Raw genomic sequence first — 121,896 nt, 5'->3', positions numbered from 1 at the left:
TGTTACTGTGCTAAACAAAGTAGTGGAATCTTAAATCTCATGGAGCTTACATTCTAGTGAAGGACACATCATGAACCAGTAGACAAATATTAAAGTTATTTTGGATAGTGATATTGTTATGAAGAAAATGTGATAGTGAAATGAGAGAAATTAACTTTGATTAAGGTGATCAGGGGAGGTTTCCTTAAGGAGGCAAAGTTTAAGCTTGTTCTTTTATTTTTTTTTTTTTTAAAGCTTGGTCTTAATAATGTGAAGAAGTCAGTTGTCTGAAGATCTGGAAGAAAAACATTTCGGATAAACAAGGTAAATATTTGGGAAATGATCTGATTGTTAAATATGGATATCCTAGACTAAGTTTGGCAATATTTTGGTGAATGAAAAGAGCTTCAGTTTGGCTTGGTGACGCATTTTCCCTAACTCTTTTAGTATTTAAGTATTCAGTGGTCCAGACTGCTTCTAAGATCCCACCATAAATGTACCTAGAGCCTCTCCTGTGTGGCCTCTTGTGGCCTTCTCAGCTTCTTCCCAAGATCCTAAAGGAAAAGGCATTTTCCTAACTGTGATAACTGTTCATGAAGATATCTGCAATGATTCTCCTTATCTATGTACTAGTATTTCTTTGCAATTGTGACTTTGTTACTTCTCTCATTAAGACAGTGGTCGGCAAACTCATTAGTCAACAGAGCCAAATATCAACAGTACAACGATTGAAATTTCTTTTCTTTTCTTTTTTTAAATATAGTTTTTAGTGATTTTTCACAGAGAGGAAGGGAGAGGGATAGAGAGTTAGAAACATCGATGAGAGAGAAACATCGATCAGCTGCCTCCTGCACAACCCCCTCCTGGAAATGTGCCCACAACCAAGGTACATGCCCTTGACTGGAATCGAACCTGGGACTTTTCAGTCTGCAGGCCGACGCTCTATCCACTGAGCCAAACCAGTCAGGGCATGAAATTTCTTTTGAGAGCCAAATTTTTAAACTTAAACTATATAGGTAGGTACATTGTTATTAACTTAATTAGGGTACTCCTAAGGCCACATGTGGGTCAAAGAGCCAAAGAGCCGCATGTGGCTTGTGAGCCGCAGTTTGCCGACCATGGCATTAAGACGTCAAAATCTTTCTCCAAACCCTTGAATCTGGGCTGGCCTTGTGACTTGCTCTCCCAATAAAATGGAGCAGGAGTAACATTGTGTAGACTCTAAGAGACTTTTGAGGCTTCTGCTCTTTTCCTTTTGGAACACTGCCATCACCATGTGGAAAAGCCCCAGCAATCTTCCTGAGGTTGAGAGACCACGTGGAGACAGAGGCCCAGCCAAAGCTATGACCAACTGCCAGACTTGAGTAAGGCCAACTTGGACCATGCATCCCTAATGGTTTCCAGATGATAGTGTCTACAAAGAGTGACCATCAGCAGAATGGGTGAGATCAGCAGAAAAGCCACCCTTTGAAACCAGCTCAAATTTCTAACCCACAGAACTATCAGCAAATAAAATGGTTATCATTTTAAGCCATAAGTTTGTTATGTAGCAAAGAGGTCATGAAGAAACTAGCTAGACTCCAAAGATCTTTCTTTCGGGCATTATGTCATCTTGCTTTGACCTTGAAGGTGCTGACTGAATACTTTTTCAAGAGGTCTTTTGAATGGTGCCAGAATGCAATATACTAAACTTTCATCCACTTTCAAATTACTTCATTTGAAGTATATGTTTATCAGCAGAATTGCAAGATTATTTCTACTTTCTAATAGAAAGTAGTGAAAGGATTCCATCAGGCAGATGACACCACTAAACTTGGACAGATGGATTCAGAGTCCATTCTCACTGTCCCAAACTTCTGTTTTCTTTTAGCACATGCTCTAAATCCCCAGCTTAGGAACCTTTATATATCACCAATTATGAGTACACTAGAGGCCTGGTACACGAAATTCGTGCACAGGTAGGGTCCCTAGGCCTGGCTAGCGATCAGGGCCAATCTGTGGATTGACTGATGGGGCGATCAGGGGGCCCCTGCTGGCACCCACCTTGGCTGGCCTGGCGCCGCCTGCTCACTGGCCCCATCCTCCCTCCCCCACCATTGCTGCTGGTCACCTCCCTCTGCAGGGCGACTGGCAGGGCGATCCAGGGCCCCACACTGGTACCCACTTTGGCTGGCCTGGGGGTCTGCAGGCTGAGGGAAGCTCCTGCATTGAGCATCTGCCCCCTGGTGGTCAGTGCATGTCATAGCAACCGGTCATTCCGCCGTTTGGTTGATTTGCATATTAGGCTTTTATTATATAGGATAGTGCCCTGAGCACTAGAATCTTGACTACTATTCGTTGATTCCTGGTATTTCAAGTACCTACCATTAATAATTAAAAGGACATTTTTGATTTGATATGTTTTCCTATATAATAAAAGCCTAATATCCTAAGTATCAGTCATCCAGTCATCCGTTCAACCAATCAAAGTGTAATCCTATATAATAAAAGGGTAATATTCAAATTGACCCTAACAGCACAACGACTTGGAATGACTGGTCACTATGACACACACTAACCAGCAGGGGGCAGATGCTCAATGCAGGAGCTGCCCTCTGGGTGTCAGTGCGCTCCCACAGGGTGAGCTCTGCTCAGCCACAAGCCAGACTGACGGCTGCCAGCATAGTGGTGATGGCAGGAGCCTCTCTTGCCTCCTCAGCAGCGCTAAGGAAGTCCGACTGCAGCTTAGGCCTGCTCCCCGCTGGCAAATGGACATCCCTTGAGGGTTCCCGGGCTGCCAGAGGGATGTCTGACTGCCAGGGAGTGGGCCTAAGCCAGCAGGTGGACATCCCCTGATGGGTCCCAGACTGCGAGAGGGCACAGGCCGGGCTGAGGGACCCTCCCCAAGTGCACAAATTTTTGTGCACTGGGCCTCTAGTATGCTAATGATAGGCTGAGGCCAGTCAATTGCTTGCTATGACGTGCACTGACCACCAGGGGGCAGATGCTCCAACCAGTAGGTTAGCTTGTTGCTGGGGTCTGGCTGATCGGGACTGAGCAAGACAGGCTGGACATACCCTGGAGCCCTCCCGCAGGCCCTCCTGTGGGCCCTCCCTGGCTGGCCAACCTCCTCCATCCCTCCCCAGCCCCGATCATGCACCGGTGGGGTCCCTCGGCCTGGCCTGTGTCCTCTCTCAATTCAGGCTGAGGGACCCCCCCCCCAAACCCCGTGCATGAATTTCGTGCACCAGGCCTCTAGTAAATATATAATTAAGAAAAATGGAGCCCACATTAATAGTTTAATGTACCATGTAGCTCTGGCTTTAACAACTGCTTCCTCTCTACTGAGATTTGGAAGGATATGATGACATTGGTTACCATGTCTCTTTGGTTTTTCTATTGTACTGGCTACGTTTATTCCTTTTTGATACTGAACAGATCCAGGCTGAATAATTCTTCCATTGTAGAAGGATGCCTGCTAAAACTCCTTTTAGGCATCTTCTTTTTTGCCAGTTTGATAGTTTTATAAGGACCAATGGAGTTTGATGAGTAGTCAGTGTCTGACATGAGTGTTTACTAAAAACTCTTTCTCTGTTACTCACAAACCTACCATTCTGTGGTTATTTTGTGTATTGTTTAATCAATATCCCTTTTTTACTTTCCCATCAGCATCAGCTGTGATGAGAGCTGTCCATTTGCTGATTCACTGGGGTTTGTGTGGTTTACCCCAGCAATGGCACTGCATGTGGATTATACTGGTCTTTTGATTTTCTCTATTGCCCATACAATACCTTGGCCAGTTTCATTTTTAACTCCAGCTTTTCTGATTGGTATCATATCCCCCTTAGATTACACTCTTTCTGTTTCTAAGCTTATGTCCTTTAATCCTCGGCTTCAATTTCCTGCTTCCTGTGGAGAACAGTTCTCAGTTTAGACTTGAAATAAGTGGTATTTCCTGAGCTCCATCAATTGTTGAGACTGTGCTTCTGTCATTCCCTGGATTACATATCCAGCTCTGCACACTTCCCTGTATTCTTTTTGGTGATTAACACTCACATGTTTTTAAGAGATAATGTTTCTAAATGTCCTTTAGTTGAAGTTTTATAGTGCATGAAACTTCAAACATTTTATAATGAGAGAGATAAATCCCATTAATGTTCTTTGTTTAGGGAATAGCAGATTTATAAATGGCAGGTCTTTGTAGATTTATAACTCTATAAAAAATACACTTCAGGAATCTTTGTCTATAATTCTATGTTATCAGTCTCTAAATGTGAAAGACCAAGAGCAGAATGAGCTGGAAATATAGAACTCTGAATCTAAATTTTGAGAGATTTATAAGAGTATGAAGACACTGGTAAACATTTACAAGGTCTACCCTTAGTAAAACAAAACATAAAACCCTAAAACAGTATTCTAAATTCACAGGTCTGATTTAGCCAGGCTAACATATATGTTTTTTAATTCTCGCCCAAAGACATCTGGTTGTTGTTAATTTATTGATTTTAGAGAGAGAGGCAGGAAGAGAAAGAGAAAAAACATCGATGTGAAAGAGAAACATCGGTTAGCTGCCTCCGGTAGTAGGGATCAAACCTGTAACAGGTAAGTGCCCTGACCAGGAATTGAACCTGAAACCATTTGATGTATGGGACAATGCTACAACCAATTAAGCCACCCAGCCATGGCAAGGCTAATAATTTTTAATTATATTCTTTGAATGATACCAGTCCAACATGAATATGCTGTGATTATGAAAAATTAATACTATACAGACGCATGCAGAGTAAAAACTTAAGTATCTCTTATCTTAGTTGGGGTTCCCTCATAAGCAGATTCTGAGAAAGAGACTTGAATATCACTATATATAATGAGAGAAACTCTTTGTTTTTCTTCTCTACTCACCACTCACTAAATGTTCTGTACTCCAGGGTGTGTGGTATTTTCCCATACTTAGCAATTCTCCAGAGTTCTGCATATACCAGCTGGGTGTCCAATAATTCAGTTAAATCCTGACGCTATCTACCTGGAGATAGCATCAGATCCCACAAGTTAAGACTGCTGCCCCACTTCAGGTGCCAATTGCAAATCCAGATTGTCTCCCGAGCTTCTGACTGACTGGCTGTAAATGGGAGGTTCCCACCACCCCCTCCTGAGGTTTGATAATTTGCTGGAATGACTCACAGAACTAGGGAAACAGTTTACTTATTAGATTACCAATTTATTACAAAAGCGACACCTCAGGAACAGCCAGGTGGAAGAGATGCATAGGGAAAGGTATGAGGGAAGGAGCACCAAGCTTCCATGCCCTTCCCAGGCTCACAGCCCTCTAACCACCATGTGTGTGCCAACCCAGTAGCTCCCCGCACGTGTCCTTTTGGGTTTTCTCGAAGGCTTCACTAGGTATGCACGATTGATTAAACCACTGGTCATTGGTGATTACTTCAGATTTCAGCCCCTCTCCCTTCTTCAGAGGTTGAGTGGTGAGGCTAAAAATTCTAACCCTCTTAATCATTTGTTGGTTCCTCTGACAACCAGCCCTTAACTTGGGTTATCTTGGAGCTTTCCAAAAATCTCATTAACATAAGCTCAAGTGTAATTGAAAAGAGCTTGTTATGAGTAACAAACACATCTTTATCTCTCTTCTCACTTAGGCAATTCCAAGGATTTGGGACTTTGTTCCAGGAATAAGAATGAAGACCAAATATATGTATTTCTTATAATAAATCACTATCACAATAGGTATTTTAATTGGGAGGTAAAGGAGTGAAGAAAGTGAGATGGAAAGGAGAAGAAAGCCAATAAGGAGTGTGTTAATAAATGGGTTATTACTGTAGACAACTGAAGCTTAATTATTTCATTGGAGAACCTCTGGGGGATCCTGTAGAATTGTAGACATTTTCTTCAGAATTGTCCCCCTAAACACTATTCTTTTCCTTGATTTATTTAGTCCTAGGCTAATCAATATCCCATTGTTTTATTCTAGTGGTGTAGTATTTTGATTTCTAGTAGAGTAAATTCTCATCCCTATTGTTATTCATTTTTTTTAAAGAGTAGTTTATTGATTTTTAGAGAGAGAGGACGGGAGAGAAAAAGAAAGAAACATTGATGTGAGAGTGTAACATCAATTGATCGGCTGCCTCCTGCATCCCCCATACTAGGATCAAGCCTAAAACCCAGGCATGTGCCCTGACCAGAAATAGAACCTGCAACCTTTTGGTGCATGGATGACGCCCAACCAACTGAGCTACATCGGCTAGCCATTTTTTATGAAACCAAATGATATTTATAATTTTTTTTCCATGTAATTTTTAGAATAAGCTAATTAAGATTCATATATTTTTTAAAATCCTACTGAGTGCTTACTACTCTCAACATCTTACATATATTACATTATTTAATTCTCACAATAGGCTCGTGACATAGATAGTTTGATTCAAAGAGGTTAAGTAATTTACTCAAGGCCATGTGGGTAGTAAAGTGACAATTCAGATTTATATCCAGAGAATTCAGATTCAAGGCCAGGAGCTCTTATCTACTAATACGGATACCTTTGAGCCAGCGTTTCTCCTCCATGAAGCTTTCTCTGAGTCTTGCAGGTGAACTTAGTTCCTATCTCACATTGTTGATAAAGCTCTCTGCAATAAAACATTTATTATAGTTTAAGAGTGTTAGGACTTTGGTAGCTTCACTCTCTAGCATTCTTATTTCTTTCATTTATTCATTTCCTATGTTTAGCATAGTGGCTATCCTATATAATAAAAGCCTAATATGCAAATCAACTGAACGGGGGAATGACCAGTCGCTATGATGTGCACTGACCATCAGGGAGCAGACACTCAAAGCAGGAGCTGCCCCAAGCCCACAGACCCCAAGCCAGCCAAGGTGGGGTCAGTGGGTGCCCCAATCGCCCCACTGGTCACCTTGCAGATTGGTCCTGACTGCTGGCCAGGCCTAGAGACCATACCCATGCACAAATTTTGTGCATCAGGCCTCTAGTAACATATATTAGGGACATGATAAAGATTCACCAATTGAAAATGTTAATAACAAAATAGATGGAAAAAGAAAGCATTCTGTCTATTTTCCCAACCACCTTACAAGGTATGTAGGTGGTGTGTGTGTGTGTGTGTGTGTGTGTGTGTGTGTGTGTGTGTGTGTTTATCTAGCCCCAGTTTATGGGTGAAAACCAAATAACTTATATGCATTTACGTATAACCCATGGACACAGACAATAGTGCAGTGAAGGCCTGGGGAGGGGACAGGAGTGGGGAGAAGGGGGTCAATGGGGGGAAAAGGGGGGAATCTGTAATACTTTTCAACAACAAAGATAATAAAGAAAAAACACCAGAAACAAACAAAAAATCATTTATTTAATTATTTGTAAGTGTGTGTTTTAAGGTGGGGAATGTAAAGGTGAGGTTGACAACTCAGAATTTGGCTTGATTAGAATCAGGTTATGTAATGTTTGACCTTAGGCAAATCACTCAGCTTTCTAAGCCTTATGTTTTTATTCATTAAATGTGAGCTAATACTAGTACCAAGCCCATACACATGGTTGTTATGTTAAATGAGAATATATGAATTAGTCTTGGCAAATGCCAGGTAAAGTTTCCATTTTGCAATCATATACATAATATGCAGTAGGAACTGTGCTACTAGTAAAGCTTGGGAAAACAGAGGTTAATAAACATCACTCGTGTTGTCTAGAAATCTACAGATTACTATGGGTTATAACTGCCACGTGGGGCAAGTATAATACTGAATTATGTACATGCTATTATGAGCACACAGTGAAGGGAGGGTCTACGTGTTTCTGCCTTTAAGGATCAAGGGGCAGAGGAGAGATGAGGATACGGGAACTCTCTGTTCCTTCTGTTCATTTTCTCTGTAAACCTAAAACTGCTCTGAGAAATAAAATCTATTAATTTAAATAAACAAACACATAAGGCCAGGGGAGGCTTCTCAGAGGGGTTTTTGGTCACAGCTGAGTCCTGAAGGATGTTGCAGGAGAGGACACCTGAGGAAATGACAGGAATGAAGTCTCGAAAGGTAGGTTGGGTCCAGGTGTATGTTTGGTGTTCTCCCATATGTCATTTCTCCACTGTAGTGTCATTTTCTAATCCTTGTGGAAATATTACTAATTAAAATAATTTATTTTATATTTTATGTTCTCTAACATGTTTACATTTAAAAACTAAGTTGTGCCCTGGCCAGTGTGGCTCAGTTGGTTGAGCATTGTCCTGTGCACCAAAAGGTCACTCACTGGTTCTATTCCCTGTCAGAGCATATGCCCAGGTTGCAGGCTAGATCTTGACTGGGGGCGAGCAAGAGGCAGCCAATGGATGTTTCTCTCCATCGATGTTTCTCTCTCTCTCTCTCTCTCTCTCAAATCAATAAAAACATATAAAAATTAAATAAAAATAAAAACTAAGTTGTGCTGTAATTTGTTAAGAATTAAAAATAATTTGTAAAATATTTTTATTGCATGTGACAAAGGGTTCATATTAATTTTCAAAGACCTAACAGATCAATAATTAAAAGATGGGAACTCCATGGGTAAAATACTTGAGCGGGAAATTCACAAAAGAAATAAACATGGCTGACCAATACATGGACTGTTCAACCTCATTAGAGAGCAATGAAATTCAGCTTAAAGGAGATACCATTTTCACTTACCAAACTGGCACATTTGTCTATTGGTTTTTTATTCCAGTTATTATTAGTTGGAGTTTGGAGAAATGGGCATGATCACAAAGACAATTTGGTATTAGGTATCAAAAGCCTCTTAAAAAAAACCTTAAAAGTGTGTTCACTGAGTTGACCCAGCAATTCCACTTCATGAATTTACTTCAGGTAAATGATCATATATGTGCACATGGATATGTAGCACAAGTTCATTGTAGTGATAATAAGAAAGAAAAAATGAAAAAAGTCAGCATTTAACAATAAAATATTGATTAAATAAATAATGCAATGCATCCATATAATGGGATACAATGCATCCTTGAAAATGGTTCTAATATGATGAAGAGACATTGATAACATACTGTAATTTAAAAATCAAATTTATAAAATGGTATACATAAACAATCCTATTTTAGTTATGTATAAATGCATAGCAAATGGACTGAACAGATATAAGCTTGTAAAGAATATTAAACTAATTTAATAATGACCTATAGAGGGTAGAATTCCTGATGTTTTCTTGGGTAAAAACTAGATAAAAATGTGAAGTGACAATATTTTTCTTTGGTGTTCCTGACCTCTCCTTTTACTCCACTTTCCCAACATCTTGGGTACACAAGGTACTCAAAAGCTTTTCCCTTCTAATTTACAAATGTATTACCTCCCTCAAGGACATTTTCTTGCCAACAAAGGACATAGGACAAAGTCAGAGGAATATACCAATAATCATTTTAGAAATATATGAATCTGTAAGCAGTATGAGGAAGGAATTTAATGAGCACATGGCTTTCTCCACTTAAATAAGACAGTTTGATGTGGTATAATGAGCACTGAATAAGTGTAGTGAACATAGGAAGTTTCTTCATTCAGTCTCCTTTTTTGAGACATAGGATAATAGTATTGAAATTTCCTTTTGTGGAATTTCCTCTCCCCAATTAAATGAAAAGTTGATGAGCCTATAAATCAAGGTACCTGCTGAGGAATGGGCAGATGACTCAAGGGTTAATCTGACTCTTCCTGGTTCTTTGACTCTTTAGTGTGAATGAAGTGATAAGGGAAAACATCAGCTGGCTCCCCTGGTTTTAAGACGGTCTCTCTGTCAAAACAGTTGAACAAGCCTGGCCTGTGTGGTTCACTGGTTGAGCATCGACCCATGAACCAAGCGGTCACCAGTTCTATTCCCGGTGAGGGCACATGCCCAGGTTGTGAACTTGATCCCTTGTAAGGTGTTTTTCATTGATGTTTCTATCTTTCTATTCCTTTCCCTTCCTCTTGTTCTAAAATAAATAAAAATATATTAAAAAACAAACAACAACAAACAGTTGAACAGCTCCTATCCCTGAGACTACTGACGCTGCCTGGGTTTTGTCCTTTCTGATCTTGGCACTTTGCTTTATTTCTGTGTGCACTGCATTATCTTCCAGCACATTCCTTCTTGCTTAGGTTAACCAGGAGGCTTCTGTTGCTTGCAGCTGAAGATCTATGTCTCCAGGTATCAGGACACATGATGACTCTCTGTGAAACACTTCGCATCCCTGCTCTTATTTTTTATGTGTGAAAGGAAGTGATTGGACTACATGGTTTCCAATTTCTCCTCTAACTCTAAAACGGAATGAATATATAAGGCTAACTTTCCTTAGAAGTCTTCAATCATTCTGAACATATGTCTGTTTCTAGATGCAGAGGTTGGAGCGAATGCACTTTCCCATTAACTGTGACTTCTAATTTGGTCTCTTAGGGTGCCTTCAGCTTTTAGGCCCTGGAGTCCATTTAGGGTCGTTTAAGCAGAGGCCACATCTGTGATATCTGAATTGTCTGGCTAAGCATCCTGAACTCATTGGATATTTGCCAACCATATGCTAGATCAGGGCCTGTCAGGAGCCTCATTTTGAAAGACTATTTAGATGACAAGAGAAATTACATCTGAAAGAAAGGAAAACATGGGTAAAGAACCCAAGGAATTGGCACAGCTGGGTGTCATTAGCAATGATCAAATCTTATCCAGTATAAAAAGCAACAGGAAGTGAGATGGGAGGGGGTATGTGTATATATGTGCATGCCTGTATATGTATACATTTTTGTGTATGTTTGTATATATGTCTGTGTCTATGTCAGAAAGTAAATGTGTAAACATTTAAAAAGAGACCTTGTTTCCTCTGCCTGCTTCCCACCCCCCCACAACCCCCACCTGCATCTAACTTGAATCTTTCTACTGTGTCCCAGTGGGAGTGTTTGATGAGTTAAAATCATCTTAGAATTTCAGTCTTGGAGGCAGCAACTTTGATGCTACAGGCTCAGAAGAGGGTTAGATAATTACATTATTATGAGGGGGGAGGGGAAGAGAGGGGAGGAGTGCAAATACTAAACAGCTGCTGGAGAATCTAAAAGCTTTTGAAATACAAATTCATGAAAGATCCAGATCCTTTTTTTTCTACAGTTATTACATATTTTATAATGATTAATTTTCTGAATGTAAAATAATACCTTTATTTTAGAAAACAATAACTTGGGAAATAAATCAGGTATATATAAAGTAGCAAATAAATAGTACCTATATTCTTACCACCCAGAGATAGCCACTATAAATATTTTGGCATATTTCCTTTCATTTGCAGAAGATGTTTTTAATGGAATAATCCAAATTTGGGGTTTACTGAGCCTAGTCTGAGAATTCTTTTCATTCTGAATATGCATTTGGTCGCCAGGTTGCTAAATAAAAACGAAACAAGAGTTCCCTTAGCAGCTGTTAATTTAGTTTTACAAATAGACCTTTAAAATAATATTCTGTCTGCAGGTTTTCTTTTAGAAGCTTAAATATGCTGCTTTACATTTGCCACCCTCCTCCAACCAACTCAAGTATGTCAAACTCAAAGGCTAACACGGGCCAAATAAACGAGGCATGCGGCCTACGGGCTGCGAGTTTGACATGCTTGCTTTAACTTACTTCACTGCACCAATCCCTGCTCACCTTGAAGTGTATGCCAAAATCCCCATATCCACACAAATTCATACCACACATCGAAATAGGAACTAATAATTGAACACATGTGGCAAGTACCACACCAAAGGCTTTTTATGTGTCATCTCATTTACTCCTCACAAAACCTTATAATAACGATACTATTAATATGCTGATTTTACTGATGAGGAAACAAAGTCTTAGAGAAATTAAGTGACTTGTTTAAGATGGCCACAAAGTAGTTACTGGCAAAGCTGACATTTCAGCTCAGGTCTACCTGATCCCAAAGCCACTATGCTACTGTACCACATAAGGGCAGGGGAAATGCATGCCTAGACAAAATTGTAAAGACAAAAGCCAGTGCTTAATGCTCCCAATTCCCAGCCAGTAGGAGCCCTTTGCAAAACGAGTTTTTGATGAGAAGAAGGGTATCCATTAAGAGCAGAGATGGGGAAGATTTTTTTCTGTCAAGGGCCATTTGGATATTTATAACATCATTCATGGGCCATACAAAATGATCACTTTAAAATTAGCCTGCTATATTTGGTCAAACATTTAATTTACACACCCCTAATGCGTTGGGAGGGCCAGACCAATCATGGCCCAGGGGCCAGACATTCCCCACCCCTGATTAAGAGCTTTCCGTGTTAAGATGGGTGACATAGTTTGAACATTATGATATTCTGAGGGAACGTTGACCTCTGGAACATTAGAGTTGCCCCCTACAGCTATACTAAGTAAAGTATGATCTAAGTTAAGTCCTTCAATTTTCAGATGAAAAAAACTGAGGCTTGGAGAAGTGAAGTTTTAATTTCTTGGCAGTAATAGAGTGTGGCTTAGAATCTGAATCTCTTGATTCTCTCAGTCTAGAGCAGTGATGGCGAACCTATGACACGCGTGTCAGAGGTGACATGCGAACTCATTTTTTTGGTTGATTTTTCTTTGTTAAATGGCATTTAAATATATAAAATAAATATCAAAAATATAAATCTTTGTTTTACTATGGTTGCAAATATCAAAAGATTTCTATATGTGACACGGCACCAGAGTTAAGTTAGGGTTTTTCAAAATGCTGACACGCCGAGCTCAAAAGGTTCACCATCACTAGTCTAGAGCTTTCTAATCACAATGAGGCCTCTTTGTTTCATGATGTATATCAATCTGGTGAAACAAAATAATTTTGAATGGACTTTGAGGGTATTGTTTTTCCACCTGCGAGGTCATTTTTCTCTAGGCTCAATTTTTTTAGGCCAAGGCCACGTGGCGACAAATGTTTACTCTCAAGGATTTGTATCTTTCTGATATTTTATTAACAGAATTACATGAGGGTCAACTATTTCATATTCCTAAGTTTAAAAATCCACATGTGAAACTTTTCTGTACCATTTGTCCTGTGTATTGTTTTAATTTATATGGAACCACTTAAGGCAGATGTTATGCCCGAAATAGTTCCATATTGCAAGTACAAAGAATAACCAAATAAACAACAGTATAAAACACAGTCCTTTCATGTGGTTTTAATGGAACAAGTAGTGTAGAAAATAAAAGGGCAAATTGATGCATATAGATTTATATCAGTTTGAATTCCTATGACCTGCTCTCAAATATGCTACCTTAGAAGGTTCATTTGAATTTTTCTATCACGAATTGAGTGCTTCTATTCAATCTAGAACTCAAGGCCATTATTTAGGCCACTTTACCTTAGTTTTGAAGGTACTGTCTTCCCCATTGGTTTTGACTTTAAGATTGACCTGAGCCTCAGAGTTTGGTTACTTAAAATGATTAGGTTGCAGAAATAACAAGAACATTTCTCATTAGGAAGAAGGGATGAGAACAGAATGTCTATTTAGTTTTATTCTGATAAAGTGAGCTGTAATTCCCAGAAGACTTATGAATAGATAGTGAGGGCAGATGTTATCAGATTTATAGACTTATGAAGTAATACTGTGTATGTCATTGGACTAAGTATATGTTTTGCAAAACTAAGCTCTGCCAGCACCACACCCAACACATTTACTATAGCATGCATTTCAAACAGGCACATACAGATTTCCTACATTGATGTGTTTTCTTAGAGGTTGCTAAAGGTTAGGGCTGTGTTAAAAGAAATGCAGAGAAGAATATCTAAATGCTGAGTGACAAAGAGGGTGATGTACTCCTATAATTTATATATATAGAAATCTAATCTGTCATTACATTGGGAAGAAAGACATACTATACGATTAAGCAATGCCTATCTTTATAAACCTCTTGCATTAAAGAATGTTCATAAGCTAAACTACTTCATTTACATTTAGGTATGTAATACAAAGTGAATATTTGTACATATTAAAAACTGAAATATATTTGACATGTAACATAAATTTAAGGTCTTCAACTTGTTAATTTGATACATTAACATATTGTAATGTGTTATTCATTGTAGCAATAATTAGCATCCAAATATGAGGGGTTTGGGGGATGGATAAAAAAGATAAAGAAATTAAGAAGTACAAATTGACATCTACAAAATAGTAACAGGGATATAAAGTACAGCTTAGGGAATATAGTCAATAATACTGTAATGACTATAGATGGTCAGGTGGGTACAACATTTATCAAGGGATCACTACATAACTTATATAAATGTCCAACCAAACCACTATGCTTTACACCTGAAACTAATATAATATTGAATGTCAACTGTGATTGAAAAAGAAAAACAAAATGTGTGCATGCTCATGTTTATTGCAGCATTATTCACAGCAGCCAAGGTGAGAATGATTCTTTCACTGCTTTTCACATTTCGACTAGTCTTTCATTTGGGGCTGAGAGGGATTCCAGATTGAGTTATAGTTTTATTTAATAGCACTCTGTGTCTTCCTTTTTAAAATGATTTATATGTAAGAGGCTATAAAGTAGGTGACCATCAAAATTCTAGAAAACTGGCCAGATCTTCTTGGGTTGTACTTGGAAAAAAGCAAATAAATAAAGTAGGAAGGGAACATATAAAGTGAAAAGACAAGAAGTAACCACAGAGGAGATGGATTTTGAATAATGTGAGAAAGTTTTTCAGTTAGAGGTTAGCCTGAAAGATATTTTCTCCACACTTCCTCCAGCTAGTGAGAAGTTTAGGGTTACCCCAAATACAATTGCAGAAGGCACTCAGATATTTTCCAGGAAAAATATTCACAAATAATGGGCACATTCCCAACATTTCCTTAATTCTATGGATTTGTGTAAAATGAAATAGCAGAAAACCTAGGGCATTAGAAAATATATTTGACAAAAATCTATGTATCTGGGTTTAAAAGTTATTGTATTTTTAATGACTATTAAATAAAGCAGGCAGAGAGAATAAAAACTCTTGATCAATTAGAATATTCATCCTGACCTATGGACTGGTTAGGACTGTCAAAGAAACTCAAAAAGAATTGGGAGGCTTTGGCTAAAACTGATAAAGATTTATTCAAGGGTTTTAGTGTTTGTAAACAGGAAACACAGCTAGGCAAATACTCATAAATGTACTAAAGAAGAAAAAAAGTTAAAAGTTCCTATAATAAAGAATATCTTCTTGAGAAGTATTAGTCCTGTATTCTTAGGCATAGGATTGGTCCAGGATGCTTATCAGTCAGATGCCAGGCAGTCTGGATGATGGATGTCAGGTGGTCCAGAAGATGGGCGCCAGGAGTCTGGTCACATCTGGTGGTGATGTCTTGTGGTTTGTATATGGAAGTCCTTCAGGAGGCAATTAGAGGGTTATCTGGAGGTTTACATGTATATTCAGGCATTCACACAGGACTGGACAGTTCAAAAAACAGTTTAAGTTCCCAGGCTAGTTAGAACAAGAATGGAGTCTTTCCTCATGCCTTCATTATGTGAATAATCTTAGCAGCTTGGTTAAAATTTTATATATTCCTGTCCTGCAACTAGAGGAGTAAAGAAGAAAGTATATTGAGATTAGTAGGAGGTGCGGAGGTGCGGAACAGATTGGTTGGACACCATGTGTGGCATGTTTTTAATCAGGAGGGATATCTCTGGCGCACAGGCCTCCTGTGAGGAGCAAGAGGTCCCAGCCCCTCACCGACCCCCCAGCCCAGGGTTCCAGAGCTATAAGAGAAGTCCCCATAACTTCAGGCTGTGCAAACTAGCAGGATTGTGACTGAATGATGTGGAGGCTGCTGGAGGCTCAGGCAGTCCCTCTTAAAGGGCCAGTGCACAAACTTACACAGTCCCGCTCCCTCTGAACTCCAGTGCTGGGTGGTGGCATTGGGGGAACCAGGAACATACAGAGAGAAACTGGATTGTTTGGCATCAGGGCAGGAACTTCCAGATGGAGGTGCTTACAAGGGTCATTTTTTCCTGGGCTGAGACTTTCCCCTTCCCAGGGCTGACTGGTAGCCATATCTGAGTTTCCATCAGCAGGGCTCACCCTGTTCACTCTGCCCTGGTAATTCCCTTAGACCCTATCCCATCCAACTTGCAGCCCCACCCAAGCAGTTTGCAGTGGTTTCTCCATATGAATGGCTATTCTGGCTCAGGCTTCAGACTTTCCTAAAATCTCTTAAACAAGCAGCACCTAGTGCAGTGATGGTGAACCTATGACACGTGTGTTAGAGGTGACATGCAAACTCATTTTTTTGGTTGATTTTTCTTTGTTAAATGGCATTTAAATATATAAAATAAATATCAGAAATATAAGTATTTGTTTTACTATGGTTGCAAATATCAAAAAATTTCTATATGTGACACGGAACCAGAGTTAAGTTAGGGTTTTTCAAAATGCTGAAACACCAAGCTCAAAAGGTTCGCTATCACTGACCTAGTGTCAGCATGGCCCATACCTATCAATATGAGACCCAAGACCCAGAACTATCACCAGCCTGCCTTGCTTTACAGCTTGGCCTCACCTGGGCACTTATAAGCCCAATACAAAAAGCAGCCATCTGCAGATGGCTCAGTAGCTCCTGCCAGGTGGCCCCAGGAAGTGCTGACTTTACACCTCCCGGGAGGTCCCAGAGCCAGTACACCCAGAGGACAACTTCAGGCCATACCAGATTACAACTCTACACATCCACAAGCTACACACTCAAAGGGCAGACTCAGTGAGCACCAAAGCCCCACTGAAGCAAGTCCTGCTCCATTGGGGTGTCTCCTGAACAGCAGCTTTCCACTGTAGTCACAGCTGGTCTTCACAGACAATTGGCTTAGAAGTCAACTCCTCCCAGTGATGCCAACAGCAATCAGGGCTTAACTACAATAAGACAATGCACACAGCCCACACGGGTGTACCTAGAGTGCCAGCTCAAGTGATTGGGGAGGTTGACCACTACACAAGGCAACTTAAGAAATTAAACATACACTAAGGAATAATTTTCCAGGATTCAACAGTAGAGTAGAGGATTCCGAGAATCAAATTAACAATTTGGAATATGAGGAAGCAAAAAGAACACCCAATCAGAAGAGAAAAAAAAATAAAAAATATGAAGATAGTGTAAGCAGCCTCTGGGACAACTTCAAGCATACCAACATTCATATTATGGGGGTGCCAGAAGAAGAGAGAGAGCAAGATATTGAAAACCTATTTGAAGAAATAATGACAGAAAACTTCCCCTACCTGGTGAAAGAAATAGACTTACAAGTCCAGGAAGTGCAGAGTCCCAAACAAGAGGAACTCCAAGAGGCCCACACCAAGACACATCATAATTAAAATGCCAAGGGCAAAAGACAAAGAGAGACTCTTAAAAGCAGCAAGAGAAAAACAGTTACATACAAGGGAGTACCCATATGACTGTCAGCTGATTACTCAACAGAAACTATGCAGGTCAGAAGAGAGCGGCAAGAAATATTCAAAGGGATGAATAGCAAGGACCTACAACCAAAATTGATCTACCCAGCAAAGATATAATTTAGAATTGAAGGTCAGATAAAAAGCTTCACAGACAAGAAAAAACTAAAGGAGTTTATCATCTCCAAACCAGTATTACATGAAATGTTGAAGGGCATTCTTTATGAAGAGGAAGAGGAAGAGGGAGAAGGAGAAGGAGAAGAAGAAAGAAGAAGAAGAAGAAGAAGAAGAAGAAGAAGAAGAAGAAGAAGAAGAAGAAGAAGAAGAAGGAGAAGGAGAAGGAGAAGGAGAAGGAGAAGGAGAAGGAGAAGGAGAAGGAGAAGGAGAAGGAGAAGGAGAAGGAGAAGGAGAAGAAGAAGGGAAGGAGGAGGAGGAGAAGAAATAAAAATATAAATAATAAAATGGCAGTAAATACATATCTATCAACAATTGAATCTAAAAATCAAAATTAATGAACAAGGAATCTAATGAACAAAATAAACTGATGAATGAAATAGAACCATAGGCATGGAAACATGTAACAGACTGAGGAATCTCAGAGGGAAGGGGAGAGTATGGTGCAGGGAGAGATTAACCAAAGATCTTATATGGATATATGCATTACCTATGGACACAGATAATAGGGTAGTGAAGGCCTGGGGTGGGGTGGGAACTGGGGAGGGAGGCAATGGGGGAGATAAAGGGAGACATCTGTAATACTCTCAACAATGAAGATTAAAAAATAATTTATATATTGCATATCTTCACTCTTTCCTCAGGCCCCACATAGATTATGATCTTGTAGAGGCTAAGTAATGAAAAAACATGTCAGAAAAATTACCCCAAAAAACTTTGAAATAACGCGCATGCGCACACACACACACACACACACACAGAGGCAGTATGTCTTCCAATATAAAACAGGGGTAAAGGCCACTCAAGAATTGTATAGGGGCATGGCAAAAGAAACCATCAACAAAATGAAAAGGCAACCTATTTATGGGAAAACATATTCACTGATGAGACATCTGATAAGGGTTCAATTTCTAAAATATACAAAGAACTCATTCAGCTCAACACCAGGAAGACAAACAATCCAATTTAAAAATGGGCAAAGGACCTGAGTAGATACTTCTTCAAAGAGGACATACAGATGGCTACAGACATTTGAAAAAATGTCCAATGCCACTAATCATCAGAGAAATGAAAAATAAAACAACAATGAGGTATCACCTCATACCTGCCAGAATGGTTACCATCAATAAATCAACAAACACCAAGTGCTGGTGAAGATGTAGAGAAAAGGGAACCCTAGTATATTGGTGGGAATATAGATTGGACTGGTGCAGCCACTGTGGAAAACAGTATGGAGGTTCTTAAAAAAGTAAAAAATGGAACTGCCATTTGACCCAGCAATCCCACTTATGGGAATATATCCTGTGAATTCTGAAACACCAATCAGAAAGAATATATGCACCCCTATGTTCCTAGCAGTGCTATTTATAATAGCTAAGATCTGGAAACAGCCCAAGTGCCCATCAGTAGATGAGTGGAAAAAAAAAGCTGTGGTACATTTACACAATGGAATACTATGCAGCTGTAAAAAAGAAGGATCTCTTACCTTTTTGTGACAGCATGGGTGGACCTGGAGAGTGTTATGCTAAGTGAAATAAGCCAGCCAAAGCAAGACAAATATCACATGATCTCACTCATATGTGGAATCTAATGAACAAAATAAACTGAGAAACAAAATAGGTCCAGAGGCATGGATGCGTGGATGCATGGAACAGAATAACAGATCTCAGTGGGGGTGGGGTGGGAGGGAACAGGAAAAGATTAACCAAGGAACGTATATGCATATATACATAACCTATGGACACAGACAATCATGTGGGGAAGGCCTCAGGTAGGGCGGGGTTAGGTGGAGGGGGGCGAAACTGGAGAAAATTACATTTGCAATACTGTCAACAACAACAACAACATTGTGTAGGGAATGTACTTAGTTCCTAGTAATGCTTACTATTGATTAAAGGCCCAAACTTAGGTAATTCAAAGACTTTGTCAGGTCGAAATGGTGGTGGAGCCTGGTAATTCCATATTTATGACCTATCAGTCATTACGAATTTATATCTAATTCATTAATCTTATCTTAACATCTCTTTGTTACATTTCTTATAAATATTCCAGCTTCCTAAATGCTTTTTGACCTAGTCATAACATCTTACTGGTTCTCTCATTTGTTAATGAGTTAAATAAAAATCTTTTACATGTGTTAAATTTATATTTTCTTGAGAGTCACAGTTTTATTTTTTTTGAAAATTGTACTTTACCATGGAGGATATAGAATCTATCCTCATTATTCAGTTTTATTGATACCCAGTGAAGTGGGGTTGTTATTTGTAATTTGCTGTGAATATTTATTCTTATTACTTGATGTATTTTTATGCCTGTTAGTCAAACTTACACATAGGAGGTTTTATTCTTTTAAATAGTGCTTTTGCAAACAAATCCTCAAAAAAATTTTTTAAAAAATATTTTTATTGATTTCAGAGAGGAAGGGAGAGGGAGAGATAGAAGCATTAATGATGAGAGAGAATCACTGATTGGCTGCCTCCTGCATGCCCCCAACTGGGGATTGAGCACACAACCTGGATTTGTGCCCTGACTGGGAATCAACCCATGAACCTTTGGTGTATGGGACGATGCTCCAATCAACTGAGCTATACCAGCCAGAGCAGGCAGGTTCTTTAACAGTAAAAATGATTTTCTCAACACAGTTCAAATTGATAATAAATCAAAATGGTTGTATTCTAAGATTACATCTATATTATAAAAACCCAGTGGCTATAACGCCTTAACGACAAAAGCCCGGTCACCAGGAGGCTGCATGTGCAGCGAGGTGCACGCGGGTGGGCGGGGACTTGACTCTGGTTCTCGCGGTTCAGTGAGACTTGGGGGAGTCCTGTGGCGCGGTGGGGTCTGGGTTCTCAGGTCGCGTGCGATTTCCCTCGGGTCTGGGTCTCATGCAATTTTTCGTGCTGGGTCACTAATATCTAAATAATAAAATGGGACTTCTGATTTAATTAAATCAGACCAAACAAGATTTTTTTTTCAATAGCACATCATCACTCAAACTTAAAAATATTTTGAAGGCGATTAAAGCAATATTCTGAGCTCATTTTTACAGAAAAATTTGCTTAGGAGAACTAAACAGGTGCATTACATTCTGACATTAAGACTAGTAAAGATGGTTAACTGTCTTCCAAAAATCTAGGGAAAGTGATCTCCCTTGGGACATATAAATATTAATCAACCTGGTGAGGCAATTCATGAATCAGCCTTAAAAAACCAAAGTGAATCAGAACCCCCTTATGACATCACATACCTTGCCACCAGGTTTTCGCTTATCTGTCAACTTTCTTTGTAATGGCCAAATAAAGGCAAGATGTAAAAAACTCAGAGAAATACTTTAGGACTGTAAAATATGTTTGAGCTGTGCGATTGCACAGGGTCCTGGCTCAGAAGAGATTTGCACACTTGCTTTAATGTTCCACTGTCACGGTCATGAAATTCTTAATTTTTAAAGGAAGGCCCTGAAATTATGCAGCCAATTCTGTTGCTGAGTTTTTACTAGTACGTGGGAAGAGGTTTGGTGGCGTGGGTAAATTCTCTTACAAGGAGATGCTGGCAGATAGAGAATATTTACTGTCTTAGGGTCTTGATTTTCAAAACTAGGCTTCTTTCTTTTTTTGTATTCACATTTCTGCTTAGTTCATGTCATCGGAAAATATAGACTCCTAATAGGTTAAGTTCTCTACCAAACACTTGGTGAACAAGACAGAATTAGCTCTTTCTGTCAAGCCAAGTTTACCTGAGTTCTAGAGTTACTGCCTTGTTTTCCTACCAAAGACTACAAAGATTAATTTTTTGTTAATCCTCACCTGAGGATATTTAATAGCTTTTTTTTGGTAAATTATTCTGGATTTTCTTTATAATCATGTATGTGAGGGAAAAATGTTTTTATTTCCAACCTGTATGGTGTTATTTTTTTTCTTGCTCTATTTTGCCTTGTTATAAAGAATACAGGTGGTGAGAATAAACATCTTTGCTTTTTTTCAATTACAGGGGAAAAGTGTGTAGTCTTTCACTATGAAATATGATGTTAGCTTTAGGTTTTCCATAGATTATCATCACAGCACTGGAATCTTGTCAAATGCTTATTCAGCATCTAGTGTGATGATCACACACTTTTCTACTTTAATTTGGTGAATTACATCCATATACGTTTGAATATTAAGTTAACCTTCCACTCCTAGAACAAACCCCAGGATGTATTGAGGTTTTTATACATTACTAGATTAAATTTCATAATATTTTGTTCCAAATGTTTACTCCTTTCTTCTTGTAATGTCCTTCTGATTTTGGTATCAGAATAATGTGGCCTCGTAAGAAGAGTTGTGTTTACTTTTCTATGTTTTCTGGGACTTCCACTTTTTCCTCCCTGAAATGCAGGTAAAATCCACCAGCAAAACTTCTCCCCTTCTGATCTCACCTTTTGTCCTTTATCACAACTCAACTGTTTTAACCAGCTCTGACTTGAGTTCTTTTGCAAATTAGCTGCTTAACCAAACAGTGTTTGTTGATAAATAGATAAGTTAAAAATGAGTTATAATTTGATGAGAAAAATGAGAATTGAGCTCATTTACATTATTCCTATCTTTTCTTCTCCCCTCCATGTTTGATATTGATATTATTTTTAGTTATTCTACTGTACATTTTTATAACTTTAATGCATATATACAACCCACCATTTCTTGTTCCATCAATTCTCAATAATATCTTTTAACTCTCCCCCCTTTTTAAGACGATGGTATGAATGCAGCGATTTTTTATTTTATTTTTACTTTTCATCCTGTTTCCATATCCTACCTCTTGTCAACTAAACTTTAAATTTTCGCAAAGAATGTTGAATTTTGCCTTAAAAACATAACATTACTCCAACCTCTGTCTCTGTTGTCACATCTTCTCTCACTTTGACCCTCCTATCTCCTTCTCCTAAGGACCCTGGATAATCCAAGATAATCTCATGTCAAGGCCCTTACTTTAATCACACTTGCAAAGTCCCCAAAGCCATTTAAGGTAACTTATTCTTATTCACAGGTTCTGGGGACTAAGATGGGGACATCTTTGGGAAGCCATAGTCATCTATACAATATTTTCCAACTTCTCAATCATATATTTACTCCATCAAAAAAACAAAAACAAAAAACAAACATTAGATGTTTAGGAGGGTCCAGGGAAATCAGATTTTCTCCAAAATTGTTTCCAAGTTGTTTTTCCTCCGTGCTTTTCCTGGCATTAGCCTTGGTGTAGAAGAGGAAATGAATATTTTCCAATCCTATACATTTCCAGATTGCTAGGCTGTTATTCATATTGGATATTAGGAAGAAAAAGCCTTTTGAGCAAAAGTGTATGTCCTTCTCTCCATTTCTAGTTCAGTTGGAAATTTCACCTTCTTGGAGGAATCTCCTTGAGGCTCAAATTGAGTCAACACATTCTGACACCCAGATTTGTCCTAAGTGTCTGACTGTGCAGCCTTATTACGTGTGCTATCTGAATCCCAGGAGTCAACAGACAATTGACTAGCTGTGTGCTGCCACATAATAAGGACTAGCATTTAACTTTCTAGTTTCATGAAAAAGCCTTTCAGTGTGTATCATACCTTGGTGGTTGCAGTAACTCCCCGATGAATATAGTGATGAATTTAATGGCTCCATGATGATTTAATGAGACTCAATCCTGGAGTTTTATAGGGACAATTGAAAAATAGAATTGCTCTTTCCTTTAAGGTCATTGTGCTGGTAGAGATGTCAGTTTGAAGCTGCTGGTGGCCACCTGAGTGTCATAAAGGGAAAGTCTGCCTGAGAGCAAAACCAGCCCAGAGGAAAGGCAGAGCCATCAGTGGGAAAGACTGAGTCCCAATGACAGTTTTTAAGCCCCTAGATCTGGTTATGGCTAAAACTGTACATCTCAATTATGTGAGACCTTTTTGCTAGTTCATATTCATTTTCTTCACCAGCTAAAAATAACTATTAAAACAAGAAATTTGTGGGGGCAAAAATATGGATCCATAGTTAGTTTATTCATTTAAAAAATTTCCCTGAAATAACTTGGAGCTCTTATCTAAATCTCTTATATTTGTAGTCTCTATCCTCTTTTCTGAAAAGGAACAGTAGAAAACATAGTAAATTGTTCCCTAAAGGTAATTTGTTATATGTTTATTTACTCACATCTCAGAATGAAAGTTTGCAGTGGGAACTGGGTGACTATGACTTTTTAATGGAGGACAATAAAGTCACTTAAACATTTTAAAATTCCCACTCGCCTCACAGTGCATTAAACACACACACACGCACACATACACACACACACACACACACACACACACACACACACACACACTACAGAAGGAAGCTAAAATATTCCACAGATAGTTTTAATAGTAGTAAGATCAAATTCATGTTCTTTTAGTGGTCAAACCTCTTTATGTACATAATTACTTCTAAGGACCAAGAAAAGAAAACAAAACCAATAACAACACACACACACACACACACACACACACACAGCCTCATTGCCAGCATCTGTGTATTTACCATATAATCCTTCTGCTGGATTTACTTTGGATTTAGTTCTCAAAGATGGACTGTAAAGTCTTTAAAGCTTAAAACAACAACAACAATGAATAGATTTTAGACATCCAGGCTTTATTCTGAATTCTAGGGAGATGCCTCCTCCATATGCTTTAAATTCTTTTAAATATATTATTTATTTATTTTTAAATATATTTTTATCGATTTCAGACAGCAAAGGAGAGTGAGAGAGACATAGAAACATCAATGATGAGCAAGAATTACTGACTAGCTGCCTTCTGCACACCCCCTACTGGGGATCGAGCCTGCAACCCAGGCATGTGCTCTGACCAGGAATTGAACCGTGACCTCCTGGTTCATAGGTCAATGCTCAACCATTGAGCCACACTGGCCAAGCCCTATGCTTTAAATTTTAACAGGAGCCATCTCATCTCATCTCCAATATCTACTTTAAAAATATTTTCCATAATCTTTCTGATTGTTATCTGTTTTAAAAATATTGGAGGTTTTTCCAAAATGGCAGCTGAGTGAGTGGATGCTGCCCTAACATGCTCCCAGGACAAACTGGAATTCCAACTAAATTACAGAAAAACCATCCTGAATAATCAATTGAAGACCAGCAGGAGAGAACCCTGATAACCAAGGACGGACAGTAGAGACTGCATAGAGACTGAATATTAAGTTTCCCTAAAACCTAACTTTTTTAGCAATAAAATAAAAATTGTGAACAGAAAAAGAAATATTGGAAAGATTTGTCTAAAGTTATTTGCAAAGGAATGACTTCTTGGGGCTGTCAGTAACTATACTGCGTCTCTCTCCCCAAATTCCAGGATTATCTCCTCAAAAGGTCTGAATTGCTATGACAGTCAGAGTGTTCTCAGGGCCCTGAGACACAGAAAGTATTTTTCCAATATTGTGAGTTATCTGTAATATTTTTACTGCTATGTCCTCTAAGATAATCAGGAAGACAAAGTCAACATGGCTTGTTATTGGGTACTTTTTGTTTTGTTCTTGGATCTGAAAGCTGGATAATGCTACACTTACACTTTCCAATTTGAGAGATACCAAGGGGTTTGGTGAAATTAAACATACATAACTTAGCTGGTCTTTGGCACTCTCACAGAAACATGTACCCCTTCTCCAGTACTTGGGGCTCCCACACTTAGTCAGGGTAGCCAGCACACTAGGTTTGATAGGATTGGCTCTTGGCTGAGTTTGGTCTTGACTTTGCTTTGTAACTCTGCCGACTCTCAGGCCCCTGGAATGACCCGATTACCAGGAAAGGTGTGCTGTTAGAGCTGGGCCCGAGGAGCAGGAGCAGCTCTGCAGAGCCCGCATAGAGTTGCCCTCCGCAGGTAGGCCCATGTAGCCATCCCCAATCCTTCGTAATTTAGTGAGGAACTGCTTTATTCCAGAGCTAACACCTCAGGGCTCAGCACTACAGAAGTAAGATTTTGATGTGGTGGGAGGTAGGAAGTGTCATTGTGAAACCCTGGGCATTGCCCAACTCTATGTGGGACACGATGAAGGGCAGTGCTGCCTGCCATGGGAATCTGGGTTACAAATAAGAGGAAAAAGGATAGGGGCCCAGAAAAGAGGGAGAAGGGCACTGAATTCAGATCCGCTTGTCTCTCTCATAGTTTTGCTAAACAGTGGCTGTGTTTCAGGGCTAAACCCGTCAGTAAAGAGTTAGGAAATGACACTCTGAGTGTAATCCTCTCCCTGTGCCTGTTTTGAAAGCAGGTCAATGCATAAGAAATAAACCAAATTGTTTTCATTTTAGGTCAAAATATTTATAATATCTGATGAAGAAACTCTGTAATTTTCTCATTGTTTAAATGGAACATTTGTCTAAAGGCATTCCAACGGACAGTCTTCCTTGGAGCCACAGGTAAGGATTCCTGTGACTGCTAGCTTTCTATGAGACCTCGATTAGAGAGCATGAAGTAATTACGGTTGGCTGATTGGTTGATATTATTTGGAAAAAGTAATTGTCAAAAAATAAACAAACCCAGAATATGCAGACAGACTGAATCGATAATTTATATATCAATTTTGCCCTTTGGGTGGTTGTTATTAACATATAAATTAATGTGTGAAGCATATTTTAAACAGTGCATGAACTCTGGAACAATTAGATAAAATAAAACTAGGTTCAAAAAACCCTCTCTCCACATACTAAAATTTTCCATAATTCAAAATGAAGAAAGAACTCAAGATTCTGAAAGCATGCAAGACTGCCTCACTGTGCCATAGAATTTTGAATCATTTCCAATAAAAGGCTCTCTTTAATATTTGGGCATAGATTGCTTGCCAAACAGCTCGACAAAAGGCAAAAAAATGCAAGCTTTGGAAGTTCTTCCTCCATATCCAGGCATGCCAAGTCCTGCTAGGCTATTTAATACTCATAATCCACGTGTAGCTTCAAAGGCCTGGGTGTCAATTCTGCAGAAAGCCCACTTGAGAATAGACTTTTCAGATACACTAGAATAAAGCCCAGGAACCATTGCAGCAGTTTATGTCATCTTATCTCTAATGCTTTTAAAATATATATATATTTTATTGACTTCATAGAGAGAGGGAGAGAGAGAGAGAAACATCAATGATGAGAATCATTGATTGGCTGCCTCCTGCACGCCTGCCACTGGGATTGAGCCCACAACCTGGGCATGTGCCCTGACTGGGAAGCAAACCGTGACCTCCTGGTTCAACCACTGAGCCTTGCCAACCAGGCCCCAGTGCTTAGGAAGCCCAGGGAGCGAATCATGTCTAGAAAGTCCAGGATAAGAGTATTTAAGGATATTGTTTTATTTCTAAAAAATTTATAAATGGCCATGAGAACTAGAATGTAATTGATTCAGTAATCAATGAAGAATCTTTCTTAATATTTTTTCCTAAGATCCTTTTACAAATTAATGAGATCCTCTATATTTATTTATATTGGGTGGAGGGAGTCCAGAATATAGAAAATGTAATAAACATCTATGATAAATATGTACCACCACCAAAATGAACAAATTGTAACTATTATTACCTTCAGTTTTTGTTTTTAAGAAAAGCATTAAAATCTACATTTTTTTTGCCAGACCCATTTCTTCTTTTTCCAAAGGTAAGCATCACCTGGTGTATGTATCCCAATTATATCTTTGTTCTTGTAGTATATTTATTTTATACTAGAGGCCCGGCGCATGAAACTCGAGCATGGGTAAGGAGCCCGGCTTGCACCTTCTTCAATCTGGGACCCTTTGGGTGATGTCTGACTGCTGGTTTAGGCCTGATCCCACAGGACATCCCTCTCACAATCCGGGACTGCTGGCTCCTAACTGCTAGCCTACCTGCCAGCCTACCTGCCAGCCTGATCACCCCAAACTGCCCTCCCCTGCCAGCCTGATCACCCCCAACTGCCCTCCCCTGCCAGCCTGATCACCCCAACTGCCCTCCCCTACCAGCCTGATCACCCCCAACTGCCCTCCCCTGCCAGCCTGATCACCCCAACTGCCCTCCCCTGCCAGCCTGATCACCCCCAACTGCCCTCCCCTGCCATGACCTGCCTCCTCCACTGGGCCCTGGCTCTGCTGTGCACACGACCATCTTGTGACAGCCACCTTGTGACGGCCATTTTGTGACGATGTTAGGGCGTGATGCGTGAAGGCGTGACGACCACCTAGGCTATTATTAGTATAGATTCTTTAACTAGGTTTTGTAATATTTTCAATAAATGTGTTGGCCAATTAAACATTTTGTTACTATGTTTTCTCACTGTATTGCTAGTGTTTAAGTATGGTATTGTTTTTTTGTCTATCAAACTTAAATTGAATAATATTCTGGATTTTTTAATTTTACAAGTTATATGAAGGTTCTTTTGAATTTTCTAGGAAGGTAATTATGTAGTCTACAAATAAAAATTTTGCCTCTTTCTTTCCAATCCTTGTACCTTTTTTTTTTCTTATGTTATTTCTTTGGGTAAGAAGTTCAGTTTAATGTTAAACAGTAGAATTATTGCAGACATTCTTGTCATATTTCTTATTTTACTGAAAATGCTTCTAAAGTTTCACCATTTAGATTAATGTTTATTTTTAGTTTTTCACTTAATCAGGCAGGAGAAGTTGCCTTCTATGCACACGTTTTGAGTATTTTTTTCCCCTACTTTATTGAGACGTATATATGGCATTCTCGTCAATCTCTTAATGCAGTAAATGTAGTGACTTAATTTTATAGGTTTGCTGGTGTATTTTTTGTTTGTTTTGTATCTCTGTGAATGGTTTATTTCATTTAGTGTAGTGTCCTTCAGGTCCATCCATGTTTTTTGCAAATTACAGGATTTTCTTCCATTTAAAGGCTGATTAACGTTTCATTGTATGTATAAGCCACATTTTATTTATCCATCCATCCATCAATGGATATTCAGGTTGTTCCATATTGATAGGTTTTTCTCATGTGAAATCATTATTGCCTTCCTACATTAGTTGGTCATTATACACACACACACACACACACACACACACACACACACACACACAATATGGCAATTTTGGGAGTTTTTTTTTTTAATTAAATCTTTATTGTTCAGATTATTACATTTGTTCCTCTTTTTTTTTTCCCCCCATAACTCCCCTCCTCCCAGTTCCCGCCCCACCCTCCGCCCTCACTCCCCACCCACTGTCCTCATCCATAGGTGCACGATTTTTGTCCAGTCTCTTCCCACATCTCCCATACCCCTTTCCCCCCCAAGAATAGTCAGTCCATTCCCTTTCTATGTCCCTGATTCTATTATAATCAACAGTTCATTCTGTTCATCAGATTATTTATTCACTTGATTCTTAGATTCACTTGTTGATAGATGCATATTTGTTGTTCATAATTTGTATCTTTACCTTTTTCTTCCTCTTCCTCTTCTTAAAGGATACCTTTCAGCATTTCATATAATCCTGGTTTGGTGGTGATGAACTCCTTTAGCTTTTCCTTATCTGTGAAGCTCTTTATCTGACCTTCAATTCTGAATGATAGCTTTGCTGGATAAAGTAATCTTGGTTGTAGGTTCTTGGTATTCATCACTTTGAATATTTCTTGCCACTCCCTTCTGGCCTGCAAAGTTTCTGTTGAGAAATCAGCTGACAGTCGTATGGGTATTCCCTTGTAGGTAACTGAGTTTCTTTCTCTTGCTGTTTTTAAGATTCTTTCTTTATCTTTTGCTCTTGGCATTTTAATTATGATGTGTCTTGGTGTGGTCCTCTTTGGATTCCTTTTGTTTGGGGTTCTCCGCGCTTCTTGGACCTGTAAGTCCATTTCTTTCACCAGGTGGGGGAAGTTTTCTGTCATTATTTCTTCAAATAGGTTTTCAATATCTTGCTCTCTCTCATCTTCTGGCACCCCTATAATTCTGATGTTGGTACGCTTGAAGCTGTCCCAGAGGCTCCTTACACTATCCTCGCATTTTTGGATTCTTTTTTCATTTTGCTTTTCCGGTTGGATGTTTTTTGCTTCCTCGCATTTCAAATCATTGACTTGATTCTTGCGCTCCTCTGGTCTGCTGTCGGGCGTCTGTATAATATTCGTTATTTCAGTCTGTGTATGCTTAATTTCTAGTTGGTTCCCCAATATAAGATCGAGGGTCTTATTAGTTTTCGTGTAGATCTCATTAAGTTTATCGGCAGCTTCTAAACAGTTCTTGAGAGACCTTAAAAGTGTGGTTCTGAACTCTATATCTTCCTTTGACAATTTTGTCCTGTTTCTTTGTCTCCGCATTTTGTTATGCTTCCTTGGTGCACCCCCTAGTGGTCTTTGTGCACAGTCTTATAGTTAAATCTTGATTGTTGTAGCTAATTCCAGGGAGGGTTTGACCTCCAGGCCAAGTGGCTATGAGAATCAGCTGTGTCAGCAGTGAGAGAACTTCTGTCCTCTAGGGAGGTGCTAATCTAGCCTTTGCCTGAGGCTATCCGGCAAATGCCTCTGTGCAGGGCTTGGGCGGGGCGGGTCGCACAGGATCAACAGGGTGGGCCAGAGAGAGCAGTTATGGCGGCTCTCAGTCCTGTCCCCAGGGGCTCTGCCTCTCTGAGTCCCAGCACCCACTGCAAAGCTGGGAGAGAAAGCTGCACTCACTCTGACCGAAGCCAGACAGTCCCACTTCTCCCGTTTGAGTCTGGGTCCCTAAAGACTCGCCCAGATCTGGAGTTCAGAGTCTGCGACTCCCTCCCGATTGAAAACAACAACCGTGCCCTCCGCCGCCAGCCTGCTCCGCGCACTCCGCACCTCAGAATTTGACTTCAGCACTGCGCCTCCTCTGAGTGTCCGTGTGCGTTTCTCTTTCCTCCTAGTTGTAGGACTTCCACTCAGCCAGCGTTCCTGTGGTTCTGGGTGATGTCCCTTCCGTTTTTTGGTTTCACTTTTGAAGCAGTTGTTCAAAGCAGCAAACTCCGGCGTTAACCTATGCCACCATCTTGGTTCTCCCAATTTTGGGAGTTTTAAATTAATTATTATCATTCACTTAACAAATATTCACTGAGTACTTCCTGTGTACCGGACATTTAGGCAAGAGAAGTATAACGGTGAGCAAAATAAATTTAAAAAAATCTTTGCCCTCAGATTATATTTAAGGAAGCTGTCAACAGACAGAATTAAAAAGTAAAATATATAGTATATAGTATTGAAGAACAAAGAGAGAAAAGGGCTGTGAAATCTGTGAGAAGAGTCGGACTTTAAAATAAGTGTCCAGGGAAGTTTTCATAAAAGTGTACTTTTGAGGAAAGGCCTGTGGAAAGTGAGAGGACCCAGCTATGCAGCTAACTGGGTGAAGTCTGCTCCAAGCAGAGGAAGCAGAAGTTGAACAATCCTAAAGCAGGAACATTTCTGATATGTTTGAAGAATAATTTGGTAACTTTTTCTTGAAAATTGCTTATTCTTTTGAAATTTTCAAATTTATTGGCATAAAATTACTTAAAACATTTAATTATTTTTAAAATGATTGCATATGTAATCTCTGGTTTTGCCTTCTTGTCACTTTTTATTTTGATCAGTCTACCTAGAAGTTTGTCTATTTTGTTATTGTACTCAATGTCATTATTACCAAATATTCTCTGTATATTAGAGTTGACAATGTATACACTACATCTCAGATGTACAAAAAAAAAGTCACATCATATTTCTTTAACCCAAGTGGCATCCTTCCTCTTATCCTCATCGGGCACTGGTAACTTCTGGATCTCTTGCATGTCAAACAGGAGCTGATGGAAACGTGGGAGTCCTAGCCCAGCTTTCTCCTTGGCTGAGCACACCGCACTGCCATTTTGACTCTACTGTAACTGAGTGCTGTTGGCATGAAGGCATTCTGCACGCTTGCCTCCTCAGCAATTCCACAAGGGCACAGCTGCCCTCTTTTTGCCATTGCTATCAATGAGTAGTAAATGAGCCAAACCATAGAAGTTATTACTGTAATATCTGGCACTTACTGAATACTTAGTAAATGTCAATTATGATTATAATTAGAATGATTATTAGTATGTCGTTGTGCAGGTGCTGGGCTAAGTCATCTCTGTTTCCTCTACCTGCCCAGCACCCTGTGATAGTATTATGACCTGGGAATGATGGAGCTGTGCTTGTGTCCTTCTGATTAAATCCCATACTCTTAACCACCGTCCTACTGCGTCTGGAGGGTTAAGGAAGGATGAGTCAAGGAAACAGTTCAGGAATTCTGGCATCAGGTATCAAGTGTGAAAAATGAGAATTTTCTGATGTTGTTACCAATGTTACTGGGATTTGGACCACTCAATCCAAGTTGCAGTCTACAGTAAACTTCCTTGAAAACACTTCAAGAATGTTATGCGCTTAAGAAATACAAATTGAACACTTCCAAGCTCATTCTATGAAGCCAGCATCACCCTCATACCCAAACCAGGTAAAGACAACACAATGAAAGAGAATTACAAGCCAATATCCCTCATGAACATAGATGCCAAAATCCTCAACAAAATCTTAGCAAATAGGATCCAGCAGTACATCAGAAAGATCATACACCATGACCAAGTAGGATTTATCCCAGGGATGCAAGGATGGTACAATATCCACAAATCAATAAACGTGATACATCACATAAACAAATTGAAAGAAAAAAACCACATTGTCATATCAATTGATGCAGAAAAAGCATTTGACAAAATCCAACACCCATTTTTGATAAAAACTCTCAGCAAGGTAGGAGTAGAAGGATCATACCTCAACATAATAAAAGCCATATATGACAGGCCCACAGCCAACATCATACTCAGTGGACAAAAACTAACACCATTTCCCCTAAGAACAGGAACAAGACAGGGATGCCCACTCTCACCACTCCTGTTCAACATAGTACTGGAAGTGTTAGCCATTGCAATTAGGCAAGAAGAAGAAATAAAAGGCATCCAAATTGGAAAAGAGGAAGTAAAACTGTCCTTATTTGCAGACGACATGATATTATACATACAAAACCCTAGAGACTCCATCAAAAAACTACTAGACTTAATACATGAATTTGGCAATGTAGCAGGATACAAAATTAACCCCAAGAAATCTGAGGCATTTCTATACACCAATAGTGAACTTTCAGAAAGAGAGATTATAAAAAAATCCCATTTACCATCGCACCAAAAAAATTAAGCTACCTAGGAATAAACTTAACTAAAGGGGTAAAAGACCTCTACACAGAAAACTACAGGACATTGAAAAAAGAGATAGAGGAAGACATAAACAGATGGAAGAACATGCCATGTTCATGGATTGGTAGAATCAACATCATTAAAATGTCCATACTACCCAAAGCAATCTATAAATTCAACGCACTTCCCATTAAAATACCAACGGCATACTTCACAGATCTAGTACAAACTCTCCAAAAATTCATCTGGAATAGAAAAAGACCCCGAATAGCTGCAGCAATCCTGAGAAAGAACAAAGTAGGTGGGATCTCAATACCAGATATCAAGCTGTATTACAAAGCCACTGTTCTCAAAACTGCCCGGTACTGGAACAAGAACAGACATATAGATCAATGGAATAGAATAGAGAGCCCAGAAATCGGCCCGAACCAATATGCTCAATTAATATTTGACACAAGAGACAAGAACACACAATGGGGCCAAGATAGTCTCTTCAATAAATGGTGTTGGGAAAATTGGACAGATATATGCAAGAAAATGAATCTAGACCACCAACTTACACCATACACAAAAATAAACTCAAAATGGATAAAGGATTTAAATGTACGATGGGAAACCATAAAAATTCTAGAAGAATCCAAAGGCAACAAAATCTCAGACATATGCCGAAGCAATTTCTTCACTGATACAGCTCCTAGGGCACTTGAAATTAAAGAGAAAATGAACAAATGGGAATACATCAAAATAAAAAGTTTCTGCACAGCAAAAGAAACCATCAACAAAACCCACTGTGTGGGAAAACATATTTGCCAATATCATATCTGATAAGGGCCTAATCTCCAAAATTTATAGGGAACTCATACAACTTAACAAAAGGAAGATAAACAATCCAATAAAAAAATGGGCAAAGGACCTAAATAGACACCTTTCAAAAGAGGACATTCAGAAAGCCAAGAGACATATGAAAACATGCTCAAAGTCACTAATCATCTGAGAGATGCAAATCAAAACAACAATGAGGTACCATCTCACACCTGTCAGTCTGGCTATCATCAACAAATCAACAAACGACAAGTGCTGGAGAGGATGTGGAGAAAAAGGAACACTCGTGCACTGCTGGTGGGACTGCAGACTGGTGCAGCCACTATGGAAGACAGTATGGAGTTTCCTCAAAAAACTAAAAATGGAACTCCCATTTGACCCTGTGATCCCACTTCTAGGAATATATCCCAAGAAACCAGAAACACCAATCAGAAAGGATATATGCACCTATATGTTCATAGCAGCACAATTCACCATAGCTAAGATCTGGAAACAGCCTAAGTGCCCATCAGTACATGAATGGATTAGAAAACTGTGGTACATCTACACAAAGGAATACTATGCTGCTGTAAAAAGGAAGGAACTCTTACCATTTGCAACAGCATGGATGGAACTGGAGAGCATTATGCTAAGTGAAATAAGCCAGTCAATGAAGGAAAAATACCAAATGATCTCACTCATTCATGGGTAATAGAGACCATTATAAACTTTTGAACAATAATAGATACAGAGGCAGAGCTGCCTCAAACAGATTGTCAAACTGCAGCGGGAAGGCCGGGGAGGGTTGGGGGGCAGGAGGTAGGGGGGTAAGAGATCAACCTAAGGACTTGTATGCATGCATATAAGCATAACCAATGGACATAAGACACTGGGGGGTAGGGGAGGCCAGGGGATTGTCAAGGGAGGGGGAAAAAAAAAGGAGACATATGTAATACCCTTTGTAATACTTTAAGCAATAAAAAAAAAAGAAATACAAATTGGAGCCCTACCCTCTTTGGCTCAGTGGATAGAGTGTCGGCCTGCGAACTGAAAGGTCCCAGGTTTGATTCCAGTCAAGGGCATGTACCTTGGTTGCGGGCACATCCCAAGTAGGGGGTGTGCAGGAAGCAGCTGGTCATTGTTTCTCTCTCATCGATGTTCCTAACTCTCTATCCCTCTCCCTCTCTGTAAAAAAAATCAATAAAATATATTTTAAAAAAAGAAATACAAATTGGAGATGTAAATATACACCATAGGGAATATAGTAAATAATATCTTAACCATGTATGAGGCCAGGTGGACACTTGAAATATTGTGGTTTGAGGCATCACTCTGTAAAGTACACGATTGTCTAACCACTGTGCTGTACACCTGAAACTAATACAGAATAATATTGAATGTAAAAACAACACACCTATAAATCTGATTTAAAAAAATAATGCGATGCTTTTTTTCTTTTCCATAAAAAAGACAAACATTAGTGAAACCTTTCTCTGTCTCTCTCTCTTTGAAAAAAGATGTTCTTTGGCATTGAACTACATAGCATGAGGATATTTTTCTGGACCATCAAACAGTCATTGACAGCTAACGACGTTGGTTTTGCTTAAATGACTGCCAGCATGACATCTAGCCAAGAACCATGAGACTCAGTAAGTTATGGGGACATCGGTATCAAACAGAAATACTTTCTCAGCAAATAGTTAACCTAAACATTAATCTCTTTTGAGAAAAAAAAAGAGAAAGTTTGAGGGACAGTGAGAGAGAGAGAGAGAGAGAGAGAGAGAGAGTGAAAAGGAAATTCTGGTTATTTGGTATTTAAAGAACATGCACCAGTGAAACAAACTACTTCAAGGGCCTTCATTTCATGAACAGGAAGTTAGAAGCAACAGTGGCCAGAGGCAAAAAAGGGTATTGACAAAGACTTTATAATTAAAGTTTGCACTTCGAGCAGTTGCATTAATGTAAGTGGTAGTGTGTGAGGACCACTCAGGTAGGGAGCAGGAGCTCTGAAGGGAGTCACCAAGCAAAGGAAGAATAAGGCAGATAGAGAAGAGGCTCTAGGCAGGAGAGGGCAGGGACTCCCCCTTTGGTCCTGCCAGCTCATCTGTCCCTTAACAAGAGAGGATTAGAGCAAATTCCAGAAGCATTCCAAATATTGTTTGTAGTCTATTGCTTCATCAATGGTTGCTTAGATGAATAGTGGAGGAGCAATATGCAACAGAGCATTTACCCTTTTATTGTCAATGTAAAGCCCTGAGTAAAGTCCTCCTTCAGGCACTGTTAATGGAACTGGGGAGAATTTAGCTGATAATTGTAGTGTAGCCTTGTTACCCGTGTAACCTGAGGGAGAGAGAAGGGAGAGAGAGAGAGAGAGAGAGAGAGAGAGAGAGAGAGAGAGAGAGAGAGACTCCATGACCTAAGACATCCATTGAATGTAATTAATTAACTTCCCTCCTTTGCATCTAGAATGTAACTGTTATATACTATTACCCTTAAAGAAGTGACAATATAATATTCAAGTCATTTTTGGGTAGTGTTTAATTTGCTTATGGAACCTGAATTGAGAAGGGCTACTAGAAAATTTCTTCAAAGGAGGCCTTGTCCTATCTGGATGTGTAGGTTTCGATGATAGATTGAGATGTGTTAAGCTATTTCTTCAAACTGGCACTTCATCCAGTGGCATCAGAATAGCTTCTAAATTACTGACTTTGAAGCCAAACAGTCATGGGTTCGGGTTCTCATTCTGCTGCCTCCAGGTTGTCTGATTTAGGGAAAGTTATTTATCAACACCTGTCATCTGTGTAATATATATGATGTAATAATAGTGCCTCCCTTGTAGGTTGCTGTGGTGATTTCATGAGATAATGCATGCACAGCAGACCTCAGCACACTGCGAGCACTCAACACGCTCTCATTAACCACTGGAAGTGACAATCCTGGGTACCTCCACTGCATAGCTTTCCTCTTGGGGAGATGGAGAATAACACAGAACCATTAGACCGTCTCCTACTGAGTCATCTGGCATTGATTTTTCAGCTGCACATTCTGGGGACAAGCTGCATATCACTAAGGCCATAAAATAAAGGAAGCAATAATTCTCCTCTGACCACTCAACTGCTAAAATGCAGGACCTAGAATTTTACAGCCTCCAGGATAACACAGAGAAAGCCTGTAATAGGTCACCCTGTTGCTGGTTTGCAGACCGTTAGCTAAGGGGGAAGCTAGAGGCTTTACATGATCCATTAGCACTGTGTTCTCTGACTTCTTGTCATAACCTGCACTGGTGTTTTATGAAAGAATTAACCCCAAGTAGCTTTTGCAGCAATAAAATAATATGCTGTGGAAGGCTTGCTCATTTTCTGCATGTATTTTACTTCCATGTAAGTCATGGGGAGTGAGAAAATGGTAGAGAACAAAAACATGTGGAGAGGCAGAGATACAAAGAGGGAGAAGTATACGTTGATTCTATTCTTTACCTCAACCAGCTATGTGTTATTTTAAATCTTATTTTTTTCAGACTACAAAAAAAAAAAAAGGGCAGGGCCAGTTTTTTACTATTTAAAAGACAATGTGCTGCTTTTCTTTCCAGTTATAGAGTAATACATATTTGTTATAAAAACATGAAGAGCATATGGAAAATATTTTTTAAATTCCATGTAATGTTATTAACCAGATGTAAATGTGTAACGTTTTATGCATTTTCTTCTAATGTGTCTTCTATGTATATATGTAGGGGTAAACATACATTTTTGTATCGTTCTTTTGAGTTGTCATTACTATTATTATTACCAATTCATCATACCACACACAAGAATAAACTCTAAATAAATCAGATAGCTAAATGTTTAAAAAGTGATCTACACAATACTGGGAGAAAATATGGTTGTCTCTATAGCCTAGGTGTGGAGGCAGGGGAGCGCTATCTAAATATGACTTAGATTTCAAATGCAAATAAAATTTTTATTTTTTAAAATTGCTTTTGTTGTTATGCAATTAAAATTTGTTGATAAATTTGACTACACAGAAATTAAAAACTTTTTCATGGCCAAAAAACCCCAAAACAAAACAAAAAACCCACAACAACACTATAAGCAAAGTCAAAGTCAAAAGACAACAAATTCAGAATAAATATTTGCAATATATATCATAGATAAAGTACTAGTTTCCCTAATATAAAAAAAAACTTATAAAGATTGAAGGAAAATGAGACCAAAAATCCTACAGGAAAAAGTGGATAGAGATATATACAGTTTATATGTTAGCCCTTAAATATATAAAGAGATGTACCATTTTACTTATAATAACAGAAATGCAAATTGAAAGGAAACAGTTACTATATCCAATCATCAGATTGGCAAAAATTTAAGACTTAAGAAGGCTGAGGTATATTAATAAATATATTTGGTTTTTGTGTGAGGTTTCCAGGCACAACGCTCCTAAAACCCATGAAATTTCCCAAGTGACTGGAGTGTACTTAGTAATTTATAACAAGCCCCTTTACATCACAACTGAGTTTATGCTAATGGTGATTTAGATTGGGACCCCTAAATGGTTACAGAATGGGGCTGGTCACCAAGTGATTAGAAGGTTGGAATTTTCAGCCCCACTCCTGACTTCTGGGGAGGGGAAGAAAGTGGAGCTGGAGATTAAGGGTTGTTAAAATTCTTGAATAAGGAGGTTTCACGAGCTTCTGGGTTGGTAAACACGTTGAAGTGCTGGAAGGGTGATGCCCTGGAAGGGCATGGAAGCTCCGTGCCCCTCTCCCTATACCTTGCCCTCTGCATCTCTTCCATTGAGTTGTTCCTGAGTTGTATCCTTTATGATAAACTGGTAAATTTTATGAAGTGCTTCCCTAAGTTTGGGAGACACTCCTGTAAATTATCAAACCTGAGGAGGGGGTTGTGGGACACCCCCGATAACCCTAGATCAGAAGGTGGCCCGGGAGTTCCTACCAGCTTCTGGAATGAGAGCCATATTATAGACTAAGTCCTTAACCTGTGGGGTCTACGCTGACCATAGTTAGTGTCAGAATTGAAATAAATTGTTGGACACTCAGTTGGTGTCTAGAAAATCAGAGAATTGGTTGCTGGTGCCAGAAAACACCTCAAGTAGGATATGACAATATCTAACAATACTACATATATGCCTTTATCCTTTTACTCAGTAACCTCACTTCTAGGAATTGTCCCTAAAGGTGCACCTCCAAGAGTATGAAAATACATATGCAAAAGGTTATTCTTGGCAACATTATTTGTAGTTGCAAAATATTGCAAACCACCTAAATGCTAAACATAGGAAATTGGTTGAATAAACTCTGATAATAATATACAATGTGGTATTATATAGCCATGTGTTTTTCAAAAGAAGCATATCTCTATGAACTGATATGATTTCTAGGATATGCTAAACACAAAAGAATATCTATAGAAATGAGGAGTCCTATAAGAAATGAGGAGCCCTAGTTGGTTTGGCTCAGTGATAGAGCATCAGCCTGTGGACTGAAGGGTCCTGGGCAAGTACCTCAGTTGCAGGCTTGATCCCTGGCCCTTGTCGGGGCCCTTGCAGGAGGCAACCAATCCAAGTGTCTCTCTCACGTCGATGTTTCTCTCTCTGTCTCTTTCCCTTCCTTCCACTCTCCCTAAAAACCAATGGAGAAATATCCTCAGGTGAGGGTTAACAAAACAAACAAACAAAAAAAGAAACGAGGAAATAAAACATCCTGCATTTATAGTTTTAAAAATTATTTTGCAAAAATAACAGGAAGGATAAGCCAGGCACTAAATAAAATTGGTTGCCAATTAAGGGTGGGGAAAATGGGGTGGGATAGAGGAGTGAATAATACCTGGTACTTCTTTGAGTACACAGTTTTGTATAGTTTTGACTTTTGGAAGCATGCTAATGTTATACATACATGGTGGGGCAAAAGTAGCTTTACAGTTATAAGTACATGAAACATAGTTTATTCCTGTATTATTATTTATTAATTATTGTATTATTTTCCATGTGAACAACTGTAACCCTACTTTGCCCCACCCTATATTTTTAAAAAATCAACAAATGTAGGGGGAATGCCTTAAAATTGAATGCAAACCAAAACAAATGAACCCACTGAGTTGCATATGAACAGCATAACCAGACTGAAATAGGTACTGGTGAAAATAAAACTTATTCAAGTTACTTTTGACCAAGGTACTTTTAATAAATATGATGATAGGCAGAACTCTAAGAGGCAGGATAGAAAGAAGTTAGGGAAGGCTCTCGACAAGTGCAATGAGGAAGTAGGAATGGACGTCACAGGCAGATAAGCTGCTAGGTCCTCGCACTAGAGCCCCCACCTCCACACATGATCAAAGGGAAACAGTTTATGGCAGGAAATTCCTGTAGTTGTCACAGAAATTAATAAGAGCTAGCTAAAACCAGATCAATCCAAGATGGAGGAAAAGTTGACTGAAAAACGACCCTAAAGCTCATTTACCACCATTTTAATGAAAATTGACACCACAAGTAGAACAGGAGGGCCGAGGAGGACAAATGCCACGAAACTCTCAGAATGAACCATATGAGGAACAAGACTCTCTCCTAACAAGAAGGCAGAGACAGAATTTAGCACCACAAAGCTCAGGAACAACCCATCCTTGGAAGCACATAAAATCCCAAGAACTGACTGACTGCAGTGTGCAACTCTCACGAGTTTGCCAACATGCACTCGGATGTGTACTTTGAATTCTGTCACATCAGTGCCCTAGAGACTTGCAACCGGGGGAGCAGCAGGCAGCGGCAGCACATCCACTACTGTGAAACTTATACCCAGCAAAGAGATGGTTGTAGTTGATCTAGTTCCCTACAACTAATAAAAGCACCAAAACCTTTGACAGCCAGAGACTGAAGTAAATTAAATCCACATCAACAAGTAAAAGCCCAAAACAACACAATTGAGAGACTGAGACCAAAGGTGGGCCAGGTGGGTGTGGCTCAGTTGTTGAGCTTCAACCTATGCACCAAGAGGTTGCCAGTTTGATTCCTGGTCAGGGCACATGCCTGGGTTTTGGGCTAGATTCCCAGTAGGGGGTGTGCAAGAGGCAGCTGAGATCAATGTTGGTATTTCTCTCTCATCAATGTTTCTCTCTCTCTCTCCCTCCCTTACTCTCCCTCCCTCTTTCTCTAAAGTCAATGAAAACAAGACGGAGGAATTTCAGAGCAAGGGCAGGGGTAGGGGGAGATTAACCAGGAATGTTATATGCATATAGTGTGGGAAAGGTGGGTGCGAGGTAGAGGGGGACCAATGGAAGAAAAAACAAAGAGACCTCCTGCAATACCATCAACAATAAAGATAAATTTAAAAAATAATAAATGAAATCAATGAAAACATATTTTAAAAACATATTTAAAAAAAAGATGGCAAGATATGAGAGGCAGGCCATCTGCTGTTGGGAACCCCAGGCACAACTGAGAATCAATGGACAGAGCTTCAGAGAGAGAAACCTGGCCATTCTTGGGCTGTGCTAGCTCCTTGAAGCTACAGATGAGAAAGTTCAACGAAGCCCAGAACCACTGGGATCCTAATTCAGCTTAAACATACCAAGTTTACTTCTCCTTTCAGAGTTAGATTTTGTGTCCATGGTGAAAATAATCATTTACTGTGTAGCATGATCACATGTGTTCATAGGTATGTGAACATACTTCCCTATGTATTTGTAGGTGAACCCCCTTTCCTTTTTCCATCTCCCCTAGAGCTCCATCATGTTGCAAATAAGACTGATTTTTATTATAATAATAACAAAACTGACATTTTTTGAGCATTTACTACATGCCTAGAACTATACTAAGTGATTTTAAATCATTATTTACTTTTAATTCCCCCAACTCTTCATGAGACAGGCATTATTATTATCTCCACAATACCATGAAGAATATGAGGCTCAGAGATTAAGCAACTTTCCCAAAGTCACACATTGAGAGTAGAACTGAATGAGAAACCAGAAAGGATTCCCAAGTGAGGAAAAGCTACCAATTATGGTGAAATTGACATAATTTTGACTATGAATTTTGTAGTATTGCCTTAGCTTGGGTTACCTAATAAGCAGAGCTTGAGGCAAGGAGATTATGGTACTTCTCCTGAATTAGGGAATGCATTTCCAGTAGAGAGGGATAAGGAGATTGTAGCAGAAAAGAGGAAACCGCCCTGGCCGGTTTGGCTCAGTGGATAGAGTGTCAGCCTGAGGACTGAAAAGTCCCTGGTTCGATTCCAGTGAAGGGCACATGCCCACCCGGGTTGTGGGCTCAATCCCCAGTAGGGGGCGTGCAGGAGGCAGTGACCAATGATTCTCTCTCATCATTGATGTTTCTATCTCTCTCCCTCTCCCTTCCTCTCTGAAATAAATAAAAATATTTTTTTTTTAAAAAAAGAAAAAGCGAAGGTGGAGCCAATGTGAGACTACGTTATCAAGTTGGCAGCTGCAAAATGAGACAGAGTGTTCATGTCCACAGGATCATCCTCCAGGAAGTCACTTAAATTGTATCTCAAAATAGTCCTGAGAGAGAAAGGGGGAAGAATTTATCTGCTTGCTGTCAACTCATGTGGTATTAACTCCTGGTACTTCTGGGTTTCACAGATGTAGGTCACAAGCAGAATCTGGTGACATGCTGTATCTTGGCATTAAAACCTCCCTGGGATGGGAGGCGAGAGGCACATGGTGCAGCCTGAGGTGGGGCACAGTTGGCAGAAGCCCGTAAAGAACTACAGGTCTGGAAACAAAAGACGGGGGAGGCTGAGAGGATCCAGTGTTGCCGCAAAGCTGTCTGAGACACACATGTGCTTCTTTTCAACTCAGCTCTAGGAGTTCTAAGTGGCTGGGGTATCTACTAATGACTAATGTGCAGAAGCCTCGCTTGGAGTTCTATTGTAGACACTGACGTGAGTTCTCATGCTCTAGTCCAGAAAGCAGAGTCTTCAGGCACCTTGGACCAGCAGCGGTTATAAAGCACAAAAAGAGCTCAGAGTACAAGGGATGAATATAAAATAGCCACTTCGTTATTAATTCCTCCAAGAATGTTAACCAAGGGGTCCTGGGGGTTCCAGAGAAGGGAATTCTCTTTCCTGGAGCAGGAAGTGCAACGATGGTGTGGTTTCATCTAGGTTGGAGCACCTGGATTGAGACCATCGAACTGGATAGAATGCCATGGCACAGCGACCTGCCTAGAGTCTGACAGAATGTCTTGCTCCCGTGCAATGGCTTCAGAAAGCAAGATCCCCTTTGTTTTGGATACGATCAGCAAGATACCATCAGCCCCAAGACTACCCGGAGTCTGTGACAGCTACAATTCATTTCAGTTAAAATACAAATTCGAGGATTCAGTGAAAATTAGTGATGAGAGCCCTTGGTGGGGCTCAGTGGATAGAGCGTTGGCCTGCGGACTGAAGGGTCCCTGGAAGCAATTGCCTGGACGAAATCCCTTACAAATCCCTCTATTTGTAAGGAAGGTGGGTCCTGATAAGGAAGCCTAAGTCATCTGACTGCCACCTTGCTGCAAGGGCAACTGGGAAAGTATCTGTCATTTTCAACTACTGCAGTGGGTGGCAATCTCTGCCTCACGGATTGGAAGACGTACCCAGACATAGGAAGAGGGTTCAGATTCTAGGTGGCCAAAGAGAATGTCAGATGTCCATTTATGCCACCATTCCCTTTCCTGTTGACTGAATCTTTGCCTGGTACCAGTGGTTTCCTTATAGCTACATCCCTCATGTCTACTTGGTTTTTGCCAGACTTCCTTGATAACTAGCAAAGTCAAAAGAGCGAAGTCATATCAGATATAACCTTGCAGGTCTACCCAACACTTCCCTGCTTGGTTTGTCCAATAGCTGCTCAAGCCCAGAATATGATGCTCTGCAAATAAACCTGCCACGTGGAATCTGCACATTGGAACCACTCGCAGAAACAGCCACATAACACATAGTAAACCAACTCCCCTGTGGAGTGTAATGCTGATTTATTGTGATGCAGGAGACCTGCGTCATGTCCACAGGATCATCCTCCAGGAAGTCACTTAAATTGTATCTCAAAATAGTCCTGAGAGAGAAAGGGGGAAGAATTTATCTGCTTGCTGTCAACTCATGTGGTATTAACTCCTGGTACTTCTGGGTGGCAGCCCTTGTTCTCACATTAACCAACTGTCTGATCTTGATAAAGTGACCTCATCCCTTTGTATCTGGTTTTTCTAATTAAAAAAAAATTGTTTCAGGTGGAAAGAAAGAGCCATTGGAGTCAGAATAGGGGAAAGAAACAACTAACACATGGGAGTGCTGATCATGTGCAGGGAGCTTTACTTTCAGTTTTTACAATGAGACGAGACAGGCGGTGGTATCTTGATTTTGCTGATGAAGAAACTGAGACAGAGGGGTCAGGTCTTCCCAAAAGTCGTAGAGTTAACAAGTTGCTGAGCCAGGATTTGAGCCAGTTTCATGCAACCTCTAAGTCTTTGTTCTTTCTTTGTTTCTTTTTTGAAAACAAATTTTGAATTACACAAACAATGAGAGTGTTACTTGTAAAAAATTAAAGTGTTTCTGAAAAGGCTAACGTCTCCTTGGACAACTGTCCTTCCTCACCCTTCCCCATCCTGACAAACCTTCTCTTGTCACCATACATAACCCCTCGTCATTTTAGTGTGTATCCCTCCAAAGTTTTTCCTATACATTTATACACTACACACACAACCCTAGCATATAATTTTGTTTAATTATGTATGTGTATATTTTTCTATAAACAATGATGGTATCATTCTGCAAATATCTTCATGTAGCTTGCTTTTCCATTTAACTCTAAGTCTTGGAGACCTAGTTATGTTAGTACATAGAGAGCTATGTCTTTTAGCTGCTGCATAGTATTTCACAGCATAAAGATACAAGTTTATTTAGCCAGTTCCAGACTGAGGGGTATTCAAATTGTTTGTTGTTAAGCCATGTTTCTATTTCAACATAGGAGCCTGTTCCCAAAAATCTGTGGCATAAAGGAAATGAGAATAAGTCTGAGGATATAATAGTTCACATCCAAAGAACTCATTTATTAGGCAGTAAAATAGCACCAAATTGTGAAATATATATGTTACCATTAAAAGCACAGAGACAGTCTGGCTGGCATGGCTCAGTGGTTGAGCATCGACCTATGAACCAGGAAGTCTCGGTTTGATCCCCAGTCAGGGCACATGCCTGGGATATGGGTTTGTCCCCTAGTTTGGGATATCTCTCTCTCATCATTGATGTTTCTCTCTCTCTCTCTCTCTCTCTCTCTCTCTCTCTCTCTCTCTCTCTGAAATCACTAAAAATATATCTTTTAAAGAAGCACAGCCCTAGCTGGTTTGGCTCAGTGGATAGAGTGTTGGCCTGCGGACTGAAGGGTCCCTGGTTTGATTCCGGTCAAGGGCACATGCCCAGGTTGTGGGATTGATCCCCAGTAGGGGGCATGCAGGAGGCAGCCAACCAATGATTCTCTTTCATCAGTGATGTTTCTATCTCTCCCTCTCACTTCCTCTCTGAAATAAATAAAAAAATATATTTTTTAAAAGCACAGAAACAAAGAGCCCAAACAAAAAGGATACAAATAGTCCAAGCAGGATAAATGTCTCTTAGGTTGCTGGAGACAAACCAGAACTAGTTTGTGTTCACTTAATTATGTGACTCAAGGCTTTCCATGGATATTGTGTTATTGTTTTTTTTTTAAGATTTTAAAATCTAATTTTAGAAAGACAGGAAGGGATAGGGAGGGAGAGAAAGAGGAAGAGAGAGAGAGAGAGAGAGAGAGAGAGAGAGAGAGAGAGAGAGAAACATCAATGTGAGAACGAAACATTGATCAGCTGCTTCTTGCATGCTCTCTACCTGGGCATGTGCCCAGACCAGAAATTGAACCAGCAATCTTTTGGTGCATGGGGTGATGCCCAACCAACTGAGCCATACCAGCAGGGCTGAATATTCTTGATTATAGAGGTTTATTGTATCATAGTTGAGATTTAACTTTATATCATGTACTGCAGTAGATACTATATGTATTATATTATTTAACCCTAATTATAATGCTTTAGAGCAGATATGATGTCCATTTATTGATGAAGCAACTGATGCTTCGAGAGGCTAAGTAATTTGCCAAAGACGAAAACTAATGGACCAACCAAGTTTCAAACCCAAGTTGCCTGACTCCAAAAGTCTGTCTTCTTTCCATACAGATCATCAATTCCTTTTAACTTGAGTTCATTCAGAAGGACCTGATCACAGAAAATGGATTCTTACCTGATATAAAACCTGTCAACACCCTGTTCTGTGCTGACCTGTTTAGTTCATCTCATACTCCCTTCCCTGTCCTGGCCCTGGCCCTAAATTACTAATAATTCCTTCATAACACATTGCTATGAACTTCTGCACATACTGTTCCTTTTTTTTCTGGAACATTCTTCTACTCTTTGTCCAGGAAAATCCTACTCATCTTTCAGCTCAAGCACCACCTTTTTGAAACATTTGCTGTGGCATCCCTACTCTCACCTCTTCCTCACCCCAAAGATTGGGTTAGTGGCCTTTTCCCATACTGCCTTGTGTTTACTTTTCTTAGAGAATTTGACATAATGAGTTCTAAATATTTGTTATTTGGTTACTTTTGAAACGAGGTGGGGGGTAGCTGCTGAGAGCCTGCGGTCATGGTGTGTAGTGGGCGTGCACTGTGGCTGTTGGCCTGGCATCCCAGGGCAGCTCTCTGGGGAGTAGGGCTTCATCCTGTGCTGGAGCGCCAACATTGGGCCCGAGTTCTTCTCACTTGGCATCCACAGCATTTTACATCAGGGTGGCATTTATCCATCTGAAACCTTTACTCGAGTGCAGAAATGTGGACCCACCTTGCTTGTAACCACTGATCCTGAGCTCATGAAATACCTAAGCAATGTGGTGGAACAACTAAGAGATTGGTTATACAAGTGTGCAGTGCAGAAACTGGTGGTAGTCATCTCGAATATTGAAAGTGGTGAGGTCCTTGAAAGATGGCAGTTCGATGCTAATTGTGACCAGACTGCCAAAGATGACAGTACACCCGTAGAACAGTCTCAGAAAGCTATCCAAGATGAAATCCGCTGGGTGATCAGACAGATCAGAGCTACGGTGACATTCCTGCCACTGTTGGAAGTTTCTCATTCATTTGATCTATTGCTCTATTCAGACAAAGTTTTGGTTGTATCTGAAAAGTAGTAAAGTTGGGACCACAGTTCATTATCAATTCTGAGCAAGTCCATCTGCGTTATTTCACTGCTACCATCCACAAGGTAAACGGCATGGTGACCGACAAAATCCCTGTCTGTGGCTGAAGATGAGCAGAGAATAATAATGGAATTCTCAAACGTGTTTCCTGAGACCAAGTAACTACAGTTCATGTTTCATTTCACTGATTAATTTTAGATTGGGAAAACCTAACATTATACTTTATTGAACTGTACATTTTTGTTCCATTTTCTGGTACCCGTTTGACTTTCCAAAGGGTTGACATTTTTTGCACACGGTTCAGAGAGAACCAGCAGATTACATCAGCACTGTAATGTCAATTCCTTTGAAGGTAGTAACTGGAGATGGGAAACTTTTGCTATAAAGCTAAGTGCTTTCCTAAAACAGACCTTTTGGTCAAGTAGCTTGACTCAGAAAATAGGTAAATATGAAACAGCAAAAGAAGTCTGAATATTCAGATTTGTTGTTTACTTCTTAAAGTTTCTAATAATCCACAATATTCCTAGAAGGTCCTTTCGCCATTTATTTCATTTGTATAGTTCCCATATTGAAAAACTCTCTAATTGTTTTATTTTAATGTATGTAATTTACACTTACAAAGCTGTCGCTACTTGTACTGTTTAAATCCCAGTAATACAGAACTCTTAGTGCCTTTAGTTTTATAAAATCAAACTCTAAATGGCATTGATCAATAAAGTTAAATATGCATGCTGAAATGCATACATGTTTGTTACCTGCCTGACTCCCTGTGCTGCACAGTGCGCTCCTTGAAAGCAAGAACCACACCTTATTCTAATTGACTCTCTAGCCCTAGCATGGCTTCCAACACACAATAGGCATTCAATAAATATTCGATGAGTAAATCTTAGAGTGATGTTAAAAATGACCCTGTAAGTGGGCTTTTAGCTCCATATATGCTGATTGCCCAAGGTGTTCACCTTAGTCCCCTATGCTGGCTAAAGAACCAGCCTGTCGACTTTCCCAGCTCCTCCCTTCCTGAACTTGCAAATGATAACATGGGAGATAGTGGCAGATGGGGTTGAGAAGCCCGGGTTAAGAAAGCCTGGGAATGTTAGAGACAAAGTCTCTACCTAGATGTGAAGGTGGAGGGACAAGGAAAAATAAACCAAAGAACTTTATACTTATATACAAAGCCCATGGACATGGACAATAGAGTAGTAAAGACCTGGAGCGTGGGTACCGCTGGGTGAGGGGGGAATGGGAGACATCTGTAATACTGTCAACAACTTTTTTAAAAGTCTCTAAAGACAAAACAGCCCCTCCTTATGTAGAGTCCAGATTTATTTCATCTACAAAGGGTAGGGCATTCCTCCACTCCACATGTGGCAACTAGAACAAAACGCTAAGAAAGAAAAGGGAGCTCAATTTTATTGAGGAAAAAAAAAATGAGTGTAGAACAAAAATAAAGATCTTCTGGGAAGTGCCAAAAATGTATCATTCAATAGTTTTAAAGAACAAAAATCAAAAGATCCCAACCAGAATGTATGAAGCATAAACAGATTGTGCAGATGATAAATGGCTCTCCTGCACAGATTCTTCTCATTTCAGTTACAGATAATTTGATGAAAAGAATTTATGTATTCCAAGTTTGCCAACATAGTTTTTGTTTTGACAGTTGAAGGAATGTAGCAACTTTCCTCTAATGAACTTTGAAGCCTCAAGAAGTAGAAATTTGATATTCTAGACAATGCTTAAAAAGTTTATAGAACTGGAACTTACAACTTGTGTTAACTAAATATTAGGAAGAAAAAAATAGAGAGAAGCATCAGAAAGAAATTAATATATATTCCAAAGGGCTGATATCTCCTTTGATTATTCAATTATTGCTAAAAAATAATAGATAGTAATAATTATAGCTAGCAATTTTACTGAGTGCTGATGACTACATGCGAGGCACTGTCCAGATTCTGGCAATATAGTAGGTAGCAAAACAGATAGGTCTTGCCCCTGGATTAATAGACATTATACAGATAATCACACAGGTATCTATACAATTATAAGGTTTGTAGGAACATAAGGTTTTTTTAGAAAAAGAATAATAGGGCAACCTCCTTTAGATTGATAATCAGGGAAGACCTCTTTGAGGAAATGACATTTAAATTTAGACCTGAAGAATGAGAAAGAAGCAGCTAGGTGAATAGTGGTAGGAAGAGAATAATAGGCAGAGGGCACAGAATATGTAAATATCTTGACATTGGAAAGAGCTTGGCCTTTTCAAGAAACTGAAAGAAGATTTCAGATGTTTTCCCATTGTTCCTTAGGCTACTTCCTGCCCCTGCCCCTGGGCCCGGTATGCCAGTGTTACCCTGTAGCTTGTGTCAAGCTATCTTGTCAGGTGGTTCTCCATGTTTGGCCAACAGAAGGGACTGGTAGGAGATTAGAAGGTGAGCAAAAGGAAGAAGCTAGGATATCTCCCCCTTTTTTCTGACTCAGGAGAGCGTCTACTACTGTGGTGATGTTTTCTCTATGACTTTAGGTTTTTGGCTTTGGGGCAAACATGAGGACAGACCCCTCCTTTATTTTGGAACGAGGATAGTTGGCTGGGGACATTCTTTACAGTTTAATGGCACTTTCCTGTACACAGGAATGTGGTCATTATTACAATCAACATAGTTCCTTCTTTCTAGAAGATCTTAAGTTTATAAGAAGGAGGGAGGTTAACAAATTCACACATAAAAGCTTCATCCTTCTATCTTCCCACTAAAAGAGAAAAATAATACTGTGACCCATTTCTGGAACAGCTTGCAAAGCTATCAAATTTTTGGTCATGGGAGCCAAGGTTTTTAACAGTGACTCACATGATCAGAAATCCACATGGAAGCAGCTGCCTGTGTTTTTTTTTTCTGCTAATGATAGTGAGTGGAAAAGTCTACCCTTAGCATAGGAAAATTGCATGAGATCTATAGCAAGTAAGTTATATATTTATAGTAATAGTTATTAATTGGGCACTAATTCTGTTCTAGCTCTGTACTAGATACTTTACACTTTCATGATAAATTAAAATTACCCTCTTACAATTGCATAAAAAATATCTAGGAATAAATTTAACTAAGGATGTAAAAGACCTGTGCATAGAAAATTATAAGACACTGAAGAAAGAAATTGAAGAAGATACAAATAAGTGGAAGTATATATTGTGTTCATGGATAGGAATAATATAATTAAAATGTCCATGCTACCCAGATCAACCTATAGATTCAACACAATTCCTATCAAGATACCAATGGCATATTTCACAGAACTAGAACAAATATTCCAAAACATTTTATGGAGCCACAAAAGACTCCAAATAGCGATAGCAATCTTGAAAAAGAAGAACAAAGTTGGAGGAATCACATTATTACCTAATATCAAACTATACTACAAGGCCATCGTAATCAAAACAGCATGGTACTAGCATAAAAATAGACATATATATCAATGGAACAGAATAAGGAACCCAGAAATAAACTCATGTCCATATGGTCAATTAATATTTGACAAAGGGAAGCAAGAACATACAATGGGATAAAGACAGTTTATTAAATAAATGGTGTTGGGAAAATTGGGACAGATAGATGCAAAAAAATGAAACCAGACCACCTTTTTACACACACAAGAATAAACTCAAAATTGATTAAAGATTTAAATGTTAGACTCAAAACCATAAAAATCCTACCAGAAAATAGGCAGTAAAATCTCAGACATTTCTCATAGCAATATTTTTTTCTGATGTATCTCCTCGGGCAAGGCTAACAACAACAAAAGTAAACAAATGGGACTACATAAAACTAAAATGTTTTTGCACAGCAAAGGAAACAATCAACAAAATCAAGACAACCCACCAAATGAGAGAACATGTTCGCCAATGATACTTCTGAGAAAGGGTTTATATCCAAAATTTATAGAGAACTTATACAACTTACCACCAAAAATACAAGCAATTTAATTAAAAAATGGGGCAAAGGACCTAAGAGACATGTCTCCAAAGAGAGCATACAGATGCCAATAGATATGAAAAGATGCTCAGCATCACCAATCATCAGAGAAATGCAAATTAAAACCACAATGAGATATCACCTCACACCTGTTAGAATGGCATTCATCAATAAATCAAGAAACAGTAAGTGTTGGTGAGGATGTGAAGAAAAGGGAGTCCTCTCATGCACTGTTGGTAGGAATGCAGACTGGTGCAACCACTGTGGAAAACAGTATGGCATTTCCTCAAAAAATTCAAAAAGAGCCCTGGCCAGGTGGCTCAGTTGGTTGGAGCATTGTCCCATACATGGAAAAGTTGTGGGTTCGATTCCCAGTCAGAGCACATACCTAGGTTGCAGGTTCAGTCCCTGGTCAGGGCAGGTATGGGAGGCTACCTATTGATGTTTCTCTTTCACATGGATATTGCTCTCTCTTCCTTTCTCTCTCTGAAATAAATAAAAAAATAATAATAACAAAAGAAAAAAAAACAACTACTAACATATTCTTGGGTGAGTATTAAAAAAAAAGTGTAAAGAAATTTTAAAAAATTAAAAATGGAGCTGCCTTATGACCCAGCAATTCCACTTCTGGGAATATATCTGAAGAAACCTGCAACACCAATCAGAAAGAATGTATGCATCCCTGTGTTCACTGAAGCATTACTTACAATAGTCAAGATATGGAAGCAGCCCAAGTGTTCATCAGTAGCTGAATGGATACAAAAGCTATGGTACAATGGAATACTACTTGGCTATAAAAAAATAGAGAATCTTACCCTCTGTGACAGCATGGATGGACCTAGAGGGTATTATGCTAAGTGAAATAAGCCAGTCAGATAGACAAGTAACATATGAGCTCACTTATATGTGTAATCTAATGAACAAAATACCGCCCCCCCCCCAAAAAAAAGAATAGAAACAGACTTATAGAGAACAGACTGACAGCTGTCAGAGGAGAGGGAGGTTTCAGGGCTGGGTGAAAAAGATGAAGGGATTAAGCAAAAAAAACCAAGTAATTCATAGACACAGACAACAGTATGGTGATTACCAGTGGGAAAAGGGGGTGGGGAGAGAAAGAAAAGGGTATAGAGGGGATAAGTGGTGATGGAAGGAGACTTTACTTGGAGTGGTGAATGCACAATACAATCTATTTTTAATAAAAGAGTAATATGCTAATAGACCAGGAGACCTTCCAGGAGACCTTCTGGACATCCTTCCAAACAAAGCCATGGTGGCAGGGCTGAGGCAGAGGTGGTTAGCGGGGATCAGGCTGGCAGGGGAGAGCAGTTAGGGGGATCAGGCCATCAGGGGAGGGCAGTTAGGGGCAACCAGGCCGGCAGGAGAGCCATTAGGGGCACCCGGCTGGTAGACAGAGGTGGTTAGGGGCTATCAGGCAGGCAGGTAGGCAAGTGGTTAGGAGCCAGCAGTCCCAGATTATGAGAAGGATGTTCAACTGCCGGTTTGGGCCCGATCCCACAGGGGTCCCGGATTGGAGAGGGTGAAGGCGGGGCTTAGGAACACCCCTCCCCCCATGCATGAATTTCGTGCACTGGGCCTCTAGTATACAGAAGATGTATTATAGCATTGTACACTGGAAACCTATATAACAGTGATGGTGAACCTATGACACGCGTGTCAGAGGTGACACACGAACTCATTTTTGTGGTTGATTTTTCTTTGTTAAATGGCATTTAAATATATAAAATAAATATAAAAAATATAAGCTTTTGTTTTACTATGGTCGCAAATATCAAAAAATTTCTATATGTGACACGGCACCAGAGTTAAGTTAGGGTTTTTCAAAATGCTGACATGCCGAGCTCAAAAGGTTCACCATCACAGCTCTATAATTTTATTAACCAATGTCATTCCAATAAATTCAATAAAAAAGTATAAAAAAATTACCCTCAAGGTTGTTAGTATTATCGCCTCCACTCTGTAGACGAGAAACTGAGGTTTGGGAATATTATGAAACTTAAGGTCAAAGAGATTGTAATTTGATACAAATTCACATCTGTTTGACTTTGAGATTCACAATATTGTCCTATGCTATAGTATCTCTTTTTTTTGTCAGTAATCTCATAATAGGTCAGTTTCATGGTGGATTACAAATCTATGGTTTGGATCATATTGAGCTTTAAATATAAATCAGTAGTTGAGCCAAGCCTGCTGATATGTGACTAGTAGCAATGAGATAGAAGCAAGAGGCTATTAGATCCTATTGATTGATGCATTTATTGGGGAAGTGAACAGAATTTCGAGAATTTGTTCTTGTTTTTAAATAAAAATTCAGATGACTTGCAATAATCTCTAGCTGGTGTTGGATGCCCAGAATCCATCCTCTTTGAGTACAGACTGGGACAGAGTAGATCTATAGTTGTTCATATTGAAAATAATACAATAATTAATAAATAATAATACAAGAATAAATTCTGTTTTGCATTCTCACAACTGTAAATCTACTTTTTCCCCTACCCTGTATTATGATCAATTCATTCTTCATCACAAAAGGCACGTACGAGGGTGTTCAGTGCTAACTCCAACTAACTGCAGTGGTTCTCTGAAGTACTGTGCAAAATTCTTTTGGGAGTGAATCAGAAAAGAGAGCCTTGACATCTGCTACGCCTTTGAAGTATGATGAATGCAAAGGGAAATTTATATCGCCACCCCTGCCTTATAACCCTTTGCTGGTACTGAAAAATGCCTTAACGCTTTGAGTTTCCTTCTTCTACTGGACTTCCCAGGCCAGTTCTTCAAATCCTTACAGAACAGGTCATTATAATATAGGATACTGGCTGTGTGATTAAGATAAAAGCATTACCTTTTTCTTTCTTTATTTTTTTTGTTCTTGAAATATAGGGCCATGAAGAAGAATAGAGGGGAGTTTAATAACGTTTGCTGATGAAGCACACAGAGGATGAATGACCTGATACCATACACACTGGACCTGGAGCAGCATTAATTCAGGGTAACGCATAGAGGCAGGAAGAGAAGCAGGTATGCACTTCCTCCTTTGCTTGTTGCTCTCTGGGACAGTGCAATACGACCCAGCAGGATGTAGGCCAAACTGTGCACTAATATGCTGCATGCTTCAGGAAGCGCCAGCATCAGCTCAGCTGTAACAAGTGCCTTGGTCTGAACCTCTATGGACTTCCCTTTTCTGCCATCTCAGTGTTCATGGTTGGGACAGTACCAGATCATTCCTGATTTGAACAGGAGCTCAGGTCCAAGTCCTCCAGTTTCAGGTCCAAGTCTTTCAGGAACAGGCCTCTAGCCCTGTTCCTCCACCTGAGTATTCTCTTGGGATGTTTACCAAATGGTCCTGCCCTGCAGGAAGCCAACTCTCACTCTAGGAAGCCTGCCAGGGGGTAGTGTCAGATAAATGAACCTGTACCCCTCACTGCTGCAAACAACCTGAAGCCCCCGAGAACCAGCTAGAATTGAGAACATCTTGTCAGAATACGTTTGGCTGGGTCTTTGCCAACACATCAAGTGGCTTGGCCTCTAGTACTGACTAGTATATGGTCATCCTATCTTTCATAATAAACTGGTCAAATTAAAAAGGCTTTCATTTCATGGCTCAGAGTAATTTTTTTCCACTTCTCCCCTCTTAATTCTTGGTAGTTCCATTATAAGCATGTGTAATTTTTCCAATGGCCTGTTAAAGTTCACCTTTAACAATCCTTGGGTCCTGGTACCTTTTCCCTGTCTATCATCCCCTTTCACTTCTCTCGCTTGCCTTCTTAAAAACTGTCTCAACCACTATCATCATTTCTGTGTATGGACCCTCAATTCCTCTGCCTCTCTCTTGTATCGATTTAGAAAAACACAACCCTGGTTAATCTAGCTCTCCACCTAGTCCAGTGGTCGGCAAACTCATTAGTCAACAGAGCCAAATATCAACAGTACAACGATTGAAATTTCTTTTGAGAGCCAAATTTTTTAAACTTAAACTATATAGGTAGGTACATTGTTATTAACTTAATTAGGGTACTCCTAAGGCTTAGGAAGAGCCACACTCCAGGGGCCAAAGAGCTGCATGTGGCTCGCGAGCCGCAGTTTGCCAACCACAGCAAGGCATGTGGCTGAAGGAAAGCACACTACCCTATGATTAGCCCCATTTAAAATTTATAATTATAAACATCAAACGGGCCTAATGCTGCCTGGCAATCTCACTACATTTCTCTGGTCTATTCACCACTCAGCTTTGCTACACTATTTTCTACCGTCTCCTATCTCTTCAAATCCTTGACACACTTGCTCCTTCCTTCATCCTTGCCCCAGACAATGACCTTTCTTCCTCTTTCCCTAAGAAAATAGAAGCACTCAGAAAAGTACTTCTTCAGGCCCCTGCTGCACATTTACCCTTTAGCAGCATCTGCACCCACATACACTGTCCTTAGGCCTCTGACTAGAGATGAGCTATCCACACCCCTATCGAAGGCCAGCACCTCTAGTCCCTGTCACATATATGCAAAGACATCACTGCAGTACATTTCTTCCAATAACTTTCTTCTTTCTCTTCTTCCTGCAACATTATATTTTCCTTCCTCACTGGATTATTCCCATAAACTGCTAAACATTATATTATTTCTTCCATTGTAAACAAACTCTCTCTTGGTCTCAATCGCTCCTACAGCTACTGCCCCATTTCTGTTACTTTTAGCAGCAAAATTCCTCAAAATAGTTGTCTGTACTTGCCCACTGCTGTCTTGGCTAATTCACTGCAGTCAAGCCCTTGACCCCACGACTCCACTGGAACTCCTCTGATCAACGTCACTCGATCAGCGACTTTTACATTATTAAACTCAGTGGCTCATTCTCAGCAGCATTTGACAGTCATCCTCATTCTTCTCTCTCATGTACCTTCTTCACTCAACTTCCAGGACACCACATACTCTCGGTTTTCTTCACATGTCACTAGTCACTTCGCACTATCCTCCACTGATTCCATCTTTTTTCTCAGACTTCTTACTATTGAGGCTCCAGGGTTCAGTCTTGGGACCTCCTCACTTTCCTACATATGCTCACTGCCTTCGCAGTCTCATCTGGTCTCTGTAAGCTTCATTAGGGTGGTCCGGATGGACCAACACTCTAAAACCAGTTCAGTTTTAGGGAGCGGATGTTCTGGAGTCTTGACTGACTCTCCGGGTATCCACTGTCCCTCTCCACTCAGATGCATTGGAACTGAAACATCTGTCTTGCAGCCAAATGCAAGCTCTGGTAATTGTTTGGTTGATTCTCCCGTCATTAGGGTTGCCAGATAAAATACAGTTGGGACATATTGATGTTTGTCTGCAATTCTAATTTAACTATGTTTTTATTTGCTAAATCTGGCAGGCCTACCAGTATCTGACTGTGTTGCCCATCCTTGTGGAATCTCACCCTTCGTATGCATGGGAGATGTTCAAGTTCCAGTTTCTCCAAATCCCAACCCTTAGTCTGATAAAAACACTGCCCCTAAAATTTGTGAATTTATTTATATGAAAAGTCCCATGAAAATTAAATCATGTTCTGTCACTTCTAACAAACCACCTTTGCTAAAAAAAAAAAAAAAAAAGAAAGAAAAGAGTAAATTAAATACATGAAACTGCGAGTATCTCAGAAAATTTCCAATCCTCTACCTTAAGTTTCAAATAGGCTTTCAATTCATTTCTGGCTTAACCTCCATATACACATTGGCCTTTTATACTTTTGACTACATTAAACATTTTTATTTATACCATGAATATAAATATTTCCCGCTGCCCTTGGAGTTAGGATTCCAAAGGTCATTCTTTTTGCCCAGAGCTTCCCTTATATTTACGAGTTTTTTCACCCGGGTGCAGCGGATGCTTGGTTTTGGTGGGTGTGTTCTTTCCCTGTTTTTAAAATGTGCCTTCCAGGGCCTGAGGCTTTTGCTCCCGTATGTTTCTAAAGCCAGAGTCCCAAAGCTGTGGGGAGGTGATAACGCTGAGGGCTGGTATATTATTTCGCCAGAGCCCCATGTCCTGCCTGATGCCGGGGCTGTTGTCTGCAGCTGACCGTGTTTTCTCCTCCCTGCTATCCCAGCCACGCTAAAGCTACGCCCCAGAAGCAGCAGTCCACGCGGGGTGGTGTATTGGCTTGTATGTTTGCTTTGGAAGTGTTCTCCAGTGCCACATTTATGGCCAGTACTTTTCAAACATGTATTTGTTGGGGTAGTATAAGACTCTTCAGATATGTTATTACATGATAGACCAAAAGGTAAACTAGATAAAAGGATAGTTGCTCTGGATGATGCGGGGATAGGGCCTGGAGCCCTGCAGCTCTGTGCTCCTCATCCCCTGCCCCCTCGTCAGGGACACACCCAAAGGCCTTGGTGGAAGCCCGAGTGTGCCCGTTTTTTCAAGAGGGTAGAGTCACAACGGTTAGCCACAGGTTAAAAGGGCTGTGCATGTATTTTGTTTGGCCTGCACAGTGTTGCCCTTCATTGTATTTTTTCCAACTGCTTTATTTTCAAAATAATCACAATGAAATCTCCCAGCTGGTGAACGGGATATTTCCCTCCATACATCTAAATATTATGTGCTTGTTGCTAGGTTGGATTTGCTGGAGTTAGACATCATCTACTAACTGCTTACCATGGAAGATGAAGATGAAACTTTCTTCCCTTTCCTCCTCCTCTTATCATCACAGTATAATTGTAATTTTAATTTACTCAACATTTAGTGTTTCTCTTATTATGACAATATAAATGGCAATTGCTTCTGAGTCAAGTAGTATACAGTTTTGTACAACTTTTAATTTTTCAGGTAGTTAATAAATGTTTTACAAATTCATTTATTTAGTTTTTATGGACCTTAATTTTTTCCACACATTCAAACGTCTGTCACATACGTGAATATATAATTTTTCAAATGCTTGTACGTGCCAGAAAATATCTGTTCCATGCACCTCACACCCAGCTTCCCCCTCCTTCTGCTCCAGTCTGGGCTTCCAGGTCCGCTGCAGAGCTAATGCCATGGGCTTTATACGCTTCCATTGGGGATTCCTGTGTCCTGGAGACCATGTTTTTTTATTTTATTTTCTAATGTATTTCCTCTTTTTGTTGGAGCACATGCTCATGCACTGATCAGCCTCTGGAAAAATGATGCATGGGAGATAAGTACTGAATTTTTGCTGTCTGAAAAATACCATTTTAAGTATAGAATTCCAGCTTAGAAATCATTTTCAATCAGAAACGTTAAGACCTTTGTCTTCTAGCTGTGTCTCTTCATAAGGATGCATGTTGCTGTGTGTCTTCTTTCAGTCTTTGCACTGGGCATGCAGTTGGCTCTTTCAATCAGGAATCTCGAGCTCCTTCAGTCCTGAGAAATGTTTTTGTATTATATGTTTCAGGAAGACGTCTTTAAAGTATTAATTGAATACCAGAGGAACATTAAGGACAAGTTAGAGGACTGATCAGTTGTCTACAGATAATAACAATGATGACTGTAAATGTGTAGAATCAGCAAGTTAAAACATTAAGCAATTTCCTGAAGTGGTGCAAACATCAAATGCTTTGACTATTTAATTTTTTAAGAAGCCACCTGGGAAATTATTATATACTAGTATTGTACCGTTAAGGCTAACCAACTCTCTCCTGGCTTAATTTTCCCATGTACAGAATGTTGGCTAGAGTAATACTTCTGGCCTCTCTTCTCACTGCTTACTTATTCTTCCCTTAGGAGGAAGATAGATTATGTGATTGGGAGATTTTATTTGTAGGAACTGAGCATGGTCTGTACATTCTGGCATCTTTCTTTATTTGTAGCTTGACTATAAGAGGGATGCATTAATTCATTAATTATCTCCACCTTGTATTTAGGGGCTTATCCCAGTGGGGAGGCCTACAGTTGTTTATCCAGCCTGTGACTAGGTGTGTCCACTGTCTAATTAAGGGGAATGTACTAGGAAGTTCATTGAAATCATACATTCTGTTTTCAAATATCTACTTAATAGTAAGGTAATGATTGATATCCATTTAAGGGACTTTGTATCTCTCTTTCATTGTATCTCTCTCTCAGTTGGCTCTGAAGTCAGAAGAAGAAATGTAATTGTTCCATAAAATTATAGCATAAAATATATATATGGGGGGAGAGAGAGAGAGAGAGAGAGAGAGAGAGAGAGAGAGAGAGAGAGAGATTTATCCCAAATCATGGGTGACTTAAGGGATTCAAGAACAGTTTTGATATTGGTTGGTTTTCTCACTGACCTGAAACCCAACACCCATGTCATTTGTAAAACTACCATATATTGTTCCCAATAACTGAGAATAGAGAACCTCATGTTTGCTAGAATGTTCTCATAGCCTTGTTGAGTGGGTCCTGTCAAAACTAACAGTAATCTTTCTCATTAATAACCTAGGGGACATCGGAAGCTGTTCCCACTATGAGGAATTCCCATCGGATTCAGGCTAATGAAGACGTTTGCCTCAATGCACTTGTGTGGCAGTAACATATCTGGCAATAATAGCTGAGAAGCCACTATTTATCCAAACAAGACTCAGATTTATCAGCCTTTTAAAATCTCATGTTTTTGAAAGGATTTAAGACCCCATTAACTTTTCAGTGTGACAAACTTTCCCCATAACAAATATATAGATAATATGCTACATAACCAGATCATAAAATGGAAAAAAACAATGTCACATTTTTCTCATACTTAAAGGATTCTTTTTATTCATCCATTTTATGAATTCATTTATTCATTGGACAGATATTGTGTATGTATTAGATGTCAAGCATTATGCTAGATACTAGGATATAAAAAAAGGACATTAAAGGGAAGACTGGTATAGAAAAAATTATAGTAATATACTATAATATATGTTGTATAAAGATTGCTTTGGGAACTCAGAGGAGTTGATTTTCTTTGGCTAGAGGAGCCTGGAAAAATCTCCCAAAAAGACAAATTGCTAGATCCCCTCAAGCTTAGCAATCTCACAATTAATTTTTCATATCAATTGCCGGGGTCCAACCCCAGCGGGTCCAGGGGTCCCCAAAGGCGTGGACGGAGTCGGCAAAGAAGGAATGACACGGAGACAGCGTTCAGTTGATCAGCAGCCTAGCCAGGATCTCCAGTCAGGATCTCCAGCCAAGTTCTGGTCTGGATCTCCAGAGAGGTTCTGCTTAGGATCTCCAGCCAGGTTCTGTGGCCAGGTACTCCAGTCAGGTTCAGTCACCAGGTTCTAGTCAGGCTGTCCTGCCAATCTCCACAGTCAGGTTCAGTCCAGGATCCCCTGCCATGCTCTCTCGCCAGGCTCCGCCTCCAGGCTCCGAGGCCAGTCCCTGTCCAGGATCCTCCAGCATGCTCTCTCCAGTGAAGTTCTTCTGTCTCTAGAGAATGTTCTGTGTAGGTTCTGTGCCTAGGCTGTCTCTCTTGGTCCTGTCTTCCAAGCCCTGTGTCCTTAGTTCTGTGTTCTGAGTTCTGAGTCTTTCTGTCTTGTTACAACTGTATTTATACCAGTTGATTCAATCCTATCAATCTCTATTACAAAGGTTAGGGCGTTTCTTATCTCCATTCCAGGGAGAAAAGATTATGTAGTTTAAGCATGATTGTTCGTAGTTAAAGGGATTAATTACCCGCCTGGCACTTAGTTGAGGGGTTTTATTCCCTCCCTAACTTCAGGGGAAAATCCCTACCTGGGGATTCAACCTTTCTCGGAGAGGTGACTTTGGTTAAAACACAGCGCCAAGAAGGTGAGCAAACATATTAAGAACCGTATGCCAAATATGCCAGGTCCCTTGAAACAGCAAGGATGGACCGGCTCCCGGCAAATTCCCCCTTTTTTATTTTTTAAAAGCAAGCATTAAAAAGAAAAACCTGAAACGCTCTCTTGTATCCATTTTAAGAGTAGGATTGGTGCTTTCTGCTATTACCTGAGTCCTGATCTATCACCCCAGGGAGAGCTTGCCAATCCTGCACTTTCCCGGGGTGGAAAGGCTGCAGTGGGGTTAAGGATAAGGCTCCTTGGGCCTACCTTCTCCCATGCCTCTACATTTACCTTTCCGGCACCTTTCCTTCCTCAGAAAAGCATGGACGTATTTCTTGTATAAAATGTTCTGTCTGACTGGGAGTAACCTTAATTCCTCTGCTAACAAGCATATATGTTAAAAGATCAATACGGAGTCTTTTTTCTTTAGACTCAGTATGGCACATCTTCTTAATCTAAAGATCAATACAGAGTCTTCTTTCTTTGGACTCAGTATGGCACATCTTCTCAATCTAAGTTCTGTACTATCCACCTTCTTACCCTACTTATCCTCTATAGGGGGGTCTGTAGCACCCTGGTGGAGTCCTATCCGTCCCGAGTGTGGGGTTCTCAATGGGGGGGGCTTACCTAAGGGAATCCTGTTCCAGGGGTTCCCAAAGGTGTGGACGGATTCGGCGAAGACTATCCACCCTCTTCCTACGGTGGAGTCTGATCCGTCCCGAGTGTGGGGGTTCTCAATGGGGGAGGGGGGCTTACCTAGGGGAATCCTGTTCCAGGGGTTCCCAAAGGTGTGGACGGAGTCGGCGAAGACTATCCACCTTCTTCCTACGGTGGAGTCTGATCCGTCCCGAGTGTGGGGGTTCTCAATGGGAGGGGCTTACCTAAGGGAATCCTGTTCCAGGGGTTCCCAAAGGTGTGGACGGAGTCGGCGAAGACTATCCACCCTCTTCCTACGGTGGAGTCTGATCCGTCCCGAGTGCGGGGCGCTTACCTAGGGGTCCCTGTTCGGGCGCCAGATGCCGGGGTCCAACCCCAGCGGGTCCAGGGGTCCCCAAAGGCGTGGACGGAGTCGGCAAAGAAGGAATGACACGGAGACAGCGTTCAGTTGATCAGCAGCCTAGCCAGGATCTCCAGTCAGGATCTCCAGCCAAGTTCTGGTCTGGATCTCCAGAGAGGTTCTGCTTAGGATCTCCAGCCAGGTTCTGTGGCCAGGTACTCCAGTCAGGTTCAGTCACCAGGTTCTAGTCAGGCTGTCCTGCCAATCTCCACAGTCAGGTTCAGTCCAGGATCCCCTGCCATGCTCTCTCGCCAGGCTCCGCCTCCAGGCTCCGAGGCCAGTCCCTGTCCAGGATCCTCCAGCATGCTCTCTCCAGTGAAGTTCTTCTGTCTCTAGAGAATGTTCTGTGTAGGTTCTGTGCCTAGGCTGTCTCTCTTGGTCCTGTCTTCCAAGCCCTGTGTCCTTAGTTCTGTGTTCTGAGTTCTGAGTCTTTCTGTCTTGTTACAACTGTATTTATACCAGTTGATTCAATCCTATCAATCTCTATTACAAAGGTTAGGGCGTTTCTTATATCCATTCCAGGGAGAAAAGATTATGTAGTTTAAGCATGATTGTTCGTAGTTAAAGGGATTAATTACCCGCCTGGCACTTAGTTGAGGGGTTTTATTCCCTCCCTAACTTCAGGGGAAAATCCCTACCTGGGGATTCAACCTTTCTCGGAGAGGTGACTTTGGTTAAAACACAGCGCCAAGAAGGTGAGCAAACATATTAAGAACCGTATGCCAAATATGCCAGGTCCCTTGAAACAGCAAGGATGGACCGGCTCCCGGCAATCAATTATGTTTTAACTCCAAGGCAACTATATAACAGATATACTAATGAAGATTTGTAGAAACTTTGATCACATTAAAGTTATATTAAATGTGATAAATATAATGAAAGAAAAAAAATTTGCTAAGAAACAGAGGGGAATAGAACTGAGACTATGTGTTTTATTTCATTTAGCATGGTGTTCGGTTCCCACAAATGTGACTTGGAAAAGAACACACAAAAAAAGTAGAAATTACTCATTTTTTTGATAATGCAAAACAAACCAAAAAACTGATCTGGAAACAATTTCTTTAGAATTCCAAGTCTAATTTACATATTTGAGTAGTAGAATTAGTTTGTGAGATAGTCTATTTGAAAACAGTGGCCAATTAATTAATTCATTTATTTTTATAATATTTATTGAACACTTACTGTTTACTAAACATAAAAGAATGCATTAGATTTGTGTAATGGTAGAAAAATAAAATTTTGAAAGAGATAAGACTGATAACATAAATGGATGAATTGGGCTTGCAATAAAATAATAGAGAGTGGTGGGCACTATGGTAAAATATAGAGTGCATACCTTACCCGAAGAAATTAAAATTTAAATGTAAAAGAATGTGCAGGTCAAATAAAACACATTTGTTAAGCAAATCTTGCCTTTCAATTAGTTGGAGATCTTGGATTCAGAGGATTCAAGTACTAATATCACTCACTCTCTATCCATGGAATTCCCGGACTATTGGAGGAGATAGACGTGTAAGTAGCTACAAGGCCATAGGTTTTTCACTGGCAGAGGGAAGCTTATCAGTGCAGTAAGAGCACAGGTCACTACCTAGTCAAGATGAGCCAAGATCCTGAAAAGGGTATTATCTAAACACTCAATCAAGAGTTCTACCTTTTATTATGTAAATTATCCCCTTCTTAAGTATAGTTCAAGGTCCCCCCCCCCCCGCCCCCAGTATTTTCATTGTTAATGACCAGAGCTTACTTTCTTTCACTGTATATTTTATTGTCCTTTGCATATACTAAAAATCTACTATTTTTTCGGTAATAATTCCTATTGGATAAATTTTGGGTTTTTCAGTTATACAAATAATTACACTTATGGACAATTTTAGCAAATTAATTTTCTTCTTTTCTGGTATTTACACTTCCTTTCTTTTCTTTTTTTGGTCCAGATGCCTTGGCTGGTACTTTCAGAAAAGTAATAATTTATAAATTTGTTCGTGGCCACCCTTTTATTGCTCCAGCTTTAATAAAAATTCTTCAAGTATTTTGCATGACATTGGCTTTAAAATATATTAAAAACTAATTTGGAGGGCATATACTCAAAAGAATTAAAAGCAGGACTCAGAGATATTTGTATACCAGTGTTCATAGCAGCAGCATTCACAGTAGCAGAACGGTGGAAATGACCCAAATATCCATTGATGTAAGAATGGATAAATAAAATGTGGTATATACCTGAAATGAAATATTATTCAGCTTTAAGAAAGAACAAAATTCCAGCACCTGCTATAATAAGAATGAATCTTGAAGACATTATGCTAAGTGAAATAAGCCAGACTTTAAAATATAAATATTGTGTGATTCCACTTATATGAAATACCTGGAGTAGTCACATTTATAGAGACAGAATGTAGAGTAGTGCTAGGCAGTGGGGAGAATAAGAAGTAATGGGTACAGAGTTTCAGTTTGCATAGATGAACAACTTTTGGGATGATGACGGTGATGATACATAACAATGTGAATGTACTTAATGCTACTGAACAATATACACAACATAAAATTTATTTTAAAATGGTAAATTTTATGTTGTGTATATCTCACCACAAAAAACATTTTGGAAGTATTTATAGCATTCCTATACTCTGGAATAGTTAAAATAATGTGGGGGTTACAGTCACATCTATTCCTTGAAGGTAAAAAAAAAATTCACCAGCGAAACATTCTGAAGCTGATTGCAATTTTTTTTTCCTCGGATCTGAAACAATTGTCAATTTTCCCTGATGTTATTCGTATAGTTTCCATCTCTTTTCAACCGAAAAATGTTGGTAACTTGTATTTTCGTAGAAATTGACCCATTTTATTTGGGTTTCATACTAGCCAAAGCTAGTACAATTCCATTGTAATTCTTTGAATTGCCTTGGTACATCTTACTTCCCCATTATGTCTTTGTATTTTGTGTATTCATGAATTCATATCCTCAGGAAAGAAAATAGTCTTGCTATATTGGTTTTATTTACACACACACACACACACACACACACACACACACACAAGTTATGGTGGTTTTTAGTTCTAAAGTTTCCATTTTAGTTTCCCTTATATGTTCTATTTCATTCTAAGATTCTCTATTTCTTTTTTAAATTTCTTTCAGGTATGTTAACAATTGCTTGTTAAAGTATTTTTCTGATGGCTGCTTTAAAATCATGTCAAACAACTCCAAAGCCTGTGTCATCTCCTTGTTGGTGTTTGTTGTCTTTTCTAATTCAAGTTGAGATTTCCTGGTTCTTTAAATGACGAGTGATTTCAGTTATATCCTGGACATTGGGGGTATTGCATTGTGAGACTCTGTTTCCTCTTTAATCTTCTTTTGTGCAGGTAGCCATCCTGTTTAGGTTAGCATTTTTAAAATGTAAACAATACAATACACTATACTTTTTGAAATTCTGTTTTGGCATTAATTCACTTTTTTTTTTTATACAAAAAGCCTCTCTGAGAAGCGCTGTGCACTTTGGCTAACATCACTGTCCACTTTATAATTAGGAAAGGAAGGACTGCCATTTGTTTGTTTACTGCTCTTATAACACATCTTCTTTCAAGATCTGCAAGCATTTTATTATTAATCTCCTCCCGCTGAGGGCCGCCCAGGCCATTTTTCTCTATCCCACCCACTCCAGCTATGTCCTGGGCAAGCCAATTAGGAGGTAGGTATTTAGCTTTTTAATGCTCCAGCAAACCTTTGTGAGATATGAAATCTTGCAGGGCCTTTAGGCTGTCTCACCCTAAGCCCTCACTCCACAGACAGCTGGATTCTGACTCCCTCTCCCAGTCACTCCTTCCCCACAGGCCCACTGACCTTTCTCCTTGAGGGCTCCTGAATTGCTTTCCAGAGAGATGTTTGTACTCGAACTCAGTTTAGCAGCAGCTGCTGCTAATTAACTCAGATTGCTCCTCCTAGAAGAGTGATGCAATGGCTTCTAAATATTGGACAGAGCTGCTTTTGAGCATCGTGGGATTATTCAACTGGCAAAACAAGCAGTAAAATCAAAGTTAAATAACTTTCTCCCCTGCGCTTAGGCTTTAGACTCCAGAGAAGGAAGGCCAGTGGGACTGTGGGAAAAGAGGGAGGGGGAGAGAGAATTAGGACTCCTGGCTGTATATGGAATGAGAGCCCAAAGACCCCTGAGAAACTCCACACCTCAAAAAGACTTGGGGCAGTATTAAAAAGTTAAATACATATATTCTAGTTAATAACTGAGAACACACCTGAACTAGGTGGGATGTGAAAATGGCCTGGGATAGCTTTAAGTAGGGGAAAAAAATAATAATGAGATGATAAGGAGGGTGGTGTAGGTAAACCCAGTACTCACCTCCTCCCACAATCGCATCAAAATTGCACCTGAACTACAGACCCATCATTCAGAACCACCTGAATTCTAGCTGAACAGGAGTCCTACAACTAAGGATATAAAGAAGCCATATCAAGACTGGTAGGAGGGGTGGAGACGGGGCAAGGGTTGGTCCCACACCCACATGTGGCAGATAAAAATTAGGAGGGAGATCTGGACTGTGAGGTCCACCCTGAGGAGCTAGAGGTTCCAGCCCCACACCAGGCCCCCAAGTCCAGGGTTCCAGTGCTGGGAAGAGAAGTTCCCATAACTTCTGCATGTAAAAACCAGCAGGGATTGTGGCTGAGTGAGATGGAGGGCTGCTGGAGTTCCAGGCATTTTTCCTGAAGGGCTTGAACACAGACTTACTGGACTCACTTGTTCTAAGCTCCAACTCAGGGGCAGCAGCCTGAAAGGCACCAGGAACATATGAGGAACTGAACTGTCTGGCATCAAGGCCAGAGCTGGGGGAGAGAGGGAGGGAGAGCAGCTTTCTTCCAGACAGCTGGCAGAGGCCATTGTTCCTTTTCTGAAACCCCAACGCCCAGAGCCTATACGCCAGCACCATATTGGAATCTCCATCAACCTGGCTCACACCTTTTACCTGCCCTTGTGATTCCCTGAGACCCTGCACCACCCAACTTTCAAGCCCACCCAAGCTGTTTCCAGTGGCTTGTGCATACAAATGGCCTGCCTTGACTCATGCTTCAGACTTCCTAAAGTCTCTCAAACAAACAGCATCTGGCTTCAGTGTGCCCTGTGGCTCTCACTAAATAGCCCCAGGCCTGGCACTAGTAGCTGCTGGCCTTTGTTCCTAGTTTGGCACCCCCTAGGAGCCTCCAAGCCCAGCACAAGTAGCAGCCATGAGTAGATCACTTTGTAGCTCATGCAGGCTGGTCCCAAGCAGAACAGAGGTGGAGGCTAACCTTGGCTTGCACCTCCTGGAGGCCCTAAAGCCAGCACATGTGGTAGAAGCACCACCCAGCCACCTCTACAAGTGATACACTTAAGGGAAGACTCGGTGGACACCAGAGCCCTGCTTAAGTTAGTCCTGCCCTTTGGGGGGCGGGGGGGAGGAGCCCTGCATAGCTGATCCTCCATGGAGATCAAAACCAGTCATTGCAGCCTATTAGCTTAGGGGTAAATCCGGCCCAGTGATGTTCCAACAACAATGAAGGCTCAACTACAATAGGAGGGTGTACATGCTTGGTGTACACAATTCACATGGGGACAGTGCACCTGGAGAGCCCAGCTTGGGTGATAAGGGAGGTTCTTCCACTGGACCCTACAGAACACCTACTACATCAGTCCACTCTACCAACCCTGGAAGACATAGCAGCTCTATCTAATACATAGAAACAAGCACAGAGAGGCTGCCAACATGAGGAGACAAAGAAACATGTCTCAAATGAAATAAAAGAACAAAACTCCAGAAAAAGAACTAAACAAAATGGAGACAAGCAATCTACTAGATACAGAATTCAAAACACTGGTTGTAAGGATGTTCAATGAACTTAGGGGAAGAATAGATAAACTCAGTGAGACCTTCAACAAAGAGATAGAAAACATAAAAATGAAACTAAAAAACATAAAAAAGAACCAGTCAGAAATGAAAAATACATGAACTGAAATGAAGAATACATTACAGGGAATCAACAGTGGAGTAGATGAAGCAGAGGATCAAATCAGGGATTTAGAAGATAAGGAAGCAGAAATAATCACAATCAAAACAGCAAAAAGAAAAAACAATTTTTAAAAAATGAGGATAGTATAAGGAGCCTCTGGGATAACTTCAAGTGTACCAACATACACATCACAGGGGCTCTGGAGAAGAGAGAGAGGAAATAAAAACCCATGTGAAAAAATGATGACAGGAAACTTCCCTAACATAGTGAAGACAATAGATGTACAAGTCCAGGAAGCACAGAAAGTCCCAAACAAGATGAACCCAAAGAAGCCCACACTAAAACACATCATAATTAAAATGCCAAAGATTAAAGACAAACAGATAATCGTAAAAGCAGCAAGAGACAAGCAGTTAGCCATCTACAAGGGAGCTCCCATAAGACTGTCAGCTGATTTTTCAACAGAAACTTTTCAGGCCAGAAGGGATTGGCATGAAATATTCAAAGAGATGAAAAGCAAATACCTACTACCAATTGCTCTACCCAGCAAAGCCATTATTTAGAATTGAAGGACAGATAAAGAGCTTCTCAGACAAGAAAAAGCTAAAGAAGTTTATCACCACCAAACCAGTATTACATAAAATGTTAAAGGGAGAAGAAGAAGAAGAAGAAGAAGAAGAAGAAGAAGAAGAAGAAGAAGAAGAAGAAGAAGAGGAAATAAAAAATGAGTAATAAAATGGCAAAAAATACATATTTATGAACAATTGAATCTAAAAAAACCAAAATAAACAAACAAGTAGATCAGAAACAAACTCACGGATACAGAGAAAATTTTATGGTTGCCCTATTTGGGGTGGGGGGTGAAGAGATAGGTAAAAAAGGTGAAGGGAATAAGAAGTACAAATTGGTAGTTACAGAATAGCCATGGGATGTAAAGTACAGCATAGGGAATATAGTCAATAATGTCTAATAACTATCTACGGTGTCAGATAGGTACTAGATTAATCAAGATGATCACTTACTAAGTTATATAATGTCTAATCACTGGGTTGTACATCTGAAACTAATATAATATTGTATGTCAACTGTAATGGAAAAATTATAACAAATCATTCAAAGTAAAAAAAATAATAAAATAATTATAGACTTTGAAAATAGAAGAGATGTTAAAAATTAAGAGTAGTGAAGGAACAAATGAACAATCTCCTTGCTTTCCTAATTTTAAAGTGAACAGTGATGTTAGCCAAAGTATGTGCTGAGTGTCTCAGAGAGGATTTTGTATTAAAAAAAGAAACAATGCCAAAACAAGATTTTTAGTAGTATAGCATATTGTAATTGTTTATTTTTAATAATTTAATGCTTTAACTTCAAAAAAGGAACCATATGATTGTTCTTCATGAGAAAATTCTAGAGTTAATTTTTTTTAAATTGTTAACTTTTAAAAGTTTTTATCTTTATTGTTGAAAGTATTACAGATGTTCCCTTTTTTCTCATTTACCCCCTTCACCCCACACCCACCCTGACTCCTGGCCTTCACCACACTATTGTCTGTGTCCATGGGTTATACATATATGCATATAAGTTCTTTGGTTAATCTCTTCCCACCCACCTGCCTTCACTCTGAGATTCGTCAGTCTGTTCTATGCTTCTATGTCTCTGAATCCATTTTGTTCATCAGTTTGTTTATTAGATTTCACATATAAGTGAGATCATGTGATACTTGTCTTTCACTGACTGGCTTATTTCACTTAGCATAATAATCTCCAGATCCCTCCATGCTATCTCAAAGAGTAAGAGATCCTTCTTCTTCTTTTTTTTTTTTTTTTTTTACAGCTGCAGAGTATTCCATTGTATAAATGTAGCATGTCTTTTTTATTCACTCATATACAGGTAGGAACTTGGGCTGTTTCCAGATCTTAGCTACAGTAAATCGTGCTGCTATGAACATAGGGGTGTGTATATTCTTTCTGATTGGTGTTTCTGGGTTCTTAAGATAAAAAGTTTCTGCACAGCAAAAGAAATCATCAACAAAATGAAAATGGAACCACTGTATGGAAGGACATATTTGTCAATGATACATCTGATGAGGGGTTAATTTCCAAAATATATAAAGAACTCATACAACTTAACAAAAAGAAGATAAATAACCCAATTAAAACATGGACAAAGGACCTAAATAGACACTTCTCCAAAGAAGACATACAGATGGCCAAGAGACATATGAAAAAATGTTCAGTCACTGAGCATCAGAGAGATGCAAATTAAAACAGCAATGAGGTATCGCCTCACACCTGTCAGAATGGTTACCATCAACAAATCAACCAATGACAAGTGCTGGTGAGGATATGGAAAAAAGGGAACCCTACTACACTGCTGGTGGGAATGCAGACTGGTGTATCCACTATAGAAAACAGCATGGATTTTCCTCAAAAAATTAAAAATGGAACTGCCATTTGACCCAGTGATTCCACTTCTAAGAATAGATTTAATTTTTTAAAAATTCATACCCATGATGTCATCTTCTCAATCCAAAGTGTATAATGAGCATTATACTTGCAGTGGAGTCTTTGGATTAAATGTGGAACCTTAATAAGAAATTTACATGGGAAGCTTGGGCCAGAGAGGAACCCCTTCCATCTAATTGGCCTGGTAAGTAATGTGTTGAGCAAGGTGAGCCTGCTCCTCTCTGTTCATGCAGGAACTTGTTTTAGCTGTGCTTCCCTCATTAGGCAGATCAGTGGCCTGTGGCAGCCTATGCAGGAGAAAATAACACTCCTATATGGGACCTGGCCCACCACCTCAAACCTGTTTTCCAGCTGGCTATGTGACAGGTGATGGGAAGGTAGTAGGAATGGGAGGAGAGAAAAATACTTTTCAATAAGGTCCCTAATGAGGTGAGGGAATGAGGCCTCTGACCTCTAGACTGATGGGTTGCTCTTTGGGCCCAAGCCTCTGAGATGGCTGTACAATTGTGCATGCAGTGTGTTTACTGGCTAGCATTGCACAAGTCTGTGTGTTCTGTCCTTCAGCTTCTTGTCTCTGTTCCACAGGGCATCCCAATATCTGGCCTCTGCCCAGCACAGCCTGCTTCCCAGCCCTCCCCTCCCCTCCTGCTCTTCCATCTTGCTTCTACTTGTGGACTTGGTTATTTGATTAAAGAGCTCTGAGAGAGAAAGATAAATATCACATGATCTCACTCATTTATGGAATATAATGAACAACATAAACTGATGAACAAAAACAGATCCAGAGACAGAGAAGCATCAATCAGACCGTCAAACCTCAGAGGGAAGGCGGGGGAGGGTGGGGGTAAGGGGGAGAGATCAACCAAAGGACTTGTATGCATGCATATAGGCCTAACCAATGGACACAGACAACAGGGGGGTGAGGGCATGAGTGGGGGGTTGGGGGGTAATGGGGGGATAAGGACACATATGTAATACCTTAATCAATAAAGAAATTAAAAAAAATAAAGAGCTCTGAGAAAAAGGTATGCATATGGCAGCAAAATGCACTCAATACAAATAATCCTGACCAAATTCTGAGCTCAGGGCTATGGGAAAGGAGGACCAATGAAATTAAGAGTAAATGTCTCAAAATATTTTACTCAAACCATACATTTGAGTTAGGTTTCAGAAAAGAAATTACTGTAAATATAATATGATAATAAGAAGTCAGCAAAAATGCTTCTTACAACTGAACTTTTATTCATGTTGTCATATTGGAAGAGCCATATGCCAGTTTCTGTCTCTCTCTCTCAGTTTCTCTGTGTGTAAGTGAGGTGGAGGACAGTAGAGCGATACCCAGCATGAGCAGTAGACAGTAAAATAAGTTCTATGTTGTAGTATATTTACCATAAAAGTAGCACTTAATTAATTCAAGAGCATACCTGTCATTTTAATTATGATTCTGTCAATAAATTTTAGTGCCTATAAAAGGTGTTAAAGTGAAATTCTATTTCACCTTTCCCGGCATATTAACAAAAAGGACGAACTCTGCGGACACCGACTCTACCCGCTCTGCCTCCATATGACACCTGGGTACCGAAAGCCGGGATTCTAATTAAGTCCTGTGGCTCGTTCCTCATATTTCAGTTTTTGTTGCTATTGTGTATTTTTCTATTTAATGGTTAACTGGTTATTGCTATACCACTACATTTTCATGGCTTATTTCAGCAACCCAATATTTGATCTTCTCTTAAAGATTGCTCTAAGGCTAGATCCCCTTGAGGATGGAATGGTGACCGTGATGGTGACAGAGGAGAAGGTAGGAATGGGGGGGTGGTAATTTTTTATCAAGTGTGAGAAGAGGTAGCTGGGTCCTTCTACGTGGCCTTGGAGGAGCTCGGGGAGTGCAGCCCTGAACACCACTGGGACGGGGAGGTGGTGGCAGTGAGATCTTCACTGCAGAACCTCCCCCACCCCCATACTCATAGAGCAGTGATGGCGAACCTATGACACGCATGTCAGAGGTGACACGCGAACTCATTTTTTTGGTTGATTTTTTCTTTGTTAAATGGCATTTAAATATATAAAATAAATATCAAAAATATAAGTCTTTGTTTTACTATGGTTGCAAATATCAAAAAATTTCTATATGTGACACGGCACCAGAGTTAAGTTAGGGTTTTTCAAAATGCTGACACGCCGAGCTCAAAAGGTCCGCCATCACTGTCATAGAGTGTGGTTGGGCATTCTTTGTTGTATGGTTTAAGACTCTAGCTCTCTTGCCCTCCCACAAATTCTGTGAACTGGCTAATATGTTTCTTTCATCTTTAAAAATATATTTGTATTGATTTCATAGAGGAAGGGAGATGGAGAGATAGATAGAAACATCAATGATGAGAAAGAATCATTGATTGGCTACCTCCTGTACATCCCCTACTGGGGATCATGCCCACAACCCGGGCATGTGCTCTTGACTGGAATTGAACCCGGGACCCTTCAGTCCACAGGCAGACATTCTGTCCACTGAGCCAAACCAGGTAGGGCTTCTTCTTTCATCTTTAAACCAATACTAGTCTCTTACCTAGTCTCTGTGGATTGCTCTGTGGCAGTTAAAAAGAATTGGATAGGTAATACACACTGACATGAAATGCCCAAAACATTGTTACATGATAATAGCAAAATGCAGTATCACCAAACAAAATAGCATATTTCTTCATGTATGGATATATTTATAAATGCGTGGTAACTTTTGAGAGACTACAAACCCTAGTTATAATAGCGGCAGCCTCTGGGGAGGGGAGAGGGACCAGGGCAGTGAGTGAGGTTAAATACATGTAGATTTGTCTCTTTTACTATATATACTTTTTCCTTGAATTTTTATAAGAAGAATGCTTTCAAGTATTGATTAGCTACTCAACACAGCAAAAACAAACAGAAAAAAGAAAATCAGTGGGTCAGAGTATAACACACAGAGAACAGGAATCTCCAGCAAATTATCAGCTTGATTCCACTGAGCTGATAGGGTAAGCACTGCACTAAATGCAGTGGAGATGAAGATGAGTAAGGGAGGGCCGCTCTGCTCTCAGTAGGCCGGACACACAAATAGGTCAATACTCTACAGCAGTGGTTCTCAACCTTCTGGCCCTTTAAATACAGTTCCTCATGTTGTGACCCAACCATAAAATTATTTTGGTTGCTACTTCATAACTGTAATGTTTTACTGTTATGAATCGTAATGTAAATATCTGATATACAGGATGGTCTTAGGCGACCCCTGTGAAAGGGTCGTTTGACCGCCAAAGGGGTCGCGACCCACAGGTTGAGAACCACTGCTCTACAGCTTTGAAAGGGGAAGGAGAGCATACAAAGACGGTTTGTGGGGAGCCTGGGGAAGGCTCCTCCTAACCCAGCCCAGGAAGCAGGAAGGGGCAAAGCAAAGATTCCTGGAGAAGGTGACCTGACTCTGTAAGACTTGAAGAGTAAAACAAAAGAAAGGAAGGATCAAGAGTGTATCTGCGGTGTTCTACGAAGTGTGAGCAGGACTATATTCCCTTCTAGCTGATCCTCGACAGAGCTGTTTTACCCACTATGTGGACAAGACAGTGTAAGGTGGGCGGTATCAGAGGGAACGAGATGACTGGAGACACAACCAGAGCGTTAGGTCTGAGCCTGAGCAGCCAAGGGTGGCACAGGCAGGGCCAAGGCAGCTCAGGGACACCCTCTCCGCCACTGGGAGGAGTGCAGACACTGAGAGGCCTCCTCAGGCAGCGCTGTCATCACTGCCACCAGCGTCTTCCTCAGGCAGAGTGTGGGCCTTTACTAGTTTACTGTCTTATAAACTGCGGAGGCCTTTGTACAAAGATCACAGGATCAGGTTGCGTAAGCTCAGGGTAAACCAGCCAGTGCTTGTCTTCCCACCTTGCTCCCTAAATGTGAGGCCTTGTCCAGACATCTTGTTATTGTCTACCTTATTTCTCTCTCCTTTCCCTCAGGTTTCTACCTGGTGCCTTCACAGTGCCTTTCAGTGGCCAGGACCTCCCAAAGCCTGCCCCCTAGTCAGTATTCCCAGCTTCTATTCGAACATCCAGACTTTTCCTTTGTTTCAGTCTTGGGGCCAACCTGATAAAGTCATCCTGCCGATGTGGTGATGGAGGATGATGAAGTTACTCCCTCCAGATAAGAGATTTCTGTTTTAACCAAGTCTCCAGGGCAAGCAATCTCTTAGCCCAAATACGGACACTGATATGTGGGACATTTCCTCGCAGTGTGCCCTCCCCTTGCCATCCTGGTCAGAATCAATCACCTGGGCTCTGCCCCTGCTGTTCTAGGTCATCCTCTTACCCAGTCCAGTTACGTGCCTGTGTCTCTCTCCATTCTCGTGTGTGAGCTCGGTAGTGTCCCGAAGTAGCAGAGCTCCATGAAAGTCCACTTGAACTCACTCATTCACTTCCAACTGTGAGCAGGATTCTGCTAGTTCTGGGGACAAAAGGGGGACCTGCTCTGAAGGAGCCCGTCTACTGTGTGCAGAAACAGTTCTCCTTCCTGATTTTGAAGGATTTCCATCCAATGGGAGAGAAGAGAGGGTCCAGGCAAATACAAACCCACCGCAACACCAGAGACGTATAAGTAACAGTGCCTGCCACATCGCAGCAACAGCTCAGCTGAGTGTGACACATGGCAGGGGCCAGGTCCCTGGTCGTGGAAGGAGAACAGACACATTCAAAGAAAGGTGTGGTTTTTTTTTTTTTTTTTTTTTATGAAGCATTTTGAATAGTATGGACACCAGTATAGAAAATATCCTTATTCACACCACCTAGATTCAGTGATTGTTAAATATTTGGCATATTTACATCATTTCTTGTTTTAAAAAATACGGAAATAAAGACTACAGGTGGAATTATAGGCCCCTTTAAACCTCTTGCTAGTCCTGTTCCCCTGCCCCTTCCCCAGAAATCACTATTATTGTAAAGTTGTTGTGTCTCCATCCCACTTATATCTTTTGCTCCATTACCGTGCTCCAAGACAGATATACAGTCTTTGGTGATGTGTTTTTGGAATTTACATGAACGCCTTCATACTGTGGGGATCACGGAATCAAGGAAAGAACTGGAACAAGCAGGCTGGAGGGAAAAGGAACCAGCATCTGACAATACCGTTTTCATGGGTTTGGTGGGTTTCTTCAGTTTGCTCACCTGGTCCCTTACTCATTAACCCTTCTCTACAAGGGCTGTGGTTACATTCACCTCATTAAATGCCGATTCCACTCTCAGTTTTCAAACATGGCCTTTGTGCCTGAATTCAAACTGTCAAGTTATATTAAAAATGCATTAGCTTGTTTTTCATTTAAAGCCTGCAGATTTCAACTATTTAGGGGCAAAAGGGAGAAAATTCCATTACAGAATTTCAAATTAAATTGCTGTGGTCGGGGAGGAAAGGGAAGGAGGGTCTGCAGGTCCTATAAATATATACTTTTGAGACCTGAACTGAGAAGGCCGGCTCCATGAGCTCCTCCCCGGATGCTAGAGCCCCTTGTGGCAGACCAGTAGCATTTTGTTGGAACTTTACAACATTTGATTGTCTTGTCAGGGGCCGTCATAGGTGTCTGTCTCCCCATGAACTAACTACATGTGTCTCAAGGAAAAATACTGGGACTGATTTCCTTTTCCTTTCAGTGTCTAACTTAGTGCCTGGCATACAGAAGGTGTCCCATAAATGTTCAATGAATTAATCTCAATTTTAAAAAGTGGCACATCACAGTGCATACCTGTGTGTCTCTGTACCTAGAGCTAAAAGTCGGGGTCCAAGGACTCCAGTGGCTACCCTGCTCCGCCTTTTGTTTTAGGTCAGATTCTAACCAGCTCATCGAGTTTCCTGCCTCCTGAGAACAAAAACATTGGAACCAAAAAAAAAAAAGAGGGGATGTAGACTGCTTCTAAAAGAGGACGTTTATAGCAGCCATAAGTAAATGTCTAACAGACACAAGGAAGGAAAATTAGGAAAGTGTGTGAGTGTGGAGCTGTTTACTGAAATTGATGTCTGTAAGGACACTGCAGAGTCACAGTGTACTCCATAGACTCCGGTTCAGCAGGCAGAGAAATGCATCATGTTTTTAAAAGCTCAAAAATAAATGTTATGCAACATTTAAATTATTTTTTGGACATATCGTCCTTGTCCAAAGTTTAATAGATGAGGGAACTGCTATATGTGTTTTTAATGAATTGTTGTTTTTCCTGAACTCTCCTATAGTTCTTGCTTTTAAGTTTAAAGCAGATGAATTAGAACATTTTGTATTTCTCCCTTCCAAAAAGATCCCACCAAAAATGGATTACTTTTGTGGCTGTCGGCCAAGTTCTGTCAAGAAATAAAACATGACTTTCCTTAGGCCCCTTTGCAACCTCCTGAGAAGGCACTCAGAGAGCCAGGCGCTGTCCTCACCACCGCCCCCCCCTCCCCCCGCCCCACCTCCTCCTCCGCCCCCCTCTCCCCCCGCCGCCAACACACACACACACCCAGTGTGTAAACACCGCAGCAGCCTGCGTGGCCGGCAGAGGTGGGTCAGCAAACAGGGTTTACTGCCCCTCGGTACTCTTCCTGCACCAAGCGCTCCCAGCTCCCGACTCCCCCCCCCCCCCCCCCCCAAGGGCGATGATCTGGGGACAAGCAGCCTTTGTCAGTCTCCACCTTCACAGGAAATAAACGCCCAGAGTCACTGGGGCAAGGAACACAGAAGCGTCAACACAGGGCCAAGGAGTTCATGCAAACAGCCTCAGAGGGCCGGTGGGAGGCCTGCCCCGTGTGCAGCCCAGCGCGCCCTGCAGGCCTCGGCCACGGGCTTTGCAGCCTGGGGAACAGCTGTGCGGCCACCAGGCCCGCTGCCTCTGGCCCGAGGCCTTTCACAGAACTCCCTGCCCTTGGTGTCCCAGCTCCCAGCCTTTCAAGGACCAGACGCCCCTGCGCCCAGCCAGCCCAGCCACTCCTGCTGGCCGGGTCACGGCCTCCCTATCCTCCTAGAGCCCCACCAGGAAATTGGGGGGCGGGGGGAGGGGGGTTTGCCAAGCTCCTCGGGTTCCACCCAGATTCTCAGTGCTTGGTCCTACTCCGCGGACTCCAGCCTCATCCTTCCCAGCGAATCTGCCCGCTCCCCTTCCCCAGGGCCCTGAGCACTGCGGTGAGGCCATTGCAGCTCAGGGCGGGAGCAGGCTGCGTCCATGAACACCAGGGGGGAACGGAGAACAGAAAAGCATCGCGCGCGCCCCCAAAGTCCAAGCAGCCCTTTGAGGTTAGAAACACAGTCGTGGCCTGTTCATTAACTTCTCTGATGTTTTTGAGCACAAAGAGCTGTGTGACTAGAGACTTATGTTCTAACCCCTGCCCTTTAATAACTACTTTTTAAAATGAACAATTGACACCATTGAAGCCCGTGGCAAATCTCTATCCAGTTTTAGACATCTTGGGCATTTAATCTAATTTTTCATGTTGCTTCACTCAGTGACCCAAAAGCTTCAGAGATTAGAGCAGATCTTCGGAAAATATGTTCACCATAGGCCCAGTATCTGCTTCACTGGGGAAAAAAATTCATAAAAAGGCAAAATGACAGATAGGAGAAGCGAGGAGAGGAAAGAAATGAGATCTGATGTTTGTCGATGCTAGAATTTGAACTGGCAAAAAATTGCCCAATGCCTGCTAATTTCTCACCTTCCTGCACTTCTTCCCTGCCCATGCTGCCCTGTGGAGCCTCTCCTCAATGCAGTCAGCCATTAGGCAGGTGGTACCGGTGCTGTGTGGGTGGGCCATCGTACGGGCCTAACACGCAGGCCAGTCTTGGGAATACTGGGTTAGCATAACCTGCCACCAAGAGTCCTATAGGTATGCTGACACCTAAACCTGCCTGAGAGAAATGGGGAAGGGGACATTGCCATCTGGGCCAGAACACTGGGCTCAACACTCCAGATAAACAAGAGCCTAGATGCCCCAACCCCCAGGGGTAGGAGTTACCCAGGAGGACAGGATTGCCTTGAGATATCCACAGACTCTCAGTAGAATGTGACGCTACCGGGCAAATGGAACCAGAGGACACACTGTCCCCACCTGGGAAGCCGTGACTGCAATGAAGCCAGTGCCACCAAGGTGGGAGAATAATGGGAGAACCGCCTGAGGAGCTTATTGAAGGCCCTGTTCTACGCCTGGGCCTCCCAGCTATGTAACCCTCCTGGTTGAACTAAATTGAGTTGATTTTTCTGTCATATACAACCAGCATGAACTGACAGCCTTAATAGTGTTGACATTATGTATTTCCTCAGTACAGTGTGAGAAGAACCACAGAAAGGAGAGCTCACCACTAAAAAATATTGGAGAACAGCCCGGCTGGCGTGGCTCAGAGATTGAGTGTCAACCTATGAAACAGGAGGTCATGGTTTGATTCCCGGTCAGGGCACATGCCCAGGTTACAGGCTGGATCCCCATTGGGGGCCGTGCAGGAAGCAACTGATCCATGATTCTCTCTCATCATTGATGTTTTTATCTCTTGCTCCCTCTCCCTTTCTGTCTGAAATTAATAACAATATATATTTTTAAAATGCTGGAGAACAGTAGTCTAGAGTATAGAGAGACAGAACAAAAAGACTATGGGAGTGAGGGCATTGTTTCCATGATGAAATTTGTGTTAATAATAATAATAATAATAATAATAGCTAATTATATCTATTACAAGCATGATATGCTTCTGAATGCCTTCACATATAAATTCACTTAATTTTCCCCAAACCCAATGAAGTCGGTGCTAATGTTATTGTCCCCATCTTGTAGAGGAGGGAAATTGAGGCATTGAGAGGTTGAATAACTTTCCCTGATACCGTACAACTAAGAAATGGAAAACTTGGGGGTCAGACTCCAGGTAATCTGGTCCCCCAGCCTTAACCACCATGCACAGTCACTCCTTAATGGGAAGGATTCTGCTTTCATGACAGATGTGTTGGAAATCGTGCTTATATAAGCTAATATAAATGTTGTGCTTTCTTTGATCTATTGCTTTAGTCTCTCAATGACTGATTACCTTGGAGGAGCTAGATGCATAAGAAAATGAAAGGCCAATAAGCAAAAGCCTACTAAGTTAGATTTATTTTGTCTGTTTTAATATAGAGAACTATACAAATTGTTTTGCTCGTTCACGTAAACATTTTTGAGAACAAAGCTTATACAACTTGTCAAAAGACAAGAAAATGTAAATAGAACCTACACTTGGGTCTATGCTTTGGTCATTAATATGAAGAGAAATATGAGGAGAGGAAACGAAGGTAACATAAGAAGAGAAAGGGACTAGGACAGATTACAAAGATATAAGAGAGATTGAGACAGCAAGGCAGAGAAGGGCAGACATTAAGTAATTGAAAAAGAAAGCAATATACTAGTATGCCTGTGAAATAGACATGCAGACAAAAGAGAAAGTCAGAGGGTGGGGGGGAAGAGGGAGGATGGAAAGATAGATTGACAGATAGATAGATCAATAGAAGAGGAAAGAAAGAACTATCCTCAGAAATAGAGCTAGATTGTCAGTTCCCTGAGGACGAGTACCATGTCTGTTTTGTTTGCTGCTTTTTCCAGAGTCAAACACTGTGCCTGACATAGAATATATGCTCAAGAAATAACTATTGGCTGAATAAATGGAAAAGCGAGACAAAGATACCCATAGAAGGCACCAGATAGGAAAGAAGCCTGTGTAGTTATTAAGAGTATAGAATATGGAATCAGGAAAATCTGGATTCAGATCTTGGCTTTGTACCTTGAGATGTGTGTGATTTGGGGTAATGTACCTACTACTTTTGATATTTTTGTGTCTGCTTCTTCACATGTGAAAATAGGGCTATGTTCCAGATATTTGGCTCTTTTTCTCGTACCTCCAAACCACCCTCCCATACTCTGCTTTGGAATGCGGGGGCTGTGACTCTGCAGACCACCTTTGGGCTTGGCCTGTTCCTGCCTCCTGCCCCCTGCTCCTCAGAGCATCACTCCCCCCAAAACCCCCACAGTTCTTTTCTGCAGCAGCAACTAAAACTAGTTTGCAGTTTTTCCAGCACCTGCAGAGCCAGCTTCCCTGGCCCTCCTCGGAGACCCCAGCACCAGCCGAGGCCCAGGCTCAGGTATGGCGCTCCCCTCCTCTGCATTTCCAGGTTTTAGTAAGTCCAGCCTCCTCCCCTTGTTCCCCCAGCCCTCGCAGTGCTAACTGCTTCCTGCAGCTGCTGCCTCCTCCATGCCTCAGAGCTCCCCTTTACTTGTTTGCTTCATATTTACAGCTTTGTACCTGATTAGGAATTCTTCCTATTCCATTTCTTCTGTTTAAACAGCTAGCATGGCTTCTGTTTCCGGCCTAGACCCTGACTGAGAAAGGATAAAAACACCTGCTCATGGAGTCTTGAGACTGGATGTGTAAAGAGCTGAGAAAGTTGCCTGACTGTTGTAAGACCTTGATAACTGCGAGCTCCATGAGTGTAAGACACAGCAGGACTCAGAGGCCATCCTGGAGAGGACACCACTAGTGTCCATAGAGCGATACCTTGACTTCTCGTCTTTTGAAGACTTTGGCGGGTGTACTCTGCCTTTACAGCTGCAGGCACAGAGCTTCCAAGACAGATGTCATGTCACCGAGTTTAAGGCACCACTGACTGTCACTAAGAAAGTGAAAAGTCACTACCAACAAAACTGTGGGACTGGCACAGATTGTGGAGCTCATTCTGATATTAGAAATACCAAAATGTGAAAATAGATGTGTGCCTCAGAATTGATGAAATATAGTATTGACGTTGAACCATGAATTTAGGTAAGCCTTGGGTGGATCTTTGGTCATTCTTTATCCCTTCCTCTAGTGTACCAACATCTCTCTCTCTCTCTCTCTCTCTCTCTCTCTCTCTCACACACACACACACACACACACATGCACGGGCACATGCACACACACACACACACACACACACCCATGCACGGGCACGCACACACACACACACACACACACACACACACACACACACACACGGGAATGATGATGAAGAAGAAAAGCTCTCCCGGCCCTATATGGATGCTTGTTAGAGGGTCTGTGCAGAAGCCAACAATTGAAAGTTGACCTCAACAAAATAAATCTTTCATTTGGTTTAGGCGGCCTGTTTTAACCAAGGGCTTACTTACCTCCCTCACCCAGCAAAGCCTTCCAGTTTTCTGAGCAAAACAATCTCACACACAAACCACGGGTAAGTCAGAAGTTTGCTTTCTGATCCAACTCAGCAGGAATGGGAACCCAAAGTGGAGAGTGTCCTTGCTTGTTAGCATGACCAGTGGTCTGAACTAAAATTATCCCGCGTTCAGAACACTCTGTGGGCTTTCATGCGTCATGCGTCAGCTTCGATCCAAGTATGTTTCTGGAGTATGGTTGTAATCAGAAAAACAAGCGATACAAAAATAACACCTTATGAGTCAGTGTATTCCCTGCCCCAAATGAGTCCTTACTAGAGCTGGCCTTGCACAGCCCTGCTCGCATTGGGGAAAAGCCTGGGATTGACTTCATGCCATACAGATCACTAGTTGAGGGAAGGAATGAGGGAGCAAGAGGGGATGAGTGTGAGACTGATTGGCAATTAATTTGAAGAAACAAAGACGAAATAAAAACTCTTTAGACAGTTTTCATTGACCAGGGTCGTTTTCTTTAAGTTTCACACATGGCCACGGAGGGGAACTGCAGTCCCCCTCTTTCCCGCCTCCATCCTCTGACTTGATCTGAAGGTGGAAAACCCCAGTGGAGCCTGGAGCCTCTCCTAAAGCTCTGCACACACTGCCGGCAGCACTTGCCTAAGCCCTTGCTGGGCCCCTGTCTTCACTTCCTATCTTTGCCTGGGGGTTTGAAGAGAAAAACTCAGCCCCGACATGTAAGAATGGTGGAAAAGGGAAGGTCTGTGCTGAATCGGAGGAGGGGAAAGGACTTAGTGGGACACGTAAAGTGTTTGCTTCATGGAAATAAGATTCTCCCTCAGAAACCCTAAGCAGATTGCCGGAAAGGTCACAGAGAAAAGGCATGCGGAGGGAGCTGGGCTCAGCAGGTGTGGAGATGATGTGCCCCGTTCCTTGCACACTTACTCTGTGACTAGCCTTGTGCTAAGCACTGAGGATGCAAAAACAAATTAGAGAGTTCTAGCCTCTAGATTCTCAGAGGTTCTCAACCTGCGGGTCGCGAGCCCTTTGGGGGTCGAACGACCCTTTCACAGGGGTCGCCTAAGACCATCGGAAAACACATATATAATTACATATTGTTTTTGTGATTAATCACTATGCTTTAATTATGTTCCATTTGTAACAATGAAAATACATCCTGCATAGCAGATATTTACATTATGATTCATAACAGTAGCAAAATTACAGTTATGAAGTAGCAACGAAAATAATTTTATGGTTGTGGATCACCACAACATGAGGAACTGTATTAAAGGGTCGTGGCATTAGGAAGGTTGAGAACCACTGCTCTAGAAGCTCACAGTCTCATTCATATGTAAACAAGCAACTCATTTACTTTCCAAAAGTAAAAGCGGCCTTGAAGGGTCAGGACTGACAGGAATAACAGAGGAGGAAGTGAGTTAAGAGACCATCACCTCAGGACCTTTGCACTTGCTCTTCTGTCTGGTTGAAAGCTCTCTCCTGAGTTATCCTCATGGCTCCCTCCCTCAGCCTTGCTCAGAAAGGGCCAGCATCAGGGAGACAGGGTAAGATGGGTGAACCTGGAGGGTCTATGCTATCCTTGAGATCCTCCAATCAAAGACTGGAGTAAGTACCAAATATCTTACCCTATCACTCACTGACTTCTTCACTCACAGCACTTCCTCTCTCCTCATGTGTGTCAGCTTCCCTCTGTGCTAAACCTCTCATAGGCGATCAGCATTTCTGAATAACATGTATTCTGAGATAAGCCCCTGAGAGAAATGTAAGTTGAGCCCCCTACTCGATGGCTCAATAATCAGTCACGACGTCCTGTGTAGTAAACACATGGCCTCTGGAGCTCCAGGTTGCAAAGCCATGGTGAGGTTCTCAGTGGAGGTCAAGGGCGATGCTGGCTGGCTTGGCTCACGAGACCCAATGGTCAAAGTATTAAGAATTTTGCAGGGCTGTCAATGACATGTTGGTAGTTTGAAAAAAAAAATCATGGTGTGAGATTCAAACCATAGAAATCAGCCAATGGCACACATCAGGGCTTCCCTTCCTTCTGTAGAGCTGGGGGTTAAGCACTGACTAGTCCACCATTGCTAAGGGTGATCCTTCTGGTTGCAGGGGACAGTTCTGACCGAGACGAGACATGTGGATGGGGACAGAAAGCAACACCTTCCTTGATCCTGAGCAGGAATGAAAGTCCTCACTTGCTCCACACTCCCTAAGGCAGGGTCGGCAAACTTTCTCTAAAGGGCCCGTTAGTCAATATTTTCAGCTTTGCAGGCCATCTGGTCACTGCTGCTACTCTTCAGCTCTGCTTCGCAGCACAGAAACAACCGCAGACAATATGTAAACACAGGCTGTGGCTGTGTTCCAGCGGAATTTTATTTGTGAACACTGAAATTTGAATGTCAGACGATCTTCACATGTCACGGGATATTATTATTCTCTTGATCTTTCTACCATTTATAAATGTGAAAAGGATTCTTAGCTCACTGCTCTACAGAATCAGGCAGTGGGCTGGGTTTGGCCCGCGGGCTGGAGTTTGCGTAACACTGCCTTGGAGTGTAATGTGTCGAGTAGTGTCAAAGATGGGAAAGATAGATGGTCCCCGTGTCTCAGGGAATAGTGGTAACAACTCTCATTGTTGAGTAGTTTATGCACCAATAATTATCCCAAAGCTTTATATACATTCACTCATTTAATCCTTAAAACAATCCAAAATAAATGCCATTATTGAGGCTTAGAGAGGAAATATAACATGGCCAAGGCCGCACAGTGGGAACATGGCAGAGCTGGCTCGGGTCGGGCTCGCTTTGTCTAACTTGTACACTAACCGATTTATATCCTGGGTCTTGTGTTCAAGAAATAATCTTGAGCATTTGTCATCAACCCATACAGCTATCCTCCTCCCACCACCACGTGCAGCCAGCTCCTCTTTTCCTACTCTCTCCCCACTCATAAGCCCTAGAAAATTCACAGCCTCAGCAGACTTACCTCAGAAGAATAATAAGATGTGTAAAGTCACACTTGCAACTTTATCTTTTTAAAAGAGCTCCATAAAATATGGAAGTAGGTTGAGCAGCACAGGAGTCCCCGGGCAGGGCTTTGCCCTTGACTGACACAAGGGTGCGTGCCAGCTAACAAATCCCTCTCTGCCTCGGAGCTGGCAGGACAAGGCTAGAGTTTTGCTTCAGACCATAAAAAAATAAGGCACAGAAAATTAATTACTGGGAGCACAGTGACTCCTAGCAGGATAAAATCGCGTTTGGGGTGTGTGTGTGTGTGTGTGTGTGTGAACGGAATGATATTCAGAATATTCAGAAATGAAAAAACAACTCCACATAAATTGTAGGGTTAAATTATCCTAGGAGATAAAATGTCATAATTTCTGTAATAATTTTACTATATACTTTAATAAAAAATATGATGAAACACATGTAAACTGTTAACCCTGTGTTGTTAAATCTGAGATTTTTTTATTAGCAAATTTTTAAAAATGCCTACGACAAATAGTATGAAGAAAAAAATATAGATTTTTAAGAACATAAATAACTTTGTTTAGCTTGAATTCTAAGATAAACCAGAGGGGTGGTCGGGGGTGTTATCCCTGACAATGATTTTCCAACTTAGGTCAGCCCTCACGGCAAGCAATCCCTACACTCGGCCATTAATTTTACTCAGCTTTGAAATACTAGAAGCTCAATCTATCCTTGACAGACTCAGAAATCCAGGCACACCTCTCAATGAAAGGTTAGTTCTACCTTGAAGATCAGAATACACATTCCCTGGCTGGTGGAGAAAGCTGACTTGTCCCCTTGGGAAGCTAGCTCTTTAAATAATCAAGGGCCATGCCTGCTTAACCTTGAGAAAGGTCAAGCTACTGGTGATGGAGCCCAGGCTTCAAAAGGAGAACCAGATGTCAGAATGGGATGATCTAGAAGACGGATGGTGTCTAGGGCTGGTGAGTCTGGGGAAGCAGGCACATGCATGCACTTCTGGTGGGTGTGTAAGTTAACGCAGCCTTGCTGGAGGGAAACTTGGCCACATTGCAGACAAGCCCTCTTTAAAAGTCTTTGACACAGAAGTCCCATTCCTAGGACCTTACCCAAAGTAAACAGTTGAATGAATGTGTGAGAATGAACAAACAGGGTGTTAATTATGGGAGAGTTTATGCTACTGAGAAATTTGAAATAACCTGAATATTTATTGGTAGCAATTTTATTAAATAATTATGACACAATGAAAACCCTGAAGCCATTAACTAGAATAATATGGGTCTATATTTATAGACATAAAAAGATAGATATTCACATGTTGCTAGGTGGGAAAAAATGATGTGTTCTCTGACTCTGTTGGGGGGTATGCGTGTGTGTGTGTGTGTGTGTGTGTGTGTGTGTTCATGTATGTGTATTCACAAGGACACAGACAAAAATATGAACAGCACAATTTCCGTAGCAGTTACTTCTAAGTCGGTCAGCATAACTTTAATCTTTACATTTCTCTATATTCTCTGAATTGGCAGGGGGAAGCATTATTATTTTCTTAATTAGAAAAATATTTACATAAACTAAAATTCCCCAAAACTAGCCAGTGGTATCTGGTTGTCCTTCTCCTTCAGTTTTAGCACTAGTTAATGCTAATACAGTTTTTTTTACATCTGCTAGTTGGTCCACTGATATAAGGTTCTCAGAGGTTGAACTATTAAGGCCATTTTTATTTTCTTGAGACTCTTAGTCTATATATATTTTTAAAGAAGAAATGACAAGAGGGTTACAAAATTTAGTCTATTAAAGCTAGTTATGTTTAACAAATTAATGCTTTTATCATCAAGAAAACATCCTATGTAATTCTATGTAATAAATAGGATTCATGGGGTCAGTGTTATTTGCTGGGTACTACAGATGGTGCGGGCCTCCACTGGGCCACCATTTAAAGTGGTAAGATGAAATGCTTCCTCTCCAGTCCTGTCGACGTGTTTCTAGGCCTGGCAGGAGATAGTCCTCTAGAGATAATATTGGAAATAAAAATATCCACGAAAATTTGAGGCCCTTTGCGAAGTGTGCCTGTGGGCCTTTGTAACATTCCTGTAGTAGGCTGTCTTTGTCCCATGCTGGACTAGCTCAGTACAATGGCATGCTTCTCTCCAGCCCCCACTGTCGCCTCATCCTAGCTTTCCTAGGCTACACTCTGAGTCTCTGGTCTTACATCTCCCAAAATATATTTGAAGGGTTTCACAGTCTTATTCTAACCCAATGCCTTTCTCATTGGAGAACCTGTCAAGCCCTGTGTGAAAAATATGGCGGCCCAACATCACGCATGGTGCTGTGGTTTCTCTGTTGCCTGGAGAACCAAAGTTCTGGAAACAGATTCAGGAGCTGTGGCAAGTCAAAGGTGTCAATGATGGGGAACCACAGTGCTAGGGTGGACCAAGGACATACCTGACTGTACTGCAGGTAGAGCCCAACACTACAGCTGCATTGATGTGGCATCGAGCTCCAAAATAAAAGTAGGAGTCATGTCAACATTTCCACATGACTGGGGATCAGGCCTGCCAGATGCCACATCTGAATGACAGCAACGAGGCTTCAGCATTCTCCGCAGAGAGCGAGGGATCATTCACATCAATTTCCTGGAGCAGAAACAATTGAGCTGACGTCAATGATGCTCTTTGCTTTGTCAAGTTTCCCTGTAAGCTGGACAAAAGCAGACATTGGGAACTCAGAGTCTTCAAGAGCTACCATGGGGCATCCTGGCTGGTGTGCCTCAGTTGTTTGAGCATCATCCCATGCACCGAGAAGTCTCTTGTTCAATTCCCGGTCAGGGCACATGCCCAGGTTTCAGATTTGATCCTCAGTGGGGGACGTGCAGGAGGCAGCCAATCAATGTTTCTCCCTCATCGATGTTTCTCTCTTCCCTTCTCCTCTGTCTATAAAAATTATTAAGAACATATATATATATATAAATAAATATATATATATATGTATATATATATATATTTTAAAATATGAACAAGAACAACTATCATGAAAGGAGAAAAAAAATTAAGACACTTCAAGCAACTTTGCAAATCATATGACCTTCAGGTGGCATCAGGAATGGACACGACAGACAGAGCTAGCAAGCGGTGCCACGAGCAGGGCAGACGCGGTGGAAAACATTTTTTGTTTGTTTGCTTTTGAACTTTCTGTTCAGGGACAATAGTAGTCGATGCAAGTCCTCTCCCTTATTTTATTTATAAATTTTTATGGAATAACTTACATTATTATATAATTATTACATAAATTAATTTTTCATTTCTACCCACCCCCATGCTCTTTTCCATGCAGGCAATCATTTTAATGGGTTTTGTGTGAATATTTTTATTTGCATGTGTTTTCGCAAACATTGTTTTGTGTTCATGGATTTTTAACTTAATACATAGTTATGCTAAACATCTCATGCTGTTTTCAACCTTTTCCATTAAACACGAGCATGTCTGTATGTTGCTGGAGTCCACATAGACCTAACCCATTGTTCCTAGCTGCTGAGTAATGTCCAATCATGTGCCTTCACAACATTTCGCCCATCTGTCTTCCCAGTGATGAAGAGACACTCACAAATAATACTGCACTTAGCATTGGTGTATACGTCCTCCTTTGACCTAAATGAGAATATCCTGGGATATATACCCAAGAGCTATATCGTTGGAATATTGGATGTGGGTATACTTAATCTGACTAAATTCTACAAGATTGCCTGTAAGAATGGCTGCACCATTCTGTACTTGTATTAGCACTTGTGTGAAAAATCCTGTCTTCACACTCCCAGAACGGAGCCACTTACAAGAGGTATGTCACCGTATTGAGTCCTTTGCTTTTAGACGGTGGGCCTCTGGGTCTTGTGCCCAGTCTGGATGCCTGAGCTCACAGAGCCTGAGGAACTCCTGGGAGTTGATACTGAGAATGCCCATTGCTAAGACTTTCTAGAGAAGGATGGATTGATGTGCTCCACTGCTAGTCAGACATCCTACAAATATTTATTGAGTGCCTACTAAGTGCAAGCAAAGCTCTGTGCTAACGGAGAAAATTTCATGTGGTCTATGTCCTTTTTGTGCTTAGAAATTAGTGGAGGAAAATGACATTAATTCCAATTCCTGTAGAAAAATAACCACAAGCATGCGATGTTATGAATGAGCATTTCAGGACGCTCTGGGGAACCCTACCTAAACAAGAATGAAAGCACCACAAAGGTGGGAGTTTTCAATATTGTACTCCAGCTTCTAGAAGAGTACCAGCTACACCACTGGCCCCTGTTAAATAGTTGCTGAATGAATGACTAAAAGAGTGGAAGGTCAGGGTTCAGGGAAGGCCTCCATAAGAACATAATGTTTGATCCAAGCCTTAGAAGATGAGCAAGGGTTAGTCAGGGCGTGGTGGGAGTGGGGGGTGGGTGCTGGTGGTACCAGACGCCCTCCTAGGTAAGGGGTTGGGGATGGTGTATAATGACAGGAACTAAACTCACCGGCGGAAAGTTTCTCACGTGTCACCTCAGACACATGTGCCGGGGAATACCAGTCCTTTCAACAAATTGTTGGGACTAAGTTCAACCCTGTGAAGCAGGGTCACAGACAATAAGAAATCCTTCAGCCACAGAGCAGGAAACAGTGTTTCTAGATCATAAATTTGTAAAAAAAATAAACAAAAATTGCAACATCTTCAAAAGAGAACAAGTGTGAAATCAGAAAGACCTTAATTTTAATTCCCTTGCTCTGTCTCTTAGCAACTAAGCAGCCAGGTACAAGTTACCTAACCTCCTTGAGTTTCCTCATGAGTAAAAAAGCAATGATGATATGAACTTTATAGGACTTTTGAGAAAACCGAATAAAACATAAATCTATAAGATATATAATAAGATATACAAGGTGTGGCAAAAGTAGGGTTACAGTTGTTCATATAGAAAACAATACAATAATTAATAATAATACAAGAATAAACTCTGTTTTGCATACTCACAACTGTAAACCTACTTTTGCCACACCGTGTATTATTATCATGATAATAACTATTACTGGACACTTGCTTGCTAAACACTTTGCTTAAATTCTGTCTTTCCTCCCTAGTCCCTGCCTCTTTGGGTTTTGTGTGCACGTACATATTTAGAACAGAGCCTGGCACAAAAAGTACTCAAAAAATGTAGCTACTATCACATAAGTACTCCCATTTTACAGATGAGGAAAATGGGGCTGAGAGGAGTTAAATCTCGGAATCAAAGCCACATGTCTACTAAGTGGCAGGTGCAGGGTCAAGCACACCCTCAGCTTCCCCACTTTATGCTGAGGGAAGTGCCTAAATAAATACGTTTGCCTCTCTTCCCATCCACCTCCCATCTTCCCACCTTCCTCGCTTGAGGACTAGTTAGCAATGAGGAGCCCCATTAAGGCCTTCAAGGGTGGGCAGAACCGTCAGTGATGGTTGAGGGCATAGAAATGGTCCTCTGTGTGTGTGTGTGTGTGTGTGTGCATATCTGTCAAATGTGGAAGGCAGGCCATAAGTATTGTAAACAGACACAGCAAAATGTGCCCAGCTTATTTCTGGACACTCTGAACCTTTATAACAAACAGACATGGATTTCATAAACCTTGTTTAAAACAGGAGGCACTTTAAATTAGGAGATACTGAATCATAATGGGGAAATTCCATTGTGGTATCTGACAACTACTAAGAATGTAATTTCTAAAGGAATCCAAAATTAGGCAGAATCTAGGTTGCTGAATTCCGGGTAATCACTGGAATTTTATTTTAAACCAAATAAACCAAGACATGAAGAAGCGCCAGTATCCCTGAGAGAGGATAAATCATGTGAAATAGACATATGAGAGTCTGAAACATTATTTTTTCTCTCTCTGCAATTTATTTTCCAAAGAAGATTTCCCTCAGATGGAGTAATCTGTTTCCTGAGAGAGTCCAGGAATTCTCTTGGGATCTGGTTGAAGGTACAGTGATTAAGTAACTCAGCCCGATGAAGAGCCAAACATTCTCTATCCATTTTTCCCAGGCTTGCTTCTCCGTTTCTCTCCTGCCCCCAAATTTTTTGTGTTTTTAACCCTATGATCTCTTCCTAGTACATGGGTTTTAAGGGAGTGTAGTAACCATAGATGGGAAGGATATAGTTTACAAGATCGTCTAAATGTCTTGGGGTTTCAGCCAGGCACAGAAAGGACTCTGACCACGAGGAAATGTGCAGACCCAGGGAAGAAAGAGAAATCCTCACACACAGTATGGAGTGATTCCTGACCGTATTTGTGGAGACTGCCCCCATGCTCTCAGGAAGGACTATACATTGGACCTCTAACAAAGACTGATGCTCAAAGGAAATGCTGAAACCTCTCTCTCTCTCTCTCTCTCTCTCACACACACACACACACACACACACACACACACACACACACACGGGAGAGAAAAAGATGGAGGGGCAATGGAGATGATTTAGATTGGGTGCGGTTCATCTTAGTGAGATACTAGGCAGGATTAAGGGACTTGCATGACAGGTTATGAAAATAAGTCTAAAATAAAATACTCAGCAAACACAGAACCTATTTTTCAGAGGAGGCATACTAAGGAGTTTGTGTATTATCATGAACTAGAGGCCCGGTGCCCAAAAATTTGTGCACTCGGGGGGGAGGAGGGGTCCCTCAGCCCGGCCTGTGCCCTCTCGCAGTCTGGGAACCCTCGGGAGATAACAACCTGCTGGCTTAGGCCTGCTCCCGGGTGGCAGAGGGCAGGCCCAATCCCTAGGCAGCCCCTGGTCGGGCTCAGAGCAGGGCTGATTGGGGAGTTGGGGTGCTGCCCCTGTCATGCACAGAGCAGGGTGGATTGGGAGGTTGCGATGCCACCCTCAGTCACGCTCAGGGTAGGGCTGATTGGGGGGTTGGGGCACCGCCCCCTGTCACACTCAAGGCAGGGTCGATGGGGAGGTTGCGGCGCCACCCCCTGTCACGCACAGAGCAGGGCCCATCAGGGGAATTGGGGCTCCGCCCCCTGTCACACACAGAGCAGGGCGGATCAGGGGGTTGGGGCGCCGCACCCTGTTACACTCAGGGCAGGGCCAATGGGGAAGTTATGGCTCTACCCCATCACTCACAGAGCAGGGCCCATGAGGGGCGGTTGGGGCGCTGCCCTCTATCACCCACAGAGCAGGGCTGATCAGGGGGTTGGGGCGCTGCCACTCTCACACTCAGGGCAGGGCCGATGGGGAGGTTATGGCTCTACCCCGTCACACACAGAGCAGGGCCCATGGGAGGGGGGTGGTTGGGGTGCCGCACCCTGTCACACACAGAGCAGGGCCGACCAGGGGGTTGGGGAGCTCCCCCCTATCAGGCACAGAGCAGGGCTGATCAGGGGGTTGGGGCGCCTTCCCCTGTCACGAACAGAGCAGGGCAGATAGGGAGGTTGTGGCCCCGTGCCCTGTCACACACAGAGCCGCAGGGCGATCAGGGGGATTGGGTGCTGCCCCCTGTCACGCTGATCCCGGTGCTGGGAGGCATATTACCCTTTTACTATATAGGATAGAGGCCTGGTGCACGAGTGGGGGCTGGCTGGTTTTCCCTGAAGGGTGTCCTGGATCAGGGTGGGGGTCCCCACTGGAGTGCCTGGCCAGTCTGGGTGAGGGGCTGAGGGCTGTTTTCAGGCTGGCGGGTGACTGAAGCTCCCAACTGCTCCTTTTTTGCTTTAGCTCTGAGGCTTGGCTCCAGCTCTTACGCCTCAGCTGCTGAAAGCAGGTATCTGGTTTGTTTGGGTTCTATAATCGAAGCATTGTTTCAACTCTAGCTCTGAGATCCTGGCTGGCTGAAAGCAGGTTTCTGGGGTTTTGTTTAGCTTCTATATTTGTAACAATGTTTCAAACTGCAAGCTCAGAGGCCGGCAAGGCAGGCGGGGAACGTTGGAGTCCTCCGTCACTGAAGCAAGCAAGCCTCATGTTTGCTTCAAGCTGCCTGGCTGCTGGCTGCCATCTTGGCTGGCAGTTAATTTGCATATCACCCTGATTAGCCAATGGGAAGGGTAGCGGAGGTACGGCTAATTACCATGTTTCTCTTTTATTAGATAGGATAAAGCTATGTTTCCAGATGTGGAACTACTTATAAAATGAATCTGGTTAGGACACTCCCTTTTCTCCACAATCGGAGCTCCTCAAACGATGCAAGGTGTGCGTGTGTACGTGTGTGTTGAATTAGATAAGTGTGTACAAAGTGTCATATTGATTTTCTGGTAACTCAATACTAATTCCTGGCAAAGCATCCTGGGACATTCCAGACGTATGAATGCCTTTCTCGAAGGTCACCATCAAAATGTATAGAAATCCAACTGTATTTCAAACAATTTCTGGATTCTTTCTAACATCAGGAAACAGAGCTCCTGCATTGCATTGCTTTTTCTCCTCGTTGAGTAAGAGCCTTTCATTAAATGGCTAGTATTTTAAGAATTTGACCTAATCCTCCAAATGCTTCAGTAGGAACTGTGGCAAGTGTTACCGCCACACTTCTCCAGAGATTAAAGAGAATGCACTTAACAGGTCCCTGGGGACCTGAGCATAAACGTGGAATTTCATGACTCATAGTTTAGTGGGAATTCCATCACACGTGATCATTTCTTTGCCTCGAGAAATCAGAAATAAACTGTGCTTCACTTAACTTTAAAACCTAAATTTTCTTTAATACTGATAAAAGGAAGCTATCTGGTATACTATTAGATGGTTTTTCATGTAGCCCCAAATCACTCAATTCAATGAAGAAGGAAAAAAGACAGTCGAATTCAGTTGCCTTTATATAAGTACAAATACCTGAAGTCTGCTCAGTTAGCTGCAGTTAGATAAGGAAAGTGCTTCCTGTGCTTGAAGAGTCTCCTTCCCCGCCCATGTCTCCAATTCCACACATTTTATTTCTGTTCACTTAGCTAAAGCTAATGGCTGTTAGAACAACCAGTACTACTACTACAAAATAACAGCAGTGACCTTGAACATGTGCCTGTCTAGGCTCTGCCTATAGACGTGGGTATTACTAGTCCCCATTTTACAGGTGAGGGCACAGTCTTAGGGAATGTTAAGTAAATTGCCCCTTTATTAGAATGTAAACTCCACCAGCGTAAGGACTTGGTCTATTTTATCATAACTGTACCCCTCGTCCTGGCAGAGAGCAGAGGGTCTATAATCAAGGTCAGCTTTAAGCTCAGTGGCACAGTGCCCCCACGTTAGAAGTGGACCACACTTGGGGTTAATGCTCTGTTGTTGTCATCCTAATAATTTTATCTTTGAATTTGTGTTTTGTAGGCAAAGTCTGATGGGATAATGGGGCATGGCAGGATAGTTGGAGCCTTGGTCGGTCCCACTTTCCACCACCTCTGTACTTTCTGCCTCCCTGGGTTCCTGGCTGCCCACTCCTCACTTGTCCTGGCCTGGGTGGCAACTACATTGCGTGGTGGGTGTGAAGAGGACTCGGACTCTGGCCTGGGTCTGGGCCTGGGTGCTGAAGGGTGGAGGCTGGGTCCGCAGCATCTCTTGGAAGGGCACGGCAGCAGCTGCGCTCCCTGGGCTGGCAGCTCCATGAGCACTCAGTGGGCGCCTCCACACCAAGCCTCTCATCCATATCGGATCCAGATGCCCAGGGCATCCTGCTGTGGAGGTTACTATGTGGAGGACTTACCCGTTCCCAGCCAGGGCCAAACGCATCGCGATACACAGCGAGTCCTGAAGTCGGCGAGCCCCAGGCACCCTGTGAGGACCCACATTCCCACGGAGCACCCCTGTACCTGAAGGAGCATGACATTAAATAGCAAAATGAAGCTAATTAAATTAACATAATTAACTGAACATCAAATGCAAAACAACTTGACATATTAAGAGAAAAATCACACACAAAGAAGAGAGAAGTTCAATATTTCAGTACCTTTAACTGCATTTTTTCCTGCTTTCTGAATGCGACTATACATTTTCACTTTGCAAAAGGACCCACAAATTAGGTAACTAGTCCTGCCAATCATTATGTATTTGGTGAATAATTTGGATTCTTAGAGATCAAAACTTTCAGGTCTCAAAGTAATAAAGCGCTAAGATCCAGGAGCACTAGCATCTCGGACTGGAAGGTTATCCTTAAGGTGGTATTCCAAAGGGAAAATTAAAAAACACTTATACGCCCAAGAACTTCTTGACAATCAGAGCTAGAATGGGCCACGATGGACATGTGGTGAAATCTCCCACATGATAATTATGGCTCTGACGGACAAATTTACCTGCAGACATTTATATTGAGCCAGTAAAGTTTTTAAGAGTCAATATGATTTTTTTGGGAGCATGGACGTGCCATTTTCTAGTTTGGACCCACTTCCCATGACTCCCTGTTGTCTCACATTCAACTGCTTTTCACATATTCTCATGTTTATGCGTGAGAAACCTGGCCCCTGATACATTTGTGCTTTGCTCCTGTGTTAAGCACCATATGTATAAGAAGCACTCGTGTCATGGTCTAATGGGAATTAGTTGGGGGTGGTTTACTCCATTCAGGGTCCCAGTTCCTCCCATCCTGTGATGTCTTCATCCACTAGGTTCTCAGATCTTCCTAATTCATCAGCATTTGGTTGGCAGATGAGGGAAACTAGAGCCCATGGATGATGGTGATGGTGAGCCCAGGGGTTGGGCCTGGAAGTGATACATCATATCATTTCCATCCACATCCTATTAGCCAGAACTCAGTCATGTGGCCTACTTAACTGCAGAGAAGCTTGCCAGCCCTCATGAACTGTAGTTTTTAGTGAAGTCTTTTGTGAAATTCAGATAGACATGGGATTTAAATACAGGGAATGGTCTGTTTTTGAGCCTGTCATCTACATTTGAAGTTTGCTGTGTGATCTTGGGCAACTTATTTAACCTTTTCTTAGTCTATTTCCATCTAACCGTATGTTTAGAAAGAAAAAAAGGGGGTTGGTACAACACTGGGTTATTTTCATTATGACAATAAACATTGTGTAACGTTATCATGATGGCTGGCACCTGGAAGTATTCAATAAATATTTTCCAAATGAAGAAAATAAATGAGGTGTGTTCATTAGAATGAGGTGGATTCCAGCAGCAAAAAGGAAAGTTCTGAGCTGAGTAGATTTAAACTGAAAGGAGTGCTATTTAGAATTCAAGGAGTCAACTGGAATTATTGATTTGTGTTTGTCCTCTGACCCAGTGACTAAGTGGATAATGTTGTATGTAAAGTCAATCTTCCCTGCCCAATTTACTTTTCCTCTTTTAATAAATCACTTCTTTTCCCATTAGATTCCTTTCTGCTTATATTTGTCCATTCTTCAAAGAATGTGCCAAAGATTTTCCAAATTGTGACCCTGCTCTTTTTTGTGGTGTCATCAATTGCCTTAAAAGCACGTCTACCCTGCAAGTCATTAGTGGATCAACAGAGCATAATAAACTTCAGCTTGGCCTGAGGACAAAAGAAATGCCAACTAGACATACACTTCAATGACATATTTTCCATAAACTGAGCAGTCCCCTAAATGGGAGAATACAAATGCAGTGCCCGGTATTGTAGCAGCATATACTCATCTCCATCTACAAATTCAAGTATTTTATCATTTCTTTTAAAATTAACTTCATTTTTTCTCTAAGTTCCCATCTCACTGGTTTCATTTTAGAGGTGATTGGAGCCTGAATCTGCTCCAGAGCGAATATCAGGCAGCAGGAGAATTCTTGGGACCCAGAACTGGGAGAAGGTCCTCTAATCTCTTCTGTGTCCTGGCTCCTCCTGAGCTCCCTGGTGCCCAGACCTAAGTCCAGATGTTCTTGTCATGCTGTGCTCAGGGCATCTTTGCCTGCACTCAGTGCCTCCGTGGTTCAGCCTCCCAAACACACTTCTTGACTATCCCATGTGAGGTCTTGCTTACATGCAGGTGTTCAGGGAGTCAAGATTTGGAGTTACTAATGATGAGGAATAGAATTAATGTCTATTGGGAAGGTGTGGTGTTAATCCCTGGATCAGTGTTAAGGAACTGTCAGGTTTACCCAGATTGCTTTTGCAACATCAGTGCAAATGTCAGCGTAGTGACGGTCTACGAGCCAACCTCAGCTAAACTGGTCTTGCTAAGGGGTACTATAGGGAGACAAGTATCATAACACCTAAGAATCTAAATCCACACCATGTTAAGGAGCCTGAGTATAAGCTCTATCATGTTAAAGCAGGGAAACCCAATGCTGGTTAGGATGGTGTAAGCACAAGCCCAACATGCAACAGCAAGCCTAAAGAACCTTAACCCAACTCCCAAACTTGGACTCCTCCAGTTCAACACTCCCACCTGCTTTTCTGTTCTATTTCATATGAATCATAATTATGCAGCTATACACATTATTGTTACCTAATCTAGTTACAGTTGTCAGTTCTAAACATGAAAATAGCAGGAATAGACGTCAGAAATTCAGACATTGCTTTCTTTACCCGCAAAATAAATGTGTGATTTCATAAAGAATTAAACTTGAGTTTTCCAAGGATGTTGGATTTCAATGATTACCAAATGTTGCTGTGTAAAAGTCTCACTAAGAAATTAGAATCCACATTTTGGATCACGTGGTAATAGTAATACTAGCAACAATATCTTATGTATGTAGCAAAGCAACTACCCACCAGGCAGTTTGGTCATGAGCACTGCTCAGTGTAATAGAGATGAAGCACCTTGTTATTATGGTAATCCCATTGTGCAGAAGGGAACACCGATTCCTTATGTGACTTGCCCATGGTTACATATTTAGTAAGTGGCAGAAATGGGACCACAACCCAGGCCATTGTTTAAAAGCCTTTAATCCTTTCTGCTCTCTGTTTATATGCGTTTTGACTCTATTAAATTATATTGTTTTTATTTTCTCATTAACTCAAGGACAGCATCATAGTAGATCATCTGGATTTAATATTCTTTCCACAAACTCCAGAGTCTGTTCGTTTGAAGGGTTTTTGTCAACAGTTAACTCTTTGGACTACCTCTAAGGAAGGCAAAAGCAAGACGGGAAAGATTTGAAACTCACATATTTTAGTAGTCGGGGGATAGAAGTTAGTTTTATTTCTGCAGAATGAATCATTCGCAGTCAAGATAGACCATCAGGACACCCTTCATCTGTCTTTAAGCACCGTGGTTTCCAGATTCCAGGAAGGAGAAGGAGTCAGTCACTGAGATCATGTGTTTATATCATAACCCTGGTTAGGCATCAACAGAATGGAGAAGATTTAGGAAGTCCGGACTCCAACATATACGCAGGGCCAGCCAAAGACCTGGAGTCTGAGCATACTGTGGAGGCCAAGGGAACACCAGTCTTCTGATGAGGGGGAGGGCAGAAGGGCAATGCATGAATCCTAAAGTAGGTCTACAGACAGTCCCTGCGCATCAGGGATGGGACAGCAAGATGGTGGCCCAACAGGAAAATGACTCAAGCCAAGATCTGTCTTGAACCCCTTATATTCTCTTAGGGAAGACATGAGAGTTAGTAGGTATTATCGCCAGGACTCCAACCGAGGCAATCTAGCTCCAGAGTCCCCAGCCATAATTGGTAAGGGCACTGAGGGAAGTGCCAACTGAATACCATCTGGGAGCAGGAGGAGGGTGAGAAGCAGGCAGATGTCATTCTGCTTGGAGGTAAGAAGGAAAGCCTCAGAGAATAAGGAAGGCCTCACAGAGAGGTGCATTTGAACTGGGCTTGGATATTGGGGGACATTTTGATATATGGAAACTAGAATGTGAATGATGAAAAATCCACCTAAAATGGTTTAGGGAAAATAGAAATGTTTGGGTTACATGTCTGAAAAATCTAGGGATAGTTCTGGCTTTGAGCTCAGCTTGATCGGGGCTCTCTAAGAGCATCGTAAGGGAGGAAAAGAACACTTTTTTCTCTGCCCGTCTCAATACCCTAGCCAGAGCCCTACAAATTAGACTAACAAAAATAATTAATAAGCTTTTATGTACATAGGAGAAGCTCAGTGATGAATAATTCAAAAGGGTGGTTGGAGCTTGGGGTTTATAATAGCATTTTAACAAAGAACAGTAAATTCCTAGAGAAGTGACAAGACAAAGGAAAAGGTTTTAGGTCTCCAAGGGGCAGCAAACTGTGGGAAGCTAAGTAAATATATGGGGAGAGTGCTAGAGGAAGGGGTGTGCAGGTCCATCTCGGCACCAGCTCTCCATCTTCATAAAACGTCCCCAGAAGAGGGAGTTGATGGCAGTCCTCATCTCTCAGAAGTCCCTGCTGTGAGTCAGAGAAGGAAAGCGCCAAGAAACCTTCTTTAGGCAACTGTTGATTCTTACTTTCCTCCGACTCAAAATAATCCTCATGCCAAAGTGGCATACTTTGGGGGAGCATGTTTTGAGCCCCCACAGCATCTTCAGGACCTGGTTTCCCACTGTCTCTTAGCTCTGCTTTCCGCCTAGTTGGCCCCGCCCTCAGGCTGGCCCTCTCCTAGTAGCAAGAGGCTGCAGCATTGAGGACTGGGGCTGGGCCAGCAATCGCGGGCACTGCACTCTGACCCACGGCACCAGACTTCCTTCTGTGTAGAGGAGCTTGGACTTTATCCCGAGAAGAGGAGTTTTTGTGTGGAAGTAACAGATCAGTTGAGCGTATGTTTCTGTACCTCAGTATTAGGATACCTGTATTCAGTACTCTGAACTTACCTTTACATTTGCTTCAGCCTCAAGCTACTTTGGTAGGTGAGGACTGAACTTATTTGACCAGGCCTTGATCTACAAACGGTTCACCAACCCAAAATGATTTCAGAATCCCATCCTCTAAGAGGAAAAATGTTTAGATCCATTTAATGGGAAACCAAAGGACCTATCAATGAATCCTGGAGGTCCTCTGGTAGCAAGCCAAACCAAGTAATTAAGACCTGTGATTAATTTGCAGGCAAAACAATAGAGCCAATTGCTTGAGAATTGAGTTTGATGAGTTGAAGTTAGGCTTTGAGCATTTAGATTCGTTGAATTTTTTTAAAAAAACAAACAAACACCACTATACATGGCAAGATTCTGTAGCTAGTTTTTATTTGCTCATTTTGTACACACTGATTAGCTAATAAAGCCAGATTAGTCCACCTTAAAGATTTTTAATGGCCCTAATTGTTTTTTCTCTAGTTGCACAGTAGTTTTGTCTCATCTACAGAGAAGAGCACCAGTCTACCAAAATTTTCTCATTCCACAAACAGGGAGCCACCTACGTGCACAAGGACTCTGCCAAGTGCCAAAGACACAATTCCTGATCTCCAACCGGCGCAAACCAAGGATAAGGAATAATTGGTCGCTATGGAAGCACTGCTAAGAGTAACTTCAGAGGCTTAATTCAGAATCTCAGAACATGCCTCCCTCCTAACTGTATTAAGAATCTGTCATTTGGTACTATAGCATGAATTCCTTTAAATAATGACCAATTCCTGAACAAACAGTTTTCTCCCTCATCTAACAGTTAGAACTGAAATTTATTTGTAATTCTGGCTGTTTCATGATCTCTGTGTCTAGAGAAAGTTTCAAGGAGGTGACAGCTGGGGGCGCTAGTTCTGGACTCCAGGAGACAGATCTAATTTCCAGTCCCACCACTTACCAGCTATGTAAAGATGGCAAGTATTTTACCTCTAAACTCAGTTTAGTACCCAAATTATAGGGTGTCGTGTAAGGATTATCAAACAATGAGAAGGGGATAAGAATATGCCACCCAAGGTATGCCACTTGGGCATAAGAATTATTTTGAGCTGAAGGCAATTGAGAAACAACAGATGCAGAACAAAGGTCTCTACTTTTGCCCTGTTTACTGAAAAGCAGGGCATAAATTTCCCTTTTTTCAGATATCCCCCTGCCCCACTCTCTTATATCAAGAAGAGCAGAGTAACTCTTAATCACTGGAGACAACTCTAGACTCCCTTCAATCCAGAGGTGGCCTTGAGAGGAACTTCATTATAAACCTTGCTAAAATTAACAATCCTTAGCTTCCTCCCCTATATTTACCTTCCCACAGTTTACTGCCCCTAAGAAACTCAAATCCCTTTTCTTTTGTCTTTTCATGTCTCCACATTTTTCACTTTTTGTTCAAGTGGTATATAAACCTCCAGGTATGACCTTTTCTTTGGAGGTACTACTTCATTTCTGGAAGACTTCCAATATTCATATAAATTAATATTTTCCCCCAGTAATCAGTCTTGTATCAGCTTATTTTTCAGGGTCTCAGCCACTAAACCTAAGAGGGTAGACTCTAAGGAAAAGAATCCTCCCCATAAATATCCCATGTTCAAAAAGTTTTGCTTATGTCTTAGCATGGTACATGCTTAACAAATGTTGGTAGTTCCTTCATGCCCAAGAAATATAAAACACATTAAAACATTATCCTTGATTTATTTTTTGGCTAATGCTGCTTTTTCCTAAAGGTGGCTTATAAGCTCAACAGCCTTGGAAGCAAATTATTATTATTTTTTCACAGCATGATTCATATTTAACATTTAGTGGTAGCTTAGTGTGTGCTGACCCACCAGCGTAAGCTAAACCCTATCACTATCCCTATTTTATAGATGGGGGAACCAAGACTCAGAGATGTGAAATTACTTCCTTAAGGTTACATGACCTGCATAGCTAATTGTTATGTTATATTACACCCCTCCCCCCCGGTGATGTAGATGAAGACATATAATACAAGAGAAGATTGGAAAAGACATGAAGGAAAGGAATCCATAGAAACAGTCTCTTGTGTTTTGTTTTGTTAATCTTCACCTGTGGATTTTCCATTGATTTTTAGAGAGAGTGGAAAAGAGGGGGAGAGATAGAGAGAAACATCGATGTGAGAGAGACACATCAATTGATTTCCAAGGCCTGGGATCAAACCTGCAACCAAGGTATGTATCCTTGACCAGAATTGAACCCTGGGGGGAACCCAGGAACGTTAGGTCCACAGGCCAAAGCTCTAACCACTGAGAAAAATTGGCTAGGGCAGAATCTGTCTCTTGTTGAACAATGCCTTGCATTTGGCTAGTATTTACATATTTGCCAAATGAATGGTCTACATGAAATAAAGTTAAATGAACAGCCATGAAAGCCATTCTGCTTCTTGGACACAGCTCTTTAACTATTTCAATATTATCAGAAAGGGCCAATAATTCAGCCTGCCCAGAACTTTTTAAATATTGATTTCCCATTCATTTCCCTTTAAGGCATCTTCTATCTGATAATGACATGAAATATGTGTCACATTACATTTTAAATTTTTCTCTTCCTCCCTATGTATAATCTAAATGGTAGACCAGCTGGCTGAGCAGATTAAAATCCTCTCCTGCTCCAGTTTTAATGCATTTCTGTGGCTTTGTTCTATAAGCTAGAGAATGAACTGTTTACAGAATAGCAGTGAAATCTCTTGGAACAAAACATGATCACTTTTTGAAACTATTCTGCCCTGAAGCACACTTACAAGCAAGTTCCACATGGTTCCTGTCAAATTCTCAAGCCTGGCCAAGTGGTTCAGGATCCTTAGATTAAGGACTTCCATTCGCAAGCAGTTTGGTGAAGTCTCCTCTGTGTCTGACACTGTAATTAAGACAGACTAGGCTGTGACCTGGGACTACATTTCTAGGTCAGAATTTAGTGTGATTGCCTGAGGGACCTCTACAAATGTTAACAGAGGACCCCAAATTTTCTTCTAGGTCTCTGGAAAGCAATTTTAAACAAGACAGGCTGTGCTTATTGCTTAGGTCAGATCCCCCTTAGACCACAATTGGGCAGATTACATTCAACTAGAGAGAGCTGAGATAGAAAGACCACCTCAGGAGTAACACAGTCACTCCCGAATGTCCCCAGAGTGGGGAAAAGATGGTTATGTGGGAAGTATCACTCTTAGAACTGGGCTACTAAGTGTCTTCCCTGGGCCTCACTCTAGCCTTCATCTGGCCAAACTCCTCTTTACACAGTGAGGAGTCATAAAGCCAAGGAGTGCATCTGCCCGAAGGTCAACCCCTTACACCCCAACCATCTTTGCCAACAGGTCCTGATTGGGCTTTTCCTTGGGTATGTTTTCCCCCAAACAGCCATTTTCATATAGACACACCTGGGCCTGAGAAAGGGCCAAGGAGTGTCTATAGGGTAGGCAGGGACGGGATAGACAATGGAGGTATCCTTGTGCATGCTCACATAGCCCCCGATGTGGAGGTTAGAGTCATCTATGGGAAGAAAAGCAAGGGTAAGACACAGGCTTGAATCCTCCATTTGTACTTTTGCCTTGGGCTCTGCAAATGGCAGGAACAGGCCTGTATGGGGAAAAGGAAGTGAGTTGATTTGCAAATTAATTAAATTGATTTTGTTAATGCAGCATAACCTACTAGCTCTCTGGTGGAGAGGTTCCTGCAAACCCACCTCTCAAGCAAATGGTGCACAAACAGAAGGCCAGTTCATTTGCAATGAGAACCAAGCTGCCAGGCTTGGGATGTTCATGCCAGGTGATCAAATATTTGTTCCCCAAAAGAAATTCTACATGGAAAGCCAGATTGTAATCAGATGTGTTCTTGTTAAATAAGGAGTCAGAGGAAGGGGAGTAAAAGAGCACGGTCCATGCTTCAGACTGATATCCTCAGATGCCCATCTCCAGGTTTGGGGATGCACCTGCTAAGTGGACCTAGTGCTTACAATGCCAGCTTATCAGTAGCTTCTCTTAAGAATAATGCTAGACACTCACTGACAATTTTTCAATCTTTGGATCTTCCGTGGACCACCTCCATTTGGTTTATGAATCATAATTCTATCGTCACATATATTAATTTCAATGACTAGTCAAACATTTCTTTTCCTTTTAGGTAAAATTTAAATGCACTCTAGGCTTTATTTTCCCCCTTCAGAATTCATGTCTTTTAAAGTGAAAATCTCAGTTGATGCTATATTGGACTAGATATCAGTAACAAGCCTGGAAGAAAGTCTAGGAGTCTCCATTGTCCCTAGAAGACTGACAACTTCATTAATTTTTGAGAGTTATTTCCATCCTTAGCAGGGACCTGGAACAGGGAAACTGAAATATAGACATTTTCAGTTCTTATTAAAATGACCAGCATTTAAAAAAACATTCTTGGCTTATGATCTGGAGTAACTTGCGTTGGATATGGTAAATGATGTTTTTCTATATCCTGGGCTTGAAAGCAAAAATGTAGCAGGCATGGTCTTCAAGCATCCCGTCATCCCTTCCCTGCCAATTCCCCATCCATTATTATCTTTTCTATGTCTCTAACCACAAAGAAACAAAGGAAGAGGCATTTTGGAGTGGTTCTCATCCTCATAGACAGGAATAAAAATAGTCTGGCAAATAATGTATGTCGTGTGATGTCTCCTCACACATTCCCATCTCAAAGTTTTAAAATGTGTTCTGTTGTGTTTTGATTCTCTTCGTGCTTGGTACTTCTGTGCATGTTTGTTAGTGCATGCACACCTGTGTGTGGGTGCATGCGCCTTGATTCCCTTTGTGCTTGGCACTTCTGGGGATGTGTGACAGAGGGATGGTAATTGCAGACAGATGCTTGACTTTTCTCAACTAGTGACAAGAAAAGGAGGAGTAGGAGGACACGGTCAAAAGGGACCTGATGGTTAGACATGGGGTGAGTGATTTCATGTTCTGTGAGCCAAATAATATGTTTCTGAGTGAATTCAATATTTAGGCTGTTTAAATGCACTCAGCACATTTATAAACAGAACAGAAACCCCCACTGTGACTCCTGATGCGGTGTCCACATCCACACGTGGGGAAATTTTATAGCACACATCTAAAGCTCTCAGAAAACTCTTTCTAGACAGTTTCATATTCCAGATTGCCTCTCACCTTTATTTATATTTGAAGCATAGTAACCTCCATCTTGGGTAAAAACTGCTGTTTGAAATTTTAACCCTGCTATTCTGGCTTCTGTAAACGCTTGCTTGCTCAAATAATAGGGAAAAATAAGACTACTCCCATTCCAGAGAGGCCATCAACTATGCCCCAGACAGAGTTGTCAGTGCTGGCACCAGACCAGGCCTTGAGATGTGGTCTCATGGCCCCTTCCCAGCACACAGGACTTTTTCTCAGAAGGCCCGGAAGTCTCGTTCCACATTTGGAAAACAAAGAGCTGAAAAACGTATGAATGAGGGAGACTTCCACCATATTGGGCCCCAGAATTTGAGAAGCAATATTTCCTCTGGGCCCACTAGCGCTAGTGAAATGGAAAGGACTCCAAATAAATATGGCTTATTGATTAAGGCGTCTTCTGATTCACAATATGACATATTGTTCTCTCTTCTTGCTACCTCTAAGTCCTACTTAGGACTCGTAGGCCATCGTGGGCCTCACATTTCGCTGCCCAGTGAGGCTGGGCAGAAGCCGGAGGGAATCAGTCTATAAAGGTGCTGCCGGAAGAGGGCTGGTCATGGAGACATGGACCGCAGGACCTGGCAGATTCTGATCGTCAGCCTACTACAGTCAGGAGAACGTGTGGCCGATGAAAATGTCCCAACAGCTGTAGGATACGGAGCCCAGAAAACAACAGGAAGCATTTTCAGAAAATATAATCATGCTTCTAGGCTCACCTATGAATGACATTTGCATTCAAATTAATGAAAACACAGAATATGAATTGTTAACAAATTTTGATATAAATATATTGCAGGATAGGACAGAAGGCAAGAGAGCTAAAATCCTCATGTACTTTAATGTCTAATATTGATGAATAATAGCATCCTATGCATGGTATTTAGACATAGGGACCCAGCTCAAGAATAAGGATCTAAATAAGTAGAAAGCAGTTGCCTCTGGAGCAGGGGTCCTCAAACTACAGCCGCCGAAAACATTTATCCAGCCCGCCGGGTGTTTTTGCCGCCGCTGTGTGCATAGGAATTTGTTCATAGTTTTTTTTTAAACTATAGTCCAGCCCTCCAATGGTCTGAGGGACAGTGAACTGGCCCCCTGTTTAAAAAGTTTGAGGACCCCTGCTCTGGAGAGTGGAACTGTGTGCAGGAGAGAACTATAGCTTTAGTGACAACCTTACTAGTCCCGTTCAATTTCTGAAATCACATGCATGTATTAGTCCAACAAAAGAACATTTTAAGACATTGAACTTTGTCCAATTTCATAATACTGTGCATGGGGAACTCAGTATTGCTAACTTCTCAGTCCCTGTGTAAAGGCAAAGGATCGCAGCGTCGCCCATCTTGCACACTCCGCGATTCAGAGCCCTGTATCATGTGCAAGCCAAAAGCACTGTAACTGGGGCAGCGAATTCCTCTGGGCTAAAGTGACTGTGAAGCTCTGTTTTCAACATTTCTGGGTTTCAGCGCACACAGACCTCACATACAGGAGATGTTACTGAGTATTGTTGAAGGCAGAATTATTGGATAACATTGAAACAATTTGCAATACGAGACAAGCACTTGCAATAAGAAGCTTAGCTTTTAAGGGAATGTACTCCTTCAATTGCAACCAATGACCATAAATTTACATTCTAAATGAAGAGAAAAACAAAGAGGTGAGACATTAAACAGCCCTTGGTTTGAAAAGATGGGTAATAGGCCCTTGGGAGTTCATATAATTCCACTTTTGAATTCAGTTGCACTTCTTCATTGTTTATGTGCGCATACCTGGCTTCACAGACATAAGAAAAGATTTTTATTTCTCTCTGCTTATCCTTTAGTTGTACACCAGATGCCTCACCTGAAACTTGAACACTAGGGAGAGGCTGCTCCGAACAAAAGTACCAATAGGTCAGAGCCAGAGAGTTCCCTGGAGACAAAGATTTTTTTTTTTTGACAGAGACATTTAAATCCCTCTTGAAAAAGAGAATTGCAGAATGTGGCAGAGTGTCAGGTACGCACCCGCACCCCACCCCCAGCCCAGAGAAACCAGATTCCTTATCATCCCTGGGAGAGAGATGCCAAGAGCACTAACTTCAGCCCGGGAAACGATGCTGATTCTAAAACCTACTGTCTCCGGGGAGAGGTTGGAAACTTACGCCTGCAGAGAGCACTACCAAGCACTGGCGCTGAGAGCTCCGCTGACCTGCGTGCCAGGCGCTCCCTTCGCTGGCTCTGCAGCACCAGCGGCCCAACTCAAGGCTCCTTGCCTTTCAGTCCAACTCCAGGCTCCTCCAGACCAGGGAGACACTGGGGAAAGGAGATTCCGGTTGGTGGCTACTACGTCCATGCTGCCCATGGAACTGTTTGAAATATCCAGGAACTCTTACAGACCCAGAGTGGCAGTGGGTGGGGTGAACATGGGCTTGCACTCATCCTAATGGACTAGAAATCGGAGGGTCTGTGTTCAGTTATCAGCTCTACTAGTTTCCATCTCATAACGTTGGTCTAGTTATCAACTAGTAAATGTCGGCTACATCACAAGAGCTCTATAATTGTTTGTTAATGAATGTTTAAATCAGTTAAGCATTTGGGAGCCTCTACGGCTCTATATTAAACATAAGGAGGTTGGTCTGATTGATAATAATGATGCTTACAATATTTACTGAGCACTTACTACATGCTGGGCACTGTTGTGAATGAACAAAATCTCTTGGTTGTCACAAAACCCACATTATCTCCTTTTAACATGCAAGGAAATCAATGCACAGAGAGGTTACATAACTGACCCAAAGTTACTCGTCAAGTAAGAGGCAGAGCCAGGGTTCAAAACTCCCAAGCGTTTGTGTTGACCCACTTTGTTTTGTCAACTTCTGGCTGGTACTATCACTTTTCCCGCTTTGTTAACTGTTATTATCCAGGGGAAGATATTCAATCTCTTATTCCAATGATTTGTTTTACTTCTCATAGATCGGTCCTCCATATGTCCATCAATACTTGAGCCCCCAATCATCATTGAAAAGCCTGTATTTATCATTCAAATATGAGAAACCAGGAATTGTACACCTGCCTGTGGATAAAGTATGAAGTGGGAAGGAAGGCATAGCAAGTTGGATGGCCAATCACCAACCCAGACATGCTGCAAGCAACCTGAAGGAGACCTAACGCGATCCAGGACGGGGCGGACACTCAGCAGTGTGCTGCTCGATCGGCTCTGAGAGCAAAAGCCCTGATATGCGATTTCCCTGAGTGGCCTCACAGGCCCTGGGCTGATGCAGAGGAGCCTCGGTCACGTGGGAGGAAAAGCACAGGACTTGGATCCTGATGGCTGAGTGGAGGTCTTACCGGCTGCACAGCCGTAGGCAGGTTTGTTTCCCTCCCCAGCCTGTCTCACTTCTGTAACGTGGGGATGTGTCAAGTACCCCACGGCTTGTCATGAGGACTGAATGGGATGACCTGGGAGAAAACAACCCTGAAGACCTGGCACTCAGCGTGCGTGTCCGCACCAGCAGCATCAACGTCTCTCAAGAGTTGGATGGAAAGACCAATTCTCAGGCCCCACCCAGAACCCGCACTTCCCCAGCGTCCCCAGGGTAGTGGCCTGCATGTTCAAGTCCGAGAAGCCCTGCTCAGAGGCTCGGAACAAACGCACCCTGTTGTCACTGGGGTTCTGTTTTCCTTTCCTATGGCGCCAATGGCCTAGAACGTGGAACGGAAAGGGCTGGGCCTCCTCAGAGGCTTCCACATCCCCCTGCCCGGGGTCCCGGTGGTGCGCCAGGTGTGGCCGAGCAGGTTATTTCCAAAGAGGAGCTCCCTCTGCTCAGGAAAGGCCCACTGGAGAGAGGCATTGCCTGCTAAAATCCTTGGCCATTTTTGTGGTAGGAGAGCCAACAAGATGCAAACCCACGTACACGAAACTGTCCCGGCCTTGGGGAGGACTGGTAAATATGAGACTGAATGTAAGCAGCCACCGAGGTAGAGTTGAAGTAGATTTTAATCTTTCCTGCTCAGGGCCCCTGAGGACCACAACTCAGATTGGGGGGGGGGGGGGGCTCCTCTCAGAAACAGATCACTTATTAGCTCCCTGCTGTGAGAGAGAGAGACATAGTAGGTGCTTCCCGCATAACTGTTAAACGGGGCCGAAGACTCCATCAGTTCCGAACTGTTAAAAGATTTTTAATACAACTGAGAACCTGTTAGAACACCAGGGGTTGGGCAGATAGCATGGAAGGACCCTTTCCATTTGGCAAGTGATAGGTTCAGGACATGCTTCCCCCAAAATACGGTACATTGAATACTTTAAGCTGAAGGAGTTTGAGAAAACAGCGAAAGAGGACCTGTTCCCCACTCCCCGCCCCCCGGTGGCTCTTCTCTTCTCGTCTGAACAGGTTCTGGAACTCCCACGTGAAAGGTGCCTCCTGCACCTGCAGGAAAGGAGTGTGCTTATCTCTGAAGACAGGGACACCCTGAGAGGAGCCTGAGCAAGCAGGCCTTTCTGATTCCCCAGGTGGCCACACTGCTGGACTCGGACCTGTTCCTTTCCACACAACTGTCCGCTCTTCACCACAAACATGCTCAGGGTTAACTGCTTCTTCGGGTCTTCATTTCCTTAGGGCTCCCCAGTCACATAACGCTTATGCTCAATACATGCGTATGCTTTTCTCTTGGTGATCTGTCTTTGTCAGTTTCATTTTCCGCCCCTAAAAGGGTGGAGGAAAACTTGTTCCTCCCTTACATGAGCTTAACTCATATTCCATGTACAGACACACATGTACATTCCTTCTTATCATTTTCTCCATCTTCCATTCTCCTGGTCAAAAATTAATTAATAACCTGTCAAAGTGTTAATGGAAATGGAATGACTCCATATGTAAATAATTATTTACCCCCCCCCCCCCCCACAATTATTTGGATTTAAAACGTGTTTTAAATAGATGTCTTATATTTGGTTTGTTTAAGAAACAGCCTGTTCCAGAAAGTCTGTGACTAACGAATGAAAAACTAAACCACATTGAAGTGGTATTAGTGCACAGACGTAAGTAATTGTGCATTGTTCTACAACTTCAAAGGTCAGCGATCCGCGCTGAGTGGAAGTGGGTCAGGGGAGGGAAGATCTGCCGGGGGAGAACGTCTCTCTTGGACACTATCCCGGATGGGTTTCTATGCTCCTCAGAAGTAGGCTATTCTAAGTGTTCTGTTTGTGTTTGCTCCTGCCACCAAGAGAAAGGATGCCATCGTCTTGGAAAGGCCAAAAGCACCCTCTCTTTGGGACGTGAGCTGCCAAGCACCAACTGCCTGGTACAAAGTGTAGACAGTTGCCCGGGAGCACCCGGCCATCGACATCCTCCGGGGCCCAGGAACACGGGAGCTGAAGGACAGCTGTGTGTGCTGGGCTGCAACTGCATTTGCATACAAAGGTTCAGTAGGAGTTGGGTTTACTCCACCTCAGAGGTGGGATTATATAAAGCACTCCGACAACAGTGGACAGTCTGTCAGAAAGTGGCCATACATTTGTAGCCACTTATATACATTTTGTTCTAACGTCTACGTTCTCCCATGATGCAAGCATGCCTGGCTATGGAGTGAGTCCCCAAGGTCTTTTAAAAGTGCCAAGACCGGTTTGGCTCAGTGGATAGAGCGTCGGCCTGCGGACTGAAAGGTCCCAGGTTCGATTCTGGTCAAGGGCATGTACCTGGGTTGCGGGCACATCCCCAGTGGGAAGTGTGCAGGAGGCAGCTGGTCGATGTTTCTCTCTCATCGATGTTTCTGACTCTCTATCTCTCTCCCTTCCTCTCTGTAAAAAACCAATAAAAATATATTTAAAAAAAAATAAATAAAAGAGACCAAGGGGCTCATCCTAGAGGGGGCAAGTAGAGGCCTCTAGGGCAAATGCAGCCTTCTGGGAGATGTTTCTAATAAAGTCAAGTCCAACTTCAGATCATCCTCTGATCCAAGAGGCATGAACTCAAACAAGGCCAACTCCTTGGCAGAGGAGGCTGCCAAAACCAGCTGCCTCCGCGGAGGACAAGCCCTGGCCTGGTTAGAGCCAGCAGCGCTGGTGGCGGCGGCGCAGACGGAGCCATCCACACAGGCCCGCGGAGGCTGCCAGCACGCAGACGCTGCCAGCCAGTCACAGCAGCACCTTCAGCAGCTGCTGTGGCATCCTCGCCAGTATCAGTGAGGGGTCACTCGATTGGGAGCGGTAGTGACCGGAGAGACCTTCCCAAGGAGCCACAGCAGCAAAAAGGAGAATGCAACTGTCACATCTCAGCTAAGGGCGACCGCTGTGCCCACTTGACATACCCTTAGGAACGCTGAGAAGTATTTGAGGTAGAATTTGAGAGGGTGGGATTGATGGTAGGGGGGAGGGGGTCAGTTCTGCACAGCTGGTTATAGCAGAGGCAAAGAAGTATAATTTTGCCATTGTATTAATTAACTCTAGCTTTCCTCCCCCCACCCCAAGCCTAGTGGGATATGGGAAGGAAAGGATAGAATGGAAAAGTCTAAATGTGTGGAAGCATAATATAAATCAGATTCAGCCACCCACGATGCTTATAGGAGGCCCAGACGGGCACTTTATAACAAGACGCCACTTTTTGTTGGTGGCATTTACTACTTAAACCTATAAATTTATGTATACACTTTTTGTGGTTGGGTTCTATTTTTTTGGGGGGGCGGGGAGGCAAGGGTGTACTCCCAGGAGGGAGAGTGCCCTGTTTTATTTTTAATTCGCTTTCTCCTCCAGACATCATGGCACAGCTTACCTCAGGGATAATGTTATCTGTCAATTATACCTCAGTTCAAATCAATAAATAAGTAAATAAAATTTTTAAAAATTTAAATCAAAATAAAATGGATATTACCAAAAAAATATAGTACTATATAGTATTATCATGTGAAAGGAAAAAAAAATCAAACATTCAACCACCTTGGCTATTGCCCAAACCTCTGCAGCTGCTGAGGAGCCACCTGGGTGCCCCAAGCACAGGGCCCGCCATTCTCCAACTGCATTTACCTTTGAACTTTTCCCAACAGAATATTCTCAGTCTCGTTGGCTTCTTCGTTAACGGATAGCAACACATTGTTCAAGGTCCATAGTTATGTGAAATGAAGATGATAATATCTCTCGGAAATATAGGAATCATTTCCTTCCCTTCCACATCCCCTTCTTAAAGAATCTATCCGCCCTGGCCTATGGGACTCAGTTGGTTGGGCATCATCCTGTGCACTAAAAGGTTGCTGGTTCGATTCCCATTCAGGGTGCATGTCCAGGTTATAGACTCGATCCTGGCAGGGGGTGTGTGGGAGGCAGCTGATCTGTTATGCTCTCACATTGATATTTCTCTCTCTCTCCCTCTCCCTTCCTATCTCTCTAAAAATCAATAAAATATATATTTTTAAAAAGAATCTATCCACGTCTACCCCTACAAACCACCCAGCCCTCTTACCTGCAACAACTGAATAAATCACAGGTGGACAGCTGAGCCAGGCTGCACCAGTCAGAATCTCCTTCATAGGAATTGGAAATTTGAGAGACTGAGTCCTGTGGCCTGGAGGACCAAGTTGGAAGTTGATGGAGACTTGGGGTCTAAGACTACATTTTGGGGAGCCATGATGGGTGCAAGCAAATGAGTGAACAGAGAAGCTGGGCTACGGGAGGGAGAATGAAGCGGCCTTGCAGAGAGAAGCAGGCAAGACACCGTGCAGTACCCAAATGAGGACGCACAAAGGTTCTTGCTAAGGGCTGGTATTCATCAGAATTCCTTTGGCTATGGGGCAGGATCCGAATTAAATCTGGCTAAAGCCAAATGGAAATACATTAGCCCACTTAACTGCTAAGTCCCTGGAGGGAGGCGGAGCATATCTGGCTTGGAAATCTGTCCTATCTCTGCTTCCCTTGTGCTAGCTTCATGCTCAGGCAGGCGATCAGCATGGTGGTAAGATGGCAGCGGGCTGACTCCCACCAGCTTAATGACTCCCACAGAGAGTCCGTTGCTGCTTAAGTTTCAGCCAGACTCCCAGGGATGGTTCTGATTGGCTGGTTTGGATCTGATGCTTACCCCTAAACCAACCACCCTTGCCAAGGGCACGCAATGTTTTCTTTGCTCAGAACCGGGTCACGTGCTCTCTGGAGCGAGGGAGTGTCAACTTCACCTGATTCATAGAGATTGAGAGCGGTGGCCAGATCATTTGCCAAAAGAAAATCAGGGGCTGCTGACACCAGAAGAATGAGGAAGGCCTGCTGGGAGGACTTTAAGAGATACTCCCAGCTCTTCTCATCATGAACATCTGAGACTGAAAAATAAGAAGTAAACCTCCCGTAGAATGAAAAACCTCTTTTATTTTAAAATGGTCAGAGTGACGAAAAAACTTGCACCAGTAGGTGTATGCTATAGACAGCCACTCTCACCCACGGCACAAATATTTATCAAACCCCTGCCACAAAGAGACAGGTACCTGTGGATGCGTCAGTCCCTGTCCTGAGGCTCAGCCTCCCCACCCACGAGCTCCTTGCCAGTTTCCTGAGTCATCCCAGGCCCCACCCAGTGTGATTTGCTTTTCCCACAGTCTCCATGCGTCTCGTGGGACAAAAGGCAGGCTCTTGGAGCGGAGGTAAGAGGTGTTTCCCAGAGACAGGAGTGCCTCTCCTGTCAGCAAAGCTGCCTCCAGCGGGGAAGGGCGGTAATGATTCACTTTGCAGGTCCTCGGGCACTTGAAATGAGATTCTTCCTTATAAAAAAAAATGGATTCATATGTCACTTTTACCTTTTTTCCATTTCTCTATTTAAATACAAACACACACAAAGAAAAACAACACACACTTATCAGCCTTTTAGGTCCAACTAGCTCCAGTGTCTCTTCTTGCTTGAAACCTCCCCCTTTCTACCTCCAGTCTCTCTCTCATTCCCCTGAGAGCAGGACTTAGCACCCCTTCCCTGTACTTTCACGGCACAATGCCAATGCCACAGTTACCGCGCTTTTCATACTGTGTGACGGCTAATGGTGTCTGTGTGGCTAGAGCACCAGATGGTGGACGCCTCCAAAAGGTCAGGAATGATGCCACGCACTGGCACATAGATCACCCTCCACCAATGCTTAAGTGAGTGAGTGGAAATGGACAGACTACTACAGAGCTCTGCGGTTGAACATGGGAAAGATCATCTAAATTGGAGTGTTTCCTTGGAGGCAAAGGGAACTGAGAGCCTTTTCCTTCTGGACATAATCTTGAGTAGCTTCTCTACTGCGGATGATTCCAGAGGCTGCTCCTGAGAGCCTAGAATGGATGGGCAACCCCTGGCACGCGTGCCAAACATGGCACGCCAGTAACTTTTGCTGGCACGCAAAACTCTCTCTTATAATCTTCCATTTACAATTCTTTTCTTAATATCAACTTTTTTATTTTTCAGATAAATTCAGTGTAGGTGCATCTTAGATAAATAAATAATTTTACATAACATGTATACCTTAAAAAATAAATGTATTTTTCATCACCATATACTGTGTTTTTGTCGCTTGAATGAATTTTATTATTTCTTCAAGGTTCTTCACATACGTACTCCTTAAGAGAGATCAAGTAGGCGTAACGTTCTCAAAAAATTAGGGTTGGCACGCAGAAGAATTTTGAGTCAGAGATTTTGCTGGTTTTGGCATGCACTCACAAAAAGGTTGCCCACCCCTGGCCTAGAATATCCACACTAAAAACACACACATTGTTTTTCAGTAGTTGTATAGGATGACAAGGACTTACAATTCACTTCAGGGGGAAATTACAGCAGCCTAATTACTGTCATAATGCATTCAGTGTTTGGATGTATTATGAGACGTTCATTAAGTTATATATAACCAATCTGCAATTTAAGTTAGATCCTTACGCAGTGGTGCTGTATAAAATTCAGCAGTGTAAGTATCAACAATGACTAATAGCTGTAGCTGACTCTCCAGGTCTGGAATCCTCTACCAGACAATAGGCCATTTGAATTTCTAGTTGCTATTGGAAGTCATTTAGAGGTGCTTTAAACGTGCTTAGAGAGAGAAGAAGAATAGCAATATTCCAAATAATACCAATTTAAAAAATTCACAGTGGCAGAGTGAGAAGAACTCAAATTTGTTTTAGTACGCCATCGTGCCACAGTCCCTGGTAAATAAGAGTGTTCCTATTTACCCACCTTTCACTTAATAAATATTGATTGAGCATCTATTGTGTGCTAGCAACTATCTTCCAGGTGAAGTTGGTGGTTGAAAATGTAAGTAACTTACCCTGAGCATAATGGACTGAAACTCATTACAAGAAGTAAGAATTTCCAACTCCTTATTACTTGTTCAAAATAAGGTCTTCCCACGGGCCATTCTTAAAATTCTTGTGTTCATGCAGCACCATCCACTTTAGAGTTCTCACATAAACATCTCATATAGGCAGGACCATTATGGACCCAATTTTGCAACCAGGAAAGTGAAGCGAAGGATCCAAGATGACACCAATGGCGAGTTACTGAGCCAGGACCTGGACCAAGTTTCCTGGCTCTGAGTCTGGTTCTTTTTCCAGTGATTCGCATTTAAACAGGAGGTCAGACTAGTGCAGCTAAAAATGGCTTGGGAACTCAACTCTGGCAAAGACATGTTATCAAGAGTCTTTCTAAAGTATGACCTCATTTTATATTTGTTTGGGGCCATAAAGAAATGGAAGGATTGAGACTATGATTTTTGGCACCCATCCCTTCCTCCAATTATATGTCTTAAGTCCTAACAAAGCGTCCCCATTCACAGAACACTGCCAGGCAAAGATGAAGTTGTATACCGAACATTGTTGGTAAGTTGGAGGTCTCCCAGGCTGTGCTCTGCAAGCTCTAAACAACCACTCATCAGAAATGCACGAGATTTTGAATCTTTGGATGCTTCTTAAGAGCTCAACTGGCTCTTTAGCCTCAGACACAAAAATCAATGACACATGTCCCTGAAGAAATAAAAGCCAAAACACTCTTAGCTCTGCCAAGTGAGGATTTTGCTGAAGTGTTCCTCGGAGTGAGGTTGATTTTTAGCATTCTTACATGAGCTTTTAAGCCCTGGTGCAATATAAACACATGGAACTTAGTGACTGGTGACTGGAGATCCCTTCATCTCTGTCCCTCGACCGGCTCTGTATTTCGATTAAATGACCTCTAACAGATCCTACCAGTTTACAAGGCCTAGTACGTGTAAATATCACTTACCAGAGCCATTAACTTGACAGTGCCCTTTTGGTGGGTCAATATCTGAGTTGATGGTTTCTCAAAAGTCACAAAGAGTTGTAAAGAAAGGAAAAAATTTTCCAAGGGTAAGTGATGTAATGCTAAGGACTGAATTGTCTTTTACTCAAATTCATATATGGAAGCCCTAGTCCCCAGGGTGTTTGGAAATGGGGCAGTTGGGAGGTAGTAAGGTTTAGATGGGGTCAGGAGGGAGGGGGCCCTCAGGATGTGATTAGTGCCCTTAAGAAGAGACACCAAGAAACTTGATTCCTCCCTTCATCTCTCTCTCCACCTGCCTGCGCTTTAAGAAGGCCATGTGAGGACACAGTGAGAACACTGTTGTATGCAACTCAAGGATACAGCCCTTACCAGGCACTGAGCCTGATGACACCTTGATCTTGGACTTCCAGTCTCCAGAACAGTGAGAAATAAATTCCTGTTATTTAAGCCATGAACTCTTAAATTTTGTTATGGCAGCCACACTAAAGAAGATATGTAATATAGTGGAAAGGGATATAATTTAGCACCAGAAAGCCTGGCTCACCTCTTTTCCTTGCTTAACCCCTCTGTCCTCCATTCCTTCTCTGTAGAATGGGGAAATATGAATAACTCCTCTCACTCCCAATCTCACAAAGCTGTTGTGAGAATTCAGTGAGGAGGTTTATGGAAGTGCTTTGCAAACTGCTAAAGAATTGCCATTTTCCTTTTCTCTTGGAGATCTTTAGTTTAATGATTCAAACAATGTGATGTTGGGAATCTGCCACTGAAGTGAAATCCAAAAATTGCATAGAAAAAGTGAAAATGAAAAAAAAAGTAAGTTAAGAGCACTACAAAATTATTTTGTTTAAAAGTGCTGTAGGGTTGAACACACACATGCTAATTGTTTTAAGTGAATTTTTGTGGTTTGATTGTTTTAAAAAAATTGACTGCTTTCAAAATTTTGTCTGAGTTCCTCTGTTAGAACTCATAAAAAATTATTATAATTCTATTTATCTTTATTATATTATATATTTTATAGTATGCATATATTTCTATTTTATAATTCTATAGTATTTCCCATGATATTTGGGAACTAATTAAGCTGATATACAGAATATGACAAATAATTGGCAAAGTAGGGAAATAAAATAGTTTGTCCTGAAGTTAAAAATACCTATTTTCAGGCTTGAACTTATCCTATATTATCACAAATGGCACCTGGTGGCAGGATCTGGTGCTGCAGCCCAGCTCTTAATGGATTTTTTTCTTTCTGACTTTTTTAAGTGTTTTATTTTGGAGAAGATTTAGATTTATAGGAAATTTGTGAAGCTAGTAGACAGAGTTTCAACAAACCCCATATCCAGTTTGCCGTTATGAACATCTGTCACAATAAATAAGCCAATATTGGTACCTTATCACTAACTGACATCCATACTTTGTTCAGATGTCTTTAGTTTTTAACTAATTCCCTTTTTCAGTTCCAGGATACCACATCACATTTAGTCATCCTGTTTCTGTAAGCTCCTCTTGGCTGTGACTGTTTCTCAGACTTTGCTTGTTTTTGATGACCTTGACTATCTGGAGGAGCACTGATTAGGCATTTTGTAGAATGCCCTCAGTTGGGATTTGTTTGATGTTTTCTCTCATGATTAGACTGGGGTTATGGAATGTCATAGAGACATTTTAATTATTTGAATTTAGTAATATTCCAGTGGTGAGTCAGGTAATTCTCTGACACAAGAAAAAATATTTTGGCCTGAAGCAGCATGGTCCACAGTGGACAGTTCACAATTGGAAAAGTGCTACAAATACAAGAGAATCTTCCAGCAAAGTCTATTCTTCTCCTCACAGGTTTAACCAATCCCAGGATGCCCTGGATTGCCACAGGTCTGTCCATTCTCTTCAATCCTTTATTTCTGAAGAATTTCAACACAATCTTCTATACTAAGTTTCCTGTGGGAAAAAGACTTTCAGTTTTTAAATGGAATAAGAACACAGTATTCATTCTACAGAAATTCCCTTATAAGCAACACAACTTAACTGCATTAGATATCTGAAACCTTCATACCATCTTGAACATAAGTGAGTAAGGACATGGGGTTTATATGCTAAAGAGAACTCTTGTAACTGCTGCTGACAAGGATTCCTTTACCAGAAGAAGAGTCAATTTAATGGAGTCTCTCTGGTACCAAGCACCTGGGATGCTATTATAAAATGGAAGTGGCAGCTGCAGACCCAGAGCTAGGTCATTCTGGACAGAGTGATACAACACAGGAGAACCAGTTCTAATTTGAGTCTAAGAAACTGGAGGAATTCTAAAATACTCCTCCCAAGACTAACTACCTTATTTTATTTTCCACACAGATTATGCTGGTTAGTAAAAGAGAAAACAATTTTTCAAATATAGAAAAACATATAAACATTATTTAGTACACATCATATGTTCTGTCTGGGTGCTTTGTTTGTTTGTTTGTTGTTGTTGTTTGTTTTACATTTGATGCAAATGCTTTAATATCTGTAGTATTTAGCTATTTAATTCTTTTATAGTCCCATGGTAGTCTTTATAATGATTCAGCTCTGTGCAGGTATAATAATAATAGCTTATCTGTGTTTTATATGTTTTAACCCACTTATTCCTATATGTAAATTTCCTCTTCTATAGTGAGGAAATTGAGGTGTAGAGAAGTTAAATAACTTGCCTAAAAATGCACAGATAAAGTCAGAATTTGAGTTCAAAGCAAGAACTTTTTGGCGCCAAAGTCTCAGCTCCTACTGGGGTAAACTATCTTTATGTTAATAATCTATTTCAAAATGCCATCTGGGAGAATGCCCCTCAGTTGGGATTGTTTGATGTTTTTCTCACAGAAAGTTTAGTGTCCATCAAACATTACAAAGTAGACATGCAACTATTTCTCTTAAATTCATTTCATTAGCAAGCCTTTCTTCTCTTAAGTGTTGGGGCCTCAAAATTAATTTCTATTCACATGACACATGTTTAATATTTGAAAACAAGGAAGAGGAGGATATATTATTACTATTGATTATTATTGTCAAGGTAAAAAAATCAAATTGTCTCATCCTAATTGATTTAAATGCCAATAGTAAGATAAGGGAAGGCCAGCCTTTCAGCAGTTCTGTCACCTGGAACCAGAGCAAGAGTGCTTGATTCTATTCTCCATGTTATAACATACAGTGTGTTAATAGAAAATCTGAGGTATAGGAAGACCAACAATTCAGGAGATGTTCAGCATTGAAAAGATAGTCTGTTGCTCATGGTTCCCAAAAGGAAGATATAGGACACGCCTCTGGGGACCACATTGGGAGGTACCATGGTTGTTAGAAGAAAAGGGAAGAACTATGGGCAAGAGCCTTCACTGTAGTTTCCACAGGAAGGAACAGGTGAGCAGGGTACACAGGCTCAGGACTGGCTCCTTTGAATAATTCCACAAGGCTCTGGGATATAGGGGCTGTGCCTGGTTAGCACCTGGCCCCTGGCCCTGGGGTGGTTGGCACAGGTGGAACGTGATAGTGTGATAGAGAAGGTGGTGGGGGTATGGGCTCTGGATTGGTTGGCTTGTATTTGAAAAAACTTGTGGGCAACTTGTTTATTGTCTCTAGGAATTGGCTAACCCTGGGAGTTGTAGTCCCTCCAGCGTCAGCAAGACCTTGAGATGTCAAAACATCAGAATACAGAAAATAAAAACATAGTTAACACACTCCAGCTAGAGGAGTTATGGCCATTCTAACTTGGGAAAAGCATACAAATCTACCCATAAGTGAGGTGGACATATCCAAAGCTAATTTAGCTATAAAGAACTGAGATGGTCTTGATGCCCTGTAAGGAAACCCCGTGTAAGTAGAGGGGGAAAAACACAAAAACAAAAACAAAAAAGCAATGAAAATTAGATCACATGCAAATATCTGGGTCTAGATCATCTAAGGCAGTGGCTCTCAACCTTCCTAATGCCACGACCCTTTAATACAGTTCCTCATGTTGTGGTGACCCCCAACCATAAAATTATTTTCATTTCTACTTCATAACTGTAATTGTGCTACTGTTATGAATTGTCATGTAAATATCTGATATGAAGGATGTATTTTCATTGTTACAAATTGAACATAATTAAAGCACAGTGATTAATCACAAAAACAACATGTAATTATATATGTGTTTTCCAATGGTCTTAGGTGACCCCTGTGAAAGGGTCATTCGACCCCCAAAGGGGTCGCGAACCACAGGTTGAGAACCGCTGATCTACGGAGACTTTAAAAACTTGTCACAAGCTGGTACTTCCCTCTTTACAGGAGGGAAAATCCCACTGCACAGAAAGTTTAGTGTCTGTCAAACATTACAAAGTAGATGTGCAGCTTTTTCTCTTAAATTCATTTCTTTAGCGAGCCACTCTCTGTAGTGTAGTGTACATAGCGCATACACACACACACACACACACACACACACACACTCACACACACACAGCTATGCTTTGCCTAAATACAAGCTCAGCAACAGACACCGCCCACCCCTCCTGCCAACACACTCCATAGCACACATTCTCACGGCTGTACGTTTAATGGGTCTAAGTTGACATGGCTTAATGGGCCTTTTTGTTTTTCTCCAAAGCAATGAAATACATTTAGACAAAGTAGAGCTAGACCTGCCTCTTTTGACCTCAGAGCTTCCTCAATACCAGAGGCAGTATTTTCAAGTCCAAGAGTGCTGTTTTCTTTGTAGTCATGGCAAAATCAAGCACCACATTATCTCAAGTTTCAGCAAAGACTTTATCCTCCTCATTGATGTCTCAAAACCAAAGCCTGATCAAGTCCTTTGGCAAGAAATGTGGGTGTTCAACAAAAAGATGGAAGAAGTTGGATATACGAATATAAGTTTCTGTTAACCGTATTTTTCCTTGGTGAAGTCCCCAACCAAACTTGAATAAATTAGGCACAGTGTCGATAGAAGTAAAAGAAGTAATCTGTAAAGAATATTCCAGCAAAATAAGGGTCCGTTGAACAGTCAGCTAAATCCTGTCAGAACAGGAGAAAAAAGAGAATGATTAAATGCAAGAATTGATTGTAGTTAAATCTTTTTTTCTCACTGAAAAGAAAACTTAAATTAAAGAATAGCTTACCGGTGCAGCCACACGGAAATGGTAGGCGCTATCAAAGAACGGAGCTACCGGGAGGCTCCAGATGTGCTGGTATCCCTAAATAATGAATGAAAGAGATCCATTTCATAACCACATTTTACACTTAATTGGGAAGAGTATAGGCTGAGAAAGCATTTCCTTGCCCACTGCAGGAGAGGTATCTGTGACAACAGCTTTTGATAAGGATTGTCAGAACTGCAGCTTCCGAAGGACACATGGCAGAGGCTGAGCAAAGCCCGGGAGCCAGGCTCAGCCAGCGAGGGGAGACCCTGGCATGGGCTCAAGGCATCGCTCTCTTAGTTAGGAGCAGAGGCTCACCACCGTCCTACACACACACCTCCCGGAACAGGGGCGCGATGCTGAGGAGCCAGAAAACATTACCTGTGTCATCTCCTGGGAGGCTTCTCCGTGGGTCTGCATCCCTTTGGCTTCCCTTTTCCTCTGGAAACATATATTTCCAAGGGTGAATCTGCACTGGAAGACTATCAGTGGCTCTGTTGTGCTTCAAAGGACAAAGGAAATAAGGGCAAATGGAAAAGCAGTTATCATCTCCTACCAGGCGACACTTTAATAAGAAGAGGGAGCAGTGCTCACTTCGGCAGCACATAGACTAAAATGGGAACAATACAGAGCAGATTACTCCTAAGAAAAAGAAGAAGGAGAAGGAGAAGGAGAAACATAATGGGAACATCACGTGGAAATCCATTCAAAGCTCAAAATAAGCATTTTATTACCCAAAGCTCACTGATGCCAGTGTGCTAGCTCACATCTCATTATTACAGAAGGAAACCCAATCTCGGGTGACTACTGCTTTGGACTGAATGTTTGTGTTCTCCCAAATCCAGATACTGAAATCCTAACCTCCAGTGTGACGGTGTTAGGAGGTAGAGCCTTTGGTGATGAGGTCAGAGGGGGAGTGAAATTAGTGCCCTTATCAAAAAGACCCCAGAGAGCGCTTGCATTCCTTCTGCCATGTGCAGACACCACGAGCCCACCCTTAGTAACCAGGCAGCAGGCCCTCACTAGATGCCGAATCTGCCGGGCCTTGATGTTGAACTGCCCAACCTTCAGGACAGAGAAAAACAAATGTTTATTGTTTAGGCCACCCAGTCTATGTTATTTTTGTCATAGTAGCCCAAACAGACTAAGACAACTACTGAAATAGTATTTGACAGTCTCTGAAACCCCTGATTTAAAAATTACACCAACGTTAGACTTTCTTCTCTCCATAGATTTTAAAATAATTTTGAGTGATAGTACTTCTCTTTTCACTGAAACTAATTTGCAACTCTCTGAAATTTCCAGGATTTCAGTCTGCAAAAGCCTGATCTGGGTAGATTTTGTTTGTAGCAGCAAGGCTAACAAACACAGGTAGGGGTGTAGGGGTGAGACCCACTGGAAATGAACGGCCTTTAAACCTGTCATAGTGGAAGAATGGCTCTTCCCTGGAGGCTGACCCGTTAATCATCACCAAGCCGATTAGATTCACCTGTGTGGGGGAACAATCTTTTTGCACAGACAACCTATAATCTCAGTTGAGTATCTGGGTTATTTTAAAATCACCCATATTAGAAAAATGGCCAATTTAGTGGCTCAAGATAGACTGCTG

General features: G+C 41.6%; 1 protein-coding gene, 1 long non-coding RNA gene and 1 pseudogene across 3 annotated transcripts in view; 2 read left to right on the top strand and 1 right to left on the bottom strand.

Moving 5' to 3' along the window:
* The first annotated feature begins 234 nt into the window (after positions 1 to 234).
* Positions 235 to 58,264, top strand: LOC132226180 (uncharacterized). Its single transcript, XR_009451009.1, has 3 exons — positions 235 to 303; positions 53,575 to 53,712; positions 58,075 to 58,264. It is a non-coding gene; the product is annotated as an uncharacterized LOC132226180 (long non-coding RNA).
* Positions 7,957 to 46,824, top strand: LOC132225787 (mitotic spindle assembly checkpoint protein MAD2A-like; annotated as a pseudogene).
* Positions 58,265 to 119,691: 61,427 nt separating the features above from the next.
* MYRFL (myelin regulatory factor like) overlaps positions 119,692 to 121,896 on the bottom strand; it is a 120,973-nt gene continuing 118,768 nt past the window's right edge. For both annotated transcript variants that reach the window (XM_059683610.1, XM_059683613.1), the window contains 3 exons: positions 120,669 to 120,789; positions 120,270 to 120,344; positions 119,692 to 120,165 (listed from right to left, as the gene is read on the bottom strand). In XM_059683610.1, coding sequence (XP_059539593.1) covers positions 120,079 to 120,165; positions 120,270 to 120,344; positions 120,669 to 120,789 — 283 coding nt within the window. In that variant the 3' untranslated portion in view covers positions 119,692 to 120,078. The remainder of the gene's footprint in view (positions 120,166 to 120,269; positions 120,345 to 120,668; positions 120,790 to 121,896) is intronic.

Source organism: Myotis daubentonii, chromosome 2 (genome assembly GCF_963259705.1).
Source record: "Myotis daubentonii chromosome 2, mMyoDau2.1, whole genome shotgun sequence".
Classification (NCBI taxonomy): Eukaryota; Metazoa; Chordata; class Mammalia; order Chiroptera; family Vespertilionidae; genus Myotis; species Myotis daubentonii.
This window is presented reverse-complemented; position numbering and strand designations above follow the sequence as displayed.